This window comes from Malus domestica, chromosome 09 (assembly GCF_042453785.1).
Source record: "Malus domestica chromosome 09, GDT2T_hap1".
NCBI classification, from domain to species: Eukaryota; Viridiplantae; Streptophyta; class Magnoliopsida; order Rosales; family Rosaceae; genus Malus; species Malus domestica.
Genome location: NC_091669.1, coordinates 4678820 through 4821824, shown reverse-complemented (window position 1 = coordinate 4821824; position 143005 = coordinate 4678820). Strand labels below are relative to the sequence as shown.

Sequence of the window (143005 nt, the reverse complement as noted above, 5' to 3'; positions counted from 1 at the left end):
GAAGTCCTGGGAGGCCTGGGAGACCTGGGAGACCTGGGAGTCCTGGGAGACCTGGGAGTCCTGGGAGTCCTGGGAGATCGATTGGGAGACCTAGGAGATCAGATTGGTTGAGAGAGGGATCAGGCATTTTGGGGTCCACCTGAGAAGAGGATGGGAATGCCATCTCTGAGAACTTCTGGGAATTTAATTTCTTGGAATTCTGAATGCTGGGTTTCTGGTTGCATAAGCTGGGTTGCTTGAGAGGCTTGAAGGTGAAGAAACCAGCAGAGAATATGTAAGTCCCTTGTTTTGTTGCCTTGAGGTGTAGGGAAGATGAGGTGGCTGATGAGGCCACAGCACAGTAGGGTTCACTGCTGCGGATTAGTTTCACGGAGCATCCTTCAATTTTCTTGACATCTTTGCTCACTGAGAAGGGCAGATGTACTTTAAATTGCCCATGGCTGTTTGTTTTCACTTGTGCGTTGAAACTTGGTTTTGTTGAAGTCCCATCTATGCATTCCACACCAACAGAAGCCCCTGCACAAAAACCCCCACAAGATTATTGATGGATAATGCATCCATATCATGTCAGGAAGTTTTGTTGACTGACAATAAAATGACAAGTTACGATGACATAACTTCCAACGTTTTGTTGTCTGTTGGAAAGAAATCGTGATTGAAAGCAGAATCCTACCGTCAAGGAATTAGTTTAAGTGAGTTTTTTTTGCTGTTGATTTGTGTTAATTAATTTTTCGTAGTTGTATGGTTGACTCGTAGGAAATACCTGTATAAAGGTTTTCAGTCATTTAGATTTTACATTTTCTCCATTTGTACACTTTTGTTTATTTCCTTCTTTTAATTTTTCTCTGATTTATTCAAATTTAATGATTAAAATATAAACATGAGTGTGTATAGAAGAAGAGAAGGGGTGTATGGAAATTATTGAACTGGCTACAATAGAAAAATAAAATTGATGAAGAACTTGTTGAAAATTTGAGATGAATTTACCTGAAATGAAATGGCTGGTATTTGAGAAATCCTCTTGGAAACATGTGTCACAGTAGACAGTTCCCACAACTACTGCAGAAGGCTGAATCTCCTCATAGATAGCCTCTGAAGGAGTATGAAATGTAAGAGTAGTGACCAGAAAGATGACTGTAAGAAACCAGGACATTGTTTTACAACCTATCTACTTCCCCTCTAAGAAGCTCTGCTATTATTGACTCTAAGAATGTGTTCATACAGGTTGCCTTTTATATCAATTGCCGAGGCCTAATATAAATATTCTCTGTAGGATTATACAATTTTTTTAGATATAAAAAGGACACTGATTGGTTATTTTACACGTACACAACAAAATTAGCTCAACAAATTAATTGTGATTGAAAGACAAATTGGAATGACTATTTTGGAATATTATAACCTGGGGTCCATGATGTAGAAAAGACCAAGGGTCTCGAAAAGATAAGGGGTAGTAACTTGAGAATCATTCACCCAGAGGGGACGGAATCACTTACGTCTCTATGGGGATAGAACTTGGGAATCACTCGACCAGGGGCAACGAATTCACTCACGTCGCTAATCGTGGATTCACTCGATACGACCAAGTCTCACATTTGATTTTAAGGAGAAGAAAACTCACTCTCTTCTTAGAATAACTTTGATTCACTACTTTAAGGATACATATGGGGCCCTTTAAATAGGGAAATTACAAAGCATTGGTATACTAAATATTTAAGAGTAGGATAGTTACTAGGCAATTCAATTAAAAGGGAGGGTCACAAAGGTTTTGGGAGATGAGAAGCCACGAAAACCTTAAATATATTTGTTCTCCATGCACTGCATCATTTTCCTCTTCTCGAACAAAAACTCGTCCTCGAGTTTCCTTTGATTTTGTTTTCCTCGATCTTTTGGATACCTTTCAATTTTTTTCCACAACAGCCACAATAGCAAAAGCAAATCCAGAGCAGCCAAGTTGTTCTGTCACACAAAATATTCCTTTGAACTCCGCTTCCATGTTATTCCAAAGCAAGTACACCTTAGTTCCTCTTTATGAAGCTACATGTAAAATGTTTCCGCCATTGTACTCATATTATGTGGATAACCCCAATCCACAAAGCCTTCATCTCCTAGCAGCAGATAAACTCCTTGATGAGCCACATCAACAGTAAACTCATCGTCATCAACATATTTGTCATAAATTGGCGGAGAATTTCAATTGACAAAACTAATCTCTTCAACGATGTGATCTTGAAACGGATTGATAATCATAGCCATGATCTTTAACTGCAGCGAAAAACCTACTATGATGCCACTTGACGTAGAAAAGACCAAGGGTCTCGAAAAGACAAGGGGTAACTGGAAATCACTTAACCAATGGCAATGGATTCACTCGACTTCTCTATGGGTAGAACCTGGGAATCACTCGACTAGGGGCAACATAATTACTCATGTCGCTAACCGTGGATTCACTCGACACGACCAAGTCTCACACTTGATTTTAAGGAATGAGAAAACTCACTCTCTTCTTGGATTAGTTTTAATTCACTAATTGACTACCTTAAAGATACATTTGGAGCCCCTTAAATAGGGAGATTACAAAGCATTGGTAGATTAAATATTTAATAATAGGATCGTTACTAGGCAGGCAACTCATAAAAGAGAAGGTGACAGAAGTTTTGGAAGATGAGAAACCACGAAGCCTTAAATGTGTTTGTTCTCCATGCATTGCATCATTTTCTTCTTCTCGATACGACCAAGTCTCACACTGGATTTTAAGGAAGGAGAAAACTCTCTCTCTTCTTGGATTATTTTTAATTCACTAATTGACTACCTTAAAGATACATTTGGAGCCCTTTAAATAGGGAAATTACAAAGCATTGGTATACAAAATATTTAATAGTAGGATAGTTACTAGGCAATTCAATCAAAAGATAAGGTCACAAAGGTTTTGAGAGATGACAAGTCACTAAAGCCTTAAATATATTTGTTCCCCATGCACTGCATGATTCTACTCTTCTCGAAAAAAACTCGTCCTCGAGTTTGTATCTTTTTAATCTTAATTTGAATTTAGGTTTTCGACCTTCCCAACGATATGCCATCGGTTGTAATGTCCCCAAAACTTGATCTTTAACAATGTGCTGGAGAATTAAAAAGCAAATTTGAACAGCTCCTTCATCACTTGGCCGTGACCACAATTTTACATGCCCGTAGCTTATTGATGAACTTAACATTGGACTATCAATCTTCTCATCTTGAAAAAATCCAAATCCTTCATATTCTGAACTTTCCAAGCTGCAAATATCTATCAAAGCATGTTCTTCAATATTCACTTCAACGTTAGCACCTGTTTGGATAGGAATCATCAAAACACCATCCTCCGAATACTCATCATATAGTGGAGGTAAATTCCAATCAATTCTTTGTGAATAAAACAGATCTTCCTCGATAAATATCATACTAGAGTGGTTTTCATATACCTGATTATTATTCATTGGAACAAGATGCTGGTATATCTCTTCGTTGAAAACGAAACTGCGCCTTGCAGATTTTGCACAAAACATACACCTTACACTATTTGCTAGCAAATTGCTGCAAAAAAAATTTTGATTGAGGCACTGTCTGTTCTGTTAGAAAGTGGACTCGCAGACCTTTCCAATTATAGGTAACCTTTTGGGTGATTAGGACAAAGAGAACTGAAATTTGAAGAGAAGTGTAGAATCAACAACATGATTTTTTTTTTCCTTTTAACTCCATAGCAGAAAACCTGCACTGATGCTAGGGATGGCAACGGTTCAATTTGGGGACGGAAATCTTATATCTATTCCATAACCATGATAATTAACCATATCCATAACTGCAAAATAACTATCGGGAATTATCCATAACCATACCCACCGGGTAACGGATTTCCTATCAATTAATGGTTATATCCATCTTCGTCAACAACAAAAAATTATATTCATCCAATTGGCGCACAATAATTTAGTGAATACTAATTTTGTCATTAAATAGCCACGTTTAATAATAAATAAATAAAACATAAATGTGGATGCAAATTTCCACCTTTTTCTTATTGGACAAAATTGCACCTACAAAACAATTAACACCTTAGGTCAAGGCCAAGGGCCTCACACGCCCACGATGAATGGGGGGGGCTTTGGCCGAAGAACCTCCGATACCAAAGTTAGAATTTAGAGAGAAAAGTATTTGGAGAGTTTTTGGGAGTTTTGCAAGAGTGTGGAACCCCTTTTTTAGAAAAAAAATAGGGTCATATATATAGGGAATGGTGGTGGCCGGCCCTTAAAGGTTTTTTGTGTGAAAATGGGTGATTTAATTGGTGATTAATGGATTAATTAGGAATTAATCCATTAATTAGCCAATTAATCTCCATTTATATGGAATAATTTGTAGGTTATGAAGTAATTACCTATGATGAGGATGGATGAGATAATTTGGAATTGGTTACCCTTTTTGGACACTCTTGGCTTGATTAAAGAATGATTGTCCACTGCTTGCGCGTAGGATAACCGGTGTGTCTCAGGGGTAACTTTGTCCTTTTTACCAAAAATCCACGTGTTGCCTTGTGATAATTTTTTGCTCCACAAATGCCCCCACACCTGTTGGGCTACTCGTAAGAAAGGGCAGCAGGTGTAAAGATCTTTTTGCTCTAGGAAACTTAGAACCGCTTCCTGTTTTGATGTAGAATCCCTCTTTAATATGAAATTAGATCATTCTAGGAAAGGGAAATAAATTTCTCTCAAAACCTATTTAAGTCCACCTTAAGTGGGTTATTAAATCAACTTTGGAGAGTGATTTATTCTACCTTACAAGAGAGAGAGAGAGTTTAGAGGATATTTGTTCCCCCTCATTTAGCAATCTTCTACATCTTGCCCATGCAAATGACCGTCTTTTGTTGCTTTCTTCGTCTTCTCTATGCCGCACCAATGTAATAAAAACTTAATTTCTTCTTGTCTTCTTCTTGGGTGGTGCTGCCACAGGGCAGTAATCAGGGTGGTACGACACATCAGCTGGCAGGGGCCAAGAGTCGGCTTAGCATGAGCCAAGGAGGTGATGTGGCAGGGGCCATTGCTTGAGCAACTCGGCTGGATTGAAGCCAATGATTGGTTCGACATGGGCCGAGGAAGTGGCGTGGAATAGGCAATTGTTTGGGCTGCCTGCTAAATATGAGGAAACTGCTTAAGTTTGATTTTTCAACTGCCATAGATGGAGCAGTCAAGGATAAAGCTGCCAAGATCAGAGTTTCTGAAAATGAAGTGTCGGATGAGCGAACTATTAAGTGTAAAAGTGGCTGCTGCCCCCTAACCATTTGTTGCTTAGTTGATCTTCAAGCATTTGATCTTTTAAACTATGCAGCCTTCTCGCACTGGAGAGCTTACCCAAATGGCTGTCAGGGATTTAGTTTACCCTATCGCATTAGAGAGCAATTAGTTTACCCTCTTGCACTGGAGAGCAATTAGTTTATCCTCTCGCACAGGAAAGCAAACATATATGAATGTCAAGGAATTGGTTTACCCTCTCACACTGGAGAGCAATTAGTTTATCCTCTCGCACTGGAGAGCAAACCCATACGAGTGTCAAGGAATTGGTTTACCTTCTCGCACTGGAGAGCAATTAGTTTATCTTCTTGCATTGGAGAGCAAACCCATATGGGTGTCGGGGAATTGGTTTACCCTCTCGCACTGGAGAGCAATTAGTTTATCCTTTCGCACTGGAAATCATGGAAGTCGTTGTCGTGAGTGCAGCTGAGGAAAGCTGGACTGCTAGACAACTGAAATAATCTTCAGACTGCGAGGTCTTGTTTGGTGAACTGTTTGTGGAACCCACGTTAAGGTGTAAACGCAATGAGCTGCTCTCTGAATTATTGCGCCATCATTAGGTGTTTCATCTTGTGCCCTTTTGAGGCTTTGGTTGGCGCGAGAAATTGCGCAATCGCTTGGTCAGGAGCCTTTCTACTTCTTCCTGAATTTTCCTTTGTTGGGGTGGCAGAGCTCTTGATTGCCCCTGATCGTGATGTGATAGTCTAAGCTGTTCTTCCATATGTTCGGCTTGTCTATGCCGCGGCTACGGTGGGTGTGGTATATTCCTAGCAGGCGAGTGTGTAACTCACAGGCTACTGGTTGAACTTGAGCCGGATTGAGTGACTGCTTCTTTCCGTCTGCTGTGTTGTCTGCTCCGATATGATGTGGATGATATTCTTTACGGGCCTAGCTGCGAATGAATGCATTGCCTGGAAGGCTGCTCATGTTGATTATCTAAGTGTAGCCCCAATCGTGAGTGTATACTTATCCTCAGGCCTAGTCGAGAGTGCACGCTCCTCCGTGCTATAAGATGGAAGTATATGCTATCTTGGGGGCCTAATCAGAAATGTACACTACCCGAACGCTCGGCTCGTGGCTGGTCGAGTAGCTGCTTACCGGGATGCTGCTGGAAAGATTCGTCTACCCTTGTCCTACTTAGGGATACCTTGTCCAAGGCACGTTAGATCTCGGTGCATTGCAAAAGTTGATTCATCAAGGTCGTCTGTTGTGCAAGGGAGCTCGTCAACTTTATGACTTGTCGAGACAAGTGTTGTTCGCCATTTAGATTGGAAGAGCTTAGAAAGAATGTGCCTCATTAAGCAGTGGAAGTATGGAACACTCTAGGCATGAGATTTGAGTTGGGAAATGTCAAATCTGTGGAGAAATATGGTAAAAATGCCCCCGGCTTGATGGTTGCTCTGGATGGTCGAGATATTCTCGAGCCGACTTGGGCTGCTTGGGAAATCATGGGAGCAGGCAGGGTTATGGGAGCAAGCAGAGCTGCGAGAGCAGGTTGGGCCACGAGAATGAGATGCTCAAAGGGAGCAGGCTGTGCCACGAGAATGGGCTGCTTAGATAGAGCATGTTGTGCCACAGGAGTAGGCTACTCGGCGGGAGCAGGCTCGGCCATGGGGGCAGGCTGGGCCACGTGAGTAGGCTGCTCGGCGTGTGGCGTATGTGGGTGCGAGGCTAGGGCTCGGCTTGGCAACACATTGGGCTTGAAGTGACATGTATTGGGATTGCTTTAATGGCACGACTCAGGCCGTGGTAATGGTGCCATAGACCTCGCCGCGGTAATGGTGCCATGGACCTCACCGCGAGTGGCTACCGAGGCAGCCACCACGGTGGTTCCCATGGAGGAAACTTGTGGTTGTGGTGCTGCTCCACTTATTGTCACATTTAGCCTCGTGAATCGCCGTGGTCCCATCTCTTAAATGTTGAAATTTTCATTTGTTGAATTTTTTAAATTTCTAGCCATTGTACTTCTCTTTTACGTTTTATCAAAGAATTTTTGCAAATAAAAAATTCTAATAATAAGAACGTACGAAAAATCTACAAATGGACAAGAAAATAGAAAACCTTGGATGCGAGAGTCTTCTACGAGTGTGGTACTCATCTCTCAATGAAAACACCAATTTATGAATGCAAATTTCCGCCTTCTTCTTCTTGGACAAAATTGCACCTGACAAAATTGAACCTACAAAACAATTAACACCTTAGGTCAAGGCCAAGAGCCTCACCCGCCCACAATGAATGGGAGGCTTTGGCCGAAGAACCTCCGATGCCAAAGTTAGAATTTAGAGATAAAAGTTTTTGGAGAGTTTTTGGGAGTTTTGCAAGAGTGTGGAACCCTTTTTTTAGAAAAAATAGGGTCATATATATAGGGAATGGAGGTGGCCGGGCCTTAGAGGTTTTAGGTGTGAAAATGGGTGATTTAATTGGTGATTAATGGATTAATTAGGAATTAATCCATTAATTAGCCAATTAATCTCTATGTATATGGAATAATTTGTAGGTTATGAAGTAATTACCTAAGATGAGGATGGATGAGATAATTTGGAATTGGTTACCTTTTTTGGACACTCTTGGCTTGATTAAAGAATGACTGTCCACTGCTCAGGCGTAGGAGAACCGGTGTGTCTCAGGAGTAACTTTGTCCTTTTTACCAAAAATCCATGTGTTGCCCTATGATTATTTTTGGCTCCACAATAACAATAAATGAATTTTGTAATACATTATGCGGCGAATAATATACTAAATACATTATGCAGCGAATAATGAATATGGTAATGATGGTATAGCTTCACTCAAATACAATATATATATATATATATTACATAAACCAAATAATATTATATATTATTCGGTTCGGATTCGGATTTGGGGACGGATATGGATTGGGGACCCTTATAATCATATACAAAACCATAACCGATTAAAGTTCACGTTTTTTCCCCATTTCCATAATATACCCAAATTTTCATACCCAAATCCTCTCTCAGGCGGTTATACACGGTTATCGAGTTTAACGGTTTGAATTGCCATCTCTATTTGATGCCACTTGATGCAGAAAAAACCATGGGTCTCGAAAAGACAAGGGGTAGTAACCTGGGAATCGCTCAACTAGGGGGGACGGAATCACTCACGTCTCTACAGGGATAGAACCTGGGAATCACTCGACCAGGGGCAACGGATTCACTCACGTCACTAATCGTGGATTCACTCGACACAACCAAATCTCACACTTGATTTTGAGGAGAAAGCCCACTCTCTTCTTAGATTAACTTTAATTCACTAATTTCACCACTTTAAGGATACATATGGAGCCCTTTAAATAGGGAAATTACAAACATTGGTATACTAAATATTTAAGAGTAGGATAGTTACTAGGCAATTCAATTAAAAGAAAGGTCACAAAGGCTTTAAGAGATAAGAAGTCACTAAAACCTTAAATATATTTGTTCCCCATGTACTGCATCAGTCCATGAAGCTTCGTTTTTACACTAATGGAAAAACCAGTCAACTGCAAACCAGAAGAAGTGAACGTAGATAAGTTTCATTCCCTACCACCAAACCAGACAAGAAAAAAAAAAGGTATGGGATGGTGGGCAAGTAGATTGAGGTTGTTTCTTTGTTGCTGTAAAAGTCCCAAAGAGAATAATTGGGTCCCTGTTAGATGTGAAACTTGAAAATAAAGATTTGAAATCTTGTTTTTTAATTAATTGCATTATGACACTTGATGTATCAAGTTCGACACATTTGATGTACCACTTTACACACGAGATATGTAGAGTGGCTACAAATTTCATGAGTCTGAAGTTGTACACAATCAGCAACAATAGATTGTTGCATGTATTTATTCGTGTTTTCTCTTCACACATAAAAAATTGATGCATAGGAGCCTAGTTTATTGGCTATGACATTCCTGTGAGATTCTGCCGTGTAACCGAGGATATCTATCACGTACACACAAATGATGAGCTCCAATTATACTGACTAAAAACATATAAATATATACAACCGGGAATATCTTAATTATAACTCTTAAACTTGATAAAAGTTGTATATACAAAAAGATTTATTTGCGGTTGTCTCGCATAACATAAATACGTGTGAAAACTAAAACTTACAATAAAAAATGGCTACTTTCTATGGTGTCAGAATATGGTATGAGAAATGCTAAGGAGACACTCTTAAAGTGGAACTCTTCATATACTCTATATTACCTTACAGTTTACAGTCAATTATGGTGCTAACATTATAAAATATTATGTCAAAAACATGAAGTGACAAACAGAGAATCCATAGAGAGTCTCTTTAGCATTTCTCATATGGTACTTGCAGGGAATAAATAAAGATCTTATCAAGACATAATAATGTGACAGTAATAAGGGGCTTTATTTGTATGCATGACATCCAAATCTCGTTGATATCGGGAACACGGTCTAATACACCATATGATATAAATAGTTGGAAATTTTTTTTTTTTTTTTTTTTTACAAGTTTCCAACCAATTGTATTATTATACTTGGTGTACCAAACAGTGTTCTCAACACACTAAAAAATCTGTCTTTTCCTACCCACAATCTGTTTGTTTTGTTCTTAATTCAATTTCCTGTTTTGTGACGAAACCTAGGTTTATCTACGACAACCACAACCCTCTCTGTCCGCACTGCAATCTTGTGATGAAATGTTTTCCTTTTATGGTGAAAATGAGTAGCTATCTCATCTGCTTACAGATTAATCGGTATACGATAATTCATAATAATTATTGAAACAAAGATGGGATGGTTTTGTCCAATTCCCTGTCATTCGCAAAAGACATGTCATGTCTTCTCATCACGGGCGAGTTTAGGGCTGCTGTGTGGGGGAGGTAGCCGCCTACCGAGAATAAGAAAAGATAACTGTTACTAACATTTTAAAATAATTATCATGACCCCTCATAGATAACTTCCAGACCGACATGCATAAAAAACTGTTTGCAAGTGCTGATAACAACTCTGAAAAATATTAGACACATAATTCATGAGGAGAATTTTAGGGTTTTGGGTGACTTTCGGTGCGCCTAAGCATCAATGTAGTAGATGAAAGTATAAAATTTTGTTTCTCTATATCTCACCCGTTCATCAATGCAATGAGATAATATAAATTTTCACGGAATTTCTAATCACTTTAAATGTAATAGTGTAAAGCAGCACTTTTCATCCGTACAATAAGCATGAGATGTTTTTTCATCACATAGAGTTGTCAATTTCTAGAACAAGAAGACAATTGGACTAAAGTGGTATTAAGCCAAGCAGAAGCTTTTCCTTTCATTCAATAAGGTACCGTTTAGTACACAGACTGGACGAAACAGGACGGAACGGAGGTTCCATGCTACATTTGGTGTATGTTCAAGCTGAAATGGAACGAAAGATTAAATGACAATCGTACCCATCCACTCCGACGAGTTCGACCTTACCTGAGCCACCGCCTACGAGTTCAACGTCATCCCTCACATCTTCCACCTAATCCTCGCTGTCCCATCCCTCGAGCGACGGCATCAGCCACTTCCTTTCATCGGCTTTCCCCGGTACCCTTCTGTTCTTCATGTTTGTTTCCCCAGAAAATTTCCTCTCTTTGGCTTTCTCAAGAATGCTTTATCTGATCTGGATTTTCTTCATTTTGCTGTTTTTCTTCTTTGAATATAGAAATCAAACATAGAGAAAATTTCTTTTTGTTGGGTTTTTGTCACTCAGTTTCCCAAAAAATTTGAAGTGCGATCAAATAAGCTTGATTTCCTGGAAAAACAAGAGAACTTAGTTTTTGAGTTGATTTGTTGAGGTAAATTTTGATTTTTAATGAATATTTTATGCTAATTGTGCAGAAATTGAGAGATCTCTGGAATTTTGATTAATTTTGTTTAATTTTCGAAGTGAAATTAATGAAAAAGAGAAGGGTATTGTTGTCCAAAAAGTTATAATTTTGTGTTCCATGGGCTAAAAATAATTATTTCCTTCTCTTCATTGATGATTTTTCAAGGAAAACCTGGGTGTATTTCTTGAAGCAGAAATCAGAAGTCTTTGGAGCATTCAAGAAGTTCAAAGCCGTTGTAGAAAAGTAGAGTGGTTGCAAGATCAAAGCCATGAGATCTGATCGAGAAGGAGAATTCACTTCGAATGAATTTCAAGAGTTTTGTGAAGCAAATGGAATTCGTTGACCTTTGATAGTTCCAAGATCCCCTCAACAAAATAGTGTGGCGGAAAGAAAAGATCGAACTATCCCTCGACATGGCTCGAAGCACGCTCAAAAGCTAGAGATTGCCTAAGGAATTGTGGGCAGAAGCTGTAACATATGTTGTCTACCTATCCAATCGGTCTCCAACAAAGAGTGTGTAGGGAAGGACTCCGCAAGAAGCATGGAGTGGAAGAAAGCCAGGTATCTTTCATCTAACAGTTTTTGGAAGCATAGCCCATGTACATGTACCAGACAAGAGGAGCACCAAACTTGACGACAAAAGTGAGAAGTTCATCTTCATCAACTATGACACAAATTCAAAAGGCTATAAACTGTATACTTCGAACAATGGGAAGACGGTGATTAGTCGAGAAGTGACGTTCAATAAAGAAAGAGAATGGGATTTTGGCTTGCATGCAGGTGATCTTCACTTCTTTCCTCAATTTGAAGAAGATAATGAACAAACAATAATGGAGCAAGCAAGAGAAGATCAACAAGAATCCACTACTCTACCTGCTTCACCAACATCAACCAATCATGGCAATTTACCAGCATCAGCATCGTCAAGTGGGAGTCTAAATGAAACAGAAGTACCACACACAAGAAGTCTACAAGATCTCTATGAGGTGGCTAAAAGACTTGATAATCCTACATTTTTCTGTCTCTTTGCTGATTGTGAACTAGTCAACTTCTAAGAAGCAGTGCAGGATACTAAATGGAGGAAAGCAATGGATGAAGAAATCAAAGCAATTCAAAAAAATGATACATGGGAACTCACTATTCTTCCGAAATGACATAAAGCCATCGGAGTCAAGTGGGTGTACAAAACAAAGAAAAATGCCAATGGAGAGGTCGAAAGACACAAGGCGAGACTAGTGGCGAAATGTTATAGTCAAACAGCCAGAATCGATTATAATGAAGTATTTACACCCGTTGCTCATTAGGAAACGATACAATTACTAATTTCTTTGGCAGCTCAAAACAAATGGAAGATTCAACAAATGGTTGTGAAGTCCGCTTTCCTAAATGGAGTCCTTGAAGAAGAAGTCTACATTCAGCAACCATCAGGTTATGAAATCAAAGGGCATGAAGACAAAGTTCTGAAGTTGAAGAAAGTCCTCTATGGGTTAAAATAAATGCCACGAGCATGGAATAGTCACATCGACAAGTACTTTCAGGAGAACAACTTCATCAAGTGCCCTCATGAACATGCTCTCAAAGTCAAAGATGGAGACATTTTGATTGTGTGCTTATATGTGGATGATCTAATCTTCACCGTGAGTAATCCAAGTATGTTTGAAGAGTTCAAGAGAGTGATGACCAAAGAATTCGAGATAACCGACATCGGGCTGATGACATACTACCTAGGCATTGAAGTTAAGCAAAACGAAGAAGGCATTTTCATCTCCCAAGAAAGCTACAAAATGAGGTATTGAAAAAGTTCAAAATGGAAGACTGCAAGCCCATAAGCACGCCAATGAAGTGCGGAGTCAAACTAACCAAGCATGACAAAGGAGAAAGCGTAGATCCAACATTTTTCAAAAGTCTAGTTAGAAGCTTGCACTATTTGGCTTGCACAAGACCAGATATTCTCTATGTCGTCAGATTAGTTAGTCGATACATGGAGAATCCCATAAGTACACATTTGAAGACCGCCAAAAGAATTCTTTGATACCTTAAAGGTACTATTAACTTTGGCTTGTTCTATTCAAGCTCTAATAACTACAAGCTTGTTGGATATAGCGACAGTGATTCGGCAGGAGATTCCGACGATAGAAAAAACATTACTGGATTTGTGTTCTTCATGGGAGACACTGCATTCACATGGATGTTGAAGAAGCAACCAATTGTCACACTGTCTGCCTGTGAAGTTGAATATATAGCTGCTACCGCATGTATCTGTCATGCAATTTGGCTGAGAAACGTGCTGAAAGAATTAAGCAGGCCACAAGAAGAGCCAACAGAGATCAATGTCGACAACAAGTCTGTAATAGCTCTAGCAAAGAATCTGGTGTTCCATGACAGGAGCAAGCACATAGATACTCGTTATCACTACATAAGAGAGTGCATTGCAAGAAAGGATGTGCAAGTGGAATCCGTGAAGTCTCAAGACCAAGTCGCTGACATATTCATCAAGCCACTCAAACAAGAAGACTTTGTTAGACTGAGGAACTCAATCGGCGTCACAAGACAAGATTAAGGGAGGATGTTAAAAGGTAATCTTGTCTTTGGCCCAAGACAAGTGATCTAACCCAAAGCAAATGTGTGCAAATGCTAGCAATCTATGTCGATAATATAGCTGGAAAATTTCAGCAATTTCAAATGGTTATCACCTAAAATATCCAAGTTAAAGAAAGATCTAGAGGCGGCAAATCATGTGGTCATTGCTGCAATGCTCAAGTCGGTGGTAACAAGGATAGTCGGGGAACACCACCTTTAAATAGGTGTGTGGTGTTGTGTAACAAAGAAGCAAGAAGAAGTGAGAGTCAGTAAGAAAGCAAGAAGCGAGAAAAAGAGTGAAGAAGTGTAAGAGTGTTTGAGTGTTTCCTCTTGTACTAAGTTTGTGTGAGAATAAAAATTTTGTGTAATACTCTGAGTGTTCTTTCTTTTTTCTTGGCTATCAATTCCGCTGCGTTACATTCTTCTTTATGAGATAAACATCTCCAAAGTAGTGAAGTCTTTTTAAGCCCCAACACAAACCTGTGGAATTGCTGGAATCATGTAGAGGCTATTATCAGGACTTTGGTCAAAAGCAGAAACTTCTCTTTCAATAAGATGTTTTTCACTATTTGAAAGATCCATGACTACTGTGCATGCAGGAATAATTGTGCTTGATGCATACTCCCGTGCGGCTAATGGCTGCTGATTCCAGAAGGCAGCAGCATCCTACCATGTACCAAGACAAAAATAACATTAGAAAATATTCCCGACAGAAGACAAAGAGATGGATAAGCATTATCCTAGCTGCCTCTATTGAAATATTCTACCATATGATACGAATAACAAATGAAAACTATGCAATTGGTGATATCATTTGCATAAGTTCCAGGGAAATTGAAGTCTCCTGGTGAGTTAACCCCAGACCTATAACCATAAATAGGGTCTTTGGGCATCTAAAGAGGAGACCGTGGATTTCATTTAAAAAAAAAAAAGAGTCCATCTACTCGTTGGGCTGCTAGAAAAATTTGTCTTGAATTTTATATTATATATATGAACTTTTGCCTGGAACTTAAAGAAAAGGAGCCGACACTTCATGGAATGACCAGACATGGCTTATACAATGCCAGTATATGAAGTGACTAGTAAATTTATAAGCACTATTGAAGCTGAGATCCTTACCATGTTAACTTTTAGTAATGTGGTATATATGATTTCAAGTTCTGATCTGCGGTAATCAAATTCTTCAATCTTCTTCCACTTCTTTTTCAAAGAATCTTCAGCTTCTTTCCTTTCCGCACATAATTTATTTAAGCGTTGTATTTCAGACATCAGTGTATTCAAGCTAGCCCTCAAGCCAGCAACTTCTCTTTCCTTAGCCCAAACCTCCATCTACACAAAGCAAATGGAAGACTGTAAAAAATCAGATGAGAACACAGTGCAGGCTAAAAGTAACCTAGTATACAGTATACAACTATGGAAACGATCAAAAGACTGAAACTAATCAAACCTGTCACCCATGGTGCTATTTCCACCCAAACTATTGGTAGTTAATACTTTTAATATGCAAGGAAGATTTACCTCAAGTTGCCTAAGACTGCCCACATTTTGTGATGTTCCTGAAGAAATTACATCACTATTGCCATGCAAGCGTTTTATAAGTTTTTGACATAGATCCCTCGCTTCTGCAGCTTTGTTCAGTGCATCTTCAGTAGCCAAAAATTGCTGAACAAGTGCTTTCTGTGAACAATATATTCCAAATAACAAGTTAAACTCTTGCAACGAAACAAAAGCAGAAAATGTAGGGGTAAAATGGAACCGAGCAATTATTTCATTTAAACAGTATGGTCCTTTATGGAATTAGGGTTTAGACCAACTATTATACTTTGTATGGGGATAAATCATTTAGATCAACTATTATACTTTGTATGGGGATAAATCATTTAAAGTTACTGATGACATGCATACTTGGCGACAATGATATCAACACATACAAATGACATATCCTCCAACTTTTCTTCAAGAGAAATAATATCCCTACCACTCGTTGTCTGTTGGAAAGAAATCGTGATTGAATGCAGAGTCTTACCGCCAAGGAGTTAGGCGAGATTTTTTTGAAATTGATTTGTTATATACTTTTCGTAGTTGTATAGTTGACTCATATATAGGAAATACTTACATATAGGTTTTCAGTCATTTTCTTGGATTTTACTTTCTTTTTTTTCATTTTGTACCCTTTTTATTCCTTTCTTTTGATTTTCTTTGATTCATTTGAATTTAAAGATTACAAAATAAACATGAGTGTATGGAGGAGAAGGTGTACGGAAATCATTGAACGGACGTCTATTTTATAGTCAGACTACAATATAAAAATAAATTTGATGAAGAACTTGTTGAAATTTTGAGATGAATTTACCTGAAATGAAATGGCTGGTATGTGAGAAATCCTCTTGGAAACATGTGTCACAGTAGACAGTGCCTACAACAACTGCAGAAGGATCGTTCTTCTCATGGCTAGCCTCTGAAGGAGTATGAAATGTAAGAGCAGTAACAAGAAAGAGAACTGTAAAAAACCAAGACATGGTTTTAGAGCCTATATTCCCCCTCTAAGAAGCTCAGATATTCTTGACTCGAAGAATGAGTTGATACAGGTTGCCTTTTAGTTATATCAAATGCTGAGGCCTTATAACTAATGTAAATATTCTCTGTAGGATTGTACGTACACTTTACATGTACGCAAAATTACTCATCAAATTGATTATATATATTGTGATTGACGGACAAATAAGGAATGACTATTTTCGAATATTATATAGCCTGGGGTCCATCGAGCTTCAGTATATACTCATGTAAAAACCAGAGTCAACTGCAAATCAGAAGAAGTGAATGTAGCTAGGTTTCGTTCCCTACCACCAAACCATACAAGAAAAAAAAGGTAATATTTGTGATGGTGGGCAAGTAGATAAAAAGAGGTCCCCAATTTTTGTGTTCCTGTGTGTTTCGTTGTTGTTTCTTTGTTGGTGTAAGAACGCCAAGGGAATACTTAGGTCCCGGTTAGTTGAGAAACTTGAAAAAAAAACTGATTTTTTTTACCTAACTAATTGTATTATTAGTGTTTTATCTACTTACAGGTTGATCAATAAACACAACCCATAATAATTATTGAATAAAAGAAAGAAGTTTTCATTTTACTAATACTTGTATTGATGTTTTGTGTTCGAAATAGTCAGTGGAATGAAGAGATAGAAAGCATGGGATGCTTTTACTAACAAAAAAAGAGAAGGGATGGTTTTGTCCTATTTCCTGTCATTCACAAAAGACATGTCTTCTCATCACGGGCGAGTTTAAGCCTGCCTTGCGGGGGGGAGCGAGGTTCAAGGACTTTTTCATGTCTCGCCAATTTCCAAATGGTAACGTATGGCATTTTCCCATTCTATATGAGTGAATTTATGCATATTTTAAGATTGTAGGAAGTACCAGACCTACTAGCATAAGAATAAGAAAGAGGATTGTTATTAACACTTTAAAGTAATTATCATGAACTCCTCATAAATAATATCGAGACCTTCATTGGCGAAGCCACAGAGGTTCAAGGAGGTGTGTTCGCACCTTCGGTCGCCGGAGTTCGTTCCCAAAATCCAGGTTTCCACCCCTCTGCTCTGGTGCTGCGGTGCTGCATTTTGGTTTTCTGCAGTGGGGCGTTGCTCCGTTTTAGTTTTTTTTTTTTTTTTAACAAAACCACGTCGCTTTGCACCTGAGAAAAACAAAAAATTTAAATGAAACGAGTCAAACGAAGTTGTTTCGTTACAAAGAGTTCATTATGTTTTTTCATAGAGGCTACCTTTGCTACAGCTCCTGCCTGTTCAAGTATCCTTCCTTTTTCCCCAAACACGTCCTGCAACAGAAGCACACGAGCCAATTAAAATACAACCTAAAACTAGCTAGTAGAATTGGAATCGCTAATATTGTTAAAGTAAAAGGAATTTAAAAAATAAAAAAAAACTATTGAAACTTTGATCTGAAGAAGAAGAAAACAATGGAGGAAGGAAATGTTAGAGAATAATTAACACTAATAACTAGTTAATTAGTTAATTATATGAAAGCAACATGAATTTTTCATGGCAGAAGAGAAGACCATGCACGTTACCTCTGCATTGTTGATTTGTAATTTTCCTATAGTGGTGCAAGCAACCTTTTTCTCCTTGAGTCGTCCGAGCCTACAATTGCAATGTCTAATATTATATCACCCGGCTCCTCAACTTTTATATTTTTTCTGTGTGCCATTGTTATATTTTTCTCTATTTTGCTCACTCGGAATATTATTCGGCAAAGTGCTAATTTTTCACATCTAATGTTTGGTTTGGCCAATATCTACAGAGTCGATCATTATTTTTTGTTTTTAGCATGAGTAGAATTTTCTCCCCTCTTATTCACATCATCTTTCATTTCCTTCTCTCATACATTGTGTTGATGCACAAAATCAGCGAGGACTTTGGTACAACATAAAGTGTCAGGTTTGTGACCTTCGCTTGGTTGCTTCGATCACTAGTGAAGATAAGTACGTAAATGAATAGGGACAGGGAAGCAAACACAAGATGTACGTGGTTCACTCAGATCGGCTACGTCCACGGAGTAGAGGAGTTCTCATTAATTGTGAAGGGTTTACACAAATACATAGGTTCAAGCTCTCATTTTTTGAGTTCTAGTGAATAGTTTAGTACAAAATGACATTAGAGATTATTGTGGGAGAATGATCCCTATTTATAGAAGAAAGTTTCTAGTTTTGTTCTAACATTGACACGTGTCGTGTTGTGATTGGCTTCTGATGTTGACACGTGTCGCGCTGTGATTGGCTTCTGATGTCGACACGTGTCGCATTGTGATTGGTCTCCTGGTTGAAGGGAAGCTCTTCTGGGTCCTTGACGTATAACGTTGACCGGTGCTCAGTAGTTTCGGGATTGGTCAAGTATGGTACAAACAGTGCTCCCCTAAGTTCCCGAGTGAGGGAAGCTCCTCGGTTGGGGACTTGCAAGATCCAAGCCACTGAGTAATCACGAAACTTCTAAGTAAGCTTCAAGTGAAATTGATACATTACCTTGTGCATCTTCATCGGTTAAAGATACCACCCATGGATGAAGGAAAAGTACTTCCAAAGAAGATGCCACATCAACATGCGCGGCCATCTACCACCGGTCAACGTTATACGTCAAGGACCCAGAAGAGCTTCCCTTCAACCAGGAGGCCAATCACAATGCGACATGTGTCGACATCAGAAGCCAATCACAGCGCGACACGTGTCAACATCAGAAGCCAATCACAACACGACACGTGTCAATGTTAGAACAAAACTAGAAACTTTCTTCTATAAATAGGGATCATTCTCCCACAATAATCTCTAATGTCATTTTGTACTAAACTATTCACTAGAACTCAAAAAATGAGAGCTTGAACCTATGTATTTGTGTAAACCCTTCACAATTAATGAGAACTCCTCTACTCCGTGGACGTAGCCAATCTGGGTGAACCACGTACATCTTGTGTTTGCTTCCCTGTCCCTATTCATTTACGTACTTATCTTCACTAGTGATCGAAGCAACCAAGCGAAGGTCACAAACCTGACACTTTCTGTTGTACCAAAGTCCTCGCTGATTTTGTGCATCAACATTTGGCGCCGTCTGTGGGAAAGACACTTACTCCCACTCTCTTCAGCTTTGTTAAGCTGGTTTCCACCGCCCGTACACTTTCTTTTGGCCAAACATCTCTCTCCAACATGGGGAGCGAAAGAAGCCATAGCACACAGAATGACACCCCCATTGGACCTAGTATGAAGCAACGAAAGCAGGAAGGAAATAGAGTTACTCTTCAAGCTAAAGTCGATGAGTTAGAAGCTCAGAACAACAAGATAGTGATGAGGAACGAGGTCCTCCAGGAGCAGTATGAAAAACTTTTCGAGATGCTTCACGAGGCTAGGCATGCTCAAGCACACAAGCTCGTCGCCCCTGCTGAGGTCAACAATCATCTGAATGCCCCCCAACACGGAGGGTCACCAATATCCAACACGGACATCCCTGATAGGGATCGAGCTACACATCAATGTGATAATCAACATGAGACTTCTCTCAACCCAGCTGCTTCAACCCGAAGCAGAAAGAGTAGAGGAAAGCACCTCCTCACAGAAGGAGTGGAAGGATCAAAAGCTGTCTATCGCGATTGTCGAGACTTCCTAAAGCAACGTCGAGAGAATCCCATCCACATAAGCTCGAAGATCAATGACCCAAGAGTTTCTGAAAGACTCGGTCCTTTCCCACGACCCAGGCCAGCAGTTAATCTAGGGAATGGGCAACAAGTCCCAGAAGAACATGAAGGTACAGGGGACTCGGAAATGTTCCGACATACTCACTCTAGGAGTCAGTGTGACGAGTCCAAGGAAAAATCATGCTATCTTGATCAAACTTTCCTACTTCCAAGAGGCGATGGGGACTTACGGAAGAAAACTCCAGTGATGCACGACTCCACTCAGGACCCCCTCGTCCTACAGCTCCTGGAGGAAGTAAACAAGTTGAAGGCTGAACGTCAAGCCGAGATACCTGACTGGAACCAACCCAGGCCTGGCCCCCTCACAAGAAGGATCCTCAACACCCCCCTCCAAGCGAAGACAAAGCAGAAGCTTGACTTACAACTCTATACTGGAAGGGAAGACCCGATTGAACACATTAACCTCTTTGAGTCCACCATGGTATACCGGAGACACACCGATGAAGAACGGTGCCTTCTCTTCCCCTCCACCCTTTCTGGCGGAGCTTTAAACTGTATTGTCGTCTTCTACCCGAGACGGTAGACTCATTTGAAGAGTTGAGGAAGTTGTTTGTCTCTCAACACATCTTCTAGACCGATCGCTTGCATTCCGCAGATGACTTGTACACTATTCACCAGAAGCCGGACGAGTCATTACGAAAGTATGCTGGTCGCTTCAGCCATGAGTATTCCCGCTGCGCTGAGGCAGATGACAAGACCGCCCTCAAGGCCTTCACGGCAGGCTTACGTGACTGTTTCTTCAAGTACATGATCAATGCCAACACTTGGAAGACTTACTCTGAAGTGATGGCACAAGCTTACAACCATGCCTCTGCCGAGGCAAGGACATATCAAGGGAAACCCCCTACAGTCACCCCTTATCAGCAAGTAGGAGTGGAGGCCAGATCCAACCGAATGAAAAGACCTCAACCTTCCAAACGGTAGCAGCACACCCCCCGGCCTCATTTAATGCTTCGCCAAGTCAGCAGACATATCAATCCCAGGGCAAAAGGAAAGATTTCCATCCTCACCAATCTCATTTTAATAAAAAGAATAAGGGGCACTATCACGATAACTCAGTATATCGTCACAATAACACCCATCCCCATGCAGTCAACGCAGTGGGCCAATCGCGTGTCAAGACAGGCCATACCCCGAGGTATGAGACATACACACCTTTGAACGCTACATGCGCGGCCATCTACCCCAGTATAGCTTACCTGATACCAAAGCCAAAGCCAAGACAGCCAAATTACAAGTCCACGAAGAACACGAGCGTGTTTTGCTGCTACCACGAGTATAATGGCCATGACGGCGAGAAATGCATCATCCTCCATGATCATATCGAAGCTTTGGCACGTGAAGGAAAAATTGATCAGTTCCTCCTTCATCCTCCAAGGGATAACCGTAACCAACGCCAGGTGAATGTGATATACTCCATAAGCGGCGGCACACCCATGTCTGAATCTTCCAATAGGGCCATGAAAAACAGTGAACGAACTTTGAGACATGGCCATCAAGTGTTTCACGTGGAAGACATCAGGGGAGGCAAGTATCAAAAACCTAACTGGGATCCAATATGTTTCTACCCTGAGGAAGAAAGAGGTATCATCTACCCTCACAACGACCCGCTGATCGTGGAGGCTCACATAGCAAATTTTGATGTGAAACGAATCCTGATAGACACAGGTGCTTCAGTCAATATCATGTTTGCTGAAGCTTTCAAGGCACTTAATGTAGCTGAACACTTGCTCGATCGCTCGATTTCTCCTCTGATAAGCTTCTCTGGCGATATCGTGCAACCTTTAGGGAGTATACACTTACCCCTCACCATTGGTACAGGCCCCTACACAGCTACTATTACCACTAACTTCCTAGTGGTCAATTGCCCGACGGCATATAATGTCATCTTTGGGCGCACAGGCATCAATGATCTCAAGGCCATGGTATCCACACATATGTTGTTGATGAAGTTTCCAACCCCTTTCGGCAATGGATACATCATGGGAGATCAACTTAGTGCTCGATCATGTTACAACACTTCAGTTAAGCAACAACACCTGCATGTCCTCAAGGAGACCCTCTCTATACATAACCAGGTAGTAAAGACCAGTCCAGATGAAGCCAACTCGGATCTTCATGATGGCAACAGTCAACCCGACGACCCTCGAGATGACTCATTCACCCAGCAAGCACAACCCGCTGAAGAGTTAGAGAATGTCTCTATCTCCAAAGACCATCCAGATCGCATGGTGAAGATTGGCACCACTTTGTCACCACCCCTTCGGTTGTCGCTGATCTCCTTTTTGCAAGAGAACGCCGAGGTCTTCGCTTGGTCATATAAAGATATGCCGGGCATCTCTCCCGATATCATCTGTCACCACTTGAGTATTGATCCCAAGACCAAACCAGTAAAACAGAAGCGAAGATCTTATGATGTTGAACGATACGAGGCGATGAAAGCAGAAGTTGAAAAACTCAAGGACATAGGCTTCGTCCGTGAAGTCAATTACCCAACATGGGTAGTAAATGTTGTCCTTGTTAAGAAAAATCTGACCAAAGAAAGTCTTCTGCTTCAAAAGGTCTTGTGGATAATGTGTGTCGACTACACCGACCTAAACAAAGGATGCCCGAATGATAGTTTCCCCCTTCCTCTCATTGATAGACTTATAAACTTTACGGCAGGGTGTGAGCTCTTGAGCTTCATGGACGCTTATTCAGGATACAACCAAATCCTCATGAACCCCTCAGACCAAGAACACACAGCCTTCACTACTGACAAGGGACTATATTGCTACAAAGTCATGCCTTTCGGCCTAAAGAATGCAGGAGCAACTTATCAGAGACTGGTCAATTCAATGTTTGCCGAATAGATTGGGAAGAGCATGGAAGTTTACGTTGATGATATGCTAGTCAAAAGCAAACATGCTGACCAACACATCACCAACCTATCTGAAACTTTCACCATTCTAAAGAGGTATCGAATGAGGTTGAACCCCAACAAATGTGCCTTCGGCGTGGGATCTGGCAAATTCTTAGGCTTCATGATTAGCCAACGAGGCATTGAAGCTAACCCCGAAAAGATCAAAGCAATCCTCGACATGAAAGAGCCAGTAACTTCAAAAGACATCCAAAGCCTTACTGGCAATGTGGCAGCCTTAACCAGATTCATCTCTAAGGCCACAGACAGATGTGCTCCTTTCTTCAAAGCACTCAAGGGAAATAAGAAGTACATTACATGGACGGAGGAATGTGCCAAGGCATTCAGGAACCTCAAAGAGTACATGAGTAAAGCCCCTCTGCTCTCCAAACCAGAAGTTGGTGACACTCTCATTATCTATCTATCGGTCTCGGCTTCAGCAGTCAGTTCTGTTCTTATCCGAAAGGACAGTGGTGTCGAACGGCCCGTCTACTATGCTAGCAAGGCCCTACAAGATGCGGAGACACGATATTCCAACATTGAGAAATTAGCTCTAGCATTGGTCATGTCTGCTGGAAAACTTCGCCCTTATTTCCAAGCACACGCCATCATCGTGCTTACCAATCACCCTCTTCGACAGGTACTCTAGAGTCCTGACACGTATGGGCGAATGATCAAATGGGCAATAGCATTGGGTGAGTTTGACATCTCCTACCAACCAAAACCAGCCGAAAAGGGTCAAGCAGTAGCAGATTTCATCGCCGACTTCACATATCCTGTTGACATTGCTTCTACACCTGAAGCAATAGCTTCTACACCTGAAGCAATAGCTTCATTACCATCGGAAGCTCAGAAGACAAAATCAACAACCCCAGCATGGAGTCTGTATGTTGATAGCTCATCCAACCAACAGGGCTGCGGAGCAGGATTAGTCCTCACTACCCCTGACAAAGTGGCGATAGAATACGCTCTTCGTTTCAAATTCAAGGCATCGAACAACGAGGCCGAATACGAAGCCCTTCTAGCAGGCTTACGTTTGGCCAAGCATCTTGGAGTTAAACAAATTGATATCTTCAGTGACTTTCAATCAGTGGTCAACCAAGTCACGAACAACTTTGATGCTAAGGATAGCTCCATGGCAACATATCTTGCGCAAACACGACTTTTGCTCAAGCACTTCCACTACCAGATCACCCAAGTTCCTCGAGCGGCAAATAGTCATGCAGACGCTTTGGCCCGCCTCGCCTCGGCAGTGGAAGACAAGATTGGGAGAAAAATTCATGTCGAATTGTTGGCAGCACCAAGCACCATGGTCGCAGAAGTGTGCAATTTACAACAAGGAGATAGTTGGATCACCCCAATTTATAAATTCCTTGCCCATGGCACCCTCCCAAATGACAAAGTCCAAGCTAAGCAGATTCGATACAAGTCTGCTCGCTACCTGATCATTAATGACCAACTCTACAAGCGAGGTTTTACCCTGCCTTACCTAAGATGCCTTACACCTGCGGAGGCGGAAATTGTCCTTCGGGAAATACATGAAGGAGTCTGCGGAGATCATGCTGGGTCTCGATCCCTAGCACACAAGACTTTTCGCCAATGATACTATTGGCCAACACTCCACCAAGATGCCATCAGAATATCTCGCTCATGTGATAAGTGTCAACGCTACGCAACTATCCCTCACTCCCCTCCCGAGCCGCTCACTCCTATGATCAGCCCTTGGCCCTTCGCCCAATGAGGACTTGATTTGATCGGCCCAATGCCTGCAGGGAAGGGCAAGGTCCGCTATGCAATCGTTGCAGTTGGCTACTTCACAAAGTGGACTGAAGTAGAACCCTTGGCAACCATTACTGAGGCAAAAATAGAAGACTTCGTATGGAAGAACATCCTTTGCAGATTCGGCATTCCCAATGCGATAGTCACGGACAATGGGTGACAATTCGATAACAAGAACTTCAGGATGTTCTGCTCTAAGTTTAACATCAACTTATGTTTTGCCTCTCCAGCCCATCCCCAGTCTAATAGACAAGTCGAGGCCGTTAACAAAATAATCAAGCGCACTCTGAAAACTAGCTTGGACAAAGCTAAAGGTTGTTGGCCAGAATTCGTACCCCAAGTTCTTTGGTCATACCGCACTTCATATCGGACTTCCACAGGAGAAACTCCATTCTCACTTGCTTTTGGTACAGAAGCAGTTGTCCCGGTTGAGCTTGAGCAAGCAACATACCGAATCCAGAACTACATGCAGAGTGAAAACGACAAACAACTCACCCTCAACCTGGATCTAGTCGAGGAACATAGAAATCAGGCTCATCTGAGGAATGTCGCCTACAAGCAGCGCATCTCCAACTACTACGACTCAAGGGTCAAACCTCGCTCATTCAAAGTGGAGACTGGGTACTGAAGAAAAGATTACTCTGTGATAGAGTCCCGAATGAAGGAACACTCAGTCCTAACTGGGATGGACCGTTCGAGGTCGTCAGCATCAGCCGCCCTGGCTCCTACAAGCTCAGAAGCTCCGACAGCAAGACTTTTGGCCATCCATGGAATGCTGACGACTTGAAGTACTATTACAAATAGACTCACATTGTACAAGTGTTAAGCTACAGCCGTTCGGCATCCTATGTAACAAAAACCATTTGGTATGAATTCAATAAAAAGGTGATTTAGCCAACTCGGCCCTAAACTCTTTTACATTCTGAGCAATGAAACACTCAAGTGTTGAAGCTTCAACGCAAATGTTTCTAATACAAAACAAAATCTAAGTATGTGTCAACAAGACTATACAAAGGATAAACATCATACATTCCAACACATTCATACATAAACATCATACATTCCAATACATTCATACATAAACATCATACATTCCAACACATTCATGCATAAACATCATACATTCCAACACATCCATACATAAGCCAACTGTGCTTCGAAAGGGTTCAACACACTTTGTGTCATTCGACATTTGCCACAATGTGCCTCGACACCTTGCCCTTATTCTCACCAACTAGGTGATGAAGGAACTCACCTTCGTACCACCAACTAGGTGATGAAATGTACAACCCGTACTCTAATATTATTTGGAAACTTGCCACCCTTATCACCAATCAGGTGAAGAAGGAACTCATCTTCATGCCACCAACCAGGTGATGAAATGTACAACGCGTACTCTCCTTCATGTCACCAACCAGGTGATGAAATGTGATGAAAGGTGATTAAGGAATTCACATTCGTACCACCAACCAAGTGATGAAAGCAACCCACCCTTCATTCCACTAACCAGAAGACGAGTGGTACAACTTGTACATGTGAACTCCTAGCATTCACAAATAATCAAAAACCATCAAGCTTTACAACTCAACTAAGGGAGCACTTATGCCTAACAAGAGCTATAGTCACCAACAAAGTCTTATTGCAAGCCAACAATGGCTTCAGTGCATGGTATACGAAGATCAAGCTCTTCAGCCCTCTTGCATCTGCTTCAGACATTTCTCCTCTGTAACAATGCAAACACTACAACTCATAGAAAGCTTCACACGCTCTTGATCAAGACTGTTCGAAGCAAATTCAATTTATATGGTTCATCCAAACCTTCGACTACTACAAGATGTGGCTTGCATCACAATCTCTCGCTTAACAGTATGGAAGCAAAATTTGTATATGTTGTCTCTCCCACATTTTCAAATTTCTAGTTTTCCCAAAAAAAAAAAAAAAAAAAAAAAAAAGGAAAAACAAAGCTTCAACAATGGAACACAACTACAATCCTCAAAAGCTTCGTACTATCTTCATCAAGATAGTGTGAAGCAAAATCAATTTATGGTGCCAACAAAAGCTTCATCAATGGAGGACAAATATCAATCTCAAAAGCTTTGCACTATCTTCATCAAGATAGTGTGAAGCAAAATCAATTTATGGTGCCAACAAAAGCTTCATCAATGGAGGACAAATATCAATCTCAAAAGCTTCGCACTATCTTCATCAAGATAGTGTGAAGCAAGATCAATTTATGGTGCCAACAAAAGCTTCATCAATGGAGGACAAATATCAATCTCCAAAACTTCGCACTATCTTCATCAAGATAGTGTGAAGCAAGATCAATTTATGGTGCCAACAAAAGCTTCATCAATGGAGGACAAATATCAATCTCAAAAGCTTTGCACTATCTTCATCAAGATACTGTGAAGCAAAATCAATTTATGGTGCCAACAAAAGCTTCATCAATGGAGGACAAATATCAATCTCAAAAGCTTCGCACTATCTTCATCAAGATAGTGTGAAGCAAGATCAATTTATGGTGCCAACAAAAGCTTCATCAATGGAGGACAAATATCAATCTCCAAAACTTCGCACTATCTTCATCAAGATAGTGTGAAGCAAAATTAATTTATGGTGCCAACAAAAGCTTCACCTATAAAGCTTCAACACCAAAGCTTCACCTATAAAGCTTCAACACCAAAGCTTCACCTATAAAGCTTTCAACACCAAAGCTTCACCTATAAAGCTTCAACACCAAAGCTTCACCTATCAAGCTTCAACCCCAAAGTTTCACCTACAATACAAAATTTCAACACCAAAACATATAAAAGCTTCACACACTCTTCATCAAGATAGTGTGAAGCAAAATCAATTCATGGTGCCCAACAAAGCTTCAACCTCAAAGCTTCACCTACAAATCTTCAACACCAAAGCTTCACCTACAAAGCTTTTAAATATATATATATATTATTTTTATTTTTTATTTTTCGGAAATTCGAAAATTCAAAAATCCGGAAATTTGAAAATTCAAAAAAAAAAAAATTTGCCTAGGCCTCCTCTTCTTTGGGCCTAACAACTTTCATAACAAATATATATGAAGAAGGAGTTTTGGGCTACCACTTCGAAAGGAAATGCCTCATTTGTCAACTCCCTCGACCAGAGACTTGGGGGACTCCTACCATATGCTACTGCACCTTGATACTCGGAAGTCTCACGACCACTCAGTGACTTGGATTTTTCAAGTCTCCAAACGAGAAGTTTTCCTCACTCGGGAAATTAAGGGAGCACTACCTCAACCTACATGCTTCACTCACAAAGTTTCAACATACAAGCTTCAACAAAAGGAAAAATTCAAAGAACTTAGTGAAGAATGCCTTGGTGTATTTAACACAATACGTTGAAATGAAGATAATCTTGTTTATTGATATTTCCGATAAGTTACAAATATGTACATATACATGAATCAAAATAAACAAACAAGAGGGAGCCTTCACAAAGGTTGCTCAGGGGAAGTCTCAGCAGTCGGTAGAGCCCCAGAAAGAGAAAGCACCGAAGGGTGGTTATCCGGAGCCTCAGTACTGGACAGAACCCCAGAAGGAGGAGGCATCGGAGGTTGATCATTTGGAGCTTCATTACGCAGTACAGCCTCAGAAGACGACGGTAATAAATGCCTTTAGAACAAACCCACAAACCGCTGATGATCAAGTAAAACCTGACCATCAGATTCCTTCATCTGGTCAAGCTTCCTCTTCATGTTTGTAGCATAGTCATGTGCAAGCTGGTGCAACTGTTTATTCTCATGCTTGAGCCCTCTAATCTCCTGTTTGAAACTCATCACTTCAGCAGCCAATGATTCAACTTGGCGGGTTCTAGCAAATAGGCGTTGGGCCATATTAGACACAGAACCTGCACACTGAACACTAAGAGCCAAAGAATCCTTAACAGCCAACTCATCAGACCGTTTGGAAAGTAGTATGTTATCTTTGGGAGTGAAAAGGTTCTTGGCCACCACTGCAGCGGTCATATCATTCTTCATCACAGAATCCCCAACGGTAAGAGGACCAGTAGGGGATATGAAGGATGGGCGCCATATGTTGTCTGGAGAAGGCGTGGCTGTCTCTTCTCCAAGGTTCAAGTCAAAACGACGGTCAGAGGAGCTAGACATTTTCAAAGGTGTTGAAGAGGGAAGAGGTCAGACAAATCAAGATCTTAGAAGTGCAAGAAGGGAGCTTCTACTGGTGGAGATTCAAGTGTGATGTGGAACTTAATGCCAACCTCTATAAAAATCTACACTTGACAGAGCTTCAGAAATCGAAGAGGCGTTTGCTTTCTCGAAAGCTGAGTTGCTCAGAGACCACGAGGGCCGATCTCAGAAATCGAAGAAGCACCTGCTTTTTCAGCCTCGTCAGCACCTGTCACATGCACACTCAGCTTTGCGGAAATTATGGGCAATCTGTCGAAGATTTCTGGTGAAATAAAAAGCACGTGAATCTTACTGTTCAATCACCACTCTCCACACGCACCATCAACTCCTCGGGTACCACATATAACTTTGCCAAAGATCTCTGACAAAGTTTAGGCACGAGAATTTAGAAGTTCCAGCTACCCTACTATTACCCACAAGGGTAAAGGAACAGCACCACTGCTTGACAACTGGAAAGCCCCTATGTGTGTCGACCTCCGTGTTCTGTGGCAAGACAGGCTGGCAAGAACGTCCAACCTTTACTCACCTTCGAGAAAAGACTCCTAACATAATTACTTTCTCAAAAACCGAAGCTGCACCGCTTTCCGAATCTCGAGAGCTAGATCCCCGACGGGATTGCTTGTTCGAAAACCGAAGAGGCACAGCTCTCAGAACTTCGAGAGCCAGATTTCCTTAGATAAAGCTTGTCTGTAATCTTCACACGCAACATCAGCTTTCCAGATACCACATACCAATTTTTCAAAGTGCTCTGACAAAGTTAAAACACGTGAAGCTGGCAGCTCCCACTACATTGTTGTGACCAAGAAGGATAAAGGAATAGCATTACTACTTGTTATTGGGAAATCCCTATATACATCGACCTCCATCCTCAACGGACAGGCAAACCTACAAAAATGCTCAACCCTTTCTCACATTCGAGAATGCACCCTCAACATAACCTCTCGAAATACTCAGCTTTATTTCCCCCCGATAATACCTCAGCAAATAAGCCACACCAAGAACAAGAGTATCTCATATCATCAGGGTCGAAAGTAAGAGTATCTCATATTATGCTTTCTCCCTGTCCTTGTCTTCGTCCTTGTCCACACCTGCAGGACAAAGAGAAAGAGAGCAGTCAGTCGGAACCTGAAATCAAACCTCCAATCTGGAACTGACTGCCTGAGACCTTTGCCTGGTTGCTTACTTAGCATTGCTCTCGAGAACTCATCCTCAACTGCTGTCAAGGTCATGAATTCCACCGGCACATACCTCATGACAGTTGATCAGATATTGGCTCTTTACACTGAAGCTGCCAAGCGTGGATGAGTCACTATGAAGGAATGTTCTGAAGGACCATTTAAATGCAAAGGTTGCACACCACTTCTGCCATGCAAAAGATTAAAGCAGAAGGTTTAACGGTGAGCTGAAACAGATCACTACAGCACGACACTTTTCCATACCACATTCACTATTCCGTCAACAGCAAAAGTATCCCATATCATCAAGGTCGAACGTACTCTAGATTTGATGGACTTGTTTTGACCCTCAAATTCTTGAGTCGGCCTTATACTCTGAAGGGAACCAGAAAACCCTCCAGCACAGTTCAAGAATAAGCCTGTGGAAAGTTACTTCTTCAAAAGCAAAAGTATCTCATATCATCTCTTCTCCATTTGCCTCTCCTTATCCCGGCAGCTGAATGAGAGACAAGGAGAAGGAGAACAATCAACCGGAAGCCGAAGTCGAACCTCTGATCCTGGGTTGCTTGCTTGGAAGTTTGACTGCTTACCTTGTCTGTCACCTCTTTCGGCAGATCTCCTAGCTCGGCGACTTGGGGGACTCCTACTATAGGGTTTGTATCGCACTTGACCAAGCCCGAAACTATAAGTAAGCTTCAAGTGAAATTGATACATTACCTTGTGCATCTTCATCGGTTAAAGATACCACCCATGGATGAAGGAAAAGTACTTCCAAAGAAGATGCCACATCTACATATGAGACAGATAAGGCGCGTGAAAATGATACCACACTTCGGTACTTAGAAGTTTCGTGATTACTCAGTGGCTTGGATCTTGCAAGTCCCCAACCGAGGAGCTTCCCTCACTCGGGAACTTAGGGGAGCACTGTTTGTACCATACTTGACCAATCCCGAAACTACTGAGCACCGGTCAACGTTATACGTCAAGGACCCAGAAGAGCTTCCCTTCAACCAGGAGGCCAATCACAATGCAACACGTGTCGACATCAGAAGCCAATCACAGCGCGACACGTGTCAACATCAGAAGCCAATCACAACACGACACGTGTCAATGTTAGAACAAAACTAGAAACTTTCTTCTATAAATAGGGATCATTCTCCCACAATAATATCTAATGTCATTTTGTACTAAACTATTCACTAGAACTCAAAAAATGAGAGCTTGAACCTATGTATTTGTGTAAACCCTTCACAATTAATGAGAACTCCTCTACTCCGTGGACGTAGTCGATTTGGGTGAACCACGTACATCTTGTGTTTGCTTCCCTGTCCCTATTCATTTACGTACTTATCTTCACTAGTGATCGAAGCAACCAAGCGAATGTCACAAACCTGACACTTTCTGTTGTACCAAAGTCCTCGCTGATTTTGTGCATCAACACATTGTTTTTTGTCTTATTATCTTTATAAAAATATCAATATAAAATATTGACATAACTTAATCATAATTGTTCAAGTAGGAGAGGAGGGAATGGGAGAGAGATTAGAAGATGAGAGAATCCTTCTCCGTTTTAGCATGTGATATTCACCTTAAAAAAACATTGACCTAATTGTATAAATAGTCCTCGTGATGATAGAGTATTCGGAAGATAGCCCATGTGGTAAAAAAAATCAGATTTATATTCTTGTGGTGAAGTCCGTTGTGATTTAAGCCCAAAAACCAAATTTCTGTTATTTCTTTGTTAATCCCAAAAACAAAACTGTGAATTTCTGCACTCCCTTCATTGTGGCTCAATAGAAATGGATTGTCTTCTAAATACCCTATCACCACAAGGGTTTAAATCCGAATTTTTTTTTTTAAGTCATGAGCTATATTACAAATATCCTATCACCACGAAGACCATATCTAATTAGGCCAAATAGGGGGCTTTTAGTGACCTTAGTTGAACATGAGAATTATTTAATTGACGTGCATCTGATATAATCATATGATCGTTGACCTAATGATGATTTTGTGTTTATTGATTTGTTAGCTGTGTTTGTAATCCTTTTGCTATGTGGTTTTGCTGTGGGGAAGGAACGTACAAACATCCCTACTCCTTTTCAGCCTATGTACAAACATCCTTACTCCTTTTCAGCCTATGACACATCCCTGGTATTGTTTGTAAATTTTCATGGAATTTCTAATCACGTTAAATGTATAGTGTAAAGCAGCAATTTTCAACCGTACAATAATACATGAGATGTTTTGTTATCACATGGAGTTGTCAATTTTCAGAACAGGAAGACATAATTGGACTGAAGTCTGAAGTGGTATTATTCAAAGCAGAAGCCTGCCCTTTCATTCAATAAGGGACCAAGTTATAAGTTTATGATACAACATATCCTTCTTAAGATCAGGAGCTGTTCCTCTCGGCCGGCTTCCCTACTCCGCCTTTCTCTCCTCAAATCGTAACATAGAAGTGACAATATCCTCAGTATATGATTCCATACACACATTGCCTCCGGCACGGCTGCCGGTTAGTTATGTAAGGAGCATTATTTTCCATCAAGTGTAAATCAATTTTGAATGAAGAGCTTCCCAGTGGAGCAAAGATTCAGTCTTTCGGCATTTATCAATTTTGTGAGTATTAGAAGGCTAACAATTCATGAAAATATGCACAAATATCGACGGTAGGCTCATCTAACATTGCAAAATCTTGCTCGAAAATAAATGTATTTCGCCAATACCAAATAAACCAACAAGCAACAGAAAATACTAACATCTACTCTAAACCCCCCAATATGAGTGATTTAGTGGTGAAATTAAAATGAAGCCAATCATGAAAATTAATGTGGTCTGACTATTGGTTATACTTTCCAACTTTTGCCAAACTTCTCTTGCCTTGGGAAAATCTTTGACACTCGGGGTTATCTGTAATGGTAATTGGTAATATTGTCTGCAAAGCATATACTGGACAGCGGAGGTCATAGACTGAACAAAAGTGGCGCGACCAGCCAGAGATAATGAATTCACCTTCCAAGCATAAAGTCGAGCTTGAGTTTCTACCAAGCCTTTGTAGGTGTTTTTAACGATGCGAGAATGAATGAAAATGTGTTTTTAGCAATGCGAGAATGAATGAAACAAGGGGCTTCGTAGAGATCGACGGACCCAGGGACCACTCTAACAAGACCTATAGAGTCCCCAACTGGCCACTCTAATAAGACCGATACAGTCCCCAACTTTATCACCTGCCCAATCCGTCAAGTGTGGGGTTTTACCAAAAAAAACCTTGGTATTAGTTAGAGTAGCGTAATCATATTTATAGCCACCCTTGTTGACTTCCCCCATCAATGTGGGACTGCCAACAGGAAGACCAGTTAGATCCCCATAAAATCTTGTTTGCTGAGTACTCGAATAATACTCACAAGTGCTCCTGATCATAAAATTCAAGGAGCTGCTTCACATGATCATGCCAGGCAGCAACATTTAATCCATCGACTCAGACCCAGTCAACAACAATTGTTGCTGGTTGCTCCTATCTAGGGATGAGCAACGGTTATGGTGGGTGGGAGTCCCACCATTCATCAAGCTGCAGAAACGTATTGCAGTTCAGACAATTAAAGAGAGGAAAAACAAGATGAAAACAAAAAGAAATTGTACTGCTAACGTAGAAAAATGGACTGTCTATACAACTACTGTACAACTAAAAAATGCAGAACAACTCCGCGTATGATGGTCACTCACCAATCCCCTAACATAGTTGCAATCTTCCAAGCACTTCTGAGCACTCAAAATTGCAGCCTTAAGTTTGGGCAACCGCTTCTCCATGACAATTTTCTGTTGCTAAGCGCATGTTAATCTAAAAACATAGTCAGAGATATTCCTAAAATGCTTATTAATAAACATCGCATATTTGAATGGTTTAATAATTTACAGAACGACGACGTCCCTGAATTAGATTTTTGGAGTGACAATAACAATTCCCTATATATATATATATATATATATATATATATATATATATATATATATATATATATATAAATTATTATAATATTATATATATAAATTATTATTGAATATTACCCAAGGATGAAAAAGGTTATATTCAATAATATTCAATAATAGGGAATTGTTAATAAACATAGTCAGAGATATTCCTAAAATGCTTATTAATAAGGGAACTTTAACGAAAAGTTCCTGGTACTGTTCATTTTAACGAAAAACTACATTTTTACATTAAAAAGTCAATCCTGGTACTATTCACTTTACCCTTTATTTTGTCCTTATCATTAAAACTCAAAGTTTTCAAGCACATTTCATTAGTTAATAAACATCACATATTTCATCCTTGGGTAATATTCAATAATAATTTATATATATATAGGGAATTGTTATTGTCACTCCAAAAATCTAATTCTACACACCTCACAAATGTTTTTTTCTTTCCAAACATAGAAAATTTGGAGTGTAGAATGAGATTTTTGAAGTGCCAATAACAATTCCCTATATATATATATATATATATATATATATATATATATATATATATATATATATATATATATAATTTTTATATCTGAATCCATGCGACTCCCTTGTCCTGAAATTTTGAGTTTCAACGATAATCATTGTATTTAACTAATAATTGAATCGTATTATATTACCGTACTCGTAGCTGACTAGCTGTCTATGCATGACACATTCTCGTTAGAGAAGAAAGAGGGAAAATTACAGAGAAAATGGGAAAAGAAGATAAAACTTAAATATTCAATATTTCACATAGTTCTCTTAATATTTCACATAGTTCTCAAGGAGAAGGAAGAGACCATATACATAGAAGTTCAGGAAACCACAACTCAGAAGACCTAAATGGGCTTATTATACTTAAACGGGTTACGCCCAATAGGATAGGAACCCAACAGAAACCAGGATAGGTGGCAGGTTGGGAATCATGGTGCTGAACCTGCTGGTGGAGAATCTGGATGGGCTACTTCTCTATTATCACCTAGTTGCCCATTCTTTGAAGTTTTGGAGTTGGAGGACTTAGATGAAGTTTTTTCAGCAGCAAGGGATATTGGAAGTCCTGGGAGGCCTGGGAGGCCTGGGAGTCCTGGGAGACCTGGGAGTCCTGGGAGATTGATTGGGAGACCTAGGAGATCAGATTGATTGAGAGAGGGATCATGCATTTTGGGGTCCACCTGAGAGGAGGACGGGAATGCCATCTCTGAGAACTTCTGGGAATTTAATTTCTTGGAATTCTGAATGCTGGGTTTCTGGTTGCATAAGCTGGGTTGCTTGAGAGGCTTGAAGGTGAAGAAACCAGCAGAGAATATGTGAGTCCCTTGCTTTCTTGCCTTGAGGTGTAGGGAAGATGAGGTGGTTGATGAGGCCACAGCACAGTAGGGTTCACTGCTGCGGATTAGTTTCACGGAGCATCCTTCAATTTTCTTGACATCTTTGCTCACTGAGAAGGGCAGATGGACTTTGAATTGCCCATGGCTGTTTGTTTTCACTTGTGCGTTGAAACTTGGTTTTGTTGAAGTCCCATCTTTGCATTCCACACCAACAGAAGCCCCTGCACAAAAACCCCACAAAATTATTGATATTGTGGATAATGCATCCATAACATGTCAGGACGTTTTGTTGTCTGTTGGAAAGAAATCGTGATTGACAGCAAAATCCTACCGTCAAGGAGTTAGTTTAGGTGAGATTTTTTTTTTTGCTCTGTGTTATTTAATTTTTCGTAGTTGTATGGTTGACTCTTAGGAAATACCTGTATAAAGGTTTTCAGTCATTAGATTTTACATTTTCTCCATTTGTACACTTTTGTTTAGTTCTTTCCTTTAATTTTTCTTTGATTTATTCAAATTTAAAGATTAAAATATAAGCATGAGTGTGTATAGAAGAAGAAGGGTGTACGGAAATCATTGAATGGGCTACAATATAAAAATAAAATTGATGAAGAACTTGTTGAAAATTTAAGATGAATTTACCTGAGATGAAATGGCTGGTATTTGAGAAATCCTCTTGGAAACATGTGTCACAGTAGACAGTACCTACAACAACTGCAGAAGGCTGGATCTCCTCATAGCTAGCCTCTGAAGGAGCATGAAATGTAAGAGTAGTAACCAGAAAGATAACTGTTTGAAACCAAGACATTGTTTTACAACCTGTCTATTTCCCCTCTAAGAAGCTCTGGTATTGACTCTAAGAATGTGTTCATACAAGTTGCCTTTTATATCAATTGCCGAGGCCTAATACAAATATCGTCTGTAGGGTTATACAATTTTTTAGGGCTTATTATATTAATACCCCACAAATTGTTGACTAAACCCTATACACTTAATACATCCCACATTTGCTTTTTTCAATTAAAAATTATCTTAATACACCCCCACATACTTCCCTATAATACTCTCACACCCCACTTTCTCAATATACACCTTATATTTTCTACATACACCCCACATTTCTCAAATGTTATAACCCTCATTTTTTATTTTCAGGGGCTGAATCTAAACATTTGAATGTTTAGCTGGCCAAATGATTTCAAAAATATTTAGATTCATTTGAACGTTTTTCAATAATAATAAGAACGATTTCAAAGCTACCATGTTGTTTCCATTTTTTTGTGCATATTTGGTCAAACCAAGTCACCTGCAAGAAAGCATCTTAGTATTGTGCAAGAAAGCACCTTATGAATGTCATTGACTCACTCTGCAATCAGTTCGGAGGCCATGGCTTTTGAATTATGAGATTCATAAGTGCTAAGTCTTGAATTATGAGATTGAGTAGGACTTCGGGGGCCATAGCTTTTGCCCTCACTTTGCCACCAGTTCATGATCTACCAAAAGGACATGGCCATACCATAGTCACTGCAACCACTGCCTAGTCAAAAATCATCATTAAAAATGATTTGGGGTGAGAGGGATTTTGATAGTTGAAGAAGATAAATAATACGTTAAAAGTGATTTGGGGTGTATTTAGAATTTTTTTTTTTAACCTAAAAAGGTTTAAATTGTCATTGTATGGTGGGGTAAATAAGTAATTTAATATTAAATTTTAATGTGAGATGGATTCAACATTTTGTGGGGTACTAATATAAAAAAGACGCTAGTTGGCTATTATACAAGTACACAACAAAATTAACTCAACAAATTAATTGTGATTGACAGACAAATAAGGAATGACTATTTTGCAATATTATAACCCGGGGTCCATCAAGCTTCGTTTTTACACTAATGGAAAAACCAGTAAACTGCAAACCAGAAGAAGTGAACGTAGATAAGTTTCATTCCCTACCACCAAACCAGACAAGAAAAAAAAGGTATGGGATGGTGGGCAAGTAGATTGAGGTTGTTTCTTTGTTGCTGTAAAAGGGACTTGGATCCTCTCCTAAGCTCAAGAAGAGGATCCTCTTGACCAAAGGACTTGGGCCGTTAGATGAAAATCCAACGGCTACAAACAAGGAGTCCCTTTAAAGTTATAATAATTATAACCGTTAGATTTTCATCCAACGGCCTAAGTCCTTTGGTCAGAAGGATCCCCTACTTGGGCTCAGGAGAGGATCCAAGTCCCTGTAAAAGTCTCAATTGGGTCCTGGTTAGGTGAGAAACTTGAAAAAAAGATTTGAAATCTTGTTTTTTAATCAATTGCATTATGGCATTTGATGTACCAAGTCCGACACACTTGATGTAACACTCTACACACAAGATATGTAGAGTGGCTACAAATTTCATGAGTCTGAAGCTGTACACTATCAGCGACAAAAGGTTATTGCATGTATTTATTCATGTTTTCTCTTCACACAGAAACAAATGATGCATAGGAGCCTACTTTATTGGCTATGACATCCCTGTGAGATTCTGTCGTGTAACCGGGGATATCTATCACGTACGCACAAATGATGAGCTCCTACTATACTAACTAAAAACATATAAATAAAACTTATTAAGAAATATTAGAGTTTGAAACTTATGCAATTAACCTCCTTCTTTTGGTTAACTCGAGGAAAAAAAGGGATATATCTCTAAGAAATCTCATTCAATTAGATAGGGTAATTAAAAATAGGACACCAAAAGAATTTGATCGCTGAGCCGTATGAGGTCGGAAACTCTCATGTACGGTTTACCCCCTATTCTAACCGGGGAGAACAAGCCGTTCAACAAGGAGATTCCGAAATTGCGGAGGCTTGGTTTGATCAAGCCACCGAGTATTGAAAACAAGCAATAGTGCTTACTCCTGGTAATTATATTGAAGCACATAGTTGGTTGAAGATTACAAGGCGTTTCAAATAAGAATAGTTTATTATATAATTTATATATTTAGTTTTATAGATTTTTTATATTTGTTATAATTCATTTTCTAGTTAATTGTTTGTTGTCCTATCAAGGATCATTTCTCTAGGAAAAACCAATCAAAGAATTTCATATATACAACCGGGAATATCTAATTAATTATAACTCTTAAACTTGATAAAAGTTGTACATACAGAAAGATTTATTTGCGGTTGTCTCGCAAAACATAAATATGTGTGAAAACTAAAACTTACAATAAAAATGACTACTTACCATGATGTCAAAATATGGAATGAGAAATGTTAAGGAAACCCTCTTAAAATAAGACTTTTCATAGACTCTCTGTCGCCTTCCAGTTTACAGTCAATTTTGGTGTCAACATTATAAAACACTCTATTAAAGACATGAAGTGACAAATAAAGAATCTATAAAGAATCTCACTTTTAAGAGAATCTCCTTAGCATTTCTCAATAGGACTTGAGCAAGAAATAAATAAAGATCTTATCATGACATAATAATGTGACATTAATAAAGGGCTTTAATTATATGTGTGACATTAATAAGGGGCTTTATTTGTATGTGTGACATCCAAATCTCGTGGATGTCTTGTACTTGTGCCAGGACACTTAACTGAATCATTAGCATCATTATTAATTTATTTTTTTAATCCATCGATATTTTTACACTAAGGAAATAAGGAGTTCGGCTAAACCACATAATGGGTAGCCTAATTTGGTATCGAATTCATTATCCACGAGATTCAAATCTAAAACCTCTCACTTTCAAGTGAAGATGTGTATAACATCCAAATTAGGGTTTTGGTACAGTCATGTGTTGGTGTCGCACCTAGATTCCCTTTGCATCAAACTATCGTTTCCTATTAGAAATTTTTTTAGTACGTCGGAAATACGGTATGATATACTTCTTTGTTTTTTTCTACAAGTTTCCATCCAATTATATTATTAGAGTAGGTGTACCAAACAGTGACACACTAAAAAAAATTTATTTTCCTACCCGCAATGTCACAGCCCGTCCCCGAATTATTATTATCGGTAATGTAAAATGACGGTTTTATCCTTGGACGTTAAATGATGTGTGTGAGTTATTATTGGGTTAAATTGTTTTAGATTGATGACCCAATTAGAACTAAGACTTTTCTTTGTGTTGATTGGTGGCTTTTGGACCACACACACACCCATCTTTTTCTCTCTCATTCCCGTGCTCTCTCTCTCTCGCAGACTCTCACTCTCTCTCTCCCTTCTTCGAACGAACCAACCCAAAAACCCTCTCAAACCTTGTAGATCGAAGGTTTTAAGATCACCATTGTGTTCGTGAGGACCATACAAGTTCAAAGGTACCATTTTCAGGTAAGGAAACCCTCGAAACCCCGTGAAAATCCTATCTCTGATTTGAGATACTATTCATGTGGACGTAAAATCTTGTGTTTCAGGGAATTTTAAGGACACATGGAGCTTTATAAGGTCTTCATGAGGCTCGGAGTAGTTCGTTGGAAGAAATTGGACGTCAAGATAGCTAGTTTCGAAGTTGGCCAGTTTTCTCGAATTTCTCCGGCAAGAATTTGTGGGTTACAGGTCCTAAAACATGTATAATGTCGTTCCTCTCATCTCCAGCTTTCCAATGGTGCAAATTTCATAGAAAATGGTGAAGAAAAGAGTGAGAAAATAAGATTTTTCGAAATCCCCAGTTTCCGGCGATGGTGACGGTCGCTGGGGATTTAGGAAGAAGACGACGGAATTCCGTCAATTTTGACGAAATATTCTGACGCCGTCAATTAGAGTTAACAGTTACTGTTGGGTTTTAACTGAATATTCCATGGAATATTCCTAACGGCAGTTAGAGAATCCGTTAGGATTCCCTGCGCGTGTTACCGCGCACTCGTCGGCGCATGGCCGCGCGTGAGGGGTCAGAAAAATATTCTAAAAATTTAGGAATGATCCTGAGGTTGTGTAGGTCACTGTGGTATATTCAAATACCAAAATTGAGCATTGTATGAGAAGTTATTAGCTAGTTTTGCCTATGTGCTTTAAATAACGTTTTTATAGTTAATTCGCATATATGTGAGACTTATCCCGAGGACGAGCGTGTTCAAGGGCGACTCGGGGGCTACGACCCTTCGACATACCAGTGAGTGGGCTTTTGGTTTTCAGTATATATTTATATACTTGATATTTTCCCAGAAAAATAAGTTTAAATGAAAGTATGCCTTAAATGCCATGCATATGAATTTATATTTCGTATATGAATTGGTATATGATGCATTATATATAATTGCGGTGCTGTGGACGCTCAGGTAAGCTCAGGTGAGTTATGTTTGGTTATGTGAATTATCAATGATGCGATATGTGATTGAATAATGTTGAGCTCATAAAACTGCACCTAGGGTGATTGTGATTTAGCCAGAGATATGGCACATGCCTGTATATAATGTCACCTCCTGCACCCTATGCTCACATTGGATCCAATTTAGGTGCACAGTCCTGTCGTATAGACCATCTTAGTGGTTCCGACTCGTAGGTGACTAGCGATTTATCGCCCAGCTATTATGTGTGAGTAGTATTGAGCATGATTATATTACACCCATTATTGTCGTACAGACCTTTTCATTTGATTCCGACTCTTGTGCAGTTTAATGTCGTATAGGTCATTGTAGTGACTCCGGCTAGATTGACTTTTGAGCTATGAATTCAGCCGTACAAACTACCACCGAGATTCCGGCTAACATGTTATATTTATATGAAATTATTCTCACCTGAATTGCTTACTCTGTTATATCTTGGCATGGCGTACATATGATTATGATATTGCGAAGCATGATTTGAATTGATATATTTATGTATATGCTTATTTTCTGATTCTAAGAAGAATTATACATGTTTTACAGCGAGGGGTTTGAAATATTGATGAATGAAATGATTTTGTAAAACATTTGTTTTTGCCCACTCACGTTTCCTGTTTTGCGCCCCTCCAGGTTTTAGGTAAGCTTGCTATCGGTGGCCTTGAGGATTTCGGCGGTTCTGACATATCTAAATAATAGTAGGACATTCCTAGTACTGTATAACCAGTACTTGTCATACTGGACTGCACCTAGGCTTATTATGCTCTGATTAGGAGTATTTACTTTTGTAACTGACTCCTAACACTTCCTATTTTCTAGTACACTCTAGTAGTTTCGGTTTTTAAATATTCGTATATTTCTTATCTTAACTACTTCCGCACTATACACATGGCTACACCACCCTCACGTGACAGCCAACATGCCTTGATCTCGGTCGAGGTGTGTCACGCAATCTGATTGTTTTATTCTTAATTCAATTTCCTGCTTTGTGAGGAAACCTAAACATCTACGACAACCACAACCACAACCCTCTCGGTCCCCAGTGCAATCTTGTGAAGAAATGTTTTCCTTTTATAGTGAAAATGAGTGGCAATTTAGTCGTGTACGAGGTATCTATATTTGTGTTGGTATCTACTTACAGGTTGATCGATATACAATAATTCATAACAATTATTGAAACAAAGAAGGGATGGCTTTGTCCAATTCCCTGTCATTCGCAAAAGACATGTCATGTCTTCCGATCACGGGCGAGTTTAGGGCTGCCGCTTGAGGAGTGAGGTTTAAGGACTTTTTCATGTCTCACCAATTTCCAAATTGTCTGTCATTGGCATTTTCTAAATGTACATGAGTGAATTTAAGCATATTTTGAGATTGTAGGGATGTAGCCGACCTACCGAGAATAAGCAAAGAGAGCTATTATTAACATTTTCAAATAATTATCATGATCCCTCATGGATTACTTCGAGACTGACATGCATAAAACACTGTTTGCAAGTGCTGATTACAACTCTGAAAAATATTAGACACATAATTCATTAGGAGAATTTTGGGGTTTTGGGTACAATAAACCGTGACTTTCGGTGCGCCTAAGCATCAATGTAGTAGATGAAGGTATAAAATTTTGTTTCTTTATATCTCACTCATTCATCAATGCAACGAGATATTGTAAATTTTCACGAAATTTCTATTCGCTTAAAATGTAATAGTGTAAAGCAGCCTTTTCATCCGTACAAAAATACATGAGATGTTTTTTCATCGCATGGAGTTGTCAATTTCCAGAACAAGAAGACAATTGGACTGAAGAGGTATTAAGCTAGGACTAGCATTATCTTCTCTCCTCTTTCCATCCCCTTCTATCCTCTCCTCTTATATTCTCTATTTTATCTTTCTCTTTTTATAAAAAATTAATATAAGATGTTATCGTAGCTTAACTATGACCGTTCAAATAGGGAAGGAAACTGCAGGGAAAAAAAGAGGGAATAGAATCATACTCCATTAAGCTAAGCAAAAGTTGTCCTTTCATTTAATAAGGGACCAAGTTATAAGGACGGTATTCTCTCTCCTCCCTCTTTCTCTTCCCCTCCCTTCCCTCCTCTCATAGATTTTTTTCTTCTCTCTCTCTCTCTCTCTCTCTCTCTCTCTCTCTCTCTATTTTATTCTTCTCTCTTTGTAAAGATAAAATCTTGAGTGTTTAAACAGGAGGGGAGAGAAAAAAAAAAGTGGAGAGCTTGCAACCATCAACATCAACATATCCCTTGTTTACTGTTGGTTGGTTACGTAAAGAACCCTTGTCTGTTGTCGGTTGGTTACGTAAAGAATTATTATTTTCCTTCTTACAACCATCAACATTAAGCTTATATCAATTTGAATAAAGAGCTTTTCAGTGGAGCAAAGATTCAATCATATGTCATTTATCAATCTTGTGAGTATTAGCCTTCAACCATTCACGAAGACATGCACAAATAGCAACTATAGGCTCATCAAACATTGCAAAATCCTGCTCAAAAACAAATTTATTTTGCCAATACCAAATAAACCAACAAACAACGAAAAAACTAACCTTCACTCTAAACCTCCTAAATCAGTGGTGAGATTAAAATGAAAACAATCATGAAAATCAATTTGGTTAGACAGTTGATTATACATTCTCAACCTCAGCCAGACTTCTCTTGCCTTAGGACAATCTTAAAAAAAATGAGCTGTTGATTCAAAGCCACAAGTACATCTTTAACACTCAGGGTTATCAGTCGTAACCCTTTCAACCTCTGATCATTAGTTGGCTTATCAAGAATGAGCAGCCATAAGAAACTCTAAACTTTTGAAGGAATACGAAGATTCCAAATGAGATTAGATTGCAAATTAGGAAAACCACTAGAATTAATGGCCAACATATTACCATCACTTGTGTTCCACTCCAAATACACGTATCCTCCAAAGTATCAAAACCAACTAGAATGCTAAGAATTTGTTCAACAATCTCCTTTGGTCAAACAAGTAGTATATACCAATATCCCAACCATTATTGTAACAATAATTAGCTACGGTAGCTTTAAAGCATATCGTTGAAGAGCGGGCAGCTACCATGATGAAGCAAAATACCACATTTAGCCCATTTGTCAGTCCAAACTTTTACCGTATTACCATTTCCAAATTCGCCAAAGTAGCCGTTCATACAAAAGTTTAGTCCCTTCAAGAATACATTTCCAAGTGCAAGAAGAGCCAAAGCAGTTTTATCAGAGTAACTGACCCAATGGTCAATGTACTTGCCACTGAAAACTTTTGCCCAGAGACCATTATCCCCTCCATCAATCTCCAAGAGTTCTTAGCAAGAAGAGCTGTTCATAACTCTCATGTTTTTCAAGCCAAGCCCACCAAGAGACTTCGGAAGGCAAACTTAGCCCGACCCTTGTCTGCATACCTAAACTCTAAACCCTAAACCCTGTCTGCATACCATATACTGGGATAGTGGAGGTGGAAGACTGAACAAGACTGGCCCGACCAGCAAGAGATGACAAATCACCTTCCAAGCAGGAAGTCAAGCTTGAGCCATTTCTACCAGGCCTTTGTAGGTGTTTTTAGTAATGCCAGAATGAATGAGACCAGGGCTTTGTAGAAGTGGCAAATTTGATCCAGGAAGACCAGGGAGATCCCGAGAAAATCTTGTTTGCTGAGTACTCGATTAATATTCACAAGTGCTCCTGATCATAAAATGCAAGGAGCTGCTTCACATGATTATGCCAGGCAGCAACGTTTAATCCATCGACTAGGACCCAGTCAACAACAGTTGCTGCTGGTTGCTCCCACCATTCATCAAGCTGCAGAAACGTATTGTAGTTCAGACAATTAAAGAGGGGGAAAACAAGACAACAAAAGAATTAGTACTGCTAACGTAGAAAAATGGACTGTCTATACAACAACCATAGAACTAAAAAATGCAGGCTAACTCCGTGTATGGTGGTCACTCACCAATCCCCTAACATAGTTGCAATCTTCCAAGCACTTCTGAGCACTCAAAATTGCAGCCTTAAGTTCAGGCAACCATTTCTCCATGACAATTTTCTCTTGCTCAGCAGCCATATTTAAACAATAGCTCGTTGTCCTGCAGAGTAGTAGATACAAATTAAGTGCATGTTAATCTAAAACATAGTCAGAGATCCTAAAATGCTAATTAATAACCATCACATATTTGAATGGTTTAATATTTAGAATGAATTTAACGTAACACCAGAGCTATACATCCTTAGTTTTGACAACAGATTAGAACAAAGAGCAAACTGTAATGTATTTAGAATCTGGATGAAAAAAATTCAGAACATCTAGCGCAACAAACCATGTGAATCTCAAATGAAATAAGAAAGCAGTTTTTGGCACTTTCCCTCATCTCACAATGCTCAAAATGGAATTCAAGTCTATATTATTTGACTGAGGTCTGCTTACTGAAACCTTCAGGTTTTGGAGGATAACACAGTCTAGTTTCCTGTAAAATAAGGCCATGTGAAGTTTTACCTTTCATATTCTTGTTGAGCTCTATAGGCATGGTTCAACAATACATGACCACTTTCAACAAGATCCTGTCGTGTATGGACCAAATTGATTGCCTTTACCAAGTCCTCCAACACACTAGCTTCAGAACCACGAAGTTTCAAACAGAATTCCAGGGACTCTAGGATTGATGCTAGGGCAGCGTCTGAACCCTCCAAACCTGTTATCCAGTAAATGTAAGTTCGAACTGAAAGCACTCATTAAGCAGGCACACAAACAATGAAATAGAAAAAAATAACACATCAGAACATGCATATGGTAGCATTCATTAAGCTCAGGCTAAGCATCTTTAAGTTTAAGGAGCAAATTTAAACTGATTATCTTTATATTACTATTGATACAAGTAACAAGCTTAGGGAGCACGAGGTCACTTATGCACAATGTCCCACTGCCTACTAGGGCTTAAAATTATTCAAAACAAGATCCTTGCAGGCTGTCATGTAACAGCACCTCCATACTCACCAGCATGAAATCTAACTTTGCAGTGAGCTTTACCAATTTATTGAAAAACTGATGCATTTTGTTTTTATTCTTAAGTGCAATTGACAAACCATTACACACACAACTCAAAAAAGAAGGCAAAATGGATCTTCTGTTGCCAAGCCTGGGACAAGTGGGGAGGATGAATTTCTTCCAAAACCAAGCCTATAATGGAGGCAGTGCCTTCCAATCTTAGGCATTCCTATAGTGTCATAGCGGATGAATGAAGACTCACCACCAGGATACTGAAGGGCCGCAGATATGCGACATATGGATGGTATTGCTGATGGATCCCTAGCTCCTGCTTTTGCAGTTAATATAGCAGCATTTTTTTCTGCAGCAGCAACAGCTTCAGGTCCAGTAGACCCATTTGTACCCATGGACTCCAATAGTGCCTGATACAAAGTAATTAATGGTTTACATCGTTACATACACAGATTATAGAAGGTGAACAAGAAAAGACAGATTCGTATTTTCTAGCCAAAGAACAGTCAGAAAAACTTCAGGATAATCAAGATCTTACACAAATTATATAAGTCCTGAATTTTAAAATCGTAAAGAGATTATATACAAATTATGATTAGTCGCTAATTATGACAACCTGATAAGGGACATAAGAAACAGATTCATCAATTTTTACTTTCTAGCATTAAACCAATCAATCGCCAACTTAAAAGTAAAAGAGTGATACTTACAGGAATAACAATTCTTTAATAATGATAAAGCCACAAATTTACTCAACAAACCTGTGGAGTTGCTGGAAGCATGTAGAGGCTATTATCAGGACTTTGGTCAAAAGCAGAAACTTCTCTTTCAATAAGATCTTTTGCACCATTTGAAAGATCCATGACTATTGTGCATGCAGGAATAATAGTGCTTGATGCATACTCCCGTGCGGCTAATGGCTGCTGATTCCAGAAGGCAGCAGCATCCTACCAAGTAGAAGACAAAAATAACATTAGAAAATATTCCCGACAGAAGACAAAGAGATAGATAAGCATTATCCTAGCTGCCTCTATTGAAATATTCTACCATATGATACGAATAACAAATGAAAACTATGCAATTGGTGATATCATTTGCATAAGTTCCAGGGAAATTGAAGTCTCCTGGTGAGTTAACCCCAGACCTATAACCATAAATAGGGTCTTTGGGCATCTAAAGAGGAGACCGTGGATTTCATTTAATAAAAAAAGAGTCCATCTACTCATTGAACTGCTAGAAAAATTTGTCTTGAATTTTATATTATATATATGAACTTTTGCCTGGAACTTAAAGAAAAAGAGCCAACGCTCCATGGAATGACCAGACATGGCTTATACAATGCCAGTATATGAAGTGACTAGAAAATTTATAAGCACTGTTGAAGCTGAGATCCTTACCATGTTAACTTTTAGTAATGAGGTATATATGATTTCAAGTTCTGATCTGCGGTAATCAAATTCTTCAATCTTCTTCCACTTCTTTTTCAAAGAATCTTCAGCTTCTTTCCTTTCCGCACATAATTTATTTAAGCGTTGTATTTCAGACATCAGTGTATTCAAGCTAGCCCTCAAGCCAGCAACTTCTCTTTCCTTGGCCCAAACCTCCAGCTACACGAAGAAAATGGACGACTGTAAAAAACCATATGATAACACAGTGCAGGCTAAAAGTAACCTAGTATACAGTATACAACTATGAAAAGGATCAAAAGACTGAAACTAATCAAACCTGTCACCCATGGTGCTATTTCCACCCAACTATTGGTAGTTAATACTTTTAATATGCAAGGAAGATTTACCTCAAGTTGCCTAAGACTGCCCACATTTTGTGATGTTCCTGAAGAAATTACATCACTATTGCCATGCAAGCGTTTTATAAGTTTTTGACATAGGTCCCTAGCTTCTGCAGCTTTGTTCAGTGCATCTTCAGTAGCCAAAAATTGCTGAACATGTGCATTCTGTGAACAATATATTCCAAATAACAAGTTAAACTCTTGCAACAAAACAAAAGCAGAAAAGGTGGGGGTAAAATGGAACCGAGCAATTATTTCATGTAAACAGTATGGTCGTTTATGGAATTAGGGTTTAGACCAACTATTATACTTTGGGGATAAATCATTTAAAGAAAGAGTAGGAACAATGTATCCTTGTAGTGAAAATGAGAATGATATGATGGATGATACAAGTGAATAGATGAAAATATAATTAAATATTAATGAAAAGCTACTATCTAGTAAAGAATATAACCTGTCTTTCAAGAAGTTGAGTTCCTCTAGAAGGTGCATCCGCTCTTATCTTTCCATTACCATATAGTTGATAGTGTAATGGTGAACTCACATCAGGAGAAGAAACATCCATAACTCGGTTGTTCTCATACTTGTACCTGATTAAGGAATTTATGAAACAAAAGTCAAGCATATGAAGAATGAATGAGAATTCAGACGCCGAAATGATCGAATTTGAAAAAGGTATGCTATTATTTAAATCAAGCAGCTTCAAGTATTAAAGGTACGAGGGGATTGGGCAGGGATGGGGAGACCATATTATCAACAATCTTTGGCTCAGCTACTCTTCAAAGAAAAAACAAAGAAGGTATATTGTGGTTGAACAGCCTTGTCTGTAGAAGCTAAGGCAAAGAGAAAATTGAATAAACTCCAAATCTCCAACAGAACTAACAAGGAAGTATTTACCTCAAAGTTTCTGCATCAGCTCTAACATCAATTTTCTCTATCTCTCTGGAAATTAGAGATTTCAACCGTGATGTGTATGAAGTAATTGCCTCAAGCAATTGAGGAGGATTCTTCAACCCATTCACAATTGCAGCTCTAACCTCATCGGGTAATTCCCCATCAAAATTAAAGCCTAACTTGGCTGCTTCTAACTGAGGATTCAAATGAATACCACTTCCTTCATATGCAGGAAAAGAACATCGAATTTTTTCTATCATATGTGCTGCAAGAGATTCACAGGCATTTCGGATATTTCTTTCCTTAGTGGTTTCAATAAGAAGTACATCTTCTGCAGCTTTACTGCCCTTAAGAGTTGAATAAACAGCTTCCTTTTCACTATTTGAACCAAAACTGTTAACCAATTCAAGAGATGAATCAACACCAGACCTTTGAGCATCTCTTGCTTGATTAACATAATAACGAAGACGTTTATGATACTCTGCAAATATCTTTTCCGCTTCATCACACTGTTGATAATAAGCCTCCAACATTACTTGCTTATGCCTGCATTAAGATCAAGGATATATCAACATAGCCCGCAATCCACATTGAATAACTAGAAAATTGAAATACTATACTGTGAATATCATTTGCATTTACACGGCCTTCCAAAAAAAGGTGTTATCATTTTGTTGCGTGGATCAATGAACTAACACGATTTTTCAAATAATAAGATCATTCTCAAATAAACCTTGCAAAGAGTAATAGCATAGCATTTCCTCCCTAAATAATCTACGTAGCTCATATCAATCTTGTATATGATGATAATCACATATCACAATAGATTTTACAAAGCAAGTTTTCAACTGAACCAAATCATGTACACATGATAATGCCAATCTTTCAGAAAAGTGCAAACCTTTTTTTAGAGCGTTCATCAAGCATCCTCTTCCGTTCGGCCTCGGCCCTTGAAACCTCCAACATTCTGGCCTTCAAATCCTTCCTCTGCCTCTTCACAATGTTCCTCAACTTCTCCACCTCCTTTGCCGCCAAGTCCCTCTCTTGCAGCGCGGCCTCCCTAGTCTCCGCCGCACTCGTACCCTCCCCAAGCTTCTCCTTTCTCCTACCTCCTTTACTCCTGGTACCCTCCTCCTTCCTCGATTTTACCAATGCGCCACCATCCCCGCCACCGCCACCACCGTGAACCGTTATATTCCTCCGAATATTCTTCACCGTGTTCTCCGACTTCACGCGGGTAATCAAGAAATTCCAAATGGGTATCATGTTCCCACGGCAAATCTTCCTCATCGAGTCGATTGAGGGCAATTGCGATTTGCTAGAAGCAGCACTGTACGGACCCAAAGGCCGGTACCCCATTTCCTTCTGAAGCCATTGCAATATCGCCTCCGGCTGAGCCGCCGCAGAGCTCTGCGACGAGCCCTGCATTCTTCCGTATACAATCTAGACTCTCACGAATCCTCAGAGAACAAAAGCTTCAGAAACTAAATCGCCATCCGCGGCGAACATTCAATCCCCTAATTCGTGCACTGGCAAACTGAAATTGGAGCTAAATTACTTCAAACGCCTCACACTGACACTGCTACCAGCGCCGGGAGAGTGCGAAAGGTTGCGGATTGGGGGCAATGGAGGTGTCTGCGCTAGTTTGTGAGAATTAGGGTTTGGAATTTGGGGGAAAATGTTGGGGAGGGAGAAGTAGATCTGAGACGTCACCGGCGGAGAGCTTATGTGTTCAACGGTAATTTGATGATTTTTAAACAACTGAAACGAGCCGTGTAATTTTGTTTGATTCAAATTAAAATCTACGACAAGACGTACGGTATCAATCCAAGTTGTCAACCTTTTAAATTTAACTAATCAAATTTAATGCTTCCCTTGACATATGCTGATGTGTCAAGTTTTGAGTTTTGAATAAGTTTATACACACTTTTTTTTTGTGTATTTTAATTGTTAATTTTGATTTTCAGAATTATTAAAAAAAATATTTTTAATATTAGTTATTCAATGTTCGTACCACTTAGTGCTAGGTACTATTAAATTTAAATTCTTTGTTTTTAGTAATAATCAGCATCTTTATTATTTTTTTACGAGAGGGAAACTAAATTTAAAATCTAACAACAAAAGTAAATATTCTTAACTAAAAGTTTTTTACTACTAAAATGAAAACAAACAAAAATTTGAAAATCACAGTAATTTAGTGGCTAAAAATAAATATGAGTATGCACGAAGATAAAAAAAAAATATATATATATATATATATATATATATATATATGTATGTATGTATGTATAAGTCACTTCCCTTAAATCGTCTATTTTTCTTTTCATATAATTTGAGAAATTGAACATAAAACTTGAAGCGGAAATGTGAGGAATTCTCAACCAAAAGCTCCTTACTAAGAAACCGATTTTTTTGAATAAAAATTAGAGTTTGGCGTGCAATGTTTGTCAAGATAATGCGTCCTTTCTATTGTTTCTTTCTCAAACTGTAATATTTATTTGGTGCCCGGTGTTTGTTGCATATAATAGCAAGGCCGACACTTTGATGAACAACAAAAGAGTTTTTTTTAGTTAAAATAGTCTATGAGATCGGTAAAATTCTTCACTTTGATTTTTGAGATTTGAAATCGATAAAAGTAGTCATCGAGTTTGTCCACACCAATCATTGAGAGTTGTTTTGTCATTTTATTCTTACTCAATGAAGATTTTCACGAAAATGACCAAAATAATTTATGGTAAACAAACTCAAGGACTAATTCCATTGATTTAAAAAATCATAGACCAAAATGAGAAGTTATATCAATCTCAATGACCATTTTGGCCAAAAAGCCAAAACAAATTGCTAATCTCTTTATAGACCATCAATATGATCCTCGGCCACTAATTCATGCATCCTACCAAAAATGGAAAAGGGTAATGCAAGTGAAATCATTTGTTTAAAGAGTTAACTGCCGATTTGCCCCCTGAACTATCACCCAACTTTCGATTTGCCCCCTGAACTTTTTAATTGGAAAATTAAGGACTTAAACTAATTTTTTTGGCCAATTTGCCCCCTGCTGTTAATTTTTCATTCATTCCATCCAAATTTCTGTTAAATGGAAGCATATGCACAACATGTGTGGGTAGTTCGGTCACTTCATTCTTTAAAATAATTGAAAACCTTAGATTTATAAAATATAAACCTATGCAAATATGTGTGATTTTATAGCTTTTCTGTCTGAAGGTCTAGTGAAATGACGCTTTTGTCCACAAATGAGAGTTACGTGGTTTGCACATGATAAAAGTTAACGTTAATTTGGATGAAATTTATGAAAAACTAACGGTAGGGGGGAAATCGGCCAAAAAAATTAGTTTAAGTCCTTAATTTTCTAATTAAAAAGTTCAGGGGGCAAATCGAAAGTTGGGTGATAGTTCAGGGGGCAAATCGGCAGTTTACTCTTTGTTTAAATCATATTTTGTAAATAATATGACGTGGTTGTCGATGATTAGATTATTATTTAAGTGTTGATTTACATGTTTTTTTTTATTGGCGACACGTCACCTGATTTGCGAATGTGGTCTAAAATGTCTTCTGATTTCATATGTATCATTACTATGGAAGAAAAAATCGATAATATCGGCGATATTTCGCCGATATTATCGGTTTTTTGCTTTACCGATATTTTAATAGGTATCCGAGGAATTTTCGTCAAAATATCGCGATATTATCGATAATATCGCGATATTTTAGATAATATCGCGATATTTTTGGTTTCTCGACAGTCAGTCACAACCTCGCCGGAGAATCGGAATAACTCCGAGCAAGAACGAAACCTGCAACCAAACGGAACAAAATCATCACTATCTTTCAACAAAAATCACCACTTTATACCAAAATCAGTGACAAAATTACACTAATCCGAGAAGCAAGGGCTTGAATTCGAGCAAGATCTGGAAGAAAACAGTAGAAGCTGAGAGATCGAGTACCTCACCGGCAGTTACAGTGCTAAAGATCATCATCTTTGGAAGGTCGCGGATCGGACGGAGCTCAGAGATCAATGAGCAAGCATTTCACAGATCGTATTCGATCAGCGGCTAAAAGAGAGGAGAGAGAGAGAGAGCAGAGGGAGACGCGGACGAGGAGGATCGCGCCGATGGGGACGACGGATGAGAGGTAGAGGTCGCGGCCCGCGGGACATGGTGACGGGCTTGACGAGGAGGAAGGCGAGGGAGGAGCAGAGGGAAAGGAAGTAGAGGGCGCCGATGAGGATGACCGATTTGAGGTAGAGCCACGGGGTGCGAAAATGGGTATGTATGTTGCTTGGCTCTTAGTTGAAAAGGGGTGCGAAACTGAGAAACAATGGATAGATTGAAAGGGATGGTCTGCTACGGAGAGATAGAGAGCCTTTTGAGGCTCTGGGCTCGAGGCAAGGGCAAAATATGTAGCAGCTGCTAGGGTTTTTCAATTCAAACAGGAAGCTGCTGCATCAGCATATATTGTAGTTGTTGCTGCACTTTGACACAAGTGTGGACTTGGACGTGTTGGGCCGTGTTTCTCTTCAATAGCACCAGGTCTTCAGTTCGAATCCAGGTGATCTTTGTCCTTTTTCTTCTTTTCTTTTTGTTTTATTATTTGTTTATTTTAATTTCTTTGTTTTGTTTTCTATTTTCCTTTTCTTCTAGTTTATTTATTTTAGGCTTTTGTTTTATCTTTTACAGTTTTTATTTTTGTTCTTCTTCTTTTATTTTTGTTTTATTATTTGTTTATTTTAATTTCTTTGTTTTCTTTTCTATTTTCCTTTTCTTCTAGTTTATTTATTTTAGGCTTTTGTTTTATCTTTTACAGTTTTTATTTTTGTTCTTCAATCTTTGTTTATTTTTACACACCTTGAGGACAAGGTGTGCAATAAGTTTGGGGGTGGGAAAGTAAAATTTTAGGATTTTAATTTTTTAGGCTTTTGTGTAAAATATTGTACTAATTCATTATATATAAATGATTATGGTGTGTTTAGACTTCTTTCATTAATTACTACATATTTTCTACACTCATAATGTTTGTTAGCTCGCTATATAATCAACTTGATAATATTAAATCCATCATGCAATGCATTTCCTTCCAATTTTTGTGTGATAAACTAATAGATAATTGACTAAATAAACATCCTGCAAAGTTTCAATAAAAATTTTCAAGTTTTTCTTACAATTTCCGTGGTTTCCATATAATTTTTATCGATATCGATATTTTACCGATATTTCCATCGATATTTCCGTGTTTTCGGACTACCGATATTTCTGATATTACCGATATTTTCTTCCTTGATCATTACACATGAAAAATTAGAAAGAATGAGTGTGAGAGGACAAAGAATGATTCTAACTCTTTGACTTCTCATATAAGAAATGAAAAACAAAGGTAGGTCTTACCTTAATTTCTGAAATCAAACACAATGGTATCTAGAATTTGCATCACCGATTCACTTAATGAGATAAAATTAGTGGTTATAGTTGATAAGAAAACAGATCATTAACAATAAAAAAAAACATACCATGGGTAAATACAAAGAAAAATTAAAGAACAGAATAATTACAACTCCTAGCCAATTCAAGTAAACATGTCATGACAATTTATACTTCACCAATAGAAAAGATAAATAAATAGACACCAATTTTTTAAGGTTCTACCAATATAAATACGCTTAAATATCAAAATGGTCTCTGTATTTTACTTTATCGTCTAATTTAGTCACTGTATTTTTAATATGGCCAAACTGGTCCCTATGTTTACATCCGTTAGTCAATTAAAGACAATATGTTAAAAGACAGTTAATATTAACATGTCCTAAACTATGTAGTACTCAAGTGAATTAAACAAAATGTCAATTTCTAAAGATAGACATCATATTTATTTAGTGGGTGATTATGTTTTTTGTCATCTCGCGTGCCTGACACATGTCAATTTTAACGTTCCTCTAACGGATTGTCTTGAATTGGCTAACAGATGTAAATATATAGACCAATTTGACAAAATTGAAAACACAAAGACTAAATTGGTCTATAGAGCAAAACACAGATACTAAATTGGCCTATAGAGTAAAACACAGAGACCATTTTGACATTTAAAGCATAAAAATATAAAAAACACAAAACTTTTTTTTTTTTTTTGGGGGAGAATTATTTATTTTATATTTGGATTGGGATTGGGATCATTAAAGTAAAGTTAATTTCCATTGTTAATGCAAAATAACATATGAAGGAAATATAGATTCTTCCTTCCACCCACCCACCGTCAGGAGACAAAAGATTAAAGGAGCGCATTCATGGCTTCTATCTCCCAAAATCCAAAATACAACGAAAGTCCAACACATATTTTACAAATTCGAAGACCCAAATTACTCAACCCACCCACCCAAATTTAGCATCCGATTTTTTAATCATCTATTTATCAAAACACCCAGTTCCTGATTCTGCTGAATTTCCGATTCCTTGGTGACACTTGTCTCTGTCCATCCACCAATATCAATCTCCATCTCTCTCCTTCCACTTCCTTCCCACCTCTCTCAGGTACTATTCAATTTAAAAATCTATGTATCTGTAATTTTTTCTGATACTTATATGCTTTCTGCAGTGTTTTGAATATTCATGTATCAGGAATGAATTGATATCTGCAGAAGGGATTGATTTTTTTATTTGTTTGCTTTTTCTGATAGTGGGTTTTATTCCATGAACATTCTGATTGCTGCAAATTTGATTTTTGCAGTTGGGTTTTGTTTTTTGAACCTTTTGGATGTTCCAAGATTTGATTTTTGCCAAAGGGTCTGTCTAATTACATTGGTTTATGTGTTTTTCTGGGTTCTTTTAATTCAATCATCTTTGAAAAATTGGAATAACTGCTTGTTTTCCTTTCACAATTTACTTTTTAAAGTTTTTGGATAGACTGACTTTACCTTCACATTTCTTTGAATTTTTGTGTTGGTTGGTATATGCCTTTCTTTGTCACCAGACTAGAGGGAGGGTGAGGAACCAAAAGATGGTTGCTTTCTGAATAGATGTGGGGAATTTATGTCTTAAAATACCTCTTTGGTGGAACATTATAATCATAATGACCTTCTCAATTTTCTATGTTTACTTATTATTGAAGTCATGGTATTATGTAGCTGCAATTGGTTAGGTGCTTACGATCTTTCGCAGGAAACATGACAATGACATGATTGGTTTATTTCAAATGTATGAACTCTCTGTACCATTAAACTGATCAACATGAATTGCATTTTTTTGGGTCTTTTGCAGCTGGTGAATTTGTTTGAGGATAGCACTCTTGAGTCTTAGATCTTTCCTTGTCGATGTTGTTGTTTTGTTTGAAACTTGAATATTTACTGTCTTCTATTTTGCAGGTGAAGAATATAACCTTAGGTTATACCAAAACCACTGAGGCATTCAACATTGTTAAATAAAAGAGGGAGGGTACTAGTCCGCAGAGGCAGTGGAACTTCTGCGAGCTTTGTGTCCTCTCTCATACTTGTCAAAGTACAGTTATTGCTCCTAGCACTCTTTTGGTTATTACACGAGTGGAGCTTGGTTGGTTTCGGTCGATGAGAGTGTGGAATTGTTGCCGAGATTTATTTTGAAGCTGGCACAATGGGTTCTGTTTGTTGTTGTTTGAATGCTGAGGATTTTGAAGATTATGTGAATCCAAACAGTTCTGCATATAGGGAATGTGTCTGTCTTCGTTGTTTTCTTCAGAACTTTCTAAATGTGGTATGCTTTCTGCCTTCGTCATCCTCATTACTGAACTAATTCTTCTTTTTTCTTGTCCTTTTTATTTTCTGAGTTCCACATATTTAGAATGCATAAAAGTTTCATCATAGTTCTTTTGTTTATTTGTAGTTATGCTCAGTGCTGCTTTTGTGCCCTCACTTATCTTCTATTGCATTGGCAACCCTGTGGATATTTTGCTGGAACAAATTAAAAGCCGTTTTTTCTAGTTTACTTTTGATTGCTCAAGTAGGCAGGTGCTCACTGTTTAGAAGTTTTGAAGAGTATAAAAACTGAAACTGATGCTTCTTAAGATATTAATATTGATGATAAAAACTTAAATCTTCAAGATGGAAGTATAACGTGCTATCTTCTCTTATTTTGCAGTATACATCACTATTCAGAAGAGGGGAAGTGCATTCAATCCCCTCATCCATTCAGGGGGCTGCATCAATGAATTCCTCGGGATCACTTGACAACTCCTTATCTGACATGTATCGTTCGCCTCCAAGGCCCTTGCCTTATGATGCTGACCCTAGATACATCCGGTTACAGCGGGATGGGTTGATTTCTAGGCGGGAGAAGGGCTCAAGCCACTCTCATGAGGAGGCTGAACCTCTAAGAAGTGATACTGATGCAGATTCTGAAAGTTTGAGTACAGGAGAAAAATGGAATGGCTCTGCTTGTGAAGATGGGTCAATAGAACATCGTTCCAAGTCCTCAATGAAGTTATCATCAGCCAAAACCACAACTGGAGTTGGGAACTTCTATACATCATCAGAGGATGAGGATGTTTGCCCAACATGTCTTGAAGGTAATTTTTATTTGGGTTTCTTTGACTGGTGGTGTTTCTCCTTCTTCCTCAATCTCTAGTACCAAAGTTTCTTCGTATATACTTTTTTGTGCGTCTGATGGTCGTTTCCACTTTAAAATACTCGACATGAATGATGACCCTGTCCTGTTTAGAATCTGGTAATTGCAAATGTTTGTTTACCGAATTGAATAAACTCAAATACATATGCAAAGGGTGCATTTTCATGGTGCATTTGCTTTGCTTCCCTAGAAATTCCGCTCCTTCATTAAGTTGGGTCCGAAGCTAGGAGGGAAGGGTCTGGGTAGTGATATTCACCTCCATTCATGTCAAATTCTAGCTTTGCTAGGATAGAGTGTTAAACGCACTTAAGTGGATTTGCAATATTTGTTGCAATTTTGATTGGTTTACGGTTCTGGAAAGTGTACCCTTATGGTACATATAACTTCTGATATATAAATTCTCATTTTTTTTTCCGTTGTCGTTGTATGCAGAATACACGCCAGAAAACCCCAAAATAATGACAAAATGCTCTCATCATTTTCACCTTGGTTGTATATATGAATGGATGGAGAGAAGTGAAAGCTGCCCTGTTTGTGGCAAGGTAACATTTTCCTTCATAATGATGATAATCTGTAGGTCGTAACGGCTTTTAGTTTTCAACTACAGTCAAGTATTTGTGTTACTTTGTTACGTTATAGGCAAATTCCACCATTGCCGATGTATTGCTATGCATCTTTCGTATTTTATGACTAGTGGAAAGATAACTGTTCTAGTCTACTGCAGTCACGTGAAGGTTAGACGTTTTAACGATTTATTTTTGTTCCTGAAGTACTCGAATATCTTTTTCCCTCACGAACACGCACAGACTCGAGCTGCTTGATCAAGCAATTTGGTTTTGTACTGTCGATTATAAAAAATAAGAAAGTCCATCCTAAAGTTATTTCTCTAGGCTTTTTATCTGATATGACAAATTGTAATAAAGCATATTGCTTTTCTCCTGCAACCTCTATTGTTTTACTCTGGATTTATATGTTTGGCTTTCTAGGTGATGGCATTCGATGAAACGACTTGATCGCGATCGAAAAGGTTTGCGTCGTTGATGAATCCAACAACTTCGGAAGAGAGAACACTACAGAAGTGATTTCATTGTCAATACCACATGTCAAAAAGTGTCCTTTGATAGTACATATAAACTTGATTTCTGATTACTTGTAATTAAATTTTCATTCTATATAAGTTTTCAGCGAAAAGAAATTTATTTGGTACTTCTTGCATTGGCACAAAACCGAGCGTTGTGGCGTTCTAGGATTATATAGGCTCCACTTAGTGGGATAAGGCTCAGTAGTTGTGTTCTTGAATTGCTGTGGTCATTGAGTAGTAATTGTCTTCTGTGGAGTAGAAAGTTGGTTAAACTATGAATAATTTTTTCACTTCTTTCTCCCTTAATGGTGTCTCTTAAATCTCACATCAGATTAGAAAGACTGAACAAAGCTTGTTAAACCCCACCCCCATTTTTCATCCTATTTCTATTTTTCCCCTAGAACATATTTGTTATCTATCAATTTAGTCCCTTATTCTCTTTTAATCCTAACCCTTGATCTAGAAAGGCTATTGATCTTAAACTGCCATGTGGCAGCTCTCAGATCCCTCTTTCCTTTCATCTCTGCCCGAAACTCATCTCAGAATCTCAATGCTCTCTTTCTTTCGGTTTCTTCTCTCTCTCTCTCTCACACTCTCTAAGCTCCGAGAGCTTCTCTCTAGCTTTCACCTCACTTCCCTCACAAATCAAACCCAAAAAACCATATATTTGGGATCCTTGAGACTTAACGAACTCAACGATACCCTTGCATGCGCCATCTTAGCACCGTGGGTTTTTCTGCCATTGAAGCCGAGAGCTTCAAAGCTCTAAAACTCGAACCCAGGTAAAGATTGTGTTCCTTCAAATTTCTGGGTTATGCATGCTGGTTTTATGACAAAACTCAAGGGTTTTGATCTCAGTTTTTCACTGTGCTAACAATCTAGCTCCGACGACGAACTCCGACGAGTTCGAGGTCCATCTCTTCCCAAAACCTGCTGCAGTGCGTCCAGGTGAGTTCTTAGGTATATTTGTGAAGTTTTAGAACCCCTTATTCAAGCCCTAACTCTTACCATCCCTTGTGCATGCATGTCCGGTTCCGACGACGAACTCCGGCGAGTTCGTGAGTGTGTGTTTGTGCAGTGTGTACGTTGTGCAAGTGTGTGTGCGTGAACCGTGTGTGTGTGTGTGTAAGTATGCTTGCTGTGCGTGTGTGTGCTTATATATATATATGCATGCTGTGCATGCGTGTGTTTTATATGTATGTATCTATATATATATATATATATATATATATATATATATATATATATATGTATATATATATATATGCATGTTGCCTCTGTGTGTGTATTTATATATATATATATATATATATATATATATATATATATATATATATATGTGTGTGTGTGTGCATGCGTGGGAGTGTGTGTGTTTATATATATATATTTATGTGTAAATGTTTGGTGTGTGTGCCGTGTGTGTATAAGTATGGGTTGGGCTCAAGCCCAAACCACCTCTTGATCCTAACCTATCCAAATCCAAGGCCCATTTCCATTTCCTAGAATTATATTGTTGGGTAGTTTGATTAACTGTACGTTCTTGTACTTAGGGACACTTATCGCAACGTTTCTGTCTTCACTAGTGGCGCAGCTTTTGATGGAGTATCTGTGAGTGGACCACCTTCGAAAAGTTGCATGTTTTATTGGTAGAACTGCATAATTTAATAGCATGCCTTGCAGAATTATTTGAATTGAGGATCGATGAATTTATGCTACGAAGTTGTATTTTAGAGATGAATTATGTTTTGTGCGTACCTAGTGAACACTATGCCGCCTGGGGCGAGGATCTGGTGTTGGCATTGAGGCCGGGAGAAATAATCCCTAGCGAAAGGCTGAGGGACACGGAGACAGGCATTGGGCCGGGAGGGAGATATCTCTGGCTACGGGCACAGAGACTAAGGTGCAGGCATTGGGCCGGGAGTATTATTATTCAGTGCACTCACTAGCAGCACAACTTGTATTATGCTTTTTGATATGATTTTTTGAGATTGATTTGCAGAAAGATATATGAATTGTTTTATGGCATGCTAAAGGTTTCTGAAAAGCTTATCACTTATTATTCTAGTAGTTTTCATTATTAAACTGTGGGGGTTAGTATGTTCATAACTGTTTTCATACTTTGTATGTATATAAACTTGGTCCACTCACCTTTGTTTTGCGCCCCCATTCAGGTCTTAGAAACGAGGCATAGAATCCCGGCATTAAGGTACTTCCGCAGCGGCATCTTCGAGTCCTCTCGGGGTAGGACCTACTCCTTGTTCATTCAATCTTATCTTAATTCTTGTTAGTGACTAGGTTTAGTTGTATGCTCTGAACACGTTCCTAAATTGTTAATTCATTGTTTTTAAATTCATAACTCGTATTTATTTCTTATTCCTAGCTTTTGTATCAATTAATGGCTTTCGTCACCCTCGGGTGTCGGCCAGCACGTGTCTACCCTGATATTCGGGGAAATATCGGGGTCGGGGCGTGTCAAAGCTGGCCGAATTGTTTATTGGGAATTGTTATCAGCGCGCTAAAATACTGAATGCAAGGGAATGTATTTTTATCGGGTAGAACTAAAAGCAGGATAGGTAAGGATAAATATATGCAGATGAATGTCGAGCGCTCATTTGTCGGATATTTGATATTTTATTAGACTGTAAATCAAGATTGCACATTCAAATATGATTTCGCTCGATTAACGATTGTCATTAACAATACTGTAACATACAAAATTTTTGAACAAAAGGAAATTGCTCAGCATTTAAAACATGTTTCCAAGGCTGCATATTCTTGTTAGAGCCACATAGAGAGACTGCTTTGAGATGGGAAGTTGCATCATTTTGTGGCTGATTCAAAGGCAGAAAGACCTCAGTTGGCTGAGCACCACTAAGGTATCGTTTGGTATGCAGACGGGACGAGACGGAACGGAATGGGACGGGACGGGACAGCTACCGTCCAAAAAATAATAATAATATGTGGATCCGGATCAATGTATTAGCCAATCAAACATAAATAAAACGAAATAATTATCAAACGGGTCACAATTTTTACGAAATGTGAAGTTTTCATCATCCACTGCAAAATATGGGACTCCTTTTTACTCCTGAGTACTTCTTGAGCTCTTCCATGACCTTCTCAGTTCCATAAAAAAGAATCATAAATAAGAAAACCACAATGCGCTGTTTTGTTTTTGCTCGTGTTTAATTCTTGGTTGTTCCCGGATGTATCACCTTCGTCGTATGTCTTATTACATGATGGTTACGTGATGAGAGCTACATAGAGATGGAAATATATCTCTAGTTGTATGCTAGAATCTTTCGAAGAACATTCCTCATTGAGCCGATTGTTAGGGCCCCTTCTACATCAACCTTTTCAACACGTTGCAGAAGAAAATAAACGATTCAGATCACTGAAATACAATGTAAGCCCTTCGAAGGTGTCCCTCGAATAAACTAAGGATTCCTCCTCCCTCTTTATATGGATTTATACGTTGATATTCTTGGTGCATGACAATAAACCAAGGATCCCTCCTCCCTCTTTATATGGATTTGTACGTTGAGATTCTTGGTGCATGACGTCTTACATCTGACATACGTTCCTCGAACACTTCGGACACATCTTCGCGGAGCTTTTTCGTCGTAATACTCTTTCCTGTGGGTGCCTATTTCAGGGCCATCGGGGTCGAGTTAATACGGACGCTATCGGAGCTCGAACTCGTATCGATCGTTACCTACCACCAGAGCTTAGTCGAGATTTCTTTTCGCCACAAAGCACCACGGACACACAGTGTGTGCAACTATATCAATTTCAACAGGTTTTTTCCTTCTAGCCATATCGATTGAAATGTGCATCTGCAAAAGATGGATCAAACAAATGGAGCTAAACGTACGAGGATCTGATGATGATTTTGTTTTAAAGTTGTTCATGCATTGGCTTAGTGGGTTTCGGACAACCTTGTGGACTGCAAACGTTGGAAAGTTTTACAACCTACCACGTAGCTCTTGTGCTTTAAGTTTGAGTTTTCATGCAAACAAAATTTTGACCTGGCTAGTATATTTTGGCATGATGAATATTTCTCATCTAAATAATATAACTATTTGCTTGCAGTGCTTAAAGCTTTTAGTCTTCTGCCCGAGCATCTGTGTTCGATTCCTCTTCCTTGATATCATTCGTATGAAGAAAAAAAGGAATAGAATAATATTTTCAAACGACTTTCAGAGTTTGCCTATCGATGTAGTTGTGGGCGTTGCAGAAACATGTCGAAGTTCAAGCATTTTAATCTTACTAGCAACGTGATTCGTGAAAACACAGCGATTTGAAACCATGAACAAAATAAAGGAACAGAGAAAACCCGGTGTCACATGGATAGACATATAAACAAACCATTGATGCACATTACACTCAGAACCATTAGCATTCTTACATCACGCGAATAAATAAAAGTTTCATGATTCACACTCAAACAACATGAAAATTACTCGTATGTATTGAAAATATATTTCCAACGTTGGATTCTTATCGGAGATGGAGAGCGAAATCTCGTATACATGAGGTTGCAGTTGCATCACTTTGTAGCTGCTTCAAAAGCTCTCAAGAACACCTCAGGCGGCTGGCCGCCACTTAACGCTTGCTTTCCGTTGTTAATCTGCCGAAAGAACCAAGGGATTCATAAGTAGAGGATCTATTAAGCTAATCCAACAAAAGTTCAACATTCATATATGTGAGTTTTCATCACTCACCAAAAAATGTGGGACTCCATTGATGTTTCTCGAGTACTTCTTTAGTTCTTCATTGACCTTCATTTTATTAACGAGCAACATCAGATTTATCGCAAATATAGACGGTTGTTTCTAGCCAGATGTACTTACCAGGTACATATAAACAGAATCTTATAAGTTGAATCAGTCGATCTTCAAATCTACGTTATGTTCTCGTTTGTTAACTTGGCAAATAATAGCAACGTGAAGGAATCAGCAAACAAACCTCATCGAGCCCATTGTTGGGGTCTTCAAGAAACTCTGCGGCCCCTTCTACTCCGACCTTTCGAGCACTTTGCAGAAGATATTCCCTGTATCCAAATTGCAAATATTTGTGTTGTGCCTCTTAATTCAGATTTAAGGATGTAAAAGCATTTACTTCTACTTCATTTGTTCTCCCATGGAAGCGGTTCACAACATTTGACACATAACTATAAAAACAAAGAAATCACTACATACAACCCTAAGGCATACAGATGTAAACTCATCGAAAACTGGCCTGAAACTCTGCGTAATTACCTGTCCCCGATGTATTTTGCCTGTGTGAAGTATCCTAGAAACAGTTCACCCACAAGATCGTGTTGCTTATCATGCCCTTGAGTCCCAGCAAAATAGATAAGCCTGTGGCTATCTAGAGTACTTCCCCTGTACAATTTCGACACAATGCTAATAACTAAATACATAAACTGCAACCCAAGTTCTAACAAAACCTTTTCCGGGATTTCCTTCCATCACGAATTTGTTGTTTACAGTTAACACAATCAGCGTAACAATGGAAAAGGAAGAAATAAGTATCCTTTACACTTACGTGAGTCCGGACAGGTTATATTCGAGGCCATGGCTTCTGAAAATCTGCACTTGTCAAAGGGGACACAGTGAGTGACCGGACAGATGAGAGGAAACATGTATTTTATGTGTTCGATTTGTACAGGTGAGTCATAGAATTGCAGCGATACCTCTTGCATCCGAGTCTCCATTTGTTTCGACCTACTAGACCCGAATTTTTCCTCGTAATAACTTCTCTTATCAACGCCTTCTTTAGGCGCATTGGGATTAAGTTGGAATGGATGCCATCTAACCTGAAAAGTTCATATATAGTGACAACAATTTAGGATGGAATCACGGCACAACACAAAACCAACAACTTATATACACTTAGGGTCGGTTTGGTACTGCTTTTGTAGGAAGCACTGCTGCTCATAACCGCTTTTACTATAAGTGGTTTTATTAAAAACACAGTCAAAATAGTTTTAATTTTTCCTACCAAACCTATTCAGAAGCGTTTTTTGTTGTCAAAGACGGCTTTTAAACAACACCATCAACAACAACAACAACGTCAACATCAACAACAACAGCCAACAAAAGGGAAAAAGAGAGAACCTCAAAGTTGAATCGATCACGAGATGCCTCGAAAGCTTTTTCAAGATTTCTCTTGCCCACAAAGCACCACGGGCATACCGTATCCGAAACGATGTCGATTTGGATGAGCTTTTTCACACCAGCCATGTATCTACTTCTACCACAAAATTAACGGCAGTTAGAACAATTCCCTTGGGCAATTTTGACATCAAAAGCCAACCAACATCTACCAACATATCCATACAAATTCGAACACAACGATTGATGAAACAAATGAATCTAGTAAAGTAGAAAGCTTTGATGCCTTCATTAAAAGTTACTAAGCACTTAGGTTACCTGTCTGTCTGTAAAGACTGTAAATTCTGTAATTTTATCAAGAGCTTGCGTCTTTGGAGAAAGAGAATGCAATCGCAATCGCACTCGCACGTACTGGCTTTATAGATGCACTGCGGACTTTTCCATCTTTTTATTTTCAGGCTATTACCCACGCAACGCAAAAGTCAATGAGAGATAATCTTGAGTGGCATATTTGATCAAAAAAAAGTGGAGGACTTGCATGGCATTTTGACGCGATCCAATGCCTCAGCGATGCATAAACAAGATTCTAAAAAATGATAGGTGCTAGTCGGGCGACGGGTTAGCGCCTAATGCCTAGCTCCTAGGCAGCTAGAGCAGGGTCTATGCGGCCTATAAGGATTTAGGTAAATTTCTAGTATATCTTGTAAATAAGTGCATATTGATACTTACAAAAAATTATAATTATATGAAATTTATAGATATAATAATAAAATAATGATAAAATGCAAAAAGAGTATCCAACAAGTCCAAAATTTAAAAACACATTAAGCATATATGTCATATAACCATAGTGAGGAGTATTGTAGGATGATATATGTACAACAAGCTCACAATTTAAAACCACATATTCAACAGATTTAAGTAAATTTATTATATATCGTATAAATAAATGTTTGTTCATATCTAAAATATACATAATTTTATTTAGAATTATAAGATAATCAAATTTAAACATTAAATAATATGTTTTTTTTTAAGCGAGAGCTTTAGCATTTTAAGTACATAATAAAAATACATATGGTATGATCTTAAAAAAAAAATAAAACATTACAACAAAAAAATTAAAAAAGAATGAAAAGTAATAACGGGGTTAAGAGTGGAAAAAGAAAAGGGTATAAAAAGTAGTAAAAAAAAAAAGGAAAACTAATGAAAAGTGCTTAAAAATTTTAAGTTTTAACGATAAGGATAAAATAAATGACAAAATGAATAGTATCAAGATTGACTTTGTAGTGTAAAAATGTGGTTTTTCGTTAAAGTGAACAGTACCTGAAGCTTTTTGTTAAAGTTCATTTTAAAAAAATGGTGGGGACCATTCAAAGAAAACGTGCAGGCTGCAGCTATAGATCCTTTTCCTAGATAAAAGATGGTGGGACCATCTTAATTGAATCGTGCAAAGTAAGGTTTGGAACAAAGTCGTCTTCTTCGTAGAGCCAACTCTACAACAGAAAAAATTGCAAATTCCAGCTTGTTCATATAAGCCCAATTAGTCTCCGTCTAGTCCTGCCCAGACTTGCATATCTCCACCTAGTCCCACCTAATGTGCTCTCCAATTTTGTAGCCGATTTGGAGTTAAGCGCAGCGGTTGGCCGTCGTCCAACACCTAGGTGGCCGCCTAGGCTGATTTTTAGAATACTGTGCATAAAAGGTAATGATATTTTTACCCTCAAAAGTCAAAAGTTTTCCTGGTTGATGGACTATATGACATGGTGGTATGTCATCCTAATGAAACTAGGAGAATCCTCTTTGTGAGGATATTGGGAATCCTCAAATCATGACTGTTCATCTTATAGCATGCGGTCAGTTTTCGTCATGTATTACTTATATTTAATTTTAAATAAAAGTATTTAAAATGATTTCTGACCGTATGATGTACGATGAACGGACACGATTGATTAATCTCGCGATCAATTTTCGTCATGTATTACTTATATTTAATTTTAAATAAAAGTATTTAAAATGATTTCTGACCGTACGATGTACAATGAACGAACACGATTGATTGATCTCTGGGGATCAATCAATCGTGTCCGTTCATCGTATATCGTGCAGTCAGTTTTCGTTAAGTACTATTTCTATTCAATTTTAAATTCAAAATTCAAAATGATTTCTAACCGCATGATGTACGATAAACGGATTCGATTGATTGATTCTCCGGATCCCCACAAAGAGGATCCGGAGATGATCCTATTCCAAATAAAAATATGTGTAATTTGTTTGTTTAAGTATCGTTTTTTCTTACCACTTAGTACTACGGTCTAGTAGTATTCCTCTTCAATTGTAAGCGAGATGTCTTAGGTTTGATTCTCATCAAATGTGAATTGAACATATTATTGATTGCCCATTATGAGGCTAAGTCCACCCCCTTCCCGTTAGTGTAGATAATCGTTTATTAAAAAAAAGTATTGTTTTTCTTATTGGCATGAGACATTATGTGACGATGTATTTGTGTCATATAAATTGTTCATCTCAGGTGGACTACACATGACAAGAAGGGACGACATGTTAGACTGAAAATTTGAAAATCTAATAGTAGAAAAAAATTGGCTAGTTATAAAAATTCATAAGAGTAATTAGTAGTGCCTCATAAGGTCAGACGCAAATTGACGAATAGTTCTTAAATTATACAAAAAATAAAAAAAATTGAAACAAAGACATATTTATTTAGACTAAAGTGGGACAGAATAAATTAGTTGTGAATTTTGAAATTTGAATTTAGGATCACTCACTCATAAACGAAGAAGAATACCAGTAAAACATAATATTAACTAAAAAAATGTGTGTTGTTATTAGTAATAAAAAAATCATTGTGCATTGGTCTGTATTATTTCTCAACTTAAAAAATCTTGAGTGTAATTAAATTTTTAGAGTTGCAATAAAAAATACATAACCTTCACTAACAATATGCTTGGATGAGGAAAATAAACTTGGAATTTTGACAAAAGTCAAAATTTATAAGTTGACATGCACAAATGTCCTTATTTGTATTTATAAACATAGAATTACAGAATTTTTGAGTGGAAAAAAATTTGGAATTTGAGACCTTCAATTCTCAAGTTTAAATTCAATGTAAATATGTGTTATTTCTAAGTTTCTACGAGTGAGAATTTAAAAATAAGAATTATGTATTCAAATTCCATTATTCTTAGGTTAACCAAATAAGAAAATTCATAAATCATAGAAAATAAAATTCCATCATTTATATCTCTGTCATTTTAAAATTTCATAGTAATCTTAAATTTTCTTGTTCAGGCACAAATGTAAATTTATTGAAATATATTTTTGTGGTGAGAAAATTTCATTGGTTCTACACAGCTGCGTGCGTGTCATGCATGCGGGCCTCAACTACTGACCCGACCCGACTCCGCCTTCACCTCCCAGATTCTCGGAACACAACATGTAACTCTTTATATTTCACAGATGATCAACGGCAACCATTTTTCAGTTTCTCCCTTCTTTCTTCCTCTTCCACTTTGACTCCTCAGGTATCTCCACCACTCGCCCTCTCTCTCTCTCTCTCTCTCTCTCTCTCTCTCTCTCTCTCTCTCTCTCTCTCCTCTGCTTGGCTGCCGAGAAAATCCAACCAAACAGAGCACCCATTTTGTAAAGCTCCCAACTTTCTCCTTTAATTGGATTCAAATTTGTTAACTTTTTTCAAATTCGTTGACTTGCAAGTTTGCAACTTTGTGGTTCAATTTGTGAAGGACATTTATGAAAATGGACATTGATGAGCTTCTGGGTCGCAACCAGCCGGTCAGCATTCCGACGAAGAGTGCGATATACGTGTGGGGATATAACCAGTCCGGGCAGACGGGTCGGAACGGGAAGGAGCAGCAGCTGAGGATCCCGAAGCAGCTCTCGCCGGAGCTTTTTGGGTGTACGGCGGGGGCTAATTCGCGGTGGCTGGACATTACTTGCGGCCGCGAGCACACCGCCGCTGTTACCTCAGACGGGTCGCTTTTCACTTGGGGTAATTAAGCTTTCATCTTCTTTTTTTTTTTTTTTTTTTTTTTTTTAATATTTCTGTTAATTTTTATAAATTTCAATTCTTCCATTTTTGAATTTAATCAAATTGCAAATTATGAGTAATGATAAATGGTTGATTTGTGGTGGTTGATGAAGTAAAATTGATCTTTCTGAAAAAAAATGAAAGTAAATTTGATGACTTTTGGTGAATAAAATCAGACGGTTGTTTTTTTACCCGGGTTATGATTCATCTGTATGGCTCTGTGATGATAATATTTCAGTTATGAGTTCAATCAATGGCATTGTGGGAACGAACGATTTCCCATCTTAAACCGCCATTTCTCGGTTTGGAAATGGTTGATTACAATGATGGAGACAAGTCGTATGTTTGTGATAGTTAATGGAGTAAATATGTATTGTGTTTGCAATTGATCAGGGGCTAATGATTTTGGTCAATTGGGAGATGGAACGGAGGAGCGAAGAAAAAATCCGAAGAAAGTGAAGCAATTACAGGCAGAGTTTGTGAAATCTGTGTCTTGTGGAGCACATTGTACCGCTGCCATTGCAGAACCTCGTGAAAATGATGGAACCGTCTCAACAAGAAGGCTTTGGGTGTGGGGGCAGAATCAGGTCCTACTATGATTTTCTGTAGCGTCATCCCTGCTTTCATTCCTCTTTGGCAGATAATAATTTGTTTACCTTTCCCCTACTTCTCATGACAGGGATCGAATCTTCCACGTTTGTTTTGGGGAGCCTTTACTCCAAACACGGTATGCTACACTTCCTATTCATTATGCTTTTCCTTATAGGTTGGAATTGTTCGGTCTCAGAATTACGATTTCAAATGACTCGGTATGAGCTCATCAGCTTTCAGTTGTGGGTAAAATCATTTTCTTTTATCAGGTAAATTGGTTCTGTTAAGAAAAAGTTGGGGTGGTAATTTTAATAACCTTGATTAGTATCATCACCCGGGTTGGTTGATGAACAACTGCTAGGGTTTACTGTCACTGCAGGAAATGCATAAAAAAAGTTCGAAAACTAGTCTTAGGTCACAACTCCAAAACCTACGAGAAGATAGAGATGAACACCTGTCGTATCGAATGCTTCAGAAAAGGATCACTATATAGTGAAATGCTTTTATAAGGGTAGAGTGAATGGTTATCAAACTTAATACCTGCAACTTACTAGAAGGTTTCTCACAGATTATCCGTCAAGTGTCTTGTGGGGCAGTTCATGCGATGGCTTTATCAGAGGATGGCTTGCTACAAGCTTGGGGTAAATGCATATTCCATTTCTTAGTTTCTGATGATGTCATATCCCATTGAAAATGAAAGAAACCTTAAATTCATCTTCTCCCACCTCTAATTAATCAAAATTTAATACTGTGATGATACACCAGGATATAATGAATACGGTCAACTTGGCAGAGGATTTACATGTGAAGGATTACAGGGGGCTCGTATAATAAATGCATACGCGAAGTTCCTAGATGAAGCCCCTGAGCTTGTGAAGATTACCCAAGTGTCATGCGGGGAGTACCACACGGCAGCTATATCTGAAAAAGGCGAGGTGTAAGTGATTTGAGGAATTCTTAGATGGAGATTAGGTTATACATCTAAGCTTAAGTATTGTGGTTATCCCCATGGCACATTTAGTTCAGAAGGTTTGCGAAAATCTTCGTATGGGAATCTCACATTTAAAAGGAGACAGGATGCCTAGAATACTGGACGCATTTTATGCGACTATGCATTCTCGGAATTTATATTTGTTTTTAATCTGTGATTTTTTATTCATATCGAACCCTTGTTGATTCTGAACTTCGTTCGTGAAGGAACCGGGCTTATGACAGGCCAGCCATTTTTTATGAGAAATGCTTTGGTCTCAGTTATTTTACTAACCAAGGTTCTAGATAAAGAGGTTATCTGATATTGATGTGTTATGAAGAAGTGACATGCCAGTTATACTCGTATACTCTTGATCTGTTATGTAGTCTTCCCAACGAGTCGGTTATTATTGTACTACAATGTTTATTCATTTGTTTGTTTACCTGTAGTTTCTTTTCGGAATTCTTCCTCACAATACTTTTATTTGGCCCTCATAGGTATACTTGGGGGCTAGGAAACATGGGTCAACTTGGGCATTGTTCCCTTCAATCTGGGGAGAAAGAGTTATTGCCGAGGAGAGTGGTCGCACTTGATGGAATAGTCGTAAAGGACGTTGCATGCGGTGGCGTACATACATGTGCTGTGACTCAGAAGGGAGCTCTTTATGCTTGGGGTGGTGGTCGTGCAGGGCAGTTAGGCCTTGGCCCTGAAACGGGATTATTTTCATGCAACCCTAATGAATCTCAGTCATTTTTCCGGAATATTCCTGCGTTGGTTATTCCAACTAGTGTGCAACTCATTGCGTGTGGACACTCCCACACACTTATCTCTACAAGGGATGGAAGAATTCATGGATGGGGCTACAATAGCTATGGTCAAGCATCTAATGAGAAACTGACTTACGCTTGGTATCCATCTCCAGTTGATTGGTACGGTACAGATAAATTGTTCACGATCAGTTTTTTTTGTGGCTATCTTGATTGGCACACTGATTGAAGTTTGCATCGCACAGGTGCGTTGGGGAAGTGCGAAAACTTGCAGCTGGTGGTGGCCATTCAGCCGTGTTGACTGATGCATGTACCTTGAAGGAATTGTGTGAATTTAGGCTTGCAGATAGTGTTAATCTAAAGAATGCTTCTACGATTGAGGACATTGCGTCTAGAACAGGTTCAGATGCTTTAGCACGGCTTTGTGAAAGATTGAGGTATGGATTTCTTTTCACTACGTCAAAAGGTGAACAAATTTGCGCTTCGTCCATGTCCTTATTCCACAATTACATAATGATCATTTATCCGCCTTGGTAAAATCAGGATAAATCTCATAGAACTTTTTTTTGTTGAGAGAAAGTAAATCTCATAGAAATTTAAATATGAATCACATTGAAAATGTTAGTAAATAAGGGTAATTCAAATTAGAATTACAGGGACAAGATTGGAATCGGATCTAAACTATTGTTACAAACAGAAAAAGTGTAGCTTTTGCTTCTTTTACATACAAAGTTCCTTTTGATAAATGAACTACCCTGAAAGAGTTCACTAGTTCATAGAGGTGCACATTTCCTCCTCAAGAGTGTTATTTGTTGATCACATAATATTCCATGAACTGGTAATGCTCTCGGAGCTTTGCACCGTTGGTTGCGATGTGCTTCTTTTCACTTATTCGTTATGTGTATCTTTGATGAGGATACCAATGTGAGTTTCTATTTCGTGCAGGCAGCATGTGAATGAGAGTGGCGACTGTGAACACGAAGACGATTAGACCAGCAGTTATTCGATGTGAAGAAACGATTGGATTAGATTTAAAATTGACATCCATTAATTCAATTTAATCACTGTATGGAAGAAGTTGTAATCAGATTATGAAGGGGTTAAACCCATGTATATATGTCAAACTAATATCATTTGTAACCACAATTAAGTCAAGTACACGGTTGTATTCAAAACATTCACATTGAGATGTCGGACTTGTTTATGTAATTATTCAATATGTGTATAAAAATGAAAGACTTGATTCTCGACCAAATCTGATGACTTCTCAATATAAGCTAAACTGTCGTTCGAGCCCTGAACTATTTACTCCAGTTGAAATTGATTCCCCAAACTATTTTTTTGATAAATTAACCTCCTAAACTATTTGAAATTAGTCAATTAACCCCGTCAATTTTGATGAAAGTTCATATACTTTGCTGTCAAATACTAGCTTGTGATTCACTTTTGAGGGTCAAGTTGTGCTAGTATTTGACAGCAAAGTAGACAAAATTTCATCGGGTTTAACAGTGGGGTTAATTGGCTGATTTTAAAAAGTCCTAAAGATTAATTTACCAAAAAAATAGTTCGAATTTACTTTCAACTGGAGTAATAATTCAAAGAGACAAACAACAGTTATGCTCAGGTCAAAATATAATTGTTAGGTTTTTGACGCGGGACTTTGCATAATTCTTCACTTACAGAGGCGGATGCATTGAGAGGTAGGGGTCAGCTGACCCCACGAACTTCAGTGAATGTCCAGAGATAACTTGAGTGATGATCCTCTGAACTTCGGTGAATGTTCATAGATAACTTGGGTGGTGCCTCTTTAAAGATTGGAGTTGGGTTCATACATGCCCTCCAACTGTAAGAGTGGCTCTTATTATTATTATTATTATTTAATAAATATTACTTTGTTAAAACACATAGTTTCGGACCCTTAGTTTAATAAAAAAAATAAACGCCAAGAGCCAAAAAAATAAACGCTTGGATGATGGATATGTTACTCTAGGGAGATCACAGCGTAGAGCTCAAAGAATCACAAACTTCCATCATTATCATGTGGAGCTCTTTGTTGCTATCGTTGATAAGCAACTTGTGAAATTAAATAGTCGCTTGATGAGGTAAATATAGAGTTGTTTCTTTGTTTAGCAAGTTTGAGCCCGAATGATTCATTCTCGACTTTTGATGAACAAAAGCTAATTTGTTTTGCTCATTTTATCCGAATGAATTTACTACTTGTCAACTCTTGGCACTTGAAGATCAACTTGGGCATTATATTTTTTATATGCTCTCAAATAGTGAATTTTTTCAATTGAAAGGAATTGGTAGCCTTGCAAAAAAAAAAATGGTGGAGACTGGAAGGAATAGAGTATATAATCATGTGTATTTGCTAATTACATTGGCTTTGGTTCTACTAGTTGCTACTGCTTCAGTGGAGAGAGTTTTTTCCGCTATGAATATTGTGAAGATTCCATTGCGTAACAGAATGGAAGATCAATGGTTGAGTGATAGCATAGTGGTTTATATTGAGAGCATGGTATAAAAAATCGATAATATCGGCGATATTTCGCCGATATTATCGTTTTTTTCGGAGTCCGATATTTCCACACACATCCAATAGGTTTTCGTAAAAAAATATCGAAAATATCGCGATATTAGCGATATTATCACGACATTGCTTGAAAGGCGACGCTGACGCCGATGGAGTAGACGGCGATGCCGATGGAGTAGACGGCGACGCCGATGGAGTAGACGGCGACGGGCATGAGGGCTTGGAGCATCTGGATGAAGGAGACGGAGAGGAAGATGTAGGCGGAGTTGGAGAGCCAGAGGGAGAGGGAGTAAAGAGCGCCGATGGGGACGACGGACGAGATGGTGATGGTGATGTTCCTCGCGCAGGGAGATGGGTGCGTGGTGCGGTGCAGAGAAGAGAGATGAGGGAGATATGAGAGAGAGCCGAGAGGGAGACAGAAGAAAAAGAAAAGAAAACAGAAAGAAGAAGAAAAGAAGAAGGGAGTCACGGGGGAACAGAGAGAGAAAAGAGAAGAGTGGAGGGGGGGCTGCCACATGGCCACTTCAGAAAGAAAGGGATCCAATGTTTTGGATCCTGATTGGTAGTCAAAGAGGACCAATTTGATATATTAAAATGTTTAGGGGATAATTACACAAATATATCTTTATAAATGGGGGTGGGTGTTACATATTGCCCTAAAAAACTCCAAGTAATTACAACATCGTATTAGAATTGTAATTTATCCTTGTTAGATTTGGTTTAGAAATTCTATGTAATTTAGTGATTGTTTCATATTAGGTTTAGATTTGAATTTTTTACTCCATTCAGATTTTAAAGGATTATAATAGATTTAAAAATTTATGAATTTTGATGAAGTTTAATAAATTTTAAAACTTTTATGTAAAATTTTAAGTGAATTCTCTCAAATTTTCAGGGAGCGATTTGAGAATGTTTAAAATATTATGTAAAATATTTCTATTTTTTTCGAGTTTCCCAACTTTTTAAAAATCTCTTCGAATCAATTTCGAAATGAATACATTTGGAATGTATGAATTTCTTAAAAATCATGATCGAATACCCCTTAAACTTTAAAGAATAACTTAAAATCCTGATTAAATGCCCTTAGATTTTTAAGGAGAATTAAAATGTTTATAAGCCCCAATTGGATGTACAGCTTAATTTAACTAATTGACACAACACAACAAAACCAGTTAAGATTACAAATTAACATAAAAGACGACTTGATGCGAGGTCATATCTAAAAAACTTGCCGCAATAAGCCCCAATTGGTGTGTTTAAACTTCTTTCATTAATTACTACATATTTTCTACATTCACAATGTTTGTCAGCTCGCTATATAATCAACTTGATAATGTTAAATCCATCATGCAATGCATTTCCTTCCAATTTTTTGTGATAAACTAATAGATAATTGACTAAATAAACATCCTGCAAAGTTTCAATAAAAATTTCCAAGTTTTTCTTACAATTTCCGTGGTTCCCATGTAATTTTTATCGATATCGATATTATCCCGATATTTCCATTGATATTTCCGTGTTTTCGGACTACCGATATTTCCGATATTACCGATATTTTATTCCTTGGTTGAGAGCAATGTTTTTTCTTTCATTGACAATGAAGCTATAATGCAACATTTTCAAAATATGAAAACGCGTCGAAGACTATTGTAACTTGTATTGTTATTTGTTCTATAAGTTATGAATGCTGGAACTATGATTCAATTTTTAAAGTTATTATATGTCTAAAATTTGTTTGTAAACTTTTACATGTGACCCCTGAAATATTTTTCCTGGATCAGCCACTGATCACTCATGTGAACCCCAAAATTTCTTTCAAGACGATTAGAATATTAATTACAAGTTTGAAGAAACATTGTTTTTAATATTATTCTTTAATTACAATAGCAAAGCTTATATTTTATTCAAATGGCGAAAGCTTATATTTCATTCAAATGGCGAAAGCATTAGAAGGTATTCCGCCGGTCGAGGTGGTCGTCTTCCGGCGAAGCTTATATTTCATTCAAATGGCGAAAGCATCCACAGTGGCATGCGTGTGTTTGTAGCAGCAGCCGGTCGAGGTGGAGGTCTTCCGCCTTTATCAGAATCATTGTCATCCACTGCTCCTCTTGCCTGGACTCCCCCACTGCATGATTTTCTACATACATATAATTAGCTTTTCCACGCAACCCTAATGTGTTTCCGGTTCTTGTACTTTTTATAGTTCTAAAATAATATGATCATTGGAAACATCGCTCTGAGAGAGAGAGAGAGAGAGAGAGATCGTACCTGGTGGTTCGAAAAGTAGGTAGTGTTGGTGTTGATGGGGGTTGGGGCGGCGGCGGCATGAGCATGAGGGTGGATGAGTTGTGGCGGCCTTGGTTAGTTTGCTGCTGCCCTACTAACTGCACCTGGTCATGTTCTTCCTCAAGCATCGTTTTATTCTCCTTCACCTTGGATCAATTATATATATGTTGTTATATCCAAGATTTAATTTTATTAATATTCTAAAAAAATATTTCTCATAAATAAAACATATATATATATAAGAACGCTTTTAAATTTTTAATTACCTTCTTTGCTAGCGACTTGTTTAGTTCCCGTAGAGCCTTTCGCTGGAACAAGTCACAATGTGAGATATACAGACACGCATATATGCGCATGCATAAACACCAGTTTCATTTCATATTTGAATATGATGTTAATCCCATTAAACATACCTAAAGTTTGATGCTAAGCCCACCCGAGTGAAGGTATACTTATAGTTAAGGTAACAATTAAGCTAATTAACCCAGAAACATACAACGATTAGTTAATGTCCTCGCACACGTACAAACACATGCATATTGGAACAACATTCTACCTTCTTGTCCATCTCTGAAATGGATTCATGCACGAGTTGGTTCTGCAAATGTCAGAATTATATATGGAATAAGTATAAATTAATTTATATTAATTAGATGCCAAGGTAGCTTACCTAATCCATGACAGATATGATTAATTTGAGAGTTATTTTAATTGAGTTAAGTAACTTCATTACCTTTCTTGTTCGTATGCGCTTAAGAGCTGTATCAAGCTGTTGCTCCAAATCTTGAAGCTCTCTCAAGCTTAAGGGGTCTAAATCTTCTCCCACCAAATTCCTAGAGAAATAGACGTTAAATACAACCTATGAAAACATTTTCTCAAAACAATTTCTTCATAAATATATCAATACTATATAATATATATATATATATTAAATTACTATTATTAAGGCGAGGGATACTATTACAACAGTTTAGGGGGGAGGGAAGTTTCGAACTTCGGATGCATGGGTAGGAACCCAACACCCTATCCACTAGAATATATTAGACCACATGCATCTAGGAATTACTATATCACTCTCACTCGCACAACATTTATTTGATTAGATTTTCTCAATAGCGTTTCCTGTCTGAATAAAATTCTTGAATTAAATAACAATAGCTTAAATAATTTACCTTAGTTTCCTTTGTAAGACTTCAATCCTTGCCGCAAGCTTGGGGTATTCCACCGGCCAGTTTTCCTATAAGAAGCATACAAGCTTTATCAACGCAATCTAAGATTCAGAAATTATTACACGGTTTTTCAAATGCAAGAACATCTCCATGGGCAAGCATTACAAATATTGGTTAGGACTTAGGAGGCTCCTGACATTATTTCTTTGAGAGGGTTCAAATCCCCGACAAGGTTTTAACGAGGGTACATTATGCACAGTTGCTTTTGTACGGTACTATCTAAAAAATAATGAGGTGCATATAAAATGAAAAATATAATTACCAGAAAACTAGGGATTCTGCAGGATCTTTAATGGCTTAACCTAATCCAACCTTATTAGAAAGGTAGGTTTTGCAATCAGTTAACAACCCTAAATCAATCTCTTGCGGATCAGTATTGTATTGAAGGACACGCATGCATAAATCGGATGCAAAACATGAGAGGAGAAAAATGACCTCAATTTGTAACCAATTCTCAAGTCTAAAAACATATATACAAGAAAGAAACCTAATTGATGCAACTTTTCATCTTTTACTACATATTCTTAGTACTAGGTCTAGGATATTAAATACCTGTGATTCAGAATCAGCTCCGGTGCGTTGCCGTTCTGCATAGGAATATTGGTCGTATCGATCCAGAATCCTCACCATGCTTCACAAAAATGAAATCTTTCAGAATGACAAGCCAATGAAGCTTATAAATATAAAATAAGCGCACATCATACATAGTTGTCCAAGAATACATCAGATTCATAAAAGTAGATGAATTGTTGAAAAGCGAAATCAAGAATGATCACCAAAGCCCAAACTTTTGTTATATATAGATTTTGATACATATCGTCGGGAATTAAGAAAGAAGCCCCTAGCTTGAACAATCGGCCAATATAAACTTGCTCTAGAGAACAACCTTTCATATGTTGGAAACTAGCTAGACTCGCAGAGTTCTCCAACTATGCAGCAACCTACGTATTTCTTTCTCTGCCAGCACCACTCACTACGAAAAACCACATATCCAGTTCAACATTTTCAGTTGTAATCTAGTGCAATCGCTAAGGCTTCATTAGGGGGATTACATTCGTTACATTATAGTACTGTGCACGTTAACAGTATGTGTTATTTCTAATACTGGAAATAGAAGAGTTCACCATGCCAGTCATGAACGTATACAAATGTTGTTTACAATTTGGTTTCATACCCTACAACTTGATAAGCATAGGAAACACAAGGCATGTATACATTAGGTTGAGAGTCTTATAATAATGTATTCCGACAGGAAACGACAATCGAATGAACTATTCCAATTAAGACAATTTACAAGCGGTAATTTGGCCAACTCTTCTATTTTTCGAGACTAAACATTAAAATGTCAAATTTAAGATAATTGTTGGCATATATTCAGCAGAAACTTTTAAACTTTAAAGAATAATGTGTAGTAGACCAAATAAAATCTGTCATATAGACATAATTGGCCCCTCCCTGCTTAATTTCTCCTTATATATTTGACCGTCCCCAATAAGAAGGAGAGAGGTAGGTATATAGGTTAGAAAAATATTAGAGCATAATGTAATCGTTGACTCAGCTCACATCTTGATAGCTTGAACTGAAATTAGGCATAGATTCTAGCACACCTAGTCTGACGGTTTTTGGTAAAACTGATGAGTCCTTTTATCTTGGTGACAGTAAATGCGAAAGAGTGGCTATATCTCTTTAGCTTGCAAAACCGTGGACTCAGGAGCTAGAATTGTAAGGTTGGGGGCCGAGTAAATACAAGTATAGAAAATATATCAACTTGTTGGGATCCAAAAGGACAATACAACAACAACAACAAAGCCTTTTCCCACTAAGTGGGGTCGGCTATGTGAATCTTAGAACGCCATTGCGCTCAGTTTTGTGTCATATCCTCCGTTAGATCCAAGTACTCTAAGTCTTTTCTTAGGGTCTCTTCCAAAGTTTTCCTAGGTCTTCCTCTACCCCTTCGGCCCTGAACCTCTGTCCCGTAGTCACATCTTCGAACTGAAGTGTCAGTAGGCCTTCTTTGCACATGTCCAACCCACTCATTCCTAATCTTATCCTTTCTCGTGAGCCCACACCTCCAACGAAGCATCCTCATCTCCGCTACACCCATTTTGTGTACGTGTTAATGTTTCACCGCCCAACATTCTATGCCATATAGCATCGCCGACCTTATTGATGTCCTATAAAATTTTCCCTTGAGCTTCAGTGGCATACGACGGTCACACAACACGCCAGATGCACTCTTCCACTTCATCCATCCCGCTTGTATTCCATATATTCTGTCTTTGATCGGCTTAGGCGAAAACCTTTAGATTCCAACACTTCTCTCCAAATGTTAAGCTTCGCATTTACCCCTTCCTGAGTTTCATCTATCAACCCTATATCGTCTGCGAAAAGCATACAACAAGGAATAACATCTTGAATATGTCATGTTAACTCATCCATTACCAATGCAAAAAGGTAAGGACTTAAGGATTGTTGATGCACAAAATCAGTGATGACTTTGGTACAACAGAAAGTATTAAGTTTGTGACCTTCGCTAGATTGCTCCGGTCATTAGTATGGATAAGTATGTAAAAGGATAGAGACAGGAGAGCAAACACAAGATGTACGTGGTTCATCCAGATTGGCTACATCCACGGAGTAGAGGAGTTATCATTAATTGTGAAGGGTTTACATAAGTACATAGGTTCAAGCTCTCTTTTAGTGGGTACAAGTGAATGATTTAGTACAAATGGCATTAGGAAATATTTTGGGAGAATGATCTTCTTTTATAGAAGAGAGTTTCTAGCCTTGTTCTGGCATTGACACGTGTCGTGTTGTGATTGGCTTCCGATGTTGACACGTGTTGCGCTATGATTGGCTTTTGATGTCGACACGTGTCGCTCTGTGATTGGCCTCTTGGTTGGAGGGGAAGCTCCTCGGTTGGGGACTTGCAAGATCCAAGCCGCTGAGTAATCACGAAACTTCTAAGTACCAAAGTGTGGTATCGTCTTCACTTGCCTTATCTGTCTCATAGGTAGATGTGGCATCTTCTCTGGAAGTACTCTTCCTCCGTCCAGGGGTGGTATCTTTAACTAGTGGAGATGCACAAGGTAATGTATCAATTTCACTTGAAGCTTACTTGTAGTTTCAGGCTTGGTCAAGCGCGATACAAACCATGTAGTAGGAGTCCCCTAAGTCACCGAGTTAGGGGATCTGCTAAAAGAGGTGACATACAAGGTAAGCAATCAGAGCTCCAAGCAATCAGTCCCATATCAGAAGTTTGATTTCGAGTTCCGACTGATTGTTCTCATTCTCCTTATCTTGCAGGCAATATGAAGGATAAAGAGAAGAAAATGAGAAGAGATGATATGAGATACTTTTACTTTTGAAGAAGTAACTTTCCACATGCTTATTCTTGAACTAGGCTAGAGGGTTTTCTGGTTACCTCTAGAGTATAAGGCCGACTAAAGAATTTGAGGGTCAAAACAAGTCCATCAAATCTAGTGTACGTTCGACCCTGCTGATATGGGATACTTTTGCCATTGACAAAGTAGTGGAAGTATCGGCACGTGTTCTGTTACGCTTGTCTCCACATGCTTCTTTGTATCCTTCTCACTTGCCTTATCTGTTCCTCAGGCAGATGTGGTATTTTCTCTGGAAGTATAAGATGTTGAAGATGAGTACTCGAGAGCAATGCCAGGTAAGTAATCAGGTAAGGGGTTCCAGGCAGTCAGTTCCTAACTGGAAGCTTGATTCCAAGTGTTGACTGATTGCTCTATTTCTCCTTGTCTTGCAGGTAAGAACAAGGCCAAATGAAAAGACAGGGAAAAAGCATGATATGGGATACTCTTGCTTTTAACCCTGATGATATGAGATATTCTTGCTCTAGTGTAGCTTGTTTGCAGAGGTATTATCGGGGGGAAAGAAAGCTGAGTATTTCGAGATGCTTCGTTGGGAGTGCCCTCTCAGATATAAGGAAGGGTTGAGCATTTTTGCAGGTCTGCCTGTCCGTTGAGGATAGAGGTCGACATATATAGGAGTCTCCCTAATAACAAGTAGTAATGTTATTCCTTTACCCTTCTTGGTCATAGCACTGTAGTGGGAGCTGCCAACTTCACGTGTTTTAACTCTGTCAGAGCACTTTGAAAAAATGGTTTGTGGTATCTGGAAAGCTGATGTTGCGTGTGAAGATTACAGACAAGCTTTATCCAAGGAGATCTGGCTCTCGAAGTTGAGAAAGACATGCCTCTTCGGTTTTCGAACAAGCGATCCTGTCGGGGATCTGGCTCTCGAGATTCGGAGAACGGTGCCTCTTCGATTTTTGAGAAAGCAATCTTGCTGGGAGTCTGGCTCTTGAAATTCAGAGAGCGATGTCTCTTCGATTTTTGAGAAAGTATTGTTGGTGGGAGTCTGGCTCTCGAGATTCGGAGGACGGTGCCTCTTTGATTTTGAAGCAAGCAATCTTGTTGGGAGTGTTTTCTCGAATGTGAGTAAAGGTTGGGCATTTTTGCTAGTCTACCTTGCCACGGAGCACAGAGGTTGACACACAGGGACTTTCCAATTATCCAGTAGTGGTGCTGTTCCTTTATCCTTGTGGGTAATAATATGGTAGCTAAACCTTCAAAATTTATGTGTCTAAACTTTGTTAGTGTTGTTTCTGTGCTAATCTTTTACCCTTCTTAGTCATAGCAATGTAGTGGGAGCTGCAAGCTTCACGTGTCTAAACTTTGTCAGAGATCTTTGGCAAAGTTATCTATGGTACCCATGAGCTGATGTTGCGTGTGGAAAGTGGATGATTGAACAGTAAGATTCACGTGCTTTCTACTTCACCAGAAATCTTCGACAGATTGCCCGTAATTTCCGCAAAGTTGAGTGTGCATGTGACAGATGCTGACAAAGCTGAGAAAGCAGGTGCCTCTTCGATTTCTGAGATCGGCCCTCGTGGTCTCTGAGCAGCCCAGCTTTTGATAAAGCAAGCGCCTCTCCGATTTTTGAGATCGGCCCTCATGGTCTTTGAGCAACCCAACTTTTGAGAAAGCAAATGCCTCTTCGATCTCTGAGATCGGCCCTCGTGGTCTCTGAGCAGCCCAGCTTTTGAGAAAGCAAATGCCTCTTTTATTTCTGAGCAAGCACCTCTTCGATTTCTGAAGCTCCATCGAGTGCAGATTTTTATAGAGGCTGGCATTAAGTTCCAAAGCACACTTGAATCTCCACCAGTAGAAGCTCCATTCTTGCACTTTTAAGATCTTAATTTGTCTGACCTCTTCTCTCTTCAACACCTTTGAAAATGTCTGGCCCTTCCGACCATCGTTTTGACTTGAACCTTGGTGAAGAGGCAACCGCGCCTTCTCCAGACAACATATGGCGCCCATCCTTCTTATCCCTTACTGGTCCTCTTACCGTTGGGGATTCCGTGATGAAGAATAATATAACCGCTGCGGTGGTGGCAAGGAACATTCTCACTCCCAAAGATAACAGATTTCTTTCTAAACGGTCTAATGAGTTGGCTGTTAAGGATTCTTTGGCTGTCAATGTTCAATGTGCAGGTTCTGTGTTGAATATGGCCCAACGCCTATTTGCTCGAACCCGCCAAGTTGAATCATTGGTGGCTGAAGTGATGAGTCTCAAGCAGGAGATTATAGGGCTCAAGCATGAGAATAAACAGTTGCACAGGCTCGCACATGACTATGCTACAAACATGAAGAGGAAGCTTGACCAGATGAAGGAATCTTAAGGTCAGATTTTACTTGATCATCAGAGGTTTGTGGGTTTGTTCCAAAGGCATTTATTGCCTTCGTCTTCTGGGGCTGTACCTCGTAATGAAGCTCCAAATGATCAGCCTCTGATGTCTCTTCCTTCTAGGGTTCTGTCCAGTACTGAGGCTCCGAGTGATCACCCTCCGGTGCCTTCTCTTTCTAGGGCTCTACCGACTGCTGAGACTTCTCTTAAGCAACCTTTGTGAAGGCCCCTTCTTGTTTGTTTATTTTGACTCATGTATATGTACATATTTGTAACTTATCGGAGATATCAATAAATAAGTTTTGCTTCATTTCAACGTATTGTGTTAAATACACTAAAGCCTTCTTCACTAAGTTCTTTGAATTTTTCTTTTGTTGAAGCTAGTATGTTGAAGCTTTATGAGTGAAGCATGTAGATTGAGGTAGTGTTCCCTTAATTTCTCGAGTGAGGAAAACATCTCGGTTGGAGACTTGAAAAATCCAAGTCACTGAGTGGGGTCGACTATATGAATCTTAGAACGCCATTGTGCTCGGTCCTGTGTCATGTCCTCCGTTAGATCCAAGTACTCTAAGTCTTTTCTTAGAGTCTCTTCCAAAGTTTTCCTAGGTCTTCCTCTATCCCTTCTGCCCTGAACCTCTATCCCGTAGTCGCATCTTCTAACCGGAGCGTCAGTAGGCCTTCTTTGCACATGTCCAAACCACTATAACCAATTTTCTCTCAGCTTTCCTACAATTTCGGCTACTCCTACTTTACCTCGGATATCCTCATTCCTAATCTTATACTTTCTCGTGTGCCCACACATACAACGAAGCATCCTCATCTCCGCTACACCCATTTTGTGTACGTGTTAATGCTTCACCGCCCAACATTATGTGCCATACAGCATCGCCAGCCTTCTTGCCGTCCTATAAAATTTTCCCTTGAGCTTCAGTGGCACACGGCGTCACACAACACGCCAGATGCACTCTTCCACTTCATCCATCCAGCTTGTATTCTATGGTTGAGACCTCCATCTAATTCTCCGTTCTTTTGCAAGATAGATCCTAGATAGCGAAAGCAGTCGCTCTTTGGTATTTCCTGATCTCCGATCCTCACCCCTAACTCATTTTGGCCTCCATTTGCACTGAACTTGCACTCCATATATTCTATCTTTGATCGGCTTAGGCGAAGACCTTTAAAAACAACACTTCTCTCCAAAGGTTAAGCTTCACATTTATCCCTTTCTGAGTTTCATCTATCAACACTATATCGTCTGCGAAAAGCATACACTAAGGAATATCATCTTGAATATGTCATGTTAACTCATCAATTACCAACGCAAAAAGGTAAGGATAAGCATTTATGAACTGGCCATTAACCTCAATTTTATGAGTAATGCTTTCTTGTAAACACGTTTAGCTTATTACATTGTTCCATGCAAGTGAAATCATTTATGTTGTGTTTCGATGAGTGATTTCCATGTACGAATGAGTTTAGTCTAATTAGTTACAAACACACCCGAGTGGGAGTTGCCGAAAACTTGCCTAGACGTGGTTGAGGTGTGCCATAGGGTGTCTTGGGCAATTTTTTTTAGGCTGATATTTAGCTATGCCTTTTAAAACTTCATTTTGATCTCACTTTGCTCTTTGTAACTTATAAGTCACAACTTTACTTCCTGAAACTCATAGGTCGCTCCACTTTGCCCCCTAAAACTCGATTTTAACACCATTTTGGCTCCTAAAACTTGAAAGTTGTCTCTATAAAACTCAAATTCACTCCACATAGCCTTAGATCTGTTAATTTCTTATGTGAGTTTAATTTGGTTGCGCTAGGCTAATCAATTTATTTTTTTATTTTTTTTCATCTCTTCAATCTCTTTAACCTTAATATTCTTTTATTGTCGAATGTTAACGCATAATGGAGATTTATAATCAAATTTATTGCATGTGGCATTGTCATATAGAGTCTTGGGTCCCACATGTGTTTCAGGAGGCGACCTATAAGTTTCATAGATGAGAGATTCTACAAGTCAAAGTGAAACGAATTTTGAGTTTCAGGAAGAAAAGTGGTGACTTTTGAGTTACAGTGGGCAAAGTGAGATCAAAATGAAGTTCCAGAGGGCGTAGCTAAAAATAAGCCTTTTTTTTTAATAAAACTTCTTCTCAGTCTTCTTCGTTCGACACTCGAGTCCTCGGCAACCTCGCGTTCTTTTTCTTCTCTGTGAAACACTGAAACTCTCCCTTCTCTTCTTCGCGTGATACTACCAACTGAGCAACACCGCTACCACCCAGCGAAGAGGGAAAGTGAGAGTAAGGGAGAGTACCGAGGGAAAGAGTGGTGGGGGATGTATACGGACCATTTAAATGTTGTAAATGAGTGGACATTAACGAGAAAGAGACACAGAGAAACAAGAGGGAAAGTCAGAGTAAGGGAGAGTACTGAGGGAAAGAATGGGTGGGGGGTGTGTGTGAACTATATTAATGTTGTAAAATGAGTGGACATTAACAAATGAGATGAGGGAAAGTGAGAGTGAGGGAGAGTGTACCGACAGTGAGTGTGGGATGTATGTGGGCTATATTAATGTTGTAAAATGAGTGGGATATTAATGAGGAAAAAGACAGTTTGTTACCATTTTTTTTGTTTTTTGTTTATATTTCAATCTATGTGGACCATATTTGGATGAATGATTTCTTTGTTTGTTTGTATGTTTAGTTAAATTTACTAATGACTTGTGCACTTCTGAATGACAAAGGATTTTTGTTTTACAGAGTATTATATTTTGTATAATATAATTATAATTATATATATATATATATATATATATTTAAAAAATTAGGTCATGAGGCTTCACCTTATGCCTCAAAGCTTTGTTTAGGCAGGATTATCCATGAAACGCCTCGTCTACGCCTTCATCTTAAACAATGGTTTCAAATAACTCATTTTAAGTAGTAATTTCAAATCCCTTGGTACCAACAAATTTCATTAAATGCACTGCTTTTAGACTTCAGAATCCACATATCTTATATTTTGTAGTACTTTCTGGCTAATATAGCTTAAATCCCTTAGTACTTGGTCATCACTCGTCCAAACACAACATACATGATTTTACTTGTTGGGAAAATTGCAAAAGTTATACTTGATGACAATATACATTACTCGTGAAATCAAATAACTTATTTCCTTACAACCTATATTTAGTAACTTTTTTGGCTAAAGGGTGAAGAAGGATTGAGGAGAATGGAGTGCTACTAATGAAGGATAATTAATGAAAAAAAAACTTAAAATTAGTGAGTTTTTAGTTTTTAATTAGTTTTCATTTTATATAGTATTCTTCAAACATTTCTACCCCCTTCCTCCTACCATTCTTTATCACTCTTTTCTTTTGTATACCTCCTCTCCATCTTAAACAATAAGAGAAATCTAAAACCAATAGAAGGAATATGTTACAGAACATGCCCTTAGATTCACATAATCTCATAGATATAAGTTTCCTAATATCCACACTTACATTCTATTATGTCCAATGGTATCATGCATTTTATAAAACTTTCTATCTCAATCTAAATTGAAAAGAGAGAACTGTTGAACGAAATATTTATAGTAAGGGGTGGAGAAATAAATTGGTATCAAACTTGCCATTTACGAGATTCAAACCTAAAACCTCTTACTTACAAGTAAAAAGAAATACCACTAGCTCATAGTACTAAGTGGTGAAAGAAAGAGAACTTAATGATAGATGTGAGCAAATATTCATTTATGAAATCTCTTAGGTAATTTCATACTAGTTTAAAATGTTTTCCAAAATTTTGTAAGTTCTCATCCACCATTGGGTAAACAGACACAAGTTTAGGAAATTGACCTAGCTAACCATCAATATAAAGTAATACTTGGATTCCTGTTAGCTACAGATGTCCCTAATTCTTGTTGTCTTGTCTAAATGGTTAATCACACCAAAATGAAAAATCCTTTTGAGAATCGTAATTTTTTTAATTAAAAATTATCAATATTTTACACTAATCTGTACTAAAAAAAAAAGAAAGTTTTACTTCGAAACACGATAAACTGAACACAAAAACTCTAATCACTAGGACAATCCACTAATTTTTGAAAAATCATATTTAGTAACGAACCAACATACGTTTTCCTCTTTTTCTTATGCAACTGTTCCAGAACTTACTGGATGATTGGAGGAGTGCTTTCTCCTAAGCCCTAGGTGCGCAACCAGAATCATATTGGGTATGCTACATTTACAAGATGCTCAAACATATATCCTAGGTAACAAAACCTAGGAAAACACCAAGCCCATCATGACTCATTGCTCAATAACCCTCACACGGGTCCAACACCTGTGAACAAATTATTTTAAAAATTAATTGCTAATTTTAAAAGTACAAGTAAGAAGAGCAACCCCCATGGCACTGCGTCCTATTTTGGTTTTATATGAGACAATAACCCTTATCTCAGACATTACGCAAGTGGTGGTATTTATTTACTGCCTTGTATCCAGTGTCTTATGTAATCTTCATACATAAAACCACTGGATTACAGAAATTAATTATGCCTTTTTTAAGTATATGGATAGGATATAGATATTTGCATACTCATTTTTACCTCTTATATAATTTTATTAATTTTTATCTATTAATTTTCTTTAATTCATCCGATCTGACGATAAAAATTTAAAAGAATTCTGAAAGAACATCATCCATATAGATATTTATATAAAATTAGCATTTAAAATTTAATTAACTAATTCACTCTCATGATTTGACCAGTAAGTACTCCCTTGTCACGTCTGCGAATGGTGAAATGAACAAGGGCTATGTACGTCTTCTGACAATAAAAAAACTGAAGTACTTATATTTTGTGTATATCTTTGTCATGTAAATATGTCGACCTCTTAAATATGGGACCAAAAAATCGATAAAAAGGGCCGATCCAGAAAAAAGTAGAGGGATAGATGGAGCTTAAGTGTATAAGTTGTTTAATTAAGTTTAAGTTTATTTTATGTTTAAGATGACTGGCGTAGCACAAGCAAAAAATACTAACAACAAACAAGAAAAAGAAAAGAGATGTATATACCCAGATAAAATCTAAGCTCAATAAGCTTGAGTAACGTTCAGACCTGAAATCAGTAGAATACTCAAAGAGCTTCCCTACGGTGGAGAAGACAATAACTGCCACCTCAGCATCACACAGAACAGAGATCTCATGAGCTTTTTTGAGCAATCCACTCCTCCTCTTTGAAAACGTTACTTGCCTGCTTATCTTGTTCTCGATCCGCTTCATCTGCACCTTACCTCTTCCCATTTCTTCTTCTTTTCCCTCTCTTGTTTTTTCTTATATATTGCTAAAACTAGAAAGGGGAGAAGCGGAAGAAATAGCACTTTCTTTTTTAGTGCTTAGAAACCCAAGAGATGGAAAATATACCAAATTTGAGAGAAAACCCTAATTTGGTTGATACAAGAAAGGAAAGGGAGCTGAATGATGATGAAAAGCAAAAGCAGGATGAGGAAGACAGATGTTTTTTTTTTTTTTTGGTAGTATATTTCTATTTTTGTATTGGGAGTGCCTTGGTTTTAATTGTTTTGATGAAGAAAGGCGCTGAGTATATAGGACAGAGCTTGGCTGTGAAAAAATCAGCAGCTGCTTCTGCTGCTAGCAAATCATGAGTAAACACGTGTTCAATTTATGATTACAAAATTAATTATTTGAACATGTTTTCACGGTTTACTAGTAGCAGAAGCTTGGCTGCTTACTCCGTTCGAGCATAAATATGGGAAAATAGAGAGAGGAGAGAGAAATAAATATGATGGTTTTGGGGAATGCGTTGTCGAGATGGGAGTGGTCCAAAAGACTAATCAGCTGTTTGGTCTATCAGCTTAGTCACAGGGTTGCAGACAGTCCGTACAAATGTCATGTCAGATTAAGCTCTGCCGGGCCAAACAGAGGCGTCATCGCAGCGCGGTAAGCATTTGCCACTGCTGACGGCGCTTATGTTTTCCAAAAAATAAAAACAATAATTTCTAATCGCATAATTCTAAGCATAACATCAATTTTAAATAAAAAAATTTACAATAATTTTTTATTACATAATTATAATCATAACATCAATTTTATATCTTTTGGTGGTATATTATTTAGCACTGCACTAACTCTTGGAGCTCTTACTTTCATCCTTCAACTTTATTTATTTTTGTCTCCAAGTTGTCCTTTATTTTTGAAAGTGTGCTTATTAACAAATTAGGAGTATGCAGCATTTGTGATAAAAAAAATGAATGAAAGTACCAGCCCAAATTGTCAATTTAATTTGGATTTTCAAAATCGCCATTAAAACTGAATGAAGAAATTTTTTACCCTAAAAAATATTTTAGTAGAATAACCGAATAATACGTTTTAGTTACTGTCTTTTATTACAAGTAGTCGTTCAGTGTTACATTTGCTAACAAAAAATCTTATATCAACTTGACTTGGTATCGATGCAAAAAGTTTTCGAGCTAACATAGTTGATATTGTGGTCTGTTAATTTTGTAAATGAAGTCATTGTTGTTCTTATTTAACAAAGTTTTTTTTTAATTTTTTTTAACAAATAATAACGTTAGTGGATTAAATTGTTCAATGTTATGGTAAATGAGAATAAGTGGAGATTAAACTTGCACCATGATGCATAAATATTATAGTTTTACGTCACTACGGTAAAACGTCATCTGCATTTATTTAACACATCTTTAACTTACCTAGGACAAAAAAGTGTTTGAGAACAAAAGTGGAACAACCACTAGAATTAGGGAGAAGTTTGTAATTAACTCAAGATTGTATATTAATATAATGGGTAATGCTATGGAAATTAAACTTTTAAACTAAATTTGAAAATTAAATTATGTGTAACCAACAAGAAGTAAGTACATCAACACTTAAATAAAAATTTAATCATTAACAACCACATCATTTAATTTACAAAATTAAAATTAAAATTTTAATCTCTCTAGTATTACCCCTAATATAACTGAGTAGATTCATGAGGTAATAAATTTGTAACATTGATACTTCGGCGTTGTTGCGTTGAAAGTGCACAATACCAATTTGTATCTAATTAAATCATAGGATAGGTTTTTTTTTTTTTTTTGTTAAATTCAAACCATGATGGGTTTTCCAGCCTTCATCAAGCATTATTTATGTGGAAAATAAAATCTATATTATTTTTAGATATCAATTTTGTAGCTTTCTTGACATGAGATAAGTTGGACAAAGAAAAGGTCGAAATTATAACCTAGCTGGATACCTAATAGTCAAACAGCAGCCAGATCAACACTCAGCAATTCAGTTTCATACCAAGGGCAATTAACATGATCCAATTACATGAACATCCCCAGCAGTTATATGACGAGGCTCAACTTTATTTCTTCGTGGTAAAGAGGGGTAAAGGACAAGCATCTTCAACTTGAATTTATACGTGTAAATTGCGGTGTAGCTAAATTAGCGATAACAATATGTTTTACTTTTTGCATTCAAGTTTGTATTTTTTTATATATATTTTAAATTAATTTAGTAACTATACTATTATTGGTAAAAAAAATGATTTATACGTCATTAATTAAAATATTCTACCCCTCATTTTTTCTTCATCTTTTGTCTCAATCTTTTATCCGAAAATATTTTATTTTATTTTATTTTTAAAAGTAAAAAATAAATGAGACGAAATGCCGATAACTTGTGGCGCCTGTCTAGCACCACGATTGTAGTCTCCTGGCCACACCCACCCACACTGTAAAGGGAAAAGGCAATAGGGAGGGCTTCATTTGTAAAATATCAAGTCTTCTAGTCAACTACTTTCATGGATAATTAGCCAACATTTATTGGCATGTTTGCTTACACGAAAGCATTTGAATTATTTTGATTTTTTTTAGTGTTTCCTAGAGGCGGATATACTCGAGACTTCTATTGTGTTTACGGACAATTACGACACCAAGACGTATATAGTTAGACTTCACATTAGAATTCGTAATCCAATGTTTGAAGTAGCAAGAATAAATAGATTATGAGGTAGTTGATCTCACATTTATTTACTTTCTCCCACATTCTTAACTTTCTCGTTGGATATTGTTATTCACATATTTATTTTTACTTTCGACATACATTTGTTAACTTTTTACTATTGATTTTCTTCAATTTATTCTATCTGATGAACGAAAATAAAAAAGGTAAATAAGAAATAAAAATGAGTTTTTGAATAAGATTACAATTCTCATTTCATGACTTCCCTCGTCCAAAGTAACTACGTAGGAACAGACTACTAGCTAGTAGCTGCAATAAAGCCATCTTCAATTTATGCGCATAAATATTGTTACATTCTTTACTAGTTTTATGCACAAAATCCATAAACAAATATGGACGTCACAATAATGGGAGAATCTTTGGATGAGCTCTTTGATCGCGTGGCATATTTCATCACTTAATATCAACAACTGTATATTAAATATTGAAACGTTGTTTATTTCATTAATGGTGTCGATATTACAATTACATAACTATCAAAATAAATCCATTGAAATGTTGTTTATTTTATTATTGTTACTTTCTTTATCGTGTTGATATGTTCTTTAGTTGAAAACTGATTGTGCGCATGATTAGTTAGTCAAAATAAATCCATTGGAAGGGGAAATCAAGAGGTAACTGTAGAATGTGGGTATTAACAACATTGGAAAATATGAAGGATTGATATAAAAGAAGATGATAGAGAAAGAAACAAGAGAGAGATATTGAAGAGGAAAATCAAATCTTGAATTAATTGATATTTTCTGATACAATATTTTTAGCTGCTATATATATGCATAACACTATACCAACAGGGATATTCTGATGGGACCAAGGAATTAGAGTTCTCTCCTTTAGGGACAAGCTTGGATTGAGGAAGTACACCTTCCAGAGCTATTTGATCAAGTGCCAACGGGTTTTTTTTACAACTATTTTTCAGTCTTTGATCGCCGTTATGGCATCCATTGATTCAACAAATTTAGATACTCAAGCGGAAAATGCTTAAGTTGATCTACTTTGGTTGAGCTGCTCGTAGAATACTTTAACTGGAATGGGCACGAAGTTATATAAGAGGGGCTTGTTCAAAACTTATATCTTTCTCCCATTTCTACACCGCAATACATCAAATGATGTCGTCTGTCTATTGCATTTAACATATCAGATAGTGACATTACTTAATAGTGGGTACGTAAAAGAGTAAAGGTTTGCTTCCGCAACAATAATTGGGTAAGTAGTTTGCTTACTATATATTTGGCAAAATCAAACGGAGGGATCTTTGAAGCGGACAAAAAGACATTGTAAGTGAATAGTATCAGAAGTAAATTTTTAAAGTAAAAATGTCATTTTTATTAAAAGTGAACAATACTAAAAATGTTTCGTTAAAACTTCCTTTAACAATTGCTGCATAATTTCTCTTTTCCAATTGTTACCTGCTGCTGCTGCTGGTTGGGTCTCTCTCTTTTGTCAAATAAATTATATTGGGTTTGTTTTTTGTTCGTGAGGTGGCTTCTTGTGTTTGTACTTGGGGTTGGGCCCTTCGAAAGAGGAATGACTTACCTGCACTCTTTAGGTTTTGACGTTTCTTGTGTTTAAGAAGCCAGACGTTAAGGTTATGTTCCGAATCAATAATACTGTCTTGTGCATGTTTAAGTTTATATCAAATAGCTGTTTGCTCGTAATTTGTTTACTTTTATGCACTCCTTTGTGCTGGTTTGTAAATTAATTCGGGATTTCTGTATTATGCTTCTATATATGTACTCTATATCGAATTTTTTTGCAAACTAAATACGAGCTCATTTGACAACGACCTAATCCTTTACTACTAGTGTATGATATTGATCAAGAGAAGATCGACAAACAGGGGCGGAGGCATTGTATTGTATGCACAAAACTCTTAAATTCTATTCACCAATAGTTAAAACAAGAGGTCTTTTTTTCTTTTAACCCAACGACACTAATCCTAAAACTAAATTTAACTCTTATCTTGTAAACAAGTCAATAACTCTTAAATTTAAAATTTGAAGTCTACTTGAGTTTAATCAAAAAATTTCTTTTACATCGCCAACCGAAAGAATAATAAACTTTGAGCTTTTCCTCCTTTTCTTGTTGAATTTCATATATTTTGTCCTCCAAAAACAATATTAAGGTTTGTAAATCTTTTTCTTTTTTTTTGTCGAATTGTAAATCTCTTTGTTCTCTTTAACTTTTTACTAACAATATGGTCTAAAAACATGATCTCCCTAGCATTTTTCATTGACTTGATATTGGAAGGTTAATTTCTTTTAATCCTCTTTAATTTTGATTAACTACTCTCTATATTGAATAGATATTGGAAGGAAAATTTTAATTAGCTCACAACTCCAAGCATGTATTATACTCTCTTGTGAACATTATCTTCTTCTTTTTTTAACATTTAGTCACTCAATACTACGGTCTAGTGGTATTTCTCTTCACTTGGAAGTGAGAGGTCTTAGGTTCTAATCTCGTAGACGGCGAATTCGATACCAAACTAGGTTGCCCATTGTGTGGTTTAGCCGAACTCCCCCTCCCCTTAATATAAAAATATCGATGTACTCAAAACAAAAAAATGAGGCCCCTCCTCACGTAAAATCCGGGCTCCGCCACTGTCGACAAAACTAATCAAATTTAAAACCTTTTACAGCTATCAATGCATAGTCATGGCATCTGTGACTGTGACCACCCTACTCTTGAACTTGAAAGGGGTGTGATATCTACACACCCCAAAAGGGGTGTGATATCCACACACCCCATTTTACTTATGACACACCTTTTTAATTTTCGACTGTCGGATCGAATGAATTGAAGAAGATCAACGGACATAAATTATCAAGGAGTGTGTGAGAAGAAAAATGGGATGTGTAGATAACACACCCCCAACTTGAAATTGTTATCTGACTACATTTCCAAAAGCACCGTATTCCATACCTTTTAATAATACGGCTATATGGATAAGAGAGGGGACCATTTACTACAAACTATGAAGTCCTAAAATTTCAAATTAGTATGGTGGAGAACAAGTGTGATAAAAAGGAAGATTTCTCACTTTTTTTTTTGTGGTTGTGCACATTTATTTATTTTTATATTGTTTGGTTAGTGATATTCGCTTGCAAATTTTTAAAGTGAACTTACGGGGCTTGGGTTTGATGTCAAATTTTGTTGATGAGTTTCGCATTCGATTACTTGAAGTGCGTGGTAGGCCTTCAAGAGCGCCCAAAATCTATGAGATTCTTCGGCTTTCTCTGTAAATTTGAAGCCAAGCTTAATACTGATGGTGCGGCTTGTGGCTCTTCGGACTAGGTTGGGTGATAGGATTTTTACACCTGTAAAAATAAGATAAAAATACTTGCAAGAGAACATCGTAATTGTAATATAAACGGTTCAAGTAAAGTCATTTTCCAAAGAGATTGATATGAATAACTTGTATTTAAAGCCAATTCTTAGTTAACTATTTAAAACAGATTTAGGAAAAGAATTTGAAATTGTGAATGAAACCTAATAAAAGCAGAAAATTAAATAAAACACATGAAATCAACTTTTAATTGAAATCAGCAGCAGAAAATTAAAGAAGACTCATCGAGACCAAGTATTCTTGGATTTACGCTTATCAAGCTGCTTCATGAATGTCTCCACTAGCCGGTCTATATTAGTTTCTCTATATATATATATATATATATATATATCGTGAAGGTATTCAAGTGGTTAATTGTTTAAGCAAACTTTGGTGATGGCCATATTGGGGGTTCATTTGTGAAATTCTTATCCTTGGTGTGATGATGCAACCTTTGTTCATGATCTTTCAAGGCTTTCGAACTTACACTTCTTTTAGGAGTTGTTTTTAATGGATTTCCTATCTTCGGAATTTGAGTTTTCGTGTTGGTTTGAGGCGGGTCATCCATTTCCCCGTAACACTTTATTTTTTGGGTAAATTACATAGTAGCTTCTCAGGTTTGAGCTCTATTACAACCGCATACAACATCTTTAAAACATTTCACTTTCATACCTCACGTTCTATTTTATTTCAAAATAATACATCCGTCACATTTTCCATCCATTGATCCGTTAAGTGCTGACGTGGCTGACACATTTGTGCCACGTGGCAATTTTTTTTAAAAAAAAAAAAAACCTTAATCTTCTAAATTAAAAATAAAATAAATAAAAAAACCAAAATACTTGATTATCCCCTCCCCCCCCCCCCCCCGCGCTCCCTGCAAAACCCATATCCCATTAAACCCCCAACCTATTATTCCCCAGATCCAATTATCCACCCCCATCCCATAAGACCCTCATACCTGCAACGCATCCCATTTCCCCGCAACCCCCCCTCCCCGGATCTTCATCTTCTTCCGCAACCCAGAAAAAAAAAAAAAAAAAAAAAAACCCCTTTCAGTTCGTCTTCTCCCCCCTCTCTTCTTCCCCTGACCCCTATCTGCAACCTAGAAAAAAATAAAAAAATAAAAACCCAGATCCCGACCGCCATCGTCGGGTTCGTGAGGTGAAAATGGGAGAAATGAGTGTGGATTTAAGGAGTGGGGTGTGTAGAGGAGGGAAGAGGGTGGGATGGGGGCTTATGGGATCTGGGTTGTGGGTTCCAGGTACGAGGGGCTTATGGGATTTGGGTTCGCGCGGGCGCGGGGATGGGGTGGTTGGGGGTGGATAATGGGATATGGGGAATAATGGGTTGAGAGGGGGATTCGCAGGGTTCAGGGGCTGGGGGATAATGGGTTTCAAGTTTCTGGTTTTTTTTTTTTTTAAATTTAGAAGATTAAGGTTTTTTTTTTTTTTTTAAATTGCCACATGGCACACATTTGGCAGTCACGTGGCACAAATGTGTCAGCCACGTCAGCACTTAACGGATCAATTGATGAAAAATGTGACGGAGGTATTATTTTGAAATAAAATAGAACGTGAGGTATGAAAGTGAAATGTTTTAAAGATGTTGTATACGGTTGTAATAGAGCTCAAACCCAAAGGGCTACTATGTAATTTACCCTTATTTTTTAGAATAATTGAAAGACATGTTGCTGCCATGCTCACTTTTTTTAACTGATCTGTACTTTCAATGGCGGAAAAAATATCTGTTATCACAAACAAACTTTTCACACTATCGAATGAAGCATATATAGCTACAGTACAACCAAATTACATTCACATGTGACGTGTGTGTTTGCACAGATATATATGGCAATTTCACTTTTGAAGGAGAAACTTTCGTGTTACTGATGCAAAGTGCCAGTGAACTTTGATGTACTTAGGGAGTAAGATAGGTAAGAGGGTGACGGTGAACTTATTTTATATACGATTAAGATTCTCTTCCTTCTTTTTTTCATTCCCTTTCATCCCCTCTTCTCATATTTTCTATTTTGTTTTTCTCTTTCTATAAAAAAAATTAATATAAGATGTTGATTTGACTTAACCGTGACTCAAATAGGAGGGGAGGGAAAAGAAAGAGGGGAGAGAATCATACTCCTTTTATATATGTATAGCATGTGTGTGCCGAGATCATTGAATTTTTTTTTTCCAGAAAATGCTTTTAAATGGCTGAAAGTGTTTTTAGAGAAAATATTTTTAAAACCAATATTTAGTAGAAATGTAAAGTTAAACTCTAGAAAAGCACTTGAAGTGATTGCAGGAAGCACATAATTGGTGTTTTTTCCAGAAAGCACTTCAAGTGTTTTTGGTATAAAAAAATATTTTCTCTAAAATCGCTTTTAATCATTTAAAAATATTTTCCAAACGAGTCCATAATTTTTAGACTTACTCCTAGCTAGATAGGAGTATAAAGTTTTTCTCCTTTTTTTCCCTTCTGAATTTCTAATTAAACGAATTTTTCCAAACAAAAAGAGAATGACTAGATTATTATTATTTTAAAGGGTAGCGTTTGGTGGCTTCGCCACTGCAAATCATCTTTATAAAGGTCGGAAAGCCTCACAGTGACATTTCAGTCTCCTCTTACCATCATCTAGTGATTCACTAACGCTAGGAATTGAACTCAGAATGTACCATATTGAATACGGACATGTAATGCGTTCACAATTACTTAACCACCCATGATGTTTGAGAATGACTAAGCTGTTGGCCATGTCATTGTTTGTTGTTGCTTGTTGCCTTATATTTTCTTTATATACATATAAAAAATTAATATGATTGAATTTTGCAATTAATAGTGAATAATACTCAAGGATGTGGGGAAAATGTTGCATATTATGAGTAAATTAAGCTGAGAGACCGCGGCGGGCGCGGGGGGGGGGGGGGGGGCCAAAACATCATGTAATTAAGCTGCATATTTAGTACTTAGAAACCTTAAAATAATGATGAGATGAGAATAGGGGTGCAACTTGGGTTGGACTAATTCGAATCCGTTCATGTCCAATCCGACTTTAAACCTAAACAAGTGGGTATTTTTTAAGTTATAACCCTTCCCCCCCCCCCCCCCCCCCGCGGGAACCCAACCCAAATTTAACCCGTTTATTGATTGGGTTGATCAATTACCCGTCCATCCCCAACCCAACCCACCCCAACTAACCAAACTCAATCTAACCATATTGTATAATGCTCATACTACACCCAAGTGAGCCAAGTCCAAAAACCAACACACTATTGTATAATGCTCATACTACACCCAAGTGAGCCAAGTCCAAAAACCAACACACTTTCTAATTTTTTTTTAATAAACTAAGCTTTATAATTACTTAAGTTTTTAGGGAATAAGAGGTTTTGATTAGTCAGCCCATATTTGTAGTCTCTGAATCCTAAAGCTTTATAGTAGATGGATTTATGAAATTAAGGTTAGCTAGCTTTGATGCTACTTGGCTTAATTTTTTTAGGAATTCTTGAAAACTAAGTTGTTACAAAATTAAACTAGAAAAAGTTGGGCAACCTAAATTCAACCCAAGTAAACCCAAACCCAATTAAACCCGAGTCCAAATGAATCAGAATGAAACCCAACCCGAACCCAAGCCCGAATGGTAAAAATTGGATTGGGATTGGATTAATCTTCTAACCCGCCCGAGTTGCACCCCTAGATAAGAATAGTACACATGCAAACTAAACGGTCCCAATGAATCAACCGTTGTTAAATCAAACCTCGTAAATCTATATACATGCATCTCTTTGGTCGAGCACATGCATATATGGGACCATCTGATTCTCTTCACGCGTATATAATTCAACACTTCACACTATCTCAAATATATGGATAATTAAATTAAAATGTAGCCCTTATTGCTTTGGAATATGCACCTATATATGTAAGGTACTAATTTATAAATATAAATAAATATAAAAAAATAATCTTTACTAATTTATCACCAGCACTATACACCTCTTAAAATGTTTTGAACACAATATTCATCATTTTTTTTTATTATATTTTTCTTTCCCCTTCATGTGGGCACCATCAACTTTTACTTATCCTTTCATTTTTTTTATTCTTTTCTCTCTAACCACTTATATTTATATTATATTTTATGATGACAAAATTATCAAATTACCCCTACATTATTTGATATATTATATTTGATATATTATATTGGGCTGCTTTTGGCTTTTTTTGGTTGAGAGGCAATTTTGTCCTAATATTTTTGTCAAATGCGTGACCCCAAAGTTGTTATCAGCATGCGTGACCCCAAATTGGGGCTCTCGCTTTCTATTTTATTTATATATATATTATTTATTTATTTATTTATTTATTTATATATTTATATGTGGGGTTTATTATCCATGTATAGGGTGGGAGCTTCAATGAAGGATCCTCGAGTAACTTTATTTTGAGATACACTATAATGAGAGGAATTAAATTAAAGATGAGTTGAATTGAGGAGGAGTTTTGTTGAAATTATTTACTAAAAATTTTCTGCAATAAGGATAGGAATGGTTCGAATTCCATATAAATGGTTTACTATTCAGCTGAATCGGAATAAAAATCAATATGATTATTAAAATGCCCTTTATATAAATTATTTTTATGTTCATATTGTTTTCTAATCATTTGTATACTAATTAATTATTATCCATTTATAATAAAAATTCGATTAGTTTTATTCATTTTTACCCATATATTTCAAATAAAATAATTATGGTCTCTTTCTATGGTTAATAAATTATTTATAATTTTTTTGGTTAATAAATCATTTTTGGTTTAATTAATAGAAAATCAAGTGAGGGCAGTGTTGGAATAAAAAGAACCAAGTAAGGGCATAATTGGTTAAAGGAATTCATTCCCATTCCCCCGCATGCCAAGGAATTCAAATACCTTCCTTGTCTAGGAGTCTTAGAGCAGTTGGATTTCTAAATTCGCGTGGACACCACATACATTTTGATTATCCCAAAGTTAAGTAAACAAAAAAGTATTCTGTAATCTAAATCTAATTTTTTTAATTTCTACGATTCACTTGGGTCTTCTTTAAAAAATTATCCATTTATAATAAAAATTCGATTAGTTTTATTCATTTTTACCCATATATTTCAAATAAAATAATTATGGTCTCTTTCTATGGTTAATAAATTATTTATAATTTTTTTGGTTAATATATCATTTTTGGTTTAATTAATAGAAAATCAAGTGAGGGCAATGTTGGAATAAAAAGAACCAAGTAAGGGCATAATTGGTTAAAGGAATTCATTCCCATTCCCCCACATGCCAAGGAATTCAAATACCTTCCTTGTCTAGGAGTCCAATTCCTCTAAAAGAGGAGTTGGATTTCTAAATTCGCGTGGATGCCACATACATTTTGATTATCCCAAAGTTAAGTAAACAAAAAAGTATTCCGTAATCTAAATCTAATTTTTTTAATTTCTGCGATTCACTTGGGTCTTCTTTCAAAAATTATCGTAGCAAAATATTACCTAAATTTAAAGCCATTTAATATTTCAACTAAATGGTGGTTATTTTATTTATTCATATGCCCACCTATATAAGAGAGATGATCAACAATGTTATCAGTATTTTGTGTCTAAATGATATTGTTCTTCCTTAAGATATTGCATTCGTCTAAGTTTTATAAGAATGATATTTTTGTTGTGTTGTAGGCCTATTTGACTGAACAACTAAAGAGCAGAGAGAGGGGGTGTGGCACGGCAAGAGAGAGAAGAGAGATATGTGATTTTGAGGTGTGATTTTGAGGTGTGATTTTGAGGTGTGTCTTATCTCAATGGTGCCTTTATTTATAATAGTAGGAAAGGTAAATTCTTTAGGATTACAACTCTAATAGGATAATATCTAATCTATAAGATATGGTAGAATTCCATAAGGATATCTCAAGATATAATAGGATTTACACGATCACATTTCTAAATATTAAAACTACAACACTTTGATCGAGATTAAAAACAGGATTCGATTCATTGAAATAAAATTCGTAGCAAGCCCCACAATATATCTCTATCAAATAAGGTGATTGAAAGAATTTCTCAATAGAACTCCATGATCTTAATCCCCCCATATATTCACATGCTTCTTCAAAATACTAAATTTATAAAAGGTTTTTATATTAACACCCCACAAAATATTGAATGCACCCCACATTAAAATTTAATATTAAATGACTTATGTACTCCATTATGCAATGACAATTTTGACCTTATTAGGTTTTAAAAAAAATAAAGATGTATAAATACACCCCAAATCACTTTTAGCGTATTATTTATCTTCTCAACTATCAAACATGTTGATTAAGAAAAATTGTTTTTGACGAATGGAACACGAAATTGATGTTTCAGGAGCTTCACATGAGGTAAGACTTCATAGTTTTCATTGTTTTAGTGATTTTGATGACATCGACAATTATTTAATCTTGTTTTTGCTGCATTATTTAAACTTCTATGTTCATATTCATTTTTTAGTGTTCATATGGTTAGATTCAATCCCTGAAAATTAAAAATGAGTGTTATAAGTTTTGAGAAATGTGGGGTGTAAAGAAAATATGGGGTGTATGTACAAAATATAAGATGTATATTGAGAATGTGGGGTGTGGGGGTATTATGGGAAAGTAAGTGGGGTGTATAAGATAATTTTTAAGTGAAAAAAGCAAATGTGGGGTTTATTAAGTTTATGGAGTTTATTCAACAATTTGTGGAGTTTTAATATAATTAGCCTTTATAAAAATTTAATTGAGCATTATAGGTGACTACTATGTACTGCCACTTATTATGGGCTTAAGTTATAACCAAATTATATTGGGCTTATGGAGGAGAAAATGTTGTAAACCCCAGGACAATGCAAACACATAGGCCCAACTTTTGTTTTGAACAAACTGACCGGGCTTGACACAATTAAGAGACCTTTGATTCAACTAAGGTCCCAATTTTCTGCACAAGCTAGGTATTTGTTTAGAGATATTTCTCTTCTCAATAGCGAAAGAGGTCCCAATTTCGAATTCTTCGCTGCAAGGTTTATCATTGGATGCACTTGATCCTAATAACTCAATATTTTACCCTTCAATTTTTGGTCTTCATCCCTATATCTTTATGTACAAATTTAATGTGCATGAGAATAAGAATTATCTTTCTATCTATCTATTTATCTATATAGGTTAAGGTCTTGGGGACACACATTTCTGACATACGTTTGTACACGTTTTTTTGGGAGCCACTCCGTTATGTATTTCATGATCCAACCATCTATTTTCTATGTCATACTCAAATTTCATGTCTACCAAAAATTAGCCAAATCCGAAACCATATGACTTGAATAAAATTTATTATTTCTTTGCAAAACCGTATTTGTCAATTTTCTTCACTACAAATAAATCTCTTGATGGTTTTGGATTTATTTAATTTTTTACAAGGATGATCTATGAATACATTACAAAATGGGCCTTATAAAATGGGTGTCAAAGCAGGATCCTAACCCTATACATATATCCAGTCTCTTTTTTTTTTTTACAAACAATAGCGTTTGTGAGTTGAATTGTTAAATGTTAGGGAAATGGGATCGATGGGCATCAAACCCGCACCAATATGCATAGAAATCATTGTTTTCTGCCACTACGATAAAGTGTCATCTGCAACTACTCTTCTCTTAAAAAAAGGAAAACATTATATAACCATAGTCTCAAAGCAAGAAATAAGTTCGCAATATTGTAAACTTAAGCCCTCTAACAAAAGTTAAAAGGACTTTAGGCCTTTGAAAGGTCCCCTTGAAATGCAGTCACTGCTGATTTTATGTGAAATTAAGGTTACATGCAGTTTATATATTGCCAGAAAAAAAGAAAAAAAAAAGCATAAACTTGGGTATATGTTTTTTTATGGCTGATTAGAGGCACTGATCAGATTCATCAGCAGCACAAACTCAAAGCATCCATCCGGGGATGAAACAGTTCACTTGTTGGGCATGAGTTGTGGCACCCATCTGCTCTGACCCCTCTGCAGGGTACCTGTAAATTATTTAAAGTAATTAGCTTGTAATTAAGCTATTAGTGAAGTTTAACATAACTTATTTAGATGAATAATTAAATATTAAATACTTGTATAATTACCCTATTTGCAAAGTGGGATTGCAATCTAAAGGCTGGAAGAACCCTTGGGATTGAGCATGGTGATGTTGGGTTCCATATGCCATACCCTGGTCACCTCCTTCCCATGACTGTCTAAGTTGATTTCTTGAACCAATTTCATCCAACTGCAATATTCATATGGTAATATTATTGAATATAAATATTCAGAATTAATCAAGAGAGCACATTGGACCGTCGCAAGACTCGTTAGTTTTTTCTTACGGATGACAGTGTCACAATCAAAAGAGCACATTAAAAATTTAACTGCAGTGAGCCTTGAGACAGAAATTTACCTTCATTGTCAAATCCCTGTTGGCTTCGATTAACAGTTGTTCCTGTAATTAGAACAAGGTAGATAATTCACTTTTAAGCACATGAAACTGCAATGCCTTCATTTCTCGGCAAAACTGAAAGGCACATACCTTGTTCTGAAGGGCAGAAAGTTGGTCCAGCATATACTGGGTCTGCAAAGCAACATGAGATGAACAATTAATGCGACATCTCCTAAAAGAGCTGAAAGGGGGTAGTTCAAGCCAATACTTCATTAAAATCTAAGGGTTTGCGCGAGAATGCTTTCTGAATGGCTAAATGCACTTCCAAATAACGAAAATTGGTTATGGCTATGCTAGGCATAACTAAAAGTTGTTTTGATTCCTAAAAGCACCTTTACCAAAAGATTTGTTGTGTTTCCATTAAATCACTTCGAGCAGAAGTTCTAGTAACATAAGCAATCTCAAACGGGCCCTAAAAATGGATGATGAATTCTGCCATATGGTCAATGTATAACTCATAATTTGATATTGAACTGCAGTTACCTTAGTGGACCTAACTTGCTTCAAGGAGGCCTCAAGTTGGCGCTCAAGCTGCTCAAGCTCCTTTGTGTTTAATGGACCCAATTCCTCACCAAGAAGATTTCTACATGCATGGATACAACATAAGTTGAAATTATTCATCAAAAATGTAAATTTCTAAGCGATAAGCAATTCCATGAAGACCACAGTTAATCCATTGGCTTAATTATAATTCACAGATGATTAATTACCTCTGAGTTCGTTGTAGGGACTCACATCTACCTTTGAGTTTCATGTACTCACGATAGCTGCTCTGATATATATCCATGCAAAGTAGCAAATATGTATTAGCGAAGTAAAACGTTTTAAAATTTATGCACGATATAGAAAACTAGCAATTTCTTAGGTGTTACCTCAAGTTCCTTTGCAGGTATGTTGACTTGATCCACCGCACCATAACTGCACTTTTGGTACCTGTCTACGGTTTGGAGAATGCTAAAGAAGAAGGGAGGAGAAAAGGAAGGAAGAAAAAAGACCAATTAATTAGGATAATAAAAGATGAAATTTTTTGTTTATGAGAAGAAACCATAACATGCATGCCAATCCATGTTGTAGAACTATTTTCCCAGCGAAAGACACCAAGCCAAAACTCACAGCTATCATTTGATATGAACTTCTCATGTCTCAAATGATTGCACATAGATAGCCAATTATTGTACATATGATTTAGTGTGCCAGAAATACGGGACGGAATACCATATGTCATAATACAATTGGAGGTTCTCCGATTGTATAATAATACGTGGTGTTATGTGTGTGTGTGTGTGTGTGTGTGTGTGTGTGTGATATTATAAGAACAAGAGCTTGTTGATTTCTTTGCATAAATTAAATGCAGCAAAGTATTTTCACCAATTATAAATCGAAGCATCCAAGACACAATAGTCATCTTAATCACTGGATTCAGCATATAAATACGCCATGTATTCTTTCATGCGAGCAACATAATTGTCCTAGTTTAACTACATTTCAACAAAGCAAGGAGTTCGCTCATTATACTCAAGAATGGTTAAGTAACATTGTCTTCCCGATTTACATATTATGATGTCAGACATTTAAATTAACAACGAATCCAGACAAGAAAGTATTTGATCAACATTCGAAATTGACAACCTAATACAAATGTTTTTCCTAAATCCTTATAGTTAGTATTAACAACAAATATATACAAGCATTTTTTTTTTCACGCATGAAACATATCTAAACCCAAGAATCTTATTTCACAAGTAAAGTAAAGGGTTTCCTATTAGTAGTAATTTCTGGTTACGCCAAATAGATAAAATTATATTAAAAGAAAAAGACAATGAAACAGACAAATTCATCAAATATCTTCGTAAAGATAAAAAAAAAAAAAGCTTGTCAGCACTCAAATGTATTGTTGAAACTCTTTACGTAAACCAAATTTATGGTTCTGATTGGACATCTTTTCATATTCGAAAGTACCAAACTTTAGTTAAAAAACTTGCCTCTCATTACTTACATTGGATTTATGAATGTGTCCAATCCACTTTTTTTTTTAAGAGAGACTAGTGGTGGCTTCACCACCATAGTCCATTCTTTTGGGGGTCGTATGGACTACGGGTCTGGAATTTATCTCTAACTACTGGGTTACTGCATGGTGGTTCACTTACTAGTTAAACATATTTGATTTATGAATATCCTACACATACCTAAAAATTACTAATAATTCCTGAACCCCCATATGTAAAAACACTAGAATATTAATTGTCTCATGAACACAATGAAAAACTAAAATTTGCAGTGTTAAAACTTAACAAACATGATTTGCATGCACAACAGACATACATATATAATCACAAAGATCAATGCTGAACAGAGAGAAAAAAACTGTCTTTAATTAAGAAGTGGTGAAGCAAAAAGGAAAAAACTTTAAATTTTCTTTTAAGTAATTCATGATTTGAAAGATGTCACACAGCTTATAATCCACTGTACAATAGATATAGTTATTCTTTGATAGATGTGTCAAATATACGGGTTTCAGAGCAAAAATAATCACAAGAAGTAATTTTCTCAAAGACATGCATGCCAGAGAACTCTAACTTTCAAATTCTATGGGAAAAGCAATATAGGATCATTATGATCTCAGGCTTTTGATGCTCACACCTCTGGAGCCGATCGGCCATACTCTCTTTAACTCAATCAATTCACACAAGGGGACTCGTTTGAACAAGATAGTGCAAAAGATGAAATACTTTTTTTTTTTTTTGGGTCAAAGCAAAAGATGAATTACTTAAATTTTATTTAATTAAATAATTAGAAAAGTTTATATGAATTTTAATTATAGAATAATAATGTTTTACTTTCTCGTTTCCTTCTTCTGCACTTCTCCCTCAGGGTTGTGTTCTTTAAATCCCTTTAATATTTGTTCAATTAATCCTAAGGATAGAAAATGAGGGAGGATTGAAGGGAGAGAAAATGGGAGTATGAATATCACTTTTTAATTATATTTCACAACTAGACATGCAAGGGGAAGAAATTAAGGGCAAAGAAGTAAAGGCAATCTTTTTTCATTTAACCATAAAAAAAAAAAAGAAAAAAAAAAAGGAGTCAATCCTTTCTTACAAAGAAGAAATCAAATTAGAAGAAAGAACTCCAAATGCTAAGTAAAATGGGAACATTTGTGCTTCAGATCCAGTAATGCAAGAATTAATACCCAAAAAACTGACAAAATATCAGTTTGTGCAATCAGGTACATGAAATTAGATGAAAACCCAGAACCTTAATCGGCTAATGCAATAATTGTAGTGTCCCAAAAAATGCAAAAATTAGCCCAGAAAATGAACAAAATATCATTTGGTGCAATTAGATACATGGAATTAGATGAAAATCCAACATCTTCAATAGCTTATGCAAGAATTAGTACCCAAAAAATGAACAAAATATCACTTTGTAAAATCAGATACTAAATTATATGAAAACTTAACACCCTAAATTTTTTTGAACAAAAACTTAACACCTTAATTAGCTAAACAACACACACACATATTTATCACAAAAAATTAATTTTAAATAACGGATAAGAAAATGAATCTTTTCAGGTAATGGAACTTAAAATTAATTTATATCATCAGCCTTGTGAGACTATTACAATTAATGTTTCCAATATATATAGCACTAAAAATTAATTTCAAGAAAAAGAAGAAAATTTACAAATAGATGCTTTTGCGATAGTAGAAGCAAATATCATATATATGGATCCCAGTTGAGCCCATGATGAAATCTAAATTTGTATCATCAGCCTTATGAAATTAATTAATTAAACAAAAAAGATAGAAAATTTATGGAAGAGGCTTTCATTTGTAGAAGCAACTAAAATCATATATGTGGATCCCAATGAAATCCATGAAGAAATTATAATTTGTATCATCAGCCGTATGAAAATTATTAATTAAACAATTAAAAAGAGAGAAACTTTGTGAAAGGATTACACTTGTAGGGGCCATTAAATCATATTAAATTGATCCCAATGAAACCCATGAAGAAATCAAAGAAACTATAGAGAGAACAATTAACAGATCCCAACTCAAATCCAGAAATTATAGAAGGAAAAAATTGATCAGACCATATATATATATATAAGGAATTACCTAGGGCTGCTACAAAACTCATAGAGCTTGCCACGGTTGGAAAAGACGATGAGAGCAACCTCAGCATCACAGAGAACGGAGAGCTCATAAGCTTTCTTCAGAAGCCCATTTCTTCTCTTTGCAAATGTGACTTGCCTGTTTATCTTGTTCTCTATCCTCTTCAGCTCCACTCTTCCTCTCCCCATGTCTTTAATTACTAAAAATATTATCCACCCAAAAACCACCCCCACACACCCACAAACCCCTTAATTATTTTTCTTTCCCTTTTTTTAATGTATATATTTCTTAATTTTGTGCATCTAATCACCAAAAGTTTTGATCTTGGCAATATTTTCTTTCCCTTTCTTGTTCTTCTTTCTCTCTTTGGTGCAAATAATCCTCCTTTTCTAGGTCAGTACCAAACTGTAACCAAATTTGTGAAAAAACAAGAGAAAGTTAGATACTCACTCAGTTGGAAAACCCTAAAGAGATATGGAGGGGGGAGAGAGAGAAGAGAGAAAGATCAGAGCTTGTTGTCTTGTAGTTCTATCTCTTGAGTCTTGGCTTATCTTTTAACCTCAGGTTCCGATCTACACCCAGAAACTCTGAAATGAAATTTAGGGTTGGTGTTCTTTCCAGTTTCATATAAAATCTCCTTTTTTATTTCATTTATTTTATTTTATTTTTGTTTTGTACTATTTCTTTTGTGTTGAGAGAATTCTACAACCAATCACAGTTTGAGCGCGTTTGGCTGTGTCTTTATATCTTTTGTAGGAAAAGACTTTTGTGAAAATGAAAGCTCACATGTACTATTGTGAAATTATATGATGGGAAACGCTAAGGTGATTCTCTTAAATTGAGGCTTTATATAGACTCTCCGTCACTTCATGTTTTTAACATAATATTTTATGATGTTGGCACATGAATTGTGTCAAAAAAATAAGGTGGCGGAAAGTTCATGGAGAGTTCCATTTTTAAAAAAGTCTCATTAGCATTTCTCTTATACAATTTACTAATTAACAATTTTGCAACATGAAATCATTATTTTGGTTGTCCATTGTGGTTTTCCCTAAATGACGAGTTCAAACTAAATTATTATGATTGATTATTGTAAGTCTTAGCCTAACTTTTACCCTTTATTATATATATATATATATATATTACTTTTCATGTTTAGGGTGATTACAAAATTGTGGCTTTCACTTTCTCATTACATTATGAGGTTTTGAAATTGTATTCAATCTATATTTTAACTGTTTGGATGCTTGAATCTTTGTTAATTTGATGACTGGACAGATGATGTAAGGGTTCTGAGGTGTGTAAAAGCCATACTTGCAATATTATGACAAACTCTGTAATTAGTTGTCGTTTAGGGATACAAATTTAGCATGAATTAAGAAGTTGAAGCTTCGTGTGACTATTTTAGGTTCATATAGATTGTAGTGTATAGTGTGACGTCTACAGGCTCATTTTAAAAACCATCCTAATCACATTAGGGAATTTGCGAACAAACGTTCTTTTTGAAAAAAAAACATTTCTAAATGGCATTAACAAAGAAATTTTCGCTTAGTTGATTAAGAGCATTATCTTGCTTTCAAACTACTGAGTTCGAATCTATCTTACCCCCAAAATTGCTTGTATGAAATAAGGATTAAAAAAAAAGAAAAAGAAGATCATTTTTCACAAATGAGTTTGGGAGGTATTACACACGCAGTAGGGCGCGTGGGTAATTTGAATCTGTTGGAGTCAAAATGGATTTCTTGATATATACTGTTCTCACAGGTAGCAGATCGTCGTCACCTACCTTAAAACAGATCTCACGTGTTTGTGTCTCACTGGCCTGATCTTTCTTTTAAAAATTAGAAATTAAAAATAAAATGGTTTCTTAGACCAAAAGGCCTCTAAAACATTAGGTTATCTCTAATCGACTCGTCCAAAGGGTTATAGGGCCAAAACTAGCTCGGAATGACATGAAAACCGTCTCCAACCGAATGCTAGACCAAAAGGCTTGTGAGCACTCAAGCTCAGCCTATTTGAATGCCAACGGCTACCTGGCGTCAGCATGATGCCAGCTAGCTGCCGTCAGGTTACCGTTGTAATTTGAATTTTTTTTTTTTGGACGAATTTAAAAAAAATAAAATCTAATTTTTTTCCTATAAATACCTACAACATTCCTACAACATTGAAAGTTGAAGATAAGAATGCCACATATATAAGAATCCTATCTAAATTTTGCACAATCAATTATATCTCGACACGTGGCACTTGAAATCCTATCCGAAAGATTATTAAGATTACATAAAGATAAAAAATTTGGAGAGTTCTTCACTTTAGCAACACATGTCACTAGAAATCCTATCCGAAAAATTATTGAGATTAAATAAAGATAAGAAATTTGGAGAGTTATTCACATTAGCGACACGTGTCACTCGAAATCCTATCAAAAAAATTATTGAGATTATATAAAGATAAGAAATCCGGAAGTTTATTCATTTGGCGACAAGTGGCACTCAAAATATGTTCGAAAATCTTATTTTAATATGGTAATTTAATTTAATTAACTATATTAATTTAATTAAAATAATAAATTATGTTTGGCCTCGGTTGGAGATGATATAAAATATGGCCTAGCACTGTTCATTAAAATATAATTTCTTGCAGGACTATAGGGCTAAAGGGAGCCTTTTGGCCCTCATTCGGTTGGATATGGCCTTAGGGTGTTGTGGTACACGGGATTATTTCGGACTGTATTAGCTTCAAGGACTAAGTTGAATTGAACTTGACATGGACTAAGTAGTATAAGAATAATGAAACGTCTGGTGCGATGTCGAATTAAGTTGCAGACTACATTATTTTTGAGATCCAAATATGTTTTTATCATTTTATTAATTCATTTTATTATTTTAACCCCTCTCTCTACCTTTCCTTTCTCTTCTCTTGATTTCTTTTTTCCGTCAGTCAAATGTCCAAAATAACCCTAATACAAGTCATGTGCAAGTATTTTGGATGAAAAACTTAACTGTGTTAGGATATAAGATGACCTATTAATAATTTCGGAAAAATTAATATGACAAATCCCTTAAAATTTTAGTTCATATAACAAATTGAAAAAAATGTCTAAGTTCGTATGATAATTTAAAAAATTTCCCAAACGATGTGTATAGTATGAACTATGAATTATATATGCAATGTCCATAATCTAAGAACTTATCCATAGGTTGTTTAAATCAGAAATGTGACGAAGAATTTGAGACATTTCAACTCCTAAATATAAATTTATAGCCGCAAGAGTAAACAATGTTACAAGTGTTACATTTATTGATTACATTGTAAGAAATACAATTGTGGCTTAAAGACTTTGTAGTAGTCTATTTTGTTTGGTTGGAAGTCTAAAGATCAATGTGCATACGAGTTATTAGTCTAGTTGTATTTTTCTTCCGGCACATTGTTGAAAGAAATCTCAATTTCAAACTTCTTTTTCTTTAATGCCTTATTTTTATGAGAATCTAAATACCCCAAATAATGTATGACCACAAAAATGTAAGAGACAAGAACTAATGAACAACCATTTTAGAATGAAAGATGCATTTCAAGAACAAAAGGTTAGAACAGAACATTTAATAGGGTTGCATGATTACGGCAATTTTCACACAGAGTGAGGACCATCGTGAAGTTGTGAGAGACCAAAATATAAAAAGTTTCATGCTTGTTATTAGATCATCGATCATTCAGTTATGACATTATAACGAGGTCGTACGTGTAAAACCAAAGTACAAAGTCAAACGAGATGCATAAATAGAATGCCAAGGATTGGTTTTACTTCTTTCTACAAAGCCAGAAATGCTACATTGCTTAGACCACAGGTTAAACCAGAATTGCTGATACACAAAGGGCATTCATATTATACTCAAGAATGGGGAGATATTTTTTCAGTGTGCCCAGAACACGACATGTTACATCACGTGTCATAATACAAGTGGTTGGATACTTGAAAAAAAAAATTCAACCACTTGTATTATGACACTAGGTATACCGAGTTTTGTTCCTAACACACTAAAAAATTAGGAGGCAGGTGGGTGTATATATATCCTTCTGATGGGTAGGTTTCTGAATAAATTATTGAACAAAAAATAGAGGGTTTCAGAAATTAGATTAGATCAGTTTCTGGAATACAAGAATATTACCAACCTCCTCACGTTTTGAGGTCCATGCGTCCCCACAACTCGCTATCACTCAATTGCTACAAAAGGGCTAATAATGTCATTGGAAAGATATTTTTCTTTTGGACAATGCTTGTGTTATAGGGACTTACTTAATTGTCCCCTTATTTCCGACTAACGAATCTTTACTGGACGAACATCATAATTGAAATAATTCATTATCTTGATCATCATCTAAAGATCAAGGTATGCAAAATATTCAATTTGGAGATCTTTTAGTTATTCATATGCATAAAACAAATAAACAGTTCATCAAGAGGATGCTACTTGTTACCAAAATTGTTGATTGATTTGATATGTATGGTGACTAAACGATCTTCAAATTGAATGATATTTTGCAAATATAATCTTTAAATGATGATAAAAAAGAATAAATAATTTTGATTATGATGTTGGGACGGTAAAGATTCATTAATCGTATGTGGGGGAACAAGTAGGTTATCCGTAGGAAAACACATGTATTATCCTCATTCTTTTCCCTCGACAAAATAATTAGGGTTTCTTCATATATTAACACATATATTATCTTTAAAATGTCGATTTACGATACTACATATTGCGATTTGCATGCGATCCTTCTTGACATGCGTGATCTTTCACGTAATGTATTTTCGTGGTTTAGGGTTTAGCTTAGGTCAAAATATAATAATTAAGAAGAAAATGGCGAAAATTAGTCTGCTAAAATAATAAATATCAACAATAGAATTAGTTATATTATTGTAATTAATATTAAAAATAGTGCGATTGTGTAAATCCTAAGTAAAGATAAATTATGAATCATTTGGAATCTAAATTTTTTTTCCCAATTATACTTTATATTACTTGGAAGGCAAGTTATTTTCTTTATTTACAGTAAATAATGACACTAGGCATAAAAAATCATATTCCAGAATTCCTCAAGCCTTTCTCTATATTCTCAGCATCACTCTCTTTTTCTCTCTCTCCTTCTCTCTCTAAATTTAGGTGACCTATATAAGTAATGACACTAGGCATAATAAATTGTATCCCAAAATTCTTCCAGCCCTTCTCGATATTTTTTGCCCGGCACTCTCTCTTTCTCTCTTTAAATTTAGGCGACAACATCTATATATATTTTTCGGTGACATGAGAAGTGACTGGATGGCGCTTCTTTTATGGGAAATATAAGAATCCATAGAGTTAAAGTAATAAATTTGGTAAGTACGACAGATTTTTAAAGTTGTAAACCACAATCATGCATGGGCATGTAGTTAAAGATGAATGAGTACAATTTTTCAGTATGTGGAACCCATCTAAATTATTCCTCTTCAGTTTTGAATTGTATATCTAAAGAATTGTACACGTAGGAGAGATCTTTGAGTATATATATCATCTTGTGTTTCAGATACACATTATGGATAAGCCTATATTTTCGTCCAACTAGACTCAAAACTTACCCTAAAAAATAAGCCGGTCATAATAAAATATTGGTAATGAAACACAATGAACAACCTAATTATATATATATATATATGTGTGTGTGTGTGTGTATGTATAGATGAAGATTCTTTAAAGGAAGGGATCTCTATTTTTTTTTCAAAAAATGGGGATTAGTCGTGGGGCCCACAAATCGAATTTCAACGATCTAAACGTCTATTTTTTCAAGTTGCACCTCATAGATTATCCTTGCAGAATATTAGCCAAATTGGAAATATTTGAGGCATCTAATTGAGTTCAAAAAAATTGACGAAACTATGTTCCAATAAACATTGAAATTTTATCGGAACAATTAAATGGACAAATGGTTTCGGATTGAATTGAATTTTTTCACTGATGACCTATGAATCGAGATATACAAAATAGACGGTTCGAATCGTTAAAGTTCGATATGGAATGAGTCCCACAACTAATCTCCATTTAAAAAGAAATAAAAATCCCTTCCCTTAAAGGGCATGTATAATGAAATGTATGATAGAATAAGGGCTATATAAATATAGAGAAGAGTGGTGGAAGATTGGTGAAAGATATGAGGTATACCAAATACATTTCAGTATTTTGTTCTCGTTCTTCCTTATTTATTTTTTCTTCACCCTCATTCAACCTTTCTTCATTCCCCGCGTACTTTTATCGTATCTCAAATAAATTAAAATCAAAAATTCATTTTTGCTCATCACCATAAAATATGGTGTATGCTCACCATATACTTAATCAATTGACACGTGTCATTTCACTTAATCTTGGTTAATTTTTTTTTTAAATTGAAAAACTAACATTTAATGTGAAAGTTAACTAGAGTTAGGTGAAAGAACACATGTCAATTGATTAGGTGTATAGTGAGCATACACCATAGTTTATGGTGGTGAGCAAAAATGTTCCCCTACAAAATATAACTATTTTTTAGGCGGAATGATATCTGTACATATTAATTGTGTTGATTTAAAATATAACAAGTTAGGAATGAATTGTACTCGAGGTGTTAAGAATTTAATAGTGTTTTTCATGCATTCGAGGTCATGTTTAAATGCCCTCTCGTTTAATATATCTTATAAAAAATGTATTCAACATATTTATCGCAAGATGAATTTTTTCTTGCCTATAAATGGCCAGCTTGAGCAATCTCTTTCTTGTAAGCAATTCGTAATGGCAAATATTATCAGATCTCTCGATCTCGATACATTATTTTATAATTCTCTCTTTTGATGGGCTACTAGCCCCAGTATTTAACAAAAAAATTAATCTAATGGGTTATTAGGATAGAAAATTCACATGGTTTTTATTTTCCTTGCAAGTTAAATGCTTAAAAAACTAAAGTTAACCCTCACGTTTAATCCATGCTTAATCATATTTAAGGCCAACCAACAATGAACATTATCATTAAAGAAAAAAAAATCAATGAACAAACTTAGGGGGTGTAGTCAAATTAAGATTTTAAATGATTTTAAAAGTGATGGATTTTATAGGATTTAACAAGATTAAAGACTCCTACAAAATTCATATGGATTTTAAAGAATTTGAATGGATTGTGGTGGAATGATTTGAAATCCTAGGGGGTGAGGTTGAATTCTTTTTAGTCTTGGTTATATATACTTTTACTCTCAAATCCCACAAAATCCACAACTTATTGAAATCCTACAAAATCTAATTTTTTGAATCCACTTATTTATTTGGATGAATTTTAAAATCCTTTAAAATATTTTAATTGACTACACCTAGATTTAAATGGATTCTAAAATCCTTTAAAATCTTTTAATTGACTACACTAGGATTTTAAAATCTTTTAAAATCCTCTCAAATACGAGTTTGACTACACTCTAGTACTACGGTTAAATGATACTTATCTTTATTTGCAAGTGAGAGATCTTAAATTTGATTCTCGTCAAATACAAATTTGAACCACATTATTACTCAATCGAGATTGAATCATAAATAAAAAGACAATGCTAGAACCAAGAAAGGCAAAGTCGAAAACGGAGATAAACCAGTTAAACACGCGTTTCCATAGGAAGAGTCCGTCTTATGTTCCGACCTCAGAGAAGCGCCAGTTTCCAAGGCCCAAGAGGAGTGTCAAAGCAGCCATCCACCGACTACGTGTCGACCGCCTATTGGGGGTCAGAACAGTGCCAGGTGACGGACAAGATTGATGGCGAAACCGCCGTACGCTCTCAAACGGCGTTTGCCCCTCGAACAGTAAAATGCTCTGCGCGGACACGTGTCGCGAAACGACAGGGGTAAAAACAGGAGTTACTGGGTGCTTAATTTTGGCTGTCGACGTCTTGTCGGACGCGTGCTGGGGAAAAGCTTGAAAGCTTGAAAGTAGTCGTTTGCCCGTTTGATTATGCTTTTTGGTTATGGAATTCACGTTGTCGTACACAGTAAATGGTAAAAGGTTAATAGTAAAAATGGTCTTAGGAGACTAGTAGTAACACTGTACCTTGTAAGATGTTCAAAGTCAAATAGTTCTCATTATTTGAAGGGAAATATTGTAATTTTATTTTTCATTGGAGAAAGTCAGTTTTAATTTATTCTAATTTGTGCAGAAGTTGATTTGAACTCGAATGTAATCTCAAGTGGCTAATCTATGTCACCTACCATGTTTGCTGATAAAATTGGTTTGTACCAACGAGAATTTAGTGTTTGGTAGACTTAAATGCATTTCGGACCGTAATAATAATCTTGAAATGAAATCCAACATAGGAGGGACATGGATTCTTTGATCCAAGCTCAAATGTGTGTCACAACTGAACCCGAATCAAAGCTCAATCTTAGTACCCTAGTCATCCTTGCTCAAAACTCGAAGCTTAGTCTAGTATTGACTAGGTTGAGCCACCAAATGAGGCCCGGTGTGGCATTTCACATCTTTTAATTAAAGCGATAATGAAGAGAGTGAAGAATTAAACTCATGATCTCATATGCATAGATGAATGTTCTTAATCGAGGCCATGCCATTTTTCTTCCTTTAATTCCAAATTTATGATGGGCCACAATTTATGTTTATTTCTCTTTACAAAGTCATCAGAATTTTCTGAAATAGCATTACAAATCTTGTCCAAATAACCAAATTACATTTGAATTCTGGTTCTCTTAGCCTTCTCCCATCAAGTGTGCAAGTATCTTCTTAGCTTAGGTTGCCAATATAAGAAAGGTATATTACCTTGCTATATTAGGGAAGAATGAGAGCTCCAATATCCAATACAAGTTGAGTATTCACAATTCGGAAACAGATTAACTTTTGTTGTCCCCGAATGAACACAACGACATTCTTATACCATATTATTTCGTTGTGTTCATTCAGGTTCATGTGATGCAAGTTATTCCCCGAAAGAGAAAGCACGGTTCTTATTAATCGCAATGTTGTAATTCAGATTCCCTCCAAATTTCGCAGTACGGATTTGACGGACCGAGTAATTTGAACAGTTTAAGAGAAGGGGAGAGAGATCCAGACTCTTGATTTGTGTAAGGTGAACCAATAGAATTGGGTATGAGGCTGTAAGATTTAAAATGAGTTTTCCAGATTTCTTGATCCGTTGGCTCCAAACTGCAAAGATCCGGATAAGATCTCGATTGGTCATAAAACAGTGGCACATATCAAATCCATCATAGCAGAATTTATCATCTCAGTGAACTTAGTCAAGTTGGGCCCTGAGTTCACTGCTGCTCAGTGCACCAACAGGCAATAGCTGGTTCTAGGTGCCTTGTCACTTCGCAACATTTATAAGCATGCATGGAAATATGCAAAGCACAAATGCGATATGATTCCTCCCACAAACACAATAGTACCGTGCTTTAAGCTTCGCCCGTGACACATGCGAGCATGTCTGGGAATCAAAGCAACACATGCTAAATGCAAGGCCATTCTGTCACTTACAATACCCCATCAATATATCTAAGCATAATTTCAATGTATCAGTGCGAGTGTTTACGAAATCTGCAGATTTTAGAACCCTAAAGGCAAATTGCCAAAGCGCAACCACATACAGTAAATATCACCCCTTCGGCCCCTCCCCTAAACCAGCCTTCCTACCAATTTCAAAGGGTATATATACTTTCCTTGTGAGCTGCTATCTTTGGCAAAAACATTCTCTTTCCAGATAGCAAGGCACTTCCTAATAGTCTTGCATCAGTGTCCAGTCTACCATTTGGTCTTACAACAACACATTCCGGATATCTTAAATTCCTAGATCAAAGAAAAGAACTGTGGTGCGAAGGTGGAGGGAATGAAGAAAAAGCCGTACGATATCACTTCTAATCAAAACCAAAGTTATGACGGTGTTATCAAAGGCGTGCATCGGGCACCCTTTGAGAGTTGAGGCACTGTATGGGCCTACTGAGGCCAAATATCAGATAAATAGCAGGAGCAGACGGAATGAGAGGAGGGAAACCCATCTGAAGGTCAGATGAATGGTAACTTCTTGTGTATAACATATGCCCCCTACTAAATTCTCAGGCTCCACCATTCAACCGGGAGCATAAGGGCATCAATCAAATTCAAGCACATACATTATATAAGGCTTATCAAAGATGAATATTCCACGAAAAGCAAGAACAACATAGGACCATAAAGACATCAAACAAATTCAAGCATGTTATCAAGGATGAATATTCGACGAAAAGGGAAAGTACAGAAAGATTCAGAATGTATATATATGGATTATGCACCGCTATATCTCTACTGTCTAATTTGGGTTCATAAATTTCATTGGCCTACATCACTGGTACCAAACAAGTATGGTGACTGAGGGCGAAGAAAGCTTTAACATTGATTAATCTTTCTAAGATAACACAAATGGCCTGATCAAGTTTTAGTTTACACGATCAAGCAAACTCAAACAGATGTTGGTTTAGAGCAATCGGGGCACGAAAAATGACCTCTAGCTTGACACTTGGTGCAAGAGATGGATCTTAGTTTCGATCCTTCACCACCAAGCGATTCATACATGTCGTCGATGAGATTTTATCCGAGCATTTCACCTTCTTTGATCAATCCAATTCCTTTGCATCTTGAGCAAGCTATCAACCTCAGATTGCCACATCTCTTGCACATTCCCAAAGAACTGAACATTCAAAGGTTTGACGTACACAAAACATAAATTAGAACAATAATCCTCGAGTCACCAAATTTGTTCAAACATGACAGTGTATGCGTTGAGCTCCTTACTTGTTCGTAACAAATAAGGTCTAAAGCGGATGTCAATTTAAATCAATCAAACACTGTCACGTCATTTGGTGAACAAATTTGGAGTATCTAACATTACTCAAGTCACCAAAAACGTCTAATTATATTGAGGCAGATAGGAAATTTTCATTAGTACATGGAGTATTTCTACAAATCTTGGAAACTAATCAGAAGTTGAAGATTAATAAGTAAAATCATTAGGAAGACTAGTGTTTAATGAAGAATTATGAAATGGGGGTATTAGTAAACGTTACCTGCGCTGAGAGGCGGAGATGAAAGCGTCGATTTTCGGGGCCGCAATGGTGGCGCAGAGGAGCAGAGTTCCGACACCAAATCCAGCCAGCTCGCTCGCCGTTATGTTATCCATTTGCTTTGCTCTCTGTCTCTCTGCTTTCCTCTCCGGTCGACCAGAACATGCTGATAAGTGATCAGTGAAAAAGCTCCTTATCTGAAACTTAAGTTTCCAACATAACAAATAATTTGGTGCTATTGGACAACAATGGCCTATTAGCTCAGCTGGTTAGAGCGTCGTGCTAATAACGCGAAGGTCGCAGGTTCGAGACCTGCATGGGCCATTTTTTTTAAGTTTCTTTTTTGGTTTCTGGGCTTTAGAATTACGGGTTTAATCTATCAGCCCAAGTACATTTTAACAATTGTGTTAAGCAGTCCGTGTTCTTCTCTTGCTAGATAGAATTCTACGAGCCCATAACTAATAATAGTTTGATTCTTTATTCGTGGATGAATATCGGTTGATTCAAACAATTAAGATCGTTTACCTCTACATCCGGAGTTTTACTATTGATTTCCCCCTCGGTTTCTTTTCTTTTCTTTGCTGAAAAGGACTCGATTGATTAGTGCATACGATTCAATGTTATCATTGTTTACCTCTTTACCAACGTTGTGATAAGGTAAACTTAATTAAGAAGCGGTCAGATTTGTATCACGGTGAGAAAGAGGTACCAACGATGTACCTGCATGCATGTATCTAAGCTCTTAATTAACTGATTAATTACAGCAATTACATAGTAGTATATGGGCAGGCTGATCTGACCTTTTATCTTTTGGTTTCACCGATCAGTCGGTTGTTCGCATGCCTGCCTACCTCATGTCAACAGTCAATTAGCTTTCAAAAGCTATATACTTATAAGTGGTAGTGATCAGCTTCGATTTTGTATATAGACAACTGACTTAGTCCTTGATGAGGTTTTGATCAGTTCAGCTATTGGTGCGTTCTCAGTCCCCTTGGTTGGGGTTACTAGTGATAAAATCGATACTTTTTCTCTATCAATCTCCAATAATTTTCCATTTAAAACTAATTGGTTAAATTGTTGCAAAACAAATTGTTTCTATTGTTAATTTGGTTACAGATCAGTGTCTTTCGTTTGTTTACTACCCCACTCGTAAGGGTGGGATGCCCCTACTAACCCGAGGGGCTTAGGGCGTGCTTAAGGTGACTTCACAAGAGTGGTGAACAGATTTCAAACACCCATGGCCTCGCTTGACCAAGATTCCATCACCCATCAATCGCTTTAATGCCCTGCTTAGTTACAAACTTGCGCTACCAGGCTCGGTGATCAGTGTCTTTCGTTGATCACTGCATAAAATTGTGTTTTCTTTCAAGCTAATTTAAAGTCTATATATATACTTTGTTTTCTTCCTCAGTACTGAGCACTCATCTAAAACAAGTTTAATGGATACAAAAGATCACACTACCTCTTATTTATCATATATGCAAATCAAAATTAACAATAGTACAAGAACGCTTTGAAACATAAAGCGACATATATATATATATATATATAGAATTTTATAGACATGCTTCTGATAGCTAGCTAGCTGGATCAGATCGAGGTTCATCAGTTGGCGACATAAAAATAAATATAGTACCAATCTAATGAATGATCAGCATTTCTAATTAGTAGATGTAGCCTCCTCCGTTATAGAATTGTGTTTGAATGTCCTGTTCCCCAAAATAAAGCAGGTGATTTAGTTTCACTTCAATTGTGCATTGATATATTGCTTGATTCCCCTCCAGTAGATAAAGTTGCTGCAGTAATCCCTTGATATTTGATCTGCATGGCTACTTTGTTGCACTGGTCTAAGCTTGTGTGTTGCAGCGGATCCATTCGACCATTTACGCCGTCCAAGTTCCAGAGCTTGCCCATATAAAGCCCTTCTCCTAATAAATCTGACCAAAATTCAACACTTGCTTGGTGCATCAATTTAGGCATGCAATATTTGTCTTCCTCCATGTTTTCTTGCCTTTTTGCTTGTGTTTCATGGACATCAGTATTATTCATATTGTTTAGCATTCCTCGGCTGCAGGCTTCCAAATCTTGATGTGGTGGCGGTGTGGCTCTTGTTTTCATGTTTTGATCTTCCTCTAATTGTTGTTGTTTTGCTTCAAGAATCTGAGCTTTTCTTTTCTCTTGCTTCTGAGTGCATTTCTCTTTCCTTTTGAAAAGGGTTCTCCAGAAGTTCTTTACCTCATTGTCTGTTCTCCCTGGCATGTATCTTGCAATGGTAGACCATCTGTAAATTCATATAACAATTCACATCAGAAAAATATATTTGACTGTACTTGGAAAATATTTAATCGAGAGAGAGAGAGAGAGAGAGAGAGAGAGAGAGAGTATTAGCTAGCTAGGGTATTGTCCTTATTACTTACTTGTTACCCCATAAAGCATGCAATTCAACGATGATGTCTTCCTCCTGAGGTGTTATATGCCCTCTCTTTAGTCCTGGCCTCAGATAATTTACCCATCGGAGTCTGCAACTTTTCCCACTTCTTTTCAAACCTGAAAATAAAAAGAAAACCCTAATTGAACATGCATGTCTAAGACTATCAATTAATCCAAAATTAAAGCTAAAAAAATTAGACTAATTAACTTGGTTAATTATTACCTGTAGACCTAGCCACAGAACCCCATCTTCCCTCTCCATGTAAGCTGACATATTCACTGAGCAGCTTATCCTCCTCACGACTCCAAGAACCTTTCCTCCATCCTTGTTCTGCAACACCACCCCAACCCATCATAGCTACCATCTTTCAGCTTAACTCAATAAGTAGTATTTGCTTGTTTTCTTTGTATTCTATGGGACGCTGGTTATATTGCACAATGCATGGGTAGGTTAATACAATGCTGGTTATATACACACATAACACATGGTAAGTATCTTCTCTCTGAATCAGTGGCTTGAATATATTTTGCTTTGTTTAATACATTGATGATCTCAGTCAAGATCTTTGAATCGAATCTCTGCTTCTGTCTCTCATCATGTCATGAAATCGAATTGACCCCCTTCCCTCTACAAACCTGAGTACACGTGTTGAGACATGGGTCTCAACCATCTCAACACTTCCAACCAATCCCAGTACAACAGCTGGCTCGTCGAGCCCTACTCCATTTACTATATGACATCACCCAACAGGATCCTCTCCAAATCCTTTAGGTGAGAACCTTAGGAATTTATGAATTGTTTCCGTTCATCGCACATAATGTGGTCAGTTTTTATCAGATACTATTTATGTTTAATTTTAAATAAAAATTTTTAAAATGATTTTTGACCGCACGATATACAATGAACGATGAACGAACACGATTCACGGATCCTCTGGATCCTCACAAAGAGGATCCGGATTCTGACATCACCACTAGATCATACCTTCTACATAACAAAAGCCACGAAAAAAAAAAAGGCCACTTATCGATAAAAAAAAAAAATAGTGGTATTCACACTTATTTTTACCTATTATGCATTCATATTCATTCGATTCGGCGGTCAAAAATTAAGAAGGGTGTGTAAAAAGTAAAAATGAGTATGTGAATAACACTACAAAAATAAACACACAAAGCCACATTGTATAACTAATCTGTCATTGTTATTTAAGATTAATAAATAGGTTTCTTAATAAATGAATGAAGCATAAAATTCTTAACTAAGCCGAAATGATTTAGTGGGTCTCCTTGGAAAGTAGCCCTTATCCAACTAGGGTTCAACATCTGTGCAAAAGTATTTGCATGCTTAATCACCATTGTTTAGTGTAATGGGGGGGCAAAAAGTTTTGAAAGGAGAGGGGAGACGATTCACCTATCCTACACCTGGCCTTTGGGCTTCATCTAATTACCTAATTTGGAAAGTTGAGAAGTGCTTTATTGTATTAACTCATTTGTTTATGCATTCTATGCCTATATGTAGGTATTGATGGTTATAGAAACTATATATTAGTTGCTAATCTTTGGAAAGGTTAGATAAGAGTGTCAAGATCTTGTCAAGCTTAAAGATTTACAGTGTGAAATGCACGATTTGATGAGGCCGAAAGAAAAGAAAATATTTTACAAAAGCTTTTGCTCCTCCAAACCCCTTTGAGTAATATTACTTCATCAATGACGAAACCCTACTTTATGTTGAACAAAAAGGTTGGGCTAATTATAAGTTTAGAAATGCGAAGAAGACTTATGGGAAAATTGTTAAAGTATCATCAATTGGAGATGCAAAATGCATTAAGTTAATATTTCGTATTTTTGGTTTGCTGAAAAGCTCTCCAATAGACGAGATGTAAAAAACTATTTTGGTCGGAAAATATAAATAAAGATGTAACTTTACATCTTTTGAAGGTCGACATCGTTAGTCAAAGAGAGAAAAGTAAATGGAATACATTTCTCCCATTGAAGATGATCTTTATAAGTCTCATAATTGACTAGCAATAATATGGTTCAAATTCGTCTTTGGTGAGAATCGAATCTAAGACCTTTCACTTACAAGTTAAAAGGAAAATGAATACCACTAGACCATAGTACTAAATGACATCAACAAGGGGGTTATGTGAGGGAGATTGTTAAGAGTTGTATAATTTAATGTTTGGGGAGCGTTTACTGTTGTCAATAAGAGGATTACTTGTAAGAGGATGTTAAGAGCTTTCCAATAATATCCGTCGATTAATGTCCAAATTTGGTGTTATGGTACAAACGGGTCGAAATGACCCATTAAAGTACTGGCAATAACGCGAAAGACGATATTGTATCGAATATTAACATCATCAATAACATGCACCGAGATCAATAACATGCACCGAGTATCATCCATCGAAACTCACTTGTGTACCAAGTTCGGGCGACCCGAAACTATGGATCCACTTTTTCAGAGCTATGCATTTTTGCCAAATGGGCCTCCTCATCTGAAAATCACTTGTGTACATAGCAACAAAGCTCTTTTGGATAAGTTGAGCCCAAAACTTGTGAAGGAGACAAAGTCCTTACACATTACCTTACAACATAACCCACTAAATCTTTTGTCTTAATTCTCAATTTACATTTTGTTTAGCCCAAGATGACCGTAATGCCTAAATTGACAGTCATTTTGGACCTAACACAAGCAGTGGAGTCAAGGAGTGTAAGCCAATGGGTGAATTTTTAGGCACGGTGAGGTCAATGTCACAAAAATTGTTGTTGTTGCTAGAACAATAAGCTCACCACAATTTGAGCCGTTTAGTGGACAAGTTTATTGAGGACTTGCACTAATCGTCAAGTGAGGAAAGATTATGTTTATGAGGATGATTTAGTGGAGGGTTACAAGATTGTGAGTGACGAAAAAGAAATGTCAATTTATAACTTCCCGTTCATGTTACAAATGTTTTGTTTATAGTAAACAAAAAACAAACACCATTAATACATGAAATGATTTATTTCATGCACTATAACATATATTTTTCGAGACATTATTGGGGGTTGTCCAATAAATTTTTTAACTTAGGCCTCCCACAATAAGCCAAGAAAAGTGAGTTTGAAACCAATATAGGAATCACACTCCTACCGTGGTCAGAAAATTTAAATGTGATACTTAACATATTGAACTCACTCTTGTGCATTATTAGTGTTGTATAACTTATGTTATATGTATCAAACTAAAGTTGTCTGATACATATATACAAGTATCACACTCACTCAAACTATTATGAAATACGTACATTTATATTAAACGACTCAGTTTTATAACAAAATATGTTTGTATTTGGCTATTTGGCTTAGTGATATTAATAATTAAAAAAGAAGAAGAAGGTTTTGTTTACAACTTTTCTTATTTGGAGCCCCGGATAGGGGGTGACCCGACATCCCCTCCCACTCCACGCACCACTTTTACAACTTCCCGTTCATGTTAGGGTTTAAGCAGAAAAAAGAAGAAAAAGAAACGTCAATTTATCCGAAAAATCAAAACATCAAAACTTTAATCGCGATTAGCAGCAAAAGATAGGGTTAATTAATAAGCATATTTGTACTGTCTACAGTCTACCTATAAAAAGTCTTCAGTTTGAGGCTCCTTGCACAAATTCGCAGACTCCGGCCAGGGGTTCCATAGAGGAAGACGAAGAAGAAAGCCTCTGCTTTTTAGAGTTTTGACTTTGTTCTCGGAAGGAAGAGATTTGGGGTTGTTTTTTTTTTTTGCTTGGAAGTGGAGGAACAATGGCGACCGATCTCAGTGATTACGCCATCATCAAGGAAGGAGAGGCTGAGATTCTCATGCATGCTAAGAACCAAGTGTTTTACAACAAAACCCAGGTGCCAAAATCTTCCCTTTCTGTGATTTTTGAATTGGATTTGTTGGGTTTGGTGGGATTTTTGAGATGAAATGTTTGAGGGTTTTTTGTGTTTTTGAGTTGTTCTGAATTGGAAGTCAGTTGGGTCAGTGTTAGTTGGTGAAAATTTGGGTTTGGTTGCTGGGGAAGTATTGTTGGAATAGGAAAGATTAATGTTTAGAATCGAAGAATTTCGATATGCGAACGGTTTTATTTTTTTGATTAGTAATCGTTGAGGAATGTGTGTGATGAAGCCTTGGATTGGAAATGTTAATTTTGTCTCGCATTTGGGTGCATGTAAGTGAAGGAAACCCAATTCATATATTGAATTATGTGTTGCTCAATTGGCTCATAATTTAGATTATCTATTTCTGCTTACCGTTTATATATGCAGTGCAAATTCACTATGGACAAGTTAACCTAGTCGTCGCCCAAAGTTCTTTGCTTTCCAATACTTAACATCCCGTTTTGATTATGTTATTAGCAGTTTTTTTTAGTATGGTAAATATTATGTAGGGGGTGATTTGCGATATGTGTGACTGTTGAATTTTCAGCATTATTGATCACTATTTATTGGATACATTCAATCACTTAAGTTTGCTGGCTGACTTTTAGATTTAGTAATTCAGGAGTCTTGATTGTTCCATTGTGTAATAATTAGGTTAACAACAGAGACGTATCCATTGCTGTTCTGAGGACATTCATAACTAAACGCAAGGAGGAGCATGAAGCAAGATTGTCCAAGAAAACAAAAACTGCAGTGAAGGAGTCTGACAAAGATGCTTCAAACTGTGTCGTAGAAGAAGTACCTATTGAGCCTGCTAATCATGAAGAAAAAACCAATGGAGATTGTGAAATGGCAGCAGAGGTATCTCAAGATGAACCATGTAGCGTTTCAGAAGAACCAGAGAAGGTCACTGAGGGAAAATGGCATGGGGAACTGAAGCCACCAAGAGTTCTTGAGGTTTTTTCATGAATTTTGATCAGAATCAATTAATTAGTTTCTTTCATCTTTGTTCTTTAATCTGGAAGATGCAAATTCACATTTCTCTTTTGTATCATTTGCGTTCACAGGCCTTGTCAGCTTCTGGTTTAAGAGCTCTTAGGTATGCTCGTGAAGTGGAAGGAATTGGTCAAGTTGTTGCTCTAGACAATGATAAAGGTAGATTTTAGGTTTTCTCGAACTACTGCACTTAAATGCATATGGCCAGTTTTTTTGTTAACCTTTTAGAAGGTTACTTTGTTTGTTCTTTAAAGAAAAGGAATAATTAATGGACATATAGACCAAATTAGATGAGATTATGGACTTCTAGTTTCTATTTAAATACATATTGATATACCCAAGTTGTAGATCCATATCAGCTTTTCTTATTACTTGTAAACATCAGAACAGTTATCACTATTTGTCTTCCTGCAGATGCTGTTGAAGCTTGTAGGAGAAATATCAAGTTCAATGGTTCGGTTGCATGTTCAAAGGTGGAATCACATCTTGCTGATGCCCGTGTGCATATGCTCACCCATCCAAAAGAATTTGATGTGGTATGCCTATGCTGTTATATAGTTTATGCTATTTCTCAAGGAATTCTCATTTAGAAATTAGAATATTTATCAGAATAAAATATAATATTCTGACATTATTTGAATAAAGAATGGACTGGAATTGGTTTCATTAACGGGCCCACACACTTCACAATGATAATGATTACCCTTATTCCTTTCTTCCCTAGAGATAATTCTTTTGTGCGGATTCCTATCATTTAATACTTTTTAGCATAAAGAGTAACATACTCTTTGCTGGTTATTGGTGTTTCAGGTCGATCTTGATCCTTATGGTTCTCCCTCTGTCTTCTTGGACTCTGCGGTTCAATCTGTTGTTGATGGAGGATTGCTAATGTGTACGGCAACTGATATGGCTGTGCTATGTGGTGGTAATGGGGAGGTTTGCTATTCAAAGTAAGCACTCATACCTTTTTGCTGGTTGATTTTGATTAAGCATATATTCTGATTCTTGGACTGAGCTATCTCAAACTGTTCTGTTGATTAGATATGGTTCCTATCCATTGAGAGGGAAATATTGTCACGAGATGGCTTTGAGGATCCTCCTAGCTTGCATTGAGGTATCATCATGTCCTTGATTAGAGATTTTACGTTGAACATGCAAACTACTTGAAACCTATTATTTAACAATTTAGCCTGAAAGGAAGCAGAATTGATATTGCATTCGTATTGGTAATGTAGTTGTTGGCAAATGTCTTTTCTATAGCAAATATTTACTGTATTTTTTTGGGCGTAATGATGGTGTTGGTCACAATTATAGGTTTTCAATTAAGTTTAGCTTGAAGTTAGTTAACTCGATAGGCAAATGACTTTAAAAACATGAAGACTGCCCCTAATGGACCATAAGTTATATTTCAACTCATTTAAATTGGATGTGTGTGCATATATATATATAAATTTTTTTTTTGGTGCATAGTTAATTTCTTCTTTGTACAATGCAGAGTCATGCAAATCGATACAAACGATATATTGTTCCTGTGCTATCTGTACAGATGGACTTTTATGTCCGAGTTTTTGTTCGTATCTACTCGTATGTGACCTATTTTCTATATCATTCAATGTTAGCTATTAGACTTCTTCCTTTTGCTGTTGTATGATAGTTCAACAATTGGTTGCAGTTCTGCAAGTGCAATGAAGAACACTCCCCTTAAGCTCTCCTATGTGTATCAGTGCATTGGTTGCGATTCTTTTCATCTTCAGCCTATTGGAAGGACTGTCACAAAGGTACGGTGATGATATAATATACCTTGAGAGTTAGGTTGTGCTCATCTATTCATGACAAAAATCATGTTTAAAAAGTTGATTTTCTTGCTTTTCCTGAACTATACGTAAACCCCTCATCTAAATTATAGTTGTAACAATGACTTTAAAAAGTTAAATTGACCGTTATGAGGGTTGATTGTTTGACACTACCTTTTAAGACAGTTATATTTCAATTATAGGACAGTTAACTTCAATTATAGGACGTTGATCTCTCATAGTTATTGTTCTATTAGTAAGCTTTGTCCCCTTGTGGAATATCTTCATATATTTGTCCCTGTGTGTGTATTAGATATGTTTGACTGCTCTGATAAATGGATTTATTTTATTTCCTTTATTTATATCAATAATTTTCTGATAAGGGATTTCTTTATTCTTTCAGAACACCAGTGTGAGATATTTACCAGGTTTTGGTCCCGTTGTTCCTCAAGAATGCAGTGATTGTGGAAAGAAATTCAATATGGGTGGGCCTATATGGTCTGCTCCTATTCATGATCAAGAATGGGTGACTTCCATACTATCTGATGTGAAGTCTATGAAGGAGCGGTATCCTGCTTATGATCGCATCTCTGCTGTACTAACAACAATTTCAGAGGTGTGCCCTTTGTCTTAATACTGATCCTATTAGACATAAATTAGATGCGCTAAAACAGTTCCACTGATGTCTGTGTTTGTTTGCAGGAACTGCCTGATGTTCCTTTGTTCTTGAGTCTGCACAACCTCTGTGCCACACTTAAGTGCACTTCCCCATCTGCTGTGATTTTCCGTTCTGCTGTGATCAATGCAGGATATCGTATATCTGGAACTCATGTAAACCCATTGGGGTTGAAATCAGATGCTCCCATGGATGTCATTTGGGACATAATGCGCTGTTGGGTGAGCTGTCACTTTCAGCTCTCATTTGTTTCTTGCGTGATGCGTGTATAAAATTTTCAACTAGTTCACAATCTTCTAAGATCCCTGCACTTAGATTCCTTCCCACTCCCCAATTAACAGTGTGGTTCTGTTGTTGCTTTTCCTGTCTCTACTCTCTAAATTATGTAGACTTTCTATGAGATTAGTGCTATTTACTAGTTCTTGCGTTGGGCGTGTGGTATCTTATTGTGCCTTTATTTTGTGTAGGTGAAGAATCACCCGGTGAAACCTCAGCCTGCAGATCAGTCAGGAACCGTGATACTTGCCAAGGAACCTGTTCTTCAAGTATGTTTCTCCCATTTTTGAATATTAATAACGATTATTTGTTTCTTCTGATTATATTTGCCTTTTCTTCTTTTGCTATGTGCATGTAATTTCATGGAACAAATCACCCCGTGTGTATGTGCGCGTTCGAGAGGGGCAGTGAGAGATATCTAGCTAACCACTCTTTTTGACATTTTCTCTTTTGCAGGCTAACTTTGCTCGAGCTGTTGCGTCTCTTAGCAAGGCACAAACCAAGAAGGTAGCACGCTTCCTTCCAAATCCAGAGAGGCACTGGGGGCCAAAGCTGAGGGCAGGTCGTACAATCACCAGCAAACACATCTCTCTCTTGGGTCCGGAGGCTGTCAATGAACATCTTAACCATGAAGATGGCGAGGAACATGACGCCAAGCGTCAAAAGTTTGAAGATCAACCCACCCCAAATTGAAGATGAACGGTTTTAAGTTTGTTGACCAAGTTGGCCTAGAGCTCCATCCTCCCATTACCGAAACACCGTACATCCTATTCCTTTTTATTTGGAGACAGCGACGAGCAACTGGAGCGGCAACTTTATATTTAATTAGAAGCTAATTTTCAGCAATTTTGAGTTTGATAGACGATTTTTATTTATGTTTGCGTACTTTTTTGAGTTTGTAAGCAATTTATCTTGGTCACATTGACTTCAATTTTGATTAAATTCTGTCTGATATTAACAGTGCAGTTAAGTTCCGGTTTCTTATCTCTTATGTTTGAGTTGTCTCACAGCAAACAATTCAAACTTGAGCATATGGTCTCTTGGAGCTCCCTTCTTGTTTATCATATTTATTAGCGAATGAAGAGGAGCCCCGCAAATGAGAGAAACTTAGATGCAACGGGATGGTGTAATGATGTCAAACTGTAGATTGACTTGGGTCGGGCTCTTGGGAATACATTACATGGTCTTCAACCTCGTCATGTAAAAAGACTTAAATGAAAAATAGAAATTATATTTGGACGTATAAAACTGACATTTCCGATCAAGATAGTAGAAAGCTTGACAAAATATGCTCAAATACTAGGAAAACATTTTATCTCTGGATTTGAATTCTATATGAACTACATACTTTTATTGCACTAAGCTCATTGGACAAAGTTAAATAAAAATTACATCTGTCGATATGCAACTCGAAGCGATGACCAAAGTGGCTCAGGAGGAGGGTAAAAAACAAAAGATTACAGTCACTAAACTAACCATAAGATATAATCCCAGAAAGTACAGTAAAAATATAAAGAGCATAATGCAGTTGAATCAACTTTTTAATCATTTTTTTTTTCACTTGGCCTTGCCGTTGGCCAGTTTAGCTCCAGGACCATTAGGGTTGAGCTCATCCCAAGCTTCAATCCATGTGACCATGGCGTCGGCCAGCTTGTCGAAGTAGGGATCGACCTTGCTGAGCTTCTCCTTGACCTGCTTGGAGAGCTCAATGTAGCATGCTTGCACGGTGGTGCAGTCTTTGGGAAGGACAGCAGACTGGAAGAATGGGATGATCTCTTCCTGCCAGAAGATGCCCTTGTACTCCTTCCTCAGGTTCACAAATGGATTGCTGGCTTTGCTGTGGTAGATATATGGCAGCCCTGTCTTCACTCCAAGCCCCAAATGATCTGTTATCACCTGAAATATTTATGACCATACATTGTTAATATCTGGGACGGCATATTGTTCTAACCAACTGACCTAACCGATATATGCAACATAATATATCATTCACATGAAAAAAAAAAGAACAATGGAAGAATTAGAAGACATATGGGCATATTGTATGGTTAAAACAAGAGAAGAAAGGGAACCTTGGTGCACCAGCCAGCCCACATATCGTCGTAACGTCCAATTGGTTGACCGTCACCCATGAGTCCGAAGTACATTGCGGGGCCGATGAGGTCGCGGTCGAAAGCCAAGTTCATCCCACACATTGGGAACAATGTGCCCTTTGGGATTGTCAGAACAGCATCCACAAATCTAGTGAAAGCATAAGCATATAATTTTAGGAAACATATGTTGCATAATGCGTACAATGCAAAAGATAAGGTTTTAGGGCGTGTCTACCTGGTGTTTCTCTCAAGTGGCTTCACAAGCTGTGTTGGTGCATCATAATCCGGGATGTTGAGCCAGAGACCGTGAGAGACAGCTGTCGGAACACCCTCACGGAGACTGAAAGGGTATCCACGAACAAAATCCGCACCGTCTCTGAAGGGATCATACAAGGTGTTGAAGAAAAATGGGGTGGATGGTGAAAGGATGTTCTTGATGTGTTGCTCCAGTGCATTTACTGGTTTGCCAGATGGGTCTGTTGCAACCTATAAGCATACACACAGAAAATCATGATCACTTAAAAATATATGCTAACAATTTCACAGTTGTAGTACAAACAAATTGAAATTAAGTACTTCAGAATTGGGAGGAAAGGACAGAAGCAAGTTGCATATAAAACAAATGCATACGCTATATCTTTATCTAGAGCCCATTCCAAATTTAAAATAGTGGGGAATGGAGAGGAGAATCATTTTCATACAACGAGGATGTCACTGTAGCAACAATATTCTAAAACAACTACAAAATAATATGAAGAAAAATTAAAAGGCATTACAATCTGTAATTGAATTGGACGCTAATCACACATTGATATGTGAGATAGTTAAAAAGCAAAACATGTGTGATTGGTTTGAGATACCATCAGTGTCATTACAATTATTGCAAACAATTTTCTCTATCTAAGGAGAAGGGGACTATTACCTAAACTGATTTAAGATAGGGATTTACCTACGTACATACAGATGCTACTGTCTGTAGTGATATATCACAAGTCAAATATAGCAGTTTCATGTGTTTAATTATACACTTACAAACATTAATCATTCCAAATAAGCTCGATCACTATTGAAAAATTATTGTCAATTCAGATCAAACTAGATGCCATCAATAGTGCTTTTAGACATACATTCTCTACAAATTGAGGAAGCTTATATCATTTTATATGTTACAGTATTAGATGGTGTGTAAGCAATGCCGTCAATATTCATATAATTAAAATATATAAAAACAACAATTTAAACCTAGACTCGTAGTGATCAAACATATAATTAAAGGAAAAAAAAAACGATAGTGACAGAAGAACGTGCCCCATGTATGATGCAATCATCTATATTTCACGCAAAAGTATGAAATAGAAGATCGAATAAAACCAAGATCCAGAGTTTAAAAACCCAAAAGAAAAAAAAAAGGAATTTAAAAACAAGAGGATTGGAAAACCTAGAAAAATAAGAAGAGGAGAGGATATACAAAGCAGTCATCGTCGATGGTGAAGATGTACTTCTTCTTGGAGACCATGTAACCAAAGCATCGGCAGGCAGAGTCTTTGAACGAAATGCAGGACGACCTCGGACCCAGAATCCTGTTAATGTCGTTGCGGTTGTAGAGCTCGTAGTCGAAGCCGTCGGGGACCTTGATGGTCTTCGTCGGATCACCGTCCTGGACGATGATGAGGTGGTAGGGCTGCAGGAACGGCCGCCACATCTCGAGGAAGTCGAGGTTTCTGATGGTCGGGATCACAATGTCGAGCTCATCCGTCAAAAGGGGTGTCGCTGAAGCCATTGGAGGTGAAAGGGGCAAAGTTCGAGAGAGAGGGAGAGGGAGGAGTGAGAGGCGTTGGAAGGAGGCGAGGGAGTTCGTATAGGAATATAAATGGAGGGGGGACGTGGTGGCACGTGAGGAGGAGGAGGAAGCGGCACAAGTGTGGGGAGTTAGGGAGGAAACGTGTCCGAGGTTTAAAGGTGAAAGAGAATGGTTCAAACTCTCCCAAAAGCAAGCTGAGATTGAGATTTGCAACTGTAAAAAGACCAGCTTTTGATTTTATGAGGTTTAAAAAGGACTTGACTTTAGCTTTTTAGATTCTAATTCTAGTCATCCATTATTAACGTCCCACGTGTTGTTTATGAAGAGTTTATGGCATTCGTTACAAGAAATTTTTCAATGTGATCGTTACACTGTCATAACATATCTTTTTGTTTACTATTAGTATACTTTAGGTTGGGAGCATAAGAAAAACTTCAATGTGGCAATGAGTCACGTCTTTGACCTTCATACTCTCTCTCACGCAAACACACATCTGTTTTTTGGTTAATCAAACACCATTTGTGTCAACCTGATAACACTTTATTGGCTTAGTATACATGACCGTTCACGAGACATCTATCGAAGATTGTCTCTTAGTTTGGAAAGTATACTTTATCGTCCACATATATTCTAACATGCAAATTAGTAGCAACGTATAACGGTGTGACTGTCATATTAAAAAAAAATTATTTATGCTTGTCACGCTATAAAAATTTTCATGTATATACCTGAGATATTGCGTTAGCAGTATCTCGATTAGACCTTTAGGTTCGGCTTTAGAGAAGTTAGGTTTCATGTCCCCCTCTTTTCCCTTGTATCTTTTGTTGATTTTGTTTCTAGAAGGGTAATGTTTATGTCCCCTCTTCTTTTCATGAATTTTTTTTTATCCTTTTTCCTTGTATTATGAGGGGTTAGGTTTATGTCCTCCTAATTAGGTCTACCTTTTTTTTTTTCTATATCAATAAAATTCCCCTCATACCATCGAGGTTTTCTAAAAAAAAAAAAAACATTAGCAGTATCTCAAACTAATCATACATTGTTATTTGAGACGGTTAAAGACTTAAGATATGACTAGCCTCTCCACACACGCGGCCACAGGTGACTTACAAATTTTAAATTATGCGCGAAATGTGAGACACCACATGGCTTTTTTTTTTACAATTTGGAAGGAGCTAATTTACAACTGTACATATGAATTTACCACAAGTTAACTGAGGATGTATAAGTTACGGGTAAATTATGGCAGCGGTTTTTGAATTTATACTAGTTTTTCACTTTAGTCATTCAAATATGTAACTTCCCACTTAAATTGTTCAAATGTAACAGTTATGTAACTTTCGTCTATTAATATTTGAGTTTAAATGTTTCATTCAAGATAGTAATTGGGACACTTGATGCAAATGGAGGGCAATCGGACTAAATTAGAAGACCAAAGTGAAACACGATTACAAGTTGACCAACTTGTAACCAGGGGCAGATCCATTACAGGACCGGGTTGGTCCCAGGACCCTCCGGAAGATTGGAAAAGCATCTGTGAAGATTGTTGAGGACCACCTGACTGCATGGTACCGTGTTGGTTTTGGAACTCCATGAATTTGCAGCGCAGCACCCAGTAGAATTTAGCTAAGAAGAAGGAGGTTTAATATTGTTTTTAATGACCTGGCCAGACGGTGCCGTTTTGAGCCAGGTCATTCAAAATATTAACACTCTTTTTCGTCTACAAACCCGAGGCCCAACTATTTCTCATGCAATTCCCTCTTTTAATTAGAACAAAACCCCAAATCCACCCATCCAATACAAACCTTACCCCGGAACCCCACCACAATTATTCCACCTCTATCTTTCCATCATCACCTCATTACAATATTGAATTTCAAATAAATTTTATGATTTTGGTCTTATGTGTATTAGATGAAAATATCCATATGATTATTGTGATGTAGTTTATGATTTTTTTATAACAATTTGATCATTGTTGGTTAATTTATAGAGAACTTTTATCTATACTTTAAAAATCACATTTTGCACTCCTCATAAGTGTAGATTTCTTTCTCAGTTTGAAATACAAAGTGATATTTTTAGAGTGCAAATAATAATTTTTAATATATATATATATATATATATATATATATTATGTCTTTGTTAGTTCATATGATATATTATTTTATTTTGATTAGATCAAACAATCTGATCTTGGAATGTTTCTCTCTAACATCAAATAGTAATTTATTGTAAAAATTTTCAATGTTATTCTCGTTTAAGTTTTTTTGAAACTTTTACAATTAGGACCATCCAATGTTCAAATTCTGGATCCGCCATTGCTTGTATCGTAGATTGCAAAGTAAAAGAAACCAAATTTACTACTAGTGTTAAACCAACACATTGTACGCAAGGAGGAGGAATTGTTGAGCACAGACAATCTAGACGGTTAAAAAAGAACAAATAAACATTAGATATGGAGAGAGGAGAAAAATACTTCCTAGTATGGACCGGTGTAGTTTACACCAAAATTTGTAACTGTTGTTGAATTTCTTACTGCACATCCAGCTCTCTATTCAAATAGTGCATGTCGTACACTTGAGCATGGTATCGAAAGGCATGTGGGATTAGAAAGTTACACATGTAATAGCATAGGGGCTTGAGTTTCTTTTTGCGTCCAAATCACACTTTCGGTTACAGTGTATATGGGAGTCTGGACAGGACTCACCTTGATTCCCGCACATTTATTTTGGGAGGCTTAAGGCTGGTTTGGTATTGCTGTGCTTTGAAAAAAAAATTACTGTGAGAATAAGCGGCTGTGCTGTGAGAATAAGCGGTTGTGAAATAAATCAGCAGAGTGTTTGGTAAATTTTTTTGTAAAAGTGTTTTTGAAAAAAAAAACAGTCTGATAGTGGGTCTTTTCATTAAATGAGCACTGTAGCTCCGCGTGCTTTGAAAAAAAAAACCAGTTTTCCAAAGCTGCAAATAGCAGCTTCAGCTTTTTCCTTTGATTTCAGCTTATTCTCACAGCATCTTCCAAAATAAGCCATTTTTTTCAGTTTACCAAACACCTAAAACCCTCATAACTTTTTTTTTATTAGTGTTTTTTTTTAAGCACCTCACTTCTAAACCATTCCTTAATCTCCATATTAAGCAACCCAATAAGTTCATGTATGAGACCTTATTTACGTTTCCTTCCTCCATTAGTGCATAGAGTTGTCAATGACTCGGAACAAAAACCCAATGGTCTAGAATTTCACTCGGGTACACCTTAACCCACTAAACTATGGACATCTTGATCAGCCCAAAGGAGAATGTTTGGATTTTGCATTTAGACGACCTGATCACGTATTTTGTCCAACATTAATACAACAATATTACATCGTTTTTTAATTTTTACTTAAACTTTTGTTGACAAGTATATCAAAACGACGAAAAGGTGGTTGGACAGTACACATGGCTGGGCTGCCTAAACCAAGATTCTTTCTTATTCCAATCCAAAAGTGGAATCATTGCTCTCAACCACTAGGATTGCGAGTGTTTCTAATTAATGGAGAAATGAGAACTGGAACTTAAGACAACTTCAGACATCGTGAAGAAAAATATTATTAAACTAAGAGTTAGTTGGTGAGATCGTACTCTATATTTAGTAAAATTTGAATCTCAACACACTTCCATACTGCCAAATACCACAACCTTCTTTTGTCCTTACATGTATACTGCTACATTGACGCAATGGAAAAAGGAAAACATTTTATAGAACCCAAATAAAATTCTTTTTGTGCATATTATTCTTTGTACAAATATTCTAGAATTCATTTGAAGATACCTTATATTAAGTGCAAGTCTGTAAAATATAGGACGGAGCCTGCTATACAAGGACCTAGGGAAAAACATTTTTGGCATTATAATTATTTGTCAGTTGACAGTTTTTCTGTGCATCTCCACTGCAGAAATAAAATAGATTGCATTTTTGCTCATTATTTTCGAGAAATTTTTAGTATGTTAAAAATACGGTTTATTACATCAAGTGTTATTATATAATTAGTTGTAATTTTTTTTCTTTAAGTTTCCAACTAATTGTATTATTACATTTGTTGTATCGTGTCATGTCCTAACACATTGAAAAATCTCTCACCATCTCCAACTGATGGTGATGCTCATCCCCAAGAGATTTTTAAAGGCGCCTAGAACACAGACACATAAGCCATAAGTCATTATACAAGTAAAGAGACACTTGGGGAAAAAAAAAAAGTTTTCCTTTCCTTGTATAACAACATATAACGTAACGTCTCGTGCTCCGGACACATTGAAAATCTCTCCTTACCACCTTATTAATTACTGTTAAATTAGTTTAAATTTTGAAATTAGTATAATTGATAAATTAAATCAAATTCGTCTAACGATAATCAATTAGATAATAAATATCACCATCACTTTAGGTTTAGGTTAAGTTAAGCAAATATTTTCAATACGAATATCCGACAAAAGGAAAATGCTCAAATTCCATTAATTTCTCTAATGTGTTAGCACCTTATCATACATCATATTTCTCTCCCATGCCCTATATATTGTGTTCTCTCTTTTTTCCATGTACATAAATTAGTCAGTAAGATGAAACCCTAAGGTGCAGTCCATTCGGGGCCTCTACTCTTGGAAATTTCATCAGTTTGTCTCCCCCAACTTCTTCCCACCTGCAAGGATATTAGAACTTTATCTTTAATAATTTAACAATCGAATCAACGAGCTAAAGCTATGTGATGAAGCTGAATGCTTAAGTTACACCTAGAAGAATAATTGATCAAATTTGTGGGCGGTCCTACGAAAGAAACACTTATTATACTTTATTTTACTTTTGGTAAAAATCAGATCAAAATTTACCTGTATCTAGTTACAAAGTAGTGCAGGAAAGTTGAAATTTCTGCTATCCCTAGCTCCTTTCCTGGACAGAGTCTGGTGCCACCTCCAAATATAAAGAAGAAGGTTGAAGACTCCAAGCTCCTGTCCTGCATTTTGCATTCAAACCCAGTTTAGAAATTCCAACTTTTGTTCAAATTCCGAGTTTACTTCCCTCATCAAAGTCGAGGGGGTCAGAGAAAAATACAAATAGTTTCACTAACCAGCCATCTCCATGGGTTGAAGGTTAAAGGTTCCGGATACAGAAAGGAGTCATAATTAATCTCTCTTGTATACACATAGATTCTCCATCCTTTCGGAATCAAATATCCTGTTTAAACATACAAAAAAAATTGTTAAAATTAAAAAAAAAATATATATTAATCATTAAAAATAATCTTAAATATGTAACATATATATTTTCTTACCATTTAGTTCCATATCTTGAGTGGTTTTTCTTAATACCCCATTCACAATGGTGGCTAATCTTGAGGTCTCAAATATTACCTGCAGGGTTAAAAACAGCATGAAAGATATTAGCAAACCAGCTATCATAACCAGAGCAAATGGTAAATCCAAATTTATCAAAGGTGAGAAATTTCTTACCGCACGAGTAAACTTCATAGATTTCAAGTCGTTCCAGTCAATTGGGTCCTCTGGATTTTTCTTTTCTCTAATTGCCAAATGCTCTTTCTACAAAATGTGCAGTTAAAAAGTCAGAACCAAAGCTCCGAAGTTAAGCAAGTTTGGACGAGACTAGTAACAAGAGAAAAGCATATCATAAACTTACTCTGAGTTCTTCAAGCACTTTGGGATGATCATGGAGGTACTTGACAGCCATCATGGAAGTAGTCGAAACGGTCTCATAACCCGAATACAAAATCGTGACGACCATATCGATTATTTCTTCGTCACTTAGTTTGTTTTTGTTTTCATCACTTCTCAGTAAGCAGCCAAGCATGTCCTGATGGACTTCTTTGGAAGCTCTTCTCTCCTCTATAAGCTTTTCCAACATGTTTACAATATTCTTCCTTGCCTGCATAGAAAACGTTTCACCAATCTCAGTTGCTGGACCTTCCACAACAACTTCCATCAGAGATTTTGGTGACGAGAAAAAAAATCGGATGTATACCTGAAAACCGCGGCAATAATTCGTGCCAGGAAGATCAATAGGCAATGAAATGGTGCCTAGCACAAGCTTGAAGAACTCTGTCTTGAATGCTGGAGTGATTGAGCTTGATTCAATGCCTGCAATCTGCTTCAGAGATGATAAAAGTGCCATCTGTATAAAACAGTTGGAAAAAAAATCCATTACAACAGTGAATATTGAAGGAATATTACCATAACATGTTTACTAATCCGTAATTAGCCACGAGGAATTGAACTGAGGAGGAGTTCAACTCCACCATAATGATATTTTGTGGGCCCGACTTATAGTTTAATTCCACACAGTTAGTAAAAACACACAAGTAATTTGTAATTAGAGTCAAACTAACTACAGTTCGCCTCCGAATATGGGTTAAGGGAGAACATGGGATGTTGTTACACAAACCTCTTTGGTTTTTTCTTGAATGTTGATAACTTGGTTGTCCCAGCCTGTGAGGTGGGATCTCATGAACTCATCAATTTTGGGCAAAATCTGGTCTCTGATCATGGTAGGGTTGATGAGGGCAAGCAGTGCCCCTCTCATGTACTTGTGAGTGGAGCCATGGACTGCTGCAATGTTGCATTTTCCCAAAATATCCAACATGGATTGTGGGTAGCCAGGAACCAGCCCTTTGGCTTCATTCATTAGGATGTATCTGTTCACCTCTGGATCCATGGACACCACTGTAGGGCACCCCAATATGTGGGATTTGAAAAAACTCCCATACCTAACCAAAAATTAGCAAATTAATCAGAAGAAGTTTACTAAAACAAACCCGCAGAAATATTCTCTTTGTCAACTGGTGACCAAGAAAAGCACGATCACTGACTGTTGATTTGATATCAATAGTGGAGAATAAATAGATAACCACTAATGGTTTAATTTTGACCGTTAATATCAAATACAATGGTAGGTGACCACAAATTCTTAGTCACCAGGTGATTGAGAGAACGGGACTCGAAAAATCCACCCATTTTTTTTTTTCTAAAACAAACCCAGAGAAAAGCAGAGCAAAACTTGTACGGAAAACAGAGGAAAGTGAAAACTATAATCACCTTGCTCTCTGGTTTTTCATGAAGTTTGGACCTTGTTTGAGAAACTCAGTGGTTTCACCAAAGACTGGCCAACCCATTGTGCCTGGAGGGAGGCCTTTCTTTCTGTATCTAACTTCATTCCATCTGAGAAGAGCAGAGCAGATGCAGAGCAAACAGAGGAAACAGAGAACCACTACCATGAAGACAGCCATTGATGCTTTGCTCTCCTACAAGCTGCAAGTAAACCCTAGACAGAGGGAGCATTCAATGGTATGGGCATGCTCTAGTTTTGTGATGTAGCCAAAAGTGTTGCACATGTATATATATATAGGAGTCGACCTCTCCCAATTCTCAACCACCATGTGAGAGAGAGGAGAGTGAGAGAGAGCATATTATAGGCCAATCCATGCAACCTATACAAAGTGAGGGACCCTAATCTCTGACCTCGAGTAGTAAAAGCTTTCTAATGGCTAAAAAGTGTTTAGTTACGTAGAAAACTAGAGCACACGTGTACAACTGGGCTATAATATTGTGAAAGAAAGTTGAGATTTTATCGTAAAATTATTTGGCAACAGAATTTAAATCAATTAAGAGTTGGTTAGGGTTGTGTGTCCGCCTATTTACAGTCAAATACAAACTCACTCTTTACAAATTAGAACAGTTTAATTAAAACCCTATAAAAACTAAAGAAGAAATCAATCCTTCCAAAACTTGTAACTTATCTTACCGCACGACCCAACAAAGATTTGAAGTTCCAAAGCCAAAGCAATTGAATTAACAATGTTTTTCCAAAAGTGAATAGTTAAAAAAGGTTTGAACTATCGTATTCATAAACTAGTTTGGACTCTCGGGGAAGGATGCTGACAGTAAAGTGGGTGGATGCTGCGGAAAATTTACCACTGTAATATTTAAGGTAGAGGGTACGAGATTTCAAGAAATGCTATAACTTTAAGTGGTGAATTTGAAAGGCACATGCAGACCACCCTATAGGGCCTAATAGAAAAGTGAATCCTTCACATGTTCGTCAACAAGATCTGCCAATGGAATTACGAAAACCAGAAGAAGACACAGGAGCTTGTTTACCATGTGAATAAGACACAGGAGCTTGTTTACCATGTGAATAAGTGAGGAGAGAGAGAGAGAGAGAGAGACAGTACTTTTGGTTCCATTCCAACGTTTGAAACTTGGAATGCCCCTTGTTCTAGTTTGAAGCTGTGGACTGTAAATTCCTAAACCCCACTATTGACTTTTGGACTTTTAATCTCAACACTTTTCTAAACCCCTTGTTATAGTTTTGGATCTCTCTCTGTCTCTCTCTCTATATATACGTACATATACACACACATATATATATATATATCTATATATACGTACTTCCAAAAATAATCTCACAATACCATAAATCATGCCTCATGTATGAGTATGGAACAACATATCCCCTAACTAACTTCGACTTAGATTATAAATAAGTCATTAGTTGAGTTAATTCTTATTTGAATGTGTGATTCTATGATAAATTCATAAAATGATATGATAAGTATTTATCGTGTTTGAATTACCGTTATCATATAATGAAGGCCTCAACCTTCTTCTTCAATGATTGATGAAAAAAGGGCCACAAACATTTATCATCCCACCCACCATAGTTAGCAATTTACGTCTAAATCCCGTCATTAGTAGGGCATCTTTACTAACAATCAAGTTAAGCAGCATAAGCAGGCTGAACACAGGAACATCCTTACATTGTAACATAGTTTACGATCATATTTTACAAAACATAATCTGCTGATTATATGCATCGTGAGTACTCCTTTTTCCTTATCTTTAATAACGATATGCCAGTGTTCTTTAAAAGCTTTAATGGTAGCCATTGATCATCTGTGCAAGATCAAGTACCATAAATGTTACATTGGTTGGTGTGAAGAAGATGCCGTATTTTGCTATTAGACCATCTCCAATTGTTGGGCTAAAAGCCAAATATTTTAGCACAGAAATAGTTTTTCTGCTCTAACAGTTTTAGTCTAAAATTTTAGCCCGGGATTATTAAAGAGTGAACTTAGGCTATTTTTTTTGTTAAATTAAATTAAAAATTTTTTTGTAGATTATCGTAAATTAATTTTATGAACATTTTAATCTAAAAAAAAATTAAATTTCGATAAATATTAAAAAATTTAAATTTTGATTTTTGGGCTAAATTTTGGAAGGAATCTGGCATTGGTTTAGCAGTTAGCATTTAGCCCAAAATTTCCCCTTAGGTTGGATTGGGTTTTGGGGGGGGCAGGGGGAATTTTGGGGGGTAATTTGACTTTTAGCCCACCATTGGAGTTGGTCTTAAGGATGGAATCAAAGACTTTGAAGTATGAGGAAGGCGTAATGTTAGAAAGACTAAATTTTTTAAACCAATAAGAAATCGGCATGTTAATCGACACTTGATTAAGTATCCAATAATCAATAACCACATCATTTGGTTTACACAATTTAATTAATTTAAAATTTTGGTCTCCCTAGCATTACCCATGAGGAAGTATATATCTCTACGTGTTCTTACTAGAAGCAATCCTCAATAGGTCAATATGTTGAAACTTAAACTTCAAATGCCAAATGAATGAAAATTTTGGTCACAAATAAAGCCAAAAACCCTAGAGTGCTAACTAGACCCAGCTAGTTATAGAAATTTTCCATTAACTTCTTTCTACTTGTTTTTATTGAATAATTTGTTTCAACAGAAGAAATCTATGGTCACTTGTTGCTTATGATATTAAGAGTGTAAAGAGAACATAATTGTTTTGTTTCAATACTGATTCTCTATGAATCAAAATACTGATTATCCATTCTCTCTCGTTTGATAAAGGGAGGGAGCTCAATCAGTGTGCTAGGGTTCATCGTGATGATCAGGATCATGATTCATAATTAACATGCACCACACATTATCTTCGGGCGGCTCCGTACAGTAGGTGTCGATGATCGTCAGTCTAATCAACATGTTATATTATTTTGATAAGACATGGTTCGTCCTGTAATTTCCCGTTTATCTCTTCTACTCTCATTTTGTTTCTTGACATTGGTTTGAAGCTGATGGCTTGTCTTTGAGTGGCACAGAATGTGGATCGGATGGTGACTTGAAGAAAGGTGTGGATCCATAAAGAGATCCTTAGATAGAGATTTGACAAAAAAGGTGCATTTACCAATCTAACTTGGTTATCAAATTAAACACAGTCGGTAATTGTACTAGGATAATGAGAGTTATTACGGCGACGATAATGTTATGTGTGATCCTCATGCACTTGTACACTAGTAAAAAAAAAAAAGAGATATTTTGTAGTTCGTCATTTTATGTACGTTTTATAATCGAATACGGAGTTTCAACGTATCGTATGATCCAAAATCTATATTATCATTTTCTCATGTAGTTCATTGAATCTGGTACGTTTTATCTTTTAAAGTACTTGTTCCAAATGGAGAGTAGCTAGATTTCAAAAATTGAAGAAAGATATGTCCCAACAAAGCCTATAGGGATGTATATCGAAACTCCTTGGAGTTTTCAAGTGCACACGGGTGTCTTTTTTAGCAGTTGACAAATGGCACATAGACACCCTTTAATTCTCCAAGTTGTTATCCAATTCCAAAATATTTTGCTAGAATTACCATGGCATGATTAGGAAGAAGATTGCATGCCGACATGAAATGCATAAATAGATTGATTGAACATGCTAAAATTCAGGAAAAATAGGGGCCAAAGCAACTTAATTATGAAGAAAATAATAATAAGAGAGGAAACTAAGGGGAGAATGAGAAAGCGATATGTGAATGATAAGGAGTAGGGGGACTACTTATGTGAATTAAAAAAAAATTGCACTGTACGGAATTTGCAGATGGAATGCATACGATACTGGCAGGCTGCAAAAGGTTATTATAAGAGAGAAAGAGAGAGAGAGAGAGAGGGGTGGGGGGGCCTGAGGGGCCATATGCCTGGCTGCTGCAGAGGGGCAGAAGAGAGAAAAGGAAGAATGTCTACCCACACAAACGCACACATGCGCTTCATGCAAAAGCTCTGCTTTTTTGATGAAATTAATATTTATATGAATATGAATGAATAATTATGTGATATAAAGTTGTGATGTACATTGACACATCCAGTTGCACGAGGGCCTCTATTTTGTTCTCTTCTACTTTTTCATGCCAGAGCGGCAGAGATGGGTACCCAACCAATTATTTCCTCTAAATTATTGATCTCTTATACAACACAGGGGTCGATGGAGATGTATGTGTGCGTACGCAATTCATCAAGGCACATTAAGTTGTAATTGATAACTTAATTTGTTTTATTAATTCAAAAGCATGAACATTATGCAGATGTGGGATTTGGATGAGCATGATAGTGTGTTAGTCCTCGTAATCTCTCTTATCAAATAGTTTAGATTATCGTTTTTTTTAAAGAAAAATTCTTAAGGCTATCTTCAATCTAATGGTCTAAAATTTAGCTCTATATTTTTAAGGGTAAAATATGTTTACTACCCTCATATTTCGTGGTTTTCAACATTTAGTACATCAAGTTTTTTTCGTCTAAGATTCATAACTGAAGTGTAAATTTTGGGACAGTCTC

At 37.1% G+C, this 143005-nt stretch overlaps 13 protein-coding genes and 1 non-coding gene across 19 annotated transcripts in view; 5 read left to right on the top strand and 9 right to left on the bottom strand.

The window, feature by feature from the left end:
- The window catches only part of LOC103400168 (uncharacterized), a 16643-nt gene extending 319 nt beyond the window's left edge, over positions 1 to 16324 (bottom strand). Inside the window, exons 1-3 of one of the 3 annotated variants that reach the window (XM_070804976.1) lie at positions 988 to 1365; positions 91 to 516; positions 1 to 51 (exon numbers count right to left, since the gene is read on the bottom strand). The exon at positions 1 to 51 is cut by the window's left edge and continues 319 nt beyond it. In XM_070804976.1, the coding sequence (XP_070661077.1) occupies positions 1 to 51; positions 91 to 516; positions 988 to 1153 (643 nt within the window). In that variant the 5' untranslated portion in view covers positions 1154 to 1365. Of the gene's footprint in view, positions 517 to 987; positions 1403 to 16089 lie in introns of those variants that run through there. The other 2 variants (XM_070804975.1, XM_029107895.2) reach the window with 2 other exon arrangements.
- Positions 16325 to 34752: 18428 nt separating this feature from the next.
- On the bottom strand, positions 34753 to 36281 carry LOC114826934 (uncharacterized). The gene is made up of 2 exons (XM_029107891.2): positions 36006 to 36281; positions 34753 to 35587 (listed from the first exon to the last, which is right to left on the bottom strand). Exons 1-2 carry the CDS (start codon positions 36169 to 36171, stop codon positions 34962 to 34964), a joined length of 792 nt encoding a protein of 263 aa, XP_028963724.1. The 5' UTR covers positions 36172 to 36281; the 3' UTR covers positions 34753 to 34961.
- A 6498-nt stretch (positions 36282 to 42779) lies between these two features.
- LOC103442447 (truncated transcription factor CAULIFLOWER A) lies at positions 42780 to 87814 on the bottom strand (the record flags this gene model as incomplete). Its single annotated transcript, NM_001293840.1, is given in 10 exon segments — positions 42780 to 42830; positions 49438 to 49464; positions 75313 to 75321; positions 75323 to 75517; positions 75638 to 75679; positions 75928 to 75969; positions 76105 to 76204; positions 76544 to 76608; positions 77153 to 77231; positions 87423 to 87814. Coding segments are annotated over 9 exon segments (729 nt in total), but the record flags the coding sequence as incomplete, so codon positions are not given.
- On the top strand, positions 54539 to 58164 carry LOC103421531 (E3 ubiquitin-protein ligase At3g02290-like). The gene is made up of 5 exons (XM_008359574.4): positions 54539 to 54894; positions 55725 to 56088; positions 56473 to 56899; positions 57391 to 57500; positions 57945 to 58164. Exons 2-5 carry the CDS (start codon positions 55969 to 55971, stop codon positions 57969 to 57971), a joined length of 684 nt encoding a protein of 227 aa, XP_008357796.2. The 5' UTR covers positions 54539 to 54894; positions 55725 to 55968; the 3' UTR covers positions 57972 to 58164.
- LOC139187501 (uncharacterized) lies at positions 58397 to 60412 on the top strand. The gene is made up of 4 exons (XM_070804974.1): positions 58397 to 58821; positions 58922 to 58987; positions 59590 to 59647; positions 60211 to 60412. Exons 1-4 carry the CDS (start codon positions 58748 to 58750, stop codon positions 60325 to 60327), a joined length of 315 nt encoding a protein of 104 aa, XP_070661075.1. The 5' UTR covers positions 58397 to 58747; the 3' UTR covers positions 60328 to 60412.
- Positions 62399 to 64685, bottom strand: LOC103442449 (uncharacterized). Of its 3 annotated transcripts, none has more exons than XM_008381235.4 (8): positions 64477 to 64685; positions 64162 to 64294; positions 63738 to 63860; positions 63590 to 63633; positions 63301 to 63426; positions 63008 to 63092; positions 62764 to 62820; positions 62399 to 62669 (listed from the first exon to the last, which is right to left on the bottom strand). In XM_008381235.4, exons 2-8 carry the CDS (start codon positions 64285 to 64287, stop codon positions 62589 to 62591), a joined length of 642 nt encoding a protein of 213 aa, XP_008379457.1. In that variant the 5' UTR covers positions 64288 to 64294; positions 64477 to 64685; the 3' UTR covers positions 62399 to 62588. The 3 variants fall into 3 exon arrangements, with proteins under 3 accessions (XP_008379457.1, XP_008379454.1, XP_008379456.1); XM_008381232.4 differs by having other exon boundaries at positions 64162 to 64291; positions 64477 to 64636; XM_008381234.4 differs by having other exon boundaries at positions 64162 to 64297; positions 64477 to 64623.
- LOC103442448 (ultraviolet-B receptor UVR8-like) lies at positions 67598 to 71807 on the top strand. 2 transcript variants are annotated; one of them, XM_008381230.4, is made up of 9 exons: positions 67598 to 67700; positions 67920 to 68185; positions 68618 to 68811; positions 68904 to 68951; positions 69384 to 69456; positions 69581 to 69752; positions 70283 to 70714; positions 70798 to 70989; positions 71498 to 71807. In XM_008381230.4, exons 2-9 carry the CDS (start codon positions 67927 to 67929, stop codon positions 71541 to 71543), a joined length of 1416 nt encoding a protein of 471 aa, XP_008379452.2. In that variant the 5' UTR covers positions 67598 to 67700; positions 67920 to 67926; the 3' UTR covers positions 71544 to 71807. The 2 variants fall into 2 exon arrangements, with proteins under 2 accessions (XP_008379452.2, XP_008379453.2); XM_008381231.4 differs by having other exon boundaries at positions 67615 to 67818.
- A 13825-nt stretch (positions 87815 to 101639) lies between the features above and the next one.
- LOC103429057 (developmental protein SEPALLATA 1-like) lies at positions 101640 to 106485 on the bottom strand. The gene is given in 8 exon segments (NM_001328896.1): positions 101640 to 101724; positions 101827 to 101969; positions 102138 to 102179; positions 102267 to 102308; positions 102660 to 102759; positions 102887 to 102948; positions 103049 to 103130; positions 106301 to 106485. Coding segments are annotated over 8 exon segments (741 nt in total).
- A 10036-nt stretch (positions 106486 to 116521) lies between these two features.
- Positions 116522 to 117570, bottom strand: LOC103442445 (uncharacterized). Its single transcript, XM_070805355.1, is given in 2 exon segments — positions 116522 to 117008; positions 117385 to 117570. Coding segments are annotated over 2 exon segments (342 nt in total). The 5' UTR covers positions 117498 to 117570; the 3' UTR covers positions 116522 to 116779.
- Positions 117571 to 117631: 61 nt separating this feature from the next.
- Positions 117632 to 117705, top strand: TRNAI-AAU (transfer RNA isoleucine (anticodon AAU)). Its single transcript has one exon. It is a non-coding gene; the product is annotated as a tRNA-Ile (tRNA).
- Positions 117706 to 118995: 1290 nt separating this feature from the next.
- Positions 118996 to 120200, bottom strand: LOC114827090 (MYB-like transcription factor EOBII). Its single transcript, XM_029108713.2, has 3 exons — positions 120035 to 120200; positions 119799 to 119928; positions 118996 to 119662 (listed from the first exon to the last, which is right to left on the bottom strand). The coding sequence occupies exons 1-3, from the start codon at positions 120174 to 120176 to the stop codon at positions 119128 to 119130; spliced, it is 807 nt and encodes a 268-aa protein (XP_028964546.1). The 5' UTR covers positions 120177 to 120200; the 3' UTR covers positions 118996 to 119127.
- A 3030-nt stretch (positions 120201 to 123230) lies between these two features.
- On the top strand, positions 123231 to 128404 carry LOC103442444 (tRNA (guanine(26)-N(2))-dimethyltransferase 2-like). Its single transcript, XM_008381227.4, has 12 exons — positions 123231 to 123687; positions 124366 to 124668; positions 124779 to 124866; positions 125122 to 125243; positions 125518 to 125657; positions 125749 to 125821; positions 126203 to 126291; positions 126380 to 126485; positions 126904 to 127116; positions 127203 to 127397; positions 127644 to 127721; positions 127909 to 128404. The coding sequence occupies exons 1-12, from the start codon at positions 123592 to 123594 to the stop codon at positions 128143 to 128145; spliced, it is 1740 nt and encodes a 579-aa protein (XP_008379449.2). The 5' UTR covers positions 123231 to 123591; the 3' UTR covers positions 128146 to 128404.
- Positions 128405 to 128781: 377 nt separating this feature from the next.
- LOC103442443 (UDP-arabinopyranose mutase 3) lies at positions 128782 to 131547 on the bottom strand. The gene is made up of 4 exons (XM_008381226.4): positions 131014 to 131547; positions 129781 to 130031; positions 129525 to 129693; positions 128782 to 129348 (listed from the first exon to the last, which is right to left on the bottom strand). Exons 1-4 carry the CDS (start codon positions 131323 to 131325, stop codon positions 129010 to 129012), a joined length of 1071 nt encoding a protein of 356 aa, XP_008379448.1. The 5' UTR covers positions 131326 to 131547; the 3' UTR covers positions 128782 to 129009.
- A 4265-nt stretch (positions 131548 to 135812) lies between these two features.
- On the bottom strand, positions 135813 to 138826 carry LOC103442442 (cytochrome P450 85A). The gene is made up of 9 exons (XM_008381225.4): positions 138424 to 138826; positions 137774 to 138095; positions 137354 to 137503; positions 137012 to 137257; positions 136828 to 136914; positions 136650 to 136728; positions 136446 to 136552; positions 136207 to 136331; positions 135813 to 136019 (listed from the first exon to the last, which is right to left on the bottom strand). Exons 1-9 carry the CDS (start codon positions 138612 to 138614, stop codon positions 135932 to 135934), a joined length of 1395 nt encoding a protein of 464 aa, XP_008379447.2. The 5' UTR covers positions 138615 to 138826; the 3' UTR covers positions 135813 to 135931.
- Between the last annotated feature and the right edge of the window lie 4179 nt (positions 138827 to 143005).

What these genes read in the sequence shown, in the direction of transcription:
- LOC114826934 (XM_029107891.2), bottom strand. Translation starts at nt 36,171, where the DNA reads ATGTCTTGGTTTCAAACAGTTATCTTTCTGGTTACTACTCTTACATTT. An exon ending in TACCAGCCATTTCATCTCAG is followed by an intron (nt 35,588 to 36,005) that starts GTAAATTCATCT and finishes GTTTTTGTGCAG; the next exon opens with GGGCTTCTGTTGGTGTGGAA.
- LOC103421531 (XM_008359574.4), top strand. Translation starts at nt 55,969, where the DNA reads ATGGGTTCTGTTTGTTGTTGTTTGAATGCTGAGGATTTTGAAGATTAT. An exon ending in TTCAGAACTTTCTAAATGTG is followed by an intron (nt 56,089 to 56,472) that starts GTATGCTTTCTG and finishes CTTATTTTGCAG; the next exon opens with TATACATCACTATTCAGAAG. An exon ending in GCTGCCCTGTTTGTGGCAAG is followed by an intron (nt 57,501 to 57,944) that starts GTAACATTTTCC and finishes TTGGCTTTCTAG; the next exon opens with GTGATGGCATTCGATGAAAC.
- LOC139187501 (XM_070804974.1), top strand. Translation starts at nt 58,748, where the DNA reads ATGCGCCATCTTAGCACCGTGGGTTTTTCTGCCATTGAAGCCGAGAGC. An exon ending in ACCTGCTGCAGTGCGTCCAG is followed by an intron (nt 58,988 to 59,589) that starts GTGAGTTCTTAG and finishes TCTTGTACTTAG; the next exon opens with GGACACTTATCGCAACGTTT. An exon ending in CAGCTTTTGATGGAGTATCT is followed by an intron (nt 59,648 to 60,210) that starts GTGAGTGGACCA and finishes GCCCCCATTCAG; the next exon opens with GTCTTAGAAACGAGGCATAG.
- LOC103442449 (XM_008381235.4), bottom strand. Translation starts at nt 64,287, where the DNA reads ATGGCTGGTGTGAAAAAGCTCATCCAAATCGACATCGTTTCGGATACG. An exon ending in GTGATCGATTCAACTTTGAG is followed by an intron (nt 63,861 to 64,161) that starts GTTCTCTCTTTT and finishes TGAACTTTTCAG; the next exon opens with GTTAGATGGCATCCATTCCA. An exon ending in CCAACAATGGGCTCGATGAG is followed by an intron (nt 62,821 to 63,007) that starts GTTTGTTTGCTG and finishes AATAAAATGAAG; the next exon opens with GTCAATGAAGAACTAAAGAA.
- LOC103442448 (XM_008381230.4), top strand. Translation starts at nt 67,927, where the DNA reads ATGAAAATGGACATTGATGAGCTTCTGGGTCGCAACCAGCCGGTCAGC. An exon ending in ATATCTGAAAAAGGCGAGGT is followed by an intron (nt 69,753 to 70,282) that starts GTAAGTGATTTG and finishes TGGCCCTCATAG; the next exon opens with GTATACTTGGGGGCTAGGAA. An exon ending in TATCCATCTCCAGTTGATTG is followed by an intron (nt 70,715 to 70,797) that starts GTACGGTACAGA and finishes TGCATCGCACAG; the next exon opens with GTGCGTTGGGGAAGTGCGAA.
- LOC114827090 (XM_029108713.2), bottom strand. Translation starts at nt 120,176, where the DNA reads ATGGTAGCTATGATGGGTTGGGGTGGTGTTGCAGAACAAGGATGGAGG. An exon ending in TTCTGTGGCTAGGTCTACAG is followed by an intron (nt 119,929 to 120,034) that starts GTAATAATTAAC and finishes TTTTATTTTCAG; the next exon opens with GTTTGAAAAGAAGTGGGAAA. An exon ending in CATGCTTTATGGGGTAACAA is followed by an intron (nt 119,663 to 119,798) that starts GTAAGTAATAAG and finishes ATGAATTTACAG; the next exon opens with ATGGTCTACCATTGCAAGAT.
- LOC103442444 (XM_008381227.4), top strand. Translation starts at nt 123,592, where the DNA reads ATGGCGACCGATCTCAGTGATTACGCCATCATCAAGGAAGGAGAGGCT. An exon ending in TACTAACAACAATTTCAGAG is followed by an intron (nt 127,117 to 127,202) that starts GTGTGCCCTTTG and finishes GTTTGTTTGCAG; the next exon opens with GAACTGCCTGATGTTCCTTT. An exon ending in GGGACATAATGCGCTGTTGG is followed by an intron (nt 127,398 to 127,643) that starts GTGAGCTGTCAC and finishes TATTTTGTGTAG; the next exon opens with GTGAAGAATCACCCGGTGAA.
- LOC103442443 (XM_008381226.4), bottom strand. Translation starts at nt 131,325, where the DNA reads ATGGCTTCAGCGACACCCCTTTTGACGGATGAGCTCGACATTGTGATC. An exon ending in CCACTTGAGAGAAACACCAG is followed by an intron (nt 129,694 to 129,780) that starts GTAGACACGCCC and finishes TGCTTTCACTAG; the next exon opens with ATTTGTGGATGCTGTTCTGA. An exon ending in GGGCTGGCTGGTGCACCAAG is followed by an intron (nt 129,349 to 129,524) that starts GTTCCCTTTCTT and finishes TAAATATTTCAG; the next exon opens with GTGATAACAGATCATTTGGG.
- LOC103442442 (XM_008381225.4), bottom strand. Translation starts at nt 138,614, where the DNA reads ATGGCTGTCTTCATGGTAGTGGTTCTCTGTTTCCTCTGTTTGCTCTGC. An exon ending in ATGAAAAACCAGAGAGCAAG is followed by an intron (nt 138,096 to 138,423) that starts GTGATTATAGTT and finishes ATTTTTGGTTAG; the next exon opens with GTATGGGAGTTTTTTCAAAT. An exon ending in TCAACCCATGGAGATGGCTG is followed by an intron (nt 136,332 to 136,445) that starts GTTAGTGAAACT and finishes TGCAAAATGCAG; the next exon opens with GACAGGAGCTTGGAGTCTTC.